Here is a 139400-nt window from a genome sequence, read left to right as displayed (position 1 = left end):
AAGGTTAACAGTGTTTTTCTTTTAATGCTTTAAAGATGTTGTTGCAGGGGCATCCAGGTGGCTCAGTTGGTTAAGCGTCCAACTCTTGCTTTCAGCTCAGATCATGATTTCACGGTTCATGAGTTTGAGCCCCATGTTGGGCTCTACACTGACAATGCAGACCCTGCTTGTGATTCTCTTGCTCTCGCTCACTCTTTCCTCCTCCTCCTCCTCCTCCCACGCCATCTCTCTCCCGAAACAAATAAATAAACTTAAAAAAAAAAGATGTTCGACCATCTTCTGGTTTGCATTGTTTTTGATGACAAACCAGTGATTAGTCTCATCTTTAAGATTTTGTCTTTATCACTGGTTTTCAGAAATTTGATTCTGCAGTGGCTTGGTACGCTTTGTGTTTATGCTGCTTGGGGTTCACTGGATTCTTGGATATGTTGAAGAGAATTTTCAATGAATTTGGACTAATCTGAAAGTTGAACAAGAGAATTATAGACCTGTACGTTGTGTTTCATTGCTACCTGTTGCTGAAGGTAAAGGAAGAGGACTTAACCACTATTCACAGCTCTTTTACAGCTTTTTCTTCTTAACCATGGTTTCAGCGACTAGGCACCAAAAAGAAAGTTTGGGAAACTGTTCTGTCTGCCATCTTGCCCAGATTCTAAGCACCATAGCTGCATAACTTCCCTCTATCTGGCATAAGTGTAAAATACCTGTAAAAAGAAGAAGGGAAAAAACTTATGTGAATGAATATGCTTTGTATAATGGTCTTTTCAACATTTTCTCCTATTTTCACTAAGCTGCTTCTTTTTTAAAAAATCTCCAGGTGTGGTTTATAGTTAAATATTAATCAGTCATGGATGAGGTCCACTTCTAAAGCGAGACAGACTTGTAAATAATTTATCTTAGGCGATGTGTTCTTAGACCTTGTCTACATGATGTCTGGCCAGGTAGATAAAACACTCCGGGCAGAGTATGATAGGGATGACAATACTGATTGCCCAGCCTCTGTGATGCCTCCCAAGTCTACAAGCACTGGGCAGGCCTCACTGGTTGGCAAATGTTAACTGAATCACTGCACATTGATTATTCATGAGGAAGGTCAAAGCTTCAGGACAAAGATCAATGAATAAGAGAATGATCCTGTGTAAGGGTGGGATAAAAATAGACTTAGAGATAAATCCTTCCCTCTCCTTATTGGACCATTCACAATTATTCTTCCTAATCCAAAAATTGTTATACTCCTTTTATCACCAGCCAGACAGAAAGGAAGAAGCATTTAGTGGGTGCCTACTATATCCTAAGCACTCTCTAAAGGGTTTTACAACAGCATTTAATACTTACAATCCTAGGAGGACAAAACGATCTAACCCCATTTTACAGATAAGCACACTGAGATTCAAAAATCTTGTCCAAAATCACACAGCTGGTAACTGGCAGCACTAGGATTCGCACCTAGGTCTGCCTGGCCTCAAAACTTCCTGCTTTTGCTGCCACACAATACATTCAGCCCCATCTCCCAAAAAGTACTTACTGAGCCAAGTGCCCTTCAGCTGTATGTCAACAGGTTGGCATTCTCTATGTCACCTGCTGGGATAGGAAAACCCACTCCTCCTGGCAGACGAGGAGTGTGTGCTCGTCTGTAAGGGAGTAACAGGAATGCAGAGCTACGGACCATTCTCAAAGCACTGGGGCGGCGCCTGGGTGGCTCAGTCGGTTAAGCATCCAACTTCGGCTCAGGTCACGATCTCACGGTTTGTGAGTTTGAGCCCTGCGTGGCGCTCTGTACCGACAGCTCAGAGCCTGGAGCCTGCTTCGGATTCTGTGTCTCCCTCTCTCTCTGCCCCTCCCCTGCTCATGCTCTGTCTCTCTCTATATCAAAAATAAATTTTAAAAATATATACTGGGATACGCCGATCTCGGAAAGCACGGTGATATCACGATGCCCCAGATTCACTGACAAGATGTTCAGAGGGGAATCCTCCATGAACGTGAAGTCCTGTGGCCTCTGGAATTCTCCCGAGAAGTCTGGATAGGGGCAGATACTTGCAGCCTCTTCGGGTGGCAGGCATCTCCTAGCAAGTGGGTTGTGTACTTGTCTCAGGTTGTAGGTGTTTCTGATCCATATTGCAGAGTCCTACTTATCAGTCCTTGGGAGGGGCTGGTGGGGGTGGGGGGCACAAGGCAGAGACCAGAGACAGGAGGCTTAGGAAGAGGAAGAAACTGAGGAGACTTGAACTGTCAAGACCAAGCATTCTTTGCTGTAATTAAGATAAGCCTTGCGGTAGTGAAACTTAATTTGTGAGAAGTGGACCAAATGTGTGGAATGTTTACAGTTTTCTACCTGAGCTCTAGCCTTAGCACAGTATTTAATACACTATCTGTTTTTAAGTTTTCCATTTTCGCTGGAAAACCTATGAGGTATAGTAAAAGATCTCTTGACTTAGAATCAGGAGACCTCAGTTTTATTTCTGACTTTGCCACCTTCTAGCTGTGTGACCTTGGACAAGTACTTCACCCTCTCTGGTCTTCAGTTTTCTTAGCATTGAGACAAGAAATTTGTACTAGTGAATCACTACCATTCTATATTTCTATTATGGCAGAAATCTCAACAATAGAGGTTGAGGGTCTTTGGAGAAAAAAAAAAAACCTTAACTTTTACTTTTTTTTTTTTTTTTTTTTTAAAGACTTTTGGACACCCGGGTAGCTCTGTAGGTTGAGCGTCCGACTTTGGCTCAGGTCATGATCTCACAGTTTGTGGGTTCAAGCCCTTCATCGGGCTCTGTGCCGACAGCTCAGAGCCTGGAACCTGCTTTGGATTGTGGGTCTCCCTTTCTCTCTGCCTCTCCCTTGCTTGTGCTCTGTCTCTCTCTCTTTCTCTTTCTCTCTCTCTCTCTCAAAATAAATAAGCATTAAACAAAATTTTTTAATTTAAAAAAAAGGGACTAAATGAAACCAGTGATACCTGAGTGGCTCAGTTGGTTCAACATCCAATTACTGATTTCGGCTCAGGTCATGATCTCACTGTTTATGAGTTCAAGACCCACGTAGGGCTCTGCACTGTCAGTGCAGAGCCTGCATGGGATTCTCTCCCTGTCTCTCTGCTCCTTCCCTGCTCATGCTCTCTCTCTCAAAATAAATAAACATTACAAAAAAACACAGACTAAATGAAATCACATCTGTAAAATGCCAAGCCACTCATAAGAGGCACTAAGAAATGCTAGTTGTAGATCTCGTTCCTCCTTCTCGTGTAGCTCCCTTCTATAATTAATCTTTTAAAGGAGACCTTAAAATGTATTACAGTTCTCTCAGTCCTGTGGTCCTGGGTCCCCTTTGATCTTCTTGCACCCCTTCTCCTACCTCCATCATCTCTTCAAAAGGAATGACTCACTCCCTTCTCTTCCACCTTCGGAGTAAGTCCTAAGGTAATAACCTTTGCTGTCCCCAGCAGAATATGCCCAACATCCACTCAGATCAGGGCCAGAACGTGGGTCTGCTCCTTGCTCCTCAGGTCACACAGAGGCTGCTTGGGTGGAGTTCATTCCCTTGCTTTTCCTTCTTTGAAGTAGCCTCTATTTTCTGGATTCACAGTTAACATTTAATTGCCAGTTTATGAACGGTACAAAGATTGGTAAGCTGGATGTTGAACTTTAAAATCTATTACATGTACCCAGGGGCCATAGGGAAAAGAGGGGGTGTCTTAAGCTTTGTGCACTAACAGGCAATTATTTCCTATGATCTTCTTATTGAGTAATCTCCATACCTAGATTCAAAGAGCTGGTACTTGGGGAGGCCTAAGGATGGCTGATGGCACTTCGCAGGTTTCCTCAGTATGTATGAGGGGTTAGAGCCTTGACCCCTGAGCTGAGTGGTGGGCAGCCTTCTTCCCTTTGGACAGGACTCCAGAAGGGGAGAGAGGGAGCGCTGCCTAGAGGAGACAGGTGACAATGGATGGACGACAGACCGTATCACTGCCCCCTCAGTTCTGATTGTTCCTGTCCCTTTTCTCTAGGAGGCTGGATCCCTTCCACCCATAACTAGAACCTGTAATGTTTAACTGTAAGTCCGTGGACAGCAGGGGCTATGCCACATTTCTTTCATAATCCCCAGACACAATGCTTGGCAGGAAACAGACATTAAGAAATGTTTGTTAAATGTTAAAGAAAAAGTAGGCTTTTACTGACCTTTGCACGCAGACAGACCTTAAGGCGGCCTCCATGATCCCGCCTCCTGGTGTTTATGCCTTCTTGTGATCGTCTCCACTTGGGTATGGCTAGGACCTGTGGCTTGCTTTTAATAAACAGAATCTGGTTAGGGCGATAAGATGTCACTCCCGTGATTATGTTACATTACATAAAACCTTCTCTTGCCTGGCAACAAAAGGAAAAATAGACAAATGGGACTGCAGCAATCTTAAAAATATCTGTACATCAAAGGAAACAGTCAACAGAGTGAAAAGGCAACCTAAGGAATGGGAGAAAATGTCTGCAAATCATATATTTGATAAAACGTTAATATCCAGAATACAGAAAGAACTCCTACAGCTCAACAATTAAAAACAAATAACCTGGGGCACCTGGGTGGCTCAGTCAGTTAACCATGTGACTCTCGGTTTCTGCCGGGGGCATCATCTCACGGTTCGTGAGATCGAGCCCTGTGCTGTCAGTGCAGGGCCCGCCTGGGATTCTCTCATGCTCTCTCTCTCTCCCTCTCAAAACAAACAAAATAAACATTCTTTGAAAATTTAAACATTAAAAAAATAACAACCTGGTTTTAAAATGGCCAAAGAACTTAAATGGACATTCCTCCAATGAAGATATACAAATGGCCCACAAGCATATAAAAAGATGCTCAACATCACTAATCATCAGAGAACTGCAAATCAAAACCACAGGGAGCTATCACCTCACACCTGTCAGGATGACCACTATCCAAAACAAATAATCAAACACAAAGCCTGGAAGAGAACAGCGCAGGCGCAGATGTGGAGAAAAGAGAACGTTGTGCACTGTTGGTGGGAATGTAAAATGGTATAGCCTCTATGGAAAATGTGTACAGGTTCCTCAAATGCTAAAAATAGAAATACCATGTAATCTAGCAATCCCACTTCTGGGTATAGATCCTAAAGAACTGAAGACAGGGTCTTGAAAAGATATTTGCACACATATGCTCAGTGTACCATTATTCAGAAGAACCAAAAAGTGGAAGCAACCTAAGTGTCAAGAAATGTGGTATATAATACGATTTCACTCATATGTGGACTTTAAGAAACAGAAGAAACGAGCAAAGGGGAAAAAGAGAGACAGAGGCAAACCAAGAAACAGACTCTAACAGACTAAAGAGGGCACTTGTTTTTTACATACTTTATTAACTTTATTAATAATATCGAAATAAATAAAAAAAATTTAAATAATATCGAATATAATCAAAAATAGCAAGCATCCCTATTTTCATATTTTAAATAGAATGCTTCCAATATTTTTTCCATTAATTATAACTTATTTCATAAATGTTCAGTAGTTAGCCTTCAACTGGCTTAATAATCTTCAGTATGTTGAAGGTGTTTCTTTTGCTTTTATTTTTTTATTTTTTTAAATAGTTTATTGTCAAGTTGGTTTCCATATAACACCCAGTGCTCATCCCCACAAATGCCCTTCTCCATGCCCATCACCTCCCTTCCCTGTACCCCTGAAACTAACAGAACACTGTATGTTAACTGGAATTTAAATAAAAACCTAAAAAAATAAAATTTGTGAAATTTTGCATACAAAAAAAGAAATGTGGCATACACATTCAATGGAATATTATTCAACTTTTAAAAAATTTTTTTAACATTATTCATTTTTGAGAGACAGAGCGTGAGTGGGGGAGGGGCAGAGAGAGAGGGAGACACAGAATCCAAAGCAGGCTTCAGGCTCTGAGCTGTCAGCACAGAGTCCAACGCGGGACTCGAACCCACAAACCGCGAGACCATGCCCCAAGCTGAAGTCCGATGCTTTACCGACTGAGCCACCCAGGCGCCCCTCAACTTTTTAAAAGAAGAAAGTTTTATCATTGGCTACAACATGGATAAACCTTGAGGACATTATGCTAAGTGAAATAAGCCAGTCGCAAAAAGACAGTGTATGATTCACTTACATGAGGTATCTAAAGTAGTTAAACTCAGAGAGTCAGAAAGCAGAATGGTGGTTACCAAGCGCTAGGAAGAGGGGAAGATGAGGAGGTGTTCAACTGGTGTAGAGTTTCAGTTTTGCAAGAGGAAGAATTTCTAGAGATTTGTCACACAACAATATGCACATAGTTAACACTACTGTACTGTACAAATGGTTAAAAATGGTTATGATGGTAAAATTTACGTTATGTGGGGTTTTTTTCACAATTAAAAAAAAAGACTACCTTGCTAGCAGACTATTCTATAGACTGTCTTTGCTGGCATGGTGAAGTAAACAGCCATAGTGGATAAGCCCACGTGATAAGGAACTGCAGGCAGCTTCTAGAAACCACAGGGGGCCTCAACTGACAGCCAGGAAGAAGTCAAAGTCCCGAGTTAAGGAAATGAATTCTACCGGTGCCTACAACCTGAGCTCACAAGTGGATTCTTCTTTGGCCATACTCCCCCAGGAGAATGCAGCCTGGCTGATGCCTTAATCAGAAGAAACAGCCAAGCCACGCCGGGACTCCCAACATACAGAAACTGCAGTAATAAGGGGCACCTGGGTGGCTCAGTCAGTTAAGCATCTGACCAGCTCAGGTCATGATCTCGCGGTTCATGGGTATGAGCCCCGCGTCAGGCTCTGTGCTGACAGCTAGCTCAAAGCCTGGAGCCTGTTTCAGATTCTTTATCTCCCTCTCTCTCTGACCCTCCCCTGCTCATGCTGTCTGTCTCTGAAATAAATAAAACATTAAAAAATTTTTTAAAAAAAAAAGAAGAAACTGCAGTAATAAATGTATATAACATAAGCCAGTATGTCTGTGGCCATTCGTTACGGCAGTAGATAACAAATACAAAAGGGATGGTATAGAACAGCTGGCTTCCAAATATCTGTCTTGCTATTGTGGAACCTTGAAATATAAAGTGTTCATGGTGGACAGCAATGGCTCTTGGGCCAAAAAAAAACCAGTCTTAGGTCATAAACATTCAGAGACTTGGAATGTGTCCATGTCTTTGCCTAAAGGTTACTCAGCCTCTACATCTGGTTTCCAGGAGGCAATTTCTGCAGGTTTCACATAATTGCCAGTGTGCTGGCCTCCTCACAAAGACCACCAGACAAAAACAGAAACAAACACAAAGACGACCAGACAGGGAAAAAAAAAAAAAAAAAAGGAAAGAAAAGGAGTCATATCACATCTTAAAGTTCAACCCCAGGGATTTCAAGTATGATCATCCCTATCTCTGCATGTTACCAAACAGTATCTACCTCTCCCAATCGCCTTGGCCAAGCAAGGAGCTTCTTACCCCCACTTCTTTCTGAAGTGAAGTGAATGGAAACTTTCTGACCATTTGACCCCTTTTTCCTTACAAGCGTGCAAAGTAGTAGTACCTGGGGTGGGGTGCCTGTGTGAGGTGGTCAAAAGTAGGCAACACAGGTGATTGGGAGCCTACAGGCCATCCCATCTGTGGCTATGCAAAGCCAGAAATTCAAATGTGGTCAGTCTTCCCAGGCAGGTCAAAGTCATTGCCGCACCCCTCCACATTTCCTCAGATGTGCCCACAGAAAGGGGAGGACTTTCTTGGCACCACTGAGAAAAGACACTGATTGGCATGGCTTGGATCACAATACTGACAAAGCAGGCGGCATGCTGTGACTGGAAACCTCCTCCCCTCACCAAGAAGAACCACCTATTTGGGTTTAGGGGGTAAATAATTATTCAAAAGCAGACAATGATTTTCTGGGAAACAAATAGCTGTCCATTACAAGCCCTGATCTTTCCTCTTTTTCAGTATATTTCAGACTATACCACAAAGGCCTAGTTCCTGTCAGCCCTGTGCTCCTTACTAATTACTGACCAGCCTCTTAACTGCAGCTGAAAGTAACAGAAAACTTCACGTTTTCAAAGAGAAGTCTTACACTTTTGATGGTCCACCCCTAAAGATGAAACAGCTTTTCATGCCCTAATGTATAATTTCACAAAATTAAAAGAAAATGTTGGACCAAAACAAAACAAGGTGTTTTCCTGGGGCTAGTTGTTTTTATTAATCACTCCCATAGAGTTTCACCCACATGTAGCAAGAAAGCCCCTCTGGAGAAGACCCAAACTCTAGTCTAGCCCAAGTGTTATAACCTGTGGAATAAAGATGTAAGGTGTCATCAAAAGTTAGATGATTTGAGCTAGAGCAAGCACATCCGAAGAGTCATCTCAAGTTAGACTTTCATGTGATGAGGACCTGAATTTGGAGTGTTTGTTTGGCTTCAGATCAGCAAAACAACATCTCTGCCTAGCTGGTAATTTCACTTCTAGCAATCTTCCTAAGGAAACAGTCAGAAACCTGGGCCGAACTTGGATGGAAAGATGTTGGAAAGATGTTCATCAATGCATTATTTATGAGTGAAAAAAATCTAACTCTTCAACAAGACAAATGGTAAAATAAATTGCACAGAAGAGAATTCTAAAAAGTCATTATATTTTAAAAAATTAAATATACTTAATGATATGGAAAAATATACTACAAATGTTAACAGTAATAAAGCTAAGAGGTCAGGTGCTATGCTGAGCACTTTTTATGTATTACCTCATTTAGTCCTTACAAAACTACCCATAATAAGGCTATTCTTATTATTTACTCATTACAGACCAAAAAAAATGGTGAGTAAATCAGGTTAAGTAAATGACACAACCACACAGATGGGGAATCTAATTCCAGAGCTGTAGTAGTTAAGAAGACACTATACTAGGGGTGCCTGGGTGGCTTAGTCGGTTTAAGCGTCCGACTTTCGCTTAGGTCATGATCTCGCGGTTCGTGGGTTCGAGCCCCGCGTCAGGCTCTGTGCTGACTGCCAGCTCGGAGCCTGGAGCCTGTTTCAGTCTGTGACTCCCTCTCTCTCTGACCCTCCCCTGCTCACGCTGTCTCTCTCTCTCTCCTAGAAATAAATAAAATATTAAAAAAAAAAGACACTATACTACTCTGAAGGATAGGAATTATAGATATATAGGATACCAATCTGTTATTATTACACACACACACAAACACAGAGGTAATTTTTAAAATATTATTGAATTTTTAACATTTTTTTGAATTTTTAAAATTTTTTGAAATTATTAAAAAAATTTTTTTTTGCTAAAAAGCACAGACCAGTCAGAACAGACACTACAACCAATCAGAACGGAAGCCAGATGTAAAGAATCAAAGGGACCATCTAGTTTCAGTTAGCCTTTGCTGTGTAACAAAGCACCTCAAGATTTAGTGGCTTAAAACAACCATCTTATTGGCTCATGATTCTGCGGGTTGATAATGTGGCCTGGGATCAGCTAAGCTCTTCTTCTGTTAGTCTCGCCTAGGGTCATTGGTATGACCACAATCACCTGACAGCTCAAGTGGGACTGAATGACCCAAGATGGCCTCACTTATGTATCTTGCAGTTGGTGCTGGCTACCAGCTGGACCCTTGTCTGCATGAGGTCTTTCCTCCTCAAGGAGCCTAGCTAGCTCAAGCTTCCTCATAGGGCAGAAGCAGTGTCCCAAGAAGGCCTGAGCAGAAATTTTAGGACCTTTTGAGGTCTTGCTTAGAAGTTGTATATCACTACTTCTACTGCATTCTATTGGTTAAGGCAAGTCACAAAGCCAATCTAGATTCAAGGAGTGGGGAAACAAACTCTATCTCTTGATTGGAGGCGCTGAAATGAATTTGTGGCCATTTTAAATCTACTAACTGTATATACCAACTAAGTATCAGTCCTGCATGTATATGTACGCAGAAAAAAAGACTGTAAGGAAATCAACCTACAAGCAGGATTTTTATCAACTTTTTGTAATTCTGCCATTCTCCAATTTTCTTAATCAGTATGTATTACTTCTATAAACAGAAAAAGAAAACCATGACACCTTCCATAATAGTTTTTAACAGGGAAAGTTGGACAGCTTCACTTTGGCATGGAAATCAAGAGAAGTCCTTCATTCCTAGCTCTATCACTTCCTAATTGTGGCATTTGCGTAACCCTTCTGAGCCTCCAATTTTCTCAGTTGTAAAGATGCAGCTAACATTACCTATTTCACAAGACACTATAAAGATCAAATGAGACAATGAATGTAAAACACCCACAATGAGCCTTGGTGGTTTCCCTTCCTCCTACTCTACCCATACTAAGACCTCCTTAGTTTTATAGGAATTCTCTTTCTCACAAAGCTTAAATTCTGCTGTAGTAAACTACACACATACAACTCTAAAAGTAAACTGTATGCCCTGAGGGCTGGTTTCAAAACTGAATCCTCCTTTATAACTCCCAAGTACCTAGCACAAGACTCAGTAGGTCTTGTTGATTTGTTGAGTCATTAACCAAATCAAAATTCTCCAGGTAATCCCTTTTTATGCAGTTTTAAATACAAATTCCAGGGGTGCCTGGATGGCTCAGTTGGTTAGGTGGCCGACTTCAGCTCAGGTTATGACCCCACGGTTCGTGGGTTCAAGCCCCTCATAAAGATAAATAAACATTGATGGGCATGGGGGAGGGCAGTTGTTGGGATGAGCACTGGGTGTTATATGTAAACCAACTTGACAATAAACTATTTTTTAAAAAAAGATAAATTAACATTGAAAATAAATAAAAAACTAAATAAATATAAATTCCAGTATTAGGAGTAACGTTGGCCATCCATTGTATCTATTCCTGACAATGAAAAAGCCTAACTTGGTTCACCGTCAAGAGAAAATTGAAATTTCTTAGGGTTCTAAGCTTCTACATTTGCACAAACACAATCACAATGAGGATAGAGAGAAAGAGAGAGATCACCATCTGCTTTTCAGAATAGGCTCTTCTTGGCGGCGCCTGGCTCACTCAGTTGGTAGAGATGGCAACTCTTGATCTCGGGGTTGTAAGGTCAAGCCCCATGTTGGGTGGAGAGACTACTTAAAAAAATAAAATCTTAAAAAAAAAAAAAAAAAAAAAGAACCGGCTCTTCTTGCCATAATGGCAAAGTGAAGCATAAAAGCATGAAATTTCAACTGGAAAAATAGAATACATAGAAAATGAAACCAATGTTAATGAAATAATCATTATTCTGATAAACTAAGCAACCCAAACTGAAAATAGCCTTACTATTTGCTTCAACAGGACAGCTATCATTAGTGCTTAGTCATGGAGGTCTAAGTTTCCGTTATCAGTAAACACACGCCTACGCAATTGGCTCTCCTAGCTCCTCCCACAAGTTAGACCGGGAGTCGGGAAGGGCCTCTGAATGATCATGCATGTGTCACGGTGTCAGGAAAGACATTACCTTAAGTAGCTTAGGCGGATGAGAATCAAGGCTATTTTTAAAGATCTTTGAGAAAGACATTTCATAAACTCCCAGGTGACTCGCTATGCATCAGATTCCCAGAGGGTGGGAAGGGTAACAAAGAACCTACTTTTGCTTTCTTTTTTACATACAGGATATTGCTAGCAAAGGCAGAGAATCACCTGTTGAATGTTTGAGGGGTCATTTGGTGACAGTCCAACCTCTCATTCTACCGACGGAGAACACTGTGGGACCCTTTTATGCTTTCTCTTTGATTCATCCTGGAACCCAAGTAGGGCGGCCAAAGCAAGCCCTCAGAGGCTCCGTCTAGGAAGGTGGGTTGTCAAAGAAAAACTATCTGCAGGAGGCTGAATATTTGTTCCTGTGGGTGCGGTCAACAACACCTATACTCTCATTCAACCATTCTCAAACATTTTGCTCTCAGGACATTTAAAAATTACTGAAGAATTCAAAAAGTTTACCTTTGAAAATTCTACTAAACATAAGAACACACAAACACACATTCCTTTAGGCACAAGAGCACTGTCATCACACATTCTGTACATTTGTAATTATTTCAGGGCGCCTGGGTGGCTCAGTTGGTTGAGCGACCAACTTCGGCTCAGGTCATGATCTCCCAGTTCGCGGGTTCAAGCCCCACATCAGGTTTTGTGCTGACAGCTCAGAGCCTGGAGCCTGCTTCAGATTCTGTGCCTCCCTCTCTCTCTCTCTCTGCCCCTCCCCTGCACATGCTCTCTGTCTCTCAGAAATAAACATTAAACATTTTTTTTAAAAAATAAATTCGTAAATTATTTCAAAATAAAAAGTTAAAGAAAAGGGGAGAAAAGCACAGAGGATGGAGCAAGTAAGGATTACAACAACATTCAACAGCAATGGAAGCCAGAAGATAGTCTGATATCATCACCATGCTGAGAGAAAATAACTTCCAACCTCGAGTTCTATAAGCAGTGAAATAAACCCTTCAAGAATTTTAAGATGAATTAAAGACATGTAGAAAGCACAACAGAAAATTTTTCACAAGCAGATCTTTACTAAAGGAAATTGTGATGAGCGTACCTCACGCAGATGAACTGTGTGTCCACAAGGAAGGTCAGAGATTTAAGAAAGAATAGGGGCGCCTGGGTGGCTCAGTCGGTTAAGCATCCGACTTCCGCTCAGGTCATGATCTCACAGTTCATGGGTTCGAGCCCCGTGTTGGGCTCTGTGCTGACAGCTAGCTCAGAGCCTGGAGCCTGTTTTGGATTCTGTGTCTCCCTTTCTCTGACCCTCCCCTGCTCACGCTGTCTCTCTCTCTCTCTCTCTCAGAAATAAATAAAACATTTAAATTTAAAAAAAAGAAAGAATAAGAAAAGAAAGAAAACTGTTAATTCTAAAAATTACAAATATAAACGGAAAAATTATTGAGGGATCCAAATAGTTTACCTTGGGAAATTATAGGAAACATAAGAATATACAAGCATGTGGGGGCCTAGGTGGCTCAGTCTGACTCTTGATTTCAGCTCAGGTCAAGATCTCCTGGTTTCACGAGTTCGAGCCCCGCATGGGGCTCTGCACTGACAGCGCTGAACCTGCTTGGTATTTTCAGCCTCCCTCTCTCTCTGCCCCTCCCCTACTTGTGTTCTCCCTCTCTCTCTCTCTCAAAAAATAAGCAAATAAACATTTTAAAAAAGAATATACAAGCACACATTCCATTAGTCATCAGAGCAGTGACTTCATCACACACACATCACGTCGCCTCTGGAAATTTTCAACAATAATGAAAAAGACCAATGACGTCTTACTATTATTGTGAAACTAATTTTGACACATTCTCTGACGGGAACCTGGAACCCGCCGGGTCCCCAGGACCACACTTTGAGAACTGCTGTTCTAATCCTCAAGTTGCCCAAGGCTGGGTCTCCTGAGTTTCCTTTCCTTACTGGGGAAGGAAGAAAGGGGAAAGTCACTAGCCAGGCGCCACAAAAGGATCTCCTTTTTACCTTTTGCGAAGGTGCCAGGGGGACGCGCAAGTTCCCGGCTCGCGTTTCCGGGAAGGTTTCGAGAGACGTCGGTAGAGGGCGCCCCTAGAGAACTCCGCGGGTCGCCTAGCCCCGCCCGCGCCCGCGCACGCGAGGTTCACACGGACGCCCGGAAGAGAGGGCGGGGTCCGGAAGGGCCGGCGGGGTCCGGAAGAGGGGGGCGGTCGCGGCCTCATTGGGCAAGAGGTCTCCGCCTCACGGCCGGAGGCGGGGCTTCTTCGTGCTAAAAAGCGGGGCCCGGCGGCCACTCGGGCGAGTTGCGCTAGTCGCAGTCTGCTGAAGCTTTTCCGTCACTTGCAGAGGTTCGCCGGGTCATGGTGCCAGCCTGACTGAGAAAAGGACGCTCCCGGGAGACGAATGAGGAACCACCTCCTCCTGCTGTTCAAGTACAGGGGCCTGGTCCGCAAAGGGAAGAAAAGCAAAAGACGAAAATGGCTAAATTCGTGATCCGCCCGGCCACCGCCGCCGACTGCAGTGACATCTTGCGGCTGATCAAGGTAGCGGGAGGCCTGGGCTCTTCCTGGGGCGAGGGGTGGGAGGTGGGGAGCGGCTACCGGCAGGTTTCCCCTTTCTCCGCCCCCCATCTTCAGCCTTGGCCCGGCCGCTCGGGGCAGGGTTCTGGGAATGAATCGCCACCCCGGCCCGCCCACCCTGCTCCCTCTGAGCTGGTTAGGCCGGGGGCCTCACTTAAGTTTTCTTCTTCTCTTGTCTCCTTTTCCCATGTGCATCGCCCCAGGAACTGGCCAAATACGAATATATGGAAGAGCAAGTAATATTAACTGAAAAAGGTAACACAACTGTGGCAGGGCGGGGGGAGGGCGTCCGGTGCTTGTCATCTTCACCGAGGCCATCACTGTCTGTCCCTGCTGCTCCTTCTTGCAGATCTACTAGAGGATGGTTTCGGAGAGCACCCTTTCTACCACTGCCTGGTTGCAGAAGTGCCCAAGGAGCACCGGTCTCCGGAAGGTATCCACCCTCCCCTTCCAGAAGCCAAACACCGAGTGTTGTATAAAGGCATACTGTCTGTTGTGTAGAACCACTGACAACACAGGCCAATGATACTTACCGAGAAATTGGCCAGAAATAATAGCGAGTGTTCAAACTACTGAGGAAAAAAAATAGATGTGCTGCACATAATAGGGCAGGTTGAAAGAGCTGTTTAAGTAAGTATCAGAGTGCTGTGGAGACCCGGAAGAGTTAGGTATAATGTCATTTGTTGTAATTCAGTTTCATAAATGGTTCTTGTTTGACCCTAACGTAACCTTTTTTGTAATTGTGTTAAATCACATTTTTTTCTTTAATTTGTCCCAATCTTCAGGTTACAGTCTCTAGCTTCGCCATGTACATGGCCCTTCCGTGTACATGGATGGGCGGGGAGGTAACTAAAAGATCCTTTACACAATAAAGTAGATGATCATGATAAATGAGGTAAGGTCCTATTATCACACACTTAAAACACGGTAGATCAGAAACTCCAGTGTACTCGCTTCCTGTGTTTCCAAAGGACGATAAAATGGCTAGAAAGTTTAATTTGAAACCTTTGCCTCCATTTGAAATTACAGACACCCTATACGAGGGAGTCAGATTGTTATTTTTTGCTGGTCCCTGGTGACTGGTCAGAAGACAGCTAAAAAGGGAAGTTGTTTGGGTGGGTGCTTCGTTTTTTTCTGAAGTCTCTTCCCCAAGCTAGAAGAAACGAATGGAAAACATGGGATTAGGTACTTTTCAGAGGTATGTGGATGTTACATAATACCTGTTTCTGGGTACCTCTGCTGCTTCTGGCTTAAAACTGGGGAGAGCAAACTGAAAATGTGTGAATTGGAAGGCAAGTTCTGAAATTAAACGTTGCCCTTTTGGCCTGATGTCCTGACCTTAAGGAAGCAGAGTTTCTAAACCACGAATATTTATTATTCTGAACTGCCGTGTAAACCTGACTTATTCCCAAGTCAACATACCAATATATCAGTAGGATGTGAATAATGTGTGTGTTTAGTTTAAGACTATAGCAGTGCTGTGCTGGCAAGTAATGAAAGCGTTCTCACTTCCTGAGTGTGAGATCCAGCCGGTTGCAGAGTGGCCAGTCCACAATTTTAGCCTCGCTTCAGCTAGCTCTAATGTGTGCTTTTTGCAAATACATGTTCTGAGAACAGCGAGATCATCCAACCATGGCCTGGACTGCACTAGCATAAAAATCGGGAAACAGTCCAGTGGCTACTTATTTCTATGATACATGCATGTATATTTTTTTAAAACCTATGATAGGCTTCTGATTTTGCAGCTACAGCTTTTATGGGTTGCTTTTGGTCCACATCTCAGGTGATACTCTTATTACAGGACACAGCGTTGTTGGTTTCGCTATGTACTACTTTACCTATGACCCATGGATTGGCAAACTGTTGTATCTTGAGGACTTCTTCGTAATGAGTGACTATAGAGGTATGGCTGAGTTTAGGAGGTGGGGCGCTCTAATGAGAAATCAGGGCTTCAAGTCCTAAAGATGATTTTGTTAAACGGTACTTCTCTTTCTTTCAGGCTTTGGCATAGGATCAGAAATTCTGAAGAACCTAAGCCAGGTATGTCTTGGTTTTGGTTTCTGAATCCCTAAGGGTTAACTGAACTCTTTGAACGACTGAATCCGATTTGTGTCTGGGCAAGCAGGTGAAATGTCACCGACTTTGTTTGGCCGTCTCTTACAACAGGTTGCCATGAAATGCCGCTGCAGCAGCATGCACTTCTTGGTAGCCGAATGGAACGAACCATCGATCAACTTCTACAAAAGAAGAGGTGCTTCTGATCTGTCCAGCGAAGAGGGATGGAGACTCTTCAAGATCGACAAGGAGTATTTGCTAAAGATGGCAGCAGAGGAGTGAGGAGTGCTGGTGCAGAAAATTGACAGCTTCCGTTCTATTTTAGATAAAATTCTCGACTGATCTTGCTTTCTATCCTGTTTGTAGTCAAATAATAGAATGAACACCCATTCCAAAGCTTTATTACCAGTGGCGTTGTTGCATGTTTGAAATGCGGTCTGTTTAAGATGGCAGTCTTGTATGCAGTTCGGAGTCAGATTTCTCCTTGAACATCTTTTGATAAACAGCAAGGTGGTATGATCTTAATGTATATGAAAAAAAACTTCATTCTTGTGAGTCATTTAAATGTGTACAATGTACACACTGGTACTTAGAGTTTCTGTTTTGATTCTTTTATAATAAACTACCCTTTGATTTAATCAGTATAAGCATTTTTACTGATCTTTGTCTCTCCGACCGACGTTTTTCTTGCTGTTGAATGCAAAATAAAAATGGCCAAGAAACCTAACTTGATAACTTTACAGTTGTGTAAAAACCGTTTTTACCCCAATTGAAAATGGTCGCAAGCTGTTCTCAAAGTCTGGAAGGGAGCCAGTTGAATCCCATGGTTTTACAGGCAGCGGGGCATGTAAAATGACTTTACACTGGTGACACTACACTTCATCTGACAGATTTTTTCACGAGCTGAGAAACCAGGTTAGGAAGTGAGCCCACAACAAACAAGCCCACTTGTTACCCACGTAAAAGGTGGAGACGGGACCTCCCAAACACTGGGAATGTAGGGGGGCTCACATCTTGCCCACAACAACCTCCTCCCACACAAAATGCTATTCAGAGGGGAAAATGGACCACTTTGGTAATCAGGCAGGGGATGGAAACCAACAATTTCACAGGAAATGTGCAAACAACAAGGCTGGAGATCGATGCGGGTACCAATCAGGGAAATTCGTTTATCTGGAGGGCCAGTCTTAGGGTACTGTGGGATCAATGGGCTTCTTTGTGGACAGATTATTTGCTTAAAAACAGGTGGGGGGTGGTGGTAAACAAAAGCTTTCTCCAGGAATGAAAATGAAACTACCAAGAGAGGCATGTGGGAAAAACAAATACTACCTCCTTTTATCACTCATTACATTTGAGCTAAATTCCTAAACCCAGCAATTCCCATAATAATGGAGATGGTAGTTGATAAGAACCACCGTGCTGATTTCCAAGATGAATGTTTTCCAAGTCCTCAGATAACCTGAAAAACAATACTCCATATCTTTTTGTGCTCCAGGAAGGAAACAGTCCTCCTCAGTCAAAGGGGGGTTTTGCCCTGCACCCCCTGTTTCAAGTCTTCTGACTTCTAAATTAGAAGGCAATGGGATCCTGCACTATACCGAATCCAGGAGAGCTCTGCGATTTATTGGTGGCTCAGAGAGCCTGCTATGAGAACAGGTTTACAGGGTCCGCTATTAGCCAGGGTCCTGCTAGGGTGCTAAGTAAGCAAGAGAGAGAAGCTCACAAACATAAAAAGGGCTAACTAAACACAAAAAGCCTTGTGGGGAAAGAAGACATTTTGAAAACTGTTTTGGAAACTGGGCCTCTGAGGAAAACAACTACATGCTGACTGTGGTTAAATATGTGAATAAATTAGATTAACCAAGCAAGTTACAATGTAACTCTTTGTTTTCTCATTCTTCTTAGAGTTGAGCCCTAAAAATACAGTGTTGTCACACGAAAGCTTTTATGAAGGCTGTGTCCCCTGAAGAAGTCCCTTAAGCTTAGAGTTTAGAAGCAGAGGGGTGCCTGCGTGGGTCAGTTGGCTGAACGTCTTACTCTTGATTCCGGCTCAGGTCATGGCATCATGGTTCCTGGGCTCGAGCCCCGTGCCGGGCTCTGCATGGACAGCACGAAGCTTGCTCGGGATTCTCCCTCTCTTTGTCTCCCTCTACCCCTCTGCCCCGCTCCCGCTCTCTCTCTAAAATAAAATTTAAAAAAAAAAATTAAAGTTGGAACACCAAAGCATCAGCCCACTGAATGTTTAACTCAATTACAAAGGCACCTCTTCAAAAACTAAACTTTAGGGGCGCCTAGGTGGCTCAGTCGGTTAAGCGTCTGACCGGCTCAGGTCAGGTCATGATCTCACGTTGTGGGTTCGAGCGCCCCCCCACCCCCCCGCCCCCGGCGTTGGGCTCTGTGCGACAGTCAGCTCAGAGCCTGGAACCTGCTTCGGATTCTGTGTCTCCCTCTCTCTCTGACCCTCCCCTGCTCATACTGTCTCTCTCTCTCTCCCTCAGAAGTAAATAAAACATTAAAAAAAATTAAAAACTAAACTTTCAAGCAAACAAATTGTTAAAATCTGAAATCACCAGGCAAGTAAGAAAACATGTTCTGGGAAATTTCATAAAAGGAAATAAAAAACAATGAAAAACCTGGAAAATGGGGAGAAAGATAGCTTTCTGTAAAGATAACTTTAAAGTTGTTATTTTACTAAAATATTCTGCCTGACATAACCCCTTGAAAAGAATAGTATTTCAGACTAAGGACTTGCCAATTATTATATTACATAGGACATTTCAAGGTTTTTCTGTGTGGCAGAGGTTGGTTTTTTTTTGTTGTTTTTTTGGGTTTTTTTGGTAAACAACTGCTATGTGCTAAGTGTATTACACTCCTTAAAAACGTGTAAAATCAAATTTTGTGATACGATTAAAAGCGGAAGTAGCTGGGTTTGTCCGTGTATAGACTTACGACATCCTCCTACTGACCTAACTATAGTAGAGCCATGGTCTGTCACCGTCCAAACCAGAGCCCAGATCATCAGCAGCCGAGCTTCCAGGCGCTACCCTTCCTAGGGAAAGGAAGTAGTCCTTTCCCCCCAAAAGGCAGAAGCAACACTTCAGAAGAGGCCGAATGACTTATTGATGCCTTATACCCACTCTACCCCGTCCTGTGAGTCTCCCTTCCACTGGGTGTCCAGCAAGGCCTAGAATGGATGACGTCACTGTTCTCCAAGGCAAGCGGCTGCTCAGCAACAGCTGATGGGGCTGGCCCCGCTCTGACAAAGCGGCCACCATCTCCCGGACTGGGGCAGGCTTGGCCTCCCATTCAGAGTCTGCAGGTGGCCGTGTCGGCTCCTGGAGGGTTGTGTTTGCTCGACTGGCTACATCTTTGTTTTCTTGTTTTATCATCTCTTCCTGTGGACTGTCACCTCTGGGTGACCCTGTGCGTTATTCTCATTCCTTTTCTTTGTGATGCCTGTCTCGGCTTCAAGCCAGTCAGCTGTTACCCACAGCTCGCACTGACAGTCCCACACCCTTACTGAACTTCGCCTCTGTCCTCACTGTGTTTGTTGCCCCACCTAAGGCCACCAAATGCCCTTCCTCATAATGTTGGTCCAGCATCCCATTCTTCCATCACCTCTTTCTTGTGGCTCGCATCTGCCCAAGAAATGTTTTAGTAGTTTCCGGAGGGTTATCAGCATCACAGTTCATGAAGAGGTTTTTAGTGTGGTCGTGGAGTTCGTTGGTTCGGGAGCCAACGGCCAAGAAAGAATTATTGAAGACGTCTTTGGTGCAAAAAGGTGATTTTATTAAAGCACAGGGACAGGCCCTGTGGGCAGCAAAAGCCACTGGTTATATGCGATGGAGTTGGGGGAGGTAAAGTCCAGGGGAAGTTTCCACTGAGATTTTCATATGCTAAAGACTCACGTGATATTGGAGGCCTAGCTATTGTCAAGCGAAGGTTGTTTTTCTCTCCAGCAAAGCGTCAGCATTAAGACCGTAGGGGTTCCTGGAGAAAGGTTTTCCTCTGCCTGCCTCAAGTATTTGTCAGTGGGCCACAGGTTATAAGGAAATTCAGTTCTATCTGCCATTTCCTTCTGCCTTTGTTCCGCACATCACAGTGGAGGGCGATGGAGACCCAGGCCTGCAGGACCGTCATCTCCAGCTGGTAACCACTTGTTTTTTCCCTTTCCTTTGTTCTTAGGAGGCCAGCAGTGGCCAAGGACTATCTCACACGTCCCACCTGGGGGTAGGGGGTGGGGTGGGGTTGCGGCCAGTCAGCTTGCCTTCTGCTCCCCCCTCCCCCCGTCAGTTAATAATAAGAGCTAACCTTCAGTAAGTACTCACCGGGAACCAGGCATTACATGCAGCACTCTGTGTGCGTTTTTAGCTAATCCTCACACACTACAGAGGGAAGTACTACTATGTTTCTTCTTCTAATGAGAAGCTTAACCTCGGAGAGGCTAAGTTGCCTAAAGCCACATAATGAGGCCTGGGAATCAAACTCCAAAACCAAATTTCTCAAGCCCCTGGGGGTTCACCACCATACTTTCAAAGCACCTCATATTCTCTCTAAGAATGATTGAATTTGGTGTTTCTTTTGGATTGTAAAGATTAATCAGTATAAGCATTTTCTAGAGCATCAAAATCAGTCGTTCTCAGTATTGGCTGTGCGTTAGAATTGCCTAGAAAGCTTTTAAGAAATACTAATGCCCCACCCTGAAAAACTCCTAATTCAGTGGTACTTGCATGTGCATTTCAAAGGGAAGCCGGGGCTGAGAGCCACTGACTAGATAATCAATCACCTTGTAACTGAATCCTATTGTGGTGTGAGAGGTTTGTGTTTATGCTGCTCACTGTCACGCCATGTCGTTAGCAAAGACCAAGTCTCAGCACACAGGCATAAAGGAAAGCCTTCTAGAGAGTTTATAGAGAGAAATCACCACAAAATTGTGTCACCCAAGTGCTGAAACCGAAAGCATCCGCCCCAGCCATCAGTACCGTGTTCCTTTGCAAGCAACAACTCAATTTGAGCAAAATATCTTCCCTCATATTAACAGTGTCATTCATTTGAATTTTGTTTGGTCATTTTGTTTAGATTTGTAAACGTATATTGGTTTTACTTTGTATACTGTTGTATATTGATGAAATATTCACATCTAGTTACACGTCTATAGTAAGTAATACAAGAAAAGTAATTTCAGTCACCACTGGGGGTGAGAATTCTTTCCCTTAAAAGGGGTCTGTATGAAGTTTGAGAGACACTGACATAACCTTAATGCAAAACTGCTTGCTTCTGTGCAGCTGAAAAAAAGAGAGCCAAAGGTGTCAGAAGTAAAACTTTACCAATTGGGCCCCAACTTGAGTAGATTCGGGTTTGAGTTTTTGTCAAGAAAATTTCAGGGATGATTTTTTTCCCCCATCAAGACACAAAGAATGTCTAGCCGTTGCTTTCTGTCATGCCTGCTGCCATTAATATCAACACTTGCTAGGCCCATTGATTCGTTAGGAGTTGCAAAATGGTGATATTCTATTTCTTCAATTATTAGCTAAAACATTTCCTTAAAAAGGACGCTCTCCCATCTTGTAGTTCATTACCATGGAATACAGTTCGCCCAACAGAGGCAGGATAAATATTTGATTCTTCCCTTTTATTTGCTAGTTCTCAAAAGAATGAACTGGCTTCCCCAGCCACTTCCACTTAGGCCCTCCTCCACCCTGGCCAAGTATCATTATTTTTTTTAAATATTTTATTTATTTCTGAGAGAGAGCGAGCAAGCGTGAGCGTGGGAGGATCAGAGAGAGAAGGAGACACAGAATCTGAAACAGGCTCCAGGCTCTGAGCTATCAGCACAGAGCCCGATGTGGGGCTCGAACCCACGAACCGTGAGATCATGACCTGAGCCGAAGTCGGACGCTCAACCGACTGAGCCACCCAGGTGCCCCTGGCCAAGTATCATTATTAACTCGTGGGCTTTAAACCTTTCCTGTATTTTAAGTCATTGTTCTTATTTTTCATATGGAAGCTCACATTGCCCTGATTGTCCAGTGAGAGCTTCTTCAAATGGGCTTCGTGGTCCTTTGGACATAACCTCAGGTTTTGTTAGTGTCCCCATTTTTGAGATCTCCCAGGTGCGTCTTGTACATTTTCCATCCCACACGTGACACATCGATGGCTAGGTAGTTTTGAGCTTCAGGGGTTCCCAGAGAAGCAACATTTATTGGGAGCAAGTGTGTTCTCTGCTGTGTTGGTAGTGACAGGGGCACAGCAGGGAAAGCCTTTTAAAGGGGGGCCGAGGATGGTGGCATTCACTTCTGCCTTAGCGCAGAGAGACTTTGGCCAGCTGCGGACAGGCCTGTCTTCTTCCACCTCGTTGCTTACACGGCTTTCTTTCACACAGTCAGTCCGTAACAACAACAAAGGTGGTGACTTCAGAGGCAGTTTGGGTCTGGTGGAAAGAACACTCCTTTGGAAACTGAATTAGAGCCTGGCTCTTCTTTGCGACGATTGCTATTCATAAAAGAGATTATGAATATGGACTGCAGGATGTGTATTATTAATATGTCCTATGTGATCGACTTATCGTAACCTAAGTGGAGCATTAACTAGGGGCCAGATGCTGTGATTCTGTTGCTTCATTAATCTTCATGACAACAGTGCAGCATATTTGAAGGGTGGCAGGATACGCCACCCCAAAATATGCCGCTTTGGCATAAGGATTATTTTGAGCCAAAGGCACTTGAAAAACAGCAGATGCAAGAAATGCGTTCTTATCTCCCCTTTTCTTTCTGAAAACAGAAGATAAAACTCCCATGCGCAAAGATGCCCACCCTGGACCAGGAGAAAAGAAACACGCTTCCTCAAGGAGTCAAAGCCAGAATTCTGTACCAACAGAGTTTGTTAAAACAATCCTTCTCTCCCTTTAGCCTCCCCGGATATTTTAGTTTCTTTTCCACAATCGGAACTCTCTTTGTTCAACCTACCGTTTCTTTGGATCTTCATTTCCTAACGAGGGCTCCCCTGTCACATAAAATTTATATTAAATATATGGATATGCTTTTCTCTTGATAATCTCTTTTACGGTAATGAAATTCTCAAACCCAGCCAAAGACCCTGAGAGGATAAATAAACTTTTGCCTCCCGCACATATTCAGAGGTGAGCTAGTCACCCAGCTGGAGGTGGGGGTGGGGGCCCCTATATGTCGAAGTTGCCGATTAGCTTGGTGTAAACAGTCCCGCCGAGGTTGATTTGAAGCTACCGATGGTTTTAACAACTGGCTTGCAAAATTCCTGAATCTTTAACAAGACGCTCTCCCAAGCCAGTAGGAGCCTGCTTCAGCACACACTGGACCGGGCCACTTTAAAGATGAGGAAACAGAGGCTGAGGGAGGTTGAGCAACTTGGATTCACTCTGGGCCTGCAGGTCGGGGCTGTCCACCAGGTTTGTGCCTCCACACTCCGCACGCACGTGTTTTCTCTACCACACGCTTGCCCCTTCTCTGAGCAGTGGATCCACACTCTTTGGCCTCTCAGATTTACTTATTTATTCATGCTTTTGATCTAACAGTGTGAACAAAAACGTTTACCTCCTTGCCTGGGAGCAGAGACCATATCCCATAATCTTTATATCCTCGGGGCCTCATTCCGTGCATGGCACACAGTAGGCACTTAACAAAAGAATTTATTTCATTAAATAAGTGAAATAAAACAGCCCCGGTCTTTTTTTTTTTTTTTTAATTTTTTAAGTTATTTTTGAGAAGGAAAGAGCCTGCACAAGCGGGGAGGGCCAGAGAGAGAGAGAATCCTGAGCAGGCTCCACAGTGTCCGTGCAGAGCCCACTTTGGGGCTCAATCTCAGAGATGAGGAGATAATGACCTGAGCCAAAATCAAGAGACGCGTTAATGGACTGAGCCACCCAGGAGCCCCCAGCTCCAGTTTTAGAAGGAAAGGGAGAGAGAATCAATCCTAATGTATTCTTGTAACAGGCACCCATTCTGAAAGTCACAATTTAATTGGGGAAAAAAAAAAGAAAGCTCATAATTATAGAGCACTTTTAATCCTTAAAACAAAGCCATCCTTTTGTGCATGAAGAAGGCAGGGTGTAGGGGCGAAGCAATTTATTCAGTTATACAACCAAAGGGCAGTGGGGTTGAGATCTGAACCGGGTAGCCAGGCTCCAGCACATCTCACAAACCACACCTCACTGCCTAGCGTAACCATACACGGTGGCCTTTGGTCATCATCACTGCTGGTGCTTTGGGGCTAAGACTGTTTCTTTGCCACCTGGAAAGTGTCTGGCCTGTGGCCAGATTCGGTGTGGAGGGACGGGATTGGGGGGGGGGGGGGCTTCCTATCAATAGCTCCCTGCCTCCACACTTCTCAGACGGCCCTGCAAGAAAATTCAGCTTTTCCACAGAAGGCCAGCTCTAAGACAAGGCAAGTGGTTCAGGAACCATTCTATTTCACTTGTTATTCCTCAAATTATATGTGAGTTCTGTTACTAGAAACAAAAATGTGTTCTCCTAAATTTTCCACACAGGCCTCCAAGGAGTTGAAAAACAAAAATCATTTTCCAGTTTCTCTGGCTTCAAGCCTGATTCCAGGACGTGATCCAACACTAATCACCATCCAAATGCCTGTCAGCAAGACAGTCGCTATGTACTCTGGCATATAGTACTGAGGCAGTCTTGTGCAATGTTGTTAAAGCATTATGTTATAATTATACCCCGGCCTTGTTTCCTGCACATCTCGCAGATGCTTATCCACCAACGGGGTGTTAGCTGACAACCACTCTAAACAAGCCTGGACAAAAGAAATAATAGCGGTAACCCTGAGGAACTTCTGAAAGAATATGTAAGTAATGTTCCAGAATGTTCGGTCAGTTCAATATTCTCTTGCAGGCAAGTCAAATGTCAGACAGCATTTCCACCTTCTCCTAGTCTGCCCTTGACTTCTCTGTGCCCTCTCTCGTCTTGACCAGAACAATGTCACTTAACTACTCTGCATCTTAAAACATGTCAACTTAAAACAGGAAACACTAGGGGACATTCTTAACAACCCCTCAGCCTCCGAACCCAACACGACTTGGCCTCCCAGAGAAGCTAAAATGCTAGAAGGAGTGGCATACGTATGCTGTTTGTTAGAACTGCTAAAGGGGGGGGTTACCTACCTGCTGTCTGGCTGCTCCTCCCCTGGGCTGGCAGGCAAAGGGCTATGCCAGCGCCATAACACCCATGGTCGCCAACACTATGGTGTTGGTCCAGACCCGATGGAACTCTGGGGAAATGTGCCCACTGATATCCAGGGAAGTGGTGAAGAGAAAGATCCTGAGGGAAGAATCTAGGTGGTGGTGGTGGTGGTGTGTGGCTTGCATTCCTGTCCATGTTTTAAGAGGTTTCCAAGCAGGTTTTAATTAACCTTCAGCTGAAACTCGCTAAACAGGTTTTGCAGTCCAGGTTATTGTGTTGAGTATTTTTCCGGGTGTATTGTCAGAGGTTTGAATTTTGTGAAGTTTATTATTCTAGCTACAACTGAATGGGAAAAAGCACAGGGTACATTTCAAAACCTAGGTATTTCCTGGTAATGACTTGTAGGAAAGGATATCTTCATGGGATTTGGACCCAAAAAGGAAGTGAAAATTTTAAAGTTGACATTTACAAGTGATAAGAAAAACCCAAAAGTGTTTAAGAATATGCCTTTCTTCAAATGGAATATATACAATCTTTTGGTTCAAATCATAATTATTTGAGATTTAGCTTTTAAAACAAACCCTTGGCAGCCTCCCATCCCTCCTGCCTCATTTTGGGGCAACAAGTTGACCAAAGTAGGGCCGTTTTGGTTTTAGGCTGATGCTTAACCTAAAAGTCAGCAGGTCGTGAAAAGACTCACAAGATCCAACTCATGGAAGACCACAAGACCCCACTCCCTGTGGCAGTAAAAGCCACATAGGCTGGACATTCTTTTTTTTTTTTTTTTTTAAGCCCAACATGGCGCTTGAATTCACACCCTGAATCAAGAGTCACATGCTCTACAGACTGAGCCAGCCAGGTGCCGTAGGCTGGACATTCTTAAAATTGCTCCCTATAGTAATTCCACAACCCGAAGACAATGGAAGAACTAAACACCCAGTTGTAAGTGATAAACCCAAAGTGAACAGTAAACCCCTCTCTCTGCGGTTAGCTAACTTAAAAAAAAAAAAAAACTTAAAACCCCTTGGTAGAGGCAAAGGAGAGTCCTTTTCCCATCTGGGAGGAGAGACTGCTACTTGGTCTGTGAGGCAACTCCTTACTTCTATAGTTGATAATTTGTCCCTTTCTCTAAATGGCTCCCTCTTGAATTCTTTCTCGGGCAAAGCCAAGAACCCTCTTGGCGAAGGGCCTGAAGTCTTCGGCATCACAACCCCTAAGAGACAAATTCAGAATAGTTTCTGTTTCTTTCTGTTCTGCATTTCAGAGACTAAAGTACCACGTGATCTTTCTGCAACAATAACCACTGAATAATAATCACTCTGTCCTCAAAGAGCCACTGAGAAGAGTGGGCTTTGAGGAAACTTAGAAATCTTCAAAAGATGTAGGATGCTGCCCCAAGGGCCTCCTTCCCACAGCCCTTAGACTAATCTCTTGACATGATCTCTGATAAGTCACTCCCTATAGTCGTTTATATAAGCCTCTGCCTTAAGCACGGAGGAGTCATCTAGCTCAGGGCCTTCAAATTGAGAAACATTTGCTCCTTGAGGTGAGGTTTATGAGAATTTTTCAGGGGACTGAGTTTTAGGAACGTGGCTTCCAAACCTCAAATTCCATATACTCTTTCTGGAAATAATCTTCCTGACGATGCCCCCGAGTCTAGGTTCCCCTTGCCCATCTCCAGTTTCATAATTGCCCTCCGAGCATTTGACCCAAGAAAAAGGTGTATCCCTCATCCACCCTGTATCCTAGCACAGTGCGCTGCCTTAAAGGATAAAAACCTCTGGGCACCAAACCAGAGACTAAATCAGCAATCTGCAGCTGCAAAGGGAAGAGTTCCTTAAGAGGAAAGCCAGTGTGGAGGGGAAAAATAATTTTCACTCGATCCTTCCAGGTTCTTGGCTGAGACTCCCTGGAACAAAAGATTGACAGGAGAAAAACAAACACGTTTAATAACACGTATACCTCCTGTGTACATGGGAGAGCCCACGATAACTGACTATCTCCGCCCCCCCCCCCCCAATGACCCAAACCTCCACCTTAAATACCATCTCCCGCTAAAGACAAAAGAAGCAGCTGGGAGAGGGCAGTTGTGGAAGGCTAGAGGCCAAGCTGGGAAACAAAGGCATAGTTGTTATGCAGGTTTGTCCTTGCCTTTCCCACTGATTAGAATTTCTAGAGATTTCTAGTCATCTTTCTCTTCGGGGGGGGGGGGAGGGGGGGGGGGGGGGGAGTTGAGGAGAGGGAGAGAAAGAAAGAGATGCTCTTACAGATAGAGATTTTCCTTATATATATAAATGTCTCCTACAAAAGGTTAATTTCTAGTCGGTTTTCAGAGCTTCCCCTGTGTCTGCTGTTTCTTAAAAAATAACCAGCTCGAGATAATCTTTATGCCAAAGAGACATATTTTGGAGTGACATATTCTGCTCCCCTTCACCAGATTCTCAGATTGCACAGGGGCACAAAACAAGTTTCATTTCAAATTCCACAAAGAAAGAGGCCCCTAAGAAGCCAATTCGAAGATTCTCTCTCGGTAGAGATGTCACTAGTACAGTACAGAAACTACTGGTTAAAGAGCATCAGCAGCCTCTCAGCTGGTGGGTAACCATACATCCCATGAAGAGATTGCTCAAGGATTATATCAGGATTGTTAATTACCTCCCAGAAGAGGCTGCAGATTACATCAGACATAAGAGTTCTATCCCAGACTAGACTGAGGACAATTTTCTCTCTCAAGACCCCCCAAAACGTGATAGGAATTGCAACTTATTTTATCGAGGTGACATGATGCTACACGATGCTTTATTTAAGCATTAGAAGTGAGGTAATATTTCATGTTTATTTCAAGTGAAAAAAATGAAGTGAGATTTTCTTTGAAGATTTCCATTCCCCTTCACCTAATTAACTCCTATTCCTCCTCAGCTCTCAGCTTAAAATGTCACTGCCTCAGGGAAGCCCTCCCAGACCACACACCCACCTCTTATTACACATTCCTCTAACAACTCCTTACTCGCACTCTTCCCAGGTGTGCTTTGCTGTCTGTGCAATCCTTTAAGATCTGTCTCCTCCTACTGGAGCACAAGCTGCACAAAGGCAAGAATCGTGTCAGTTACAGGGCCACCGTTGTTTGGTGAGCAGGGAGAGGGCTAACATTCTGCACAATTCCTTAAAAGTTAGTTTGCCTAACTGGTTTGACAGTGAGGAATGGCTTTGCCATTCGGTTAACAGAGCAGTCACTTTCCATCAACTGAATGAGCTAAATAAACTGTGCCAAGATTTTGAAACAACAAAAATAGATTTAAAGTACGTGCGTGATGTATACTATATCAGAAATCATATTCTTTGCAATTATTTATGCGCTTACAAACCTAAGATGTCACTTTGAAATCTGCAAGGGGAAATTAAAAATTAGATGTTTAAAAGACCAAATATGCGAGGGGGTACATAGTTGTTCAAAAACTATTTAGGCCACGCGTGGGCAGAAATGCTTGAACACTGAAATCGTACAGTGACCACATTAATGCAGGACTACCATTTCTACCGTTCCTGGGTGGGTATCAGTCAGCATCTGCTTGAATGCATTTGGTAGTAGGGAAATGAGCTGCATGGTAGCTCAAAGGGTTGCTGGAACGCTCCATTTGTGAAAGACTTCAGCTAGTCTGGGGTCGAAAGCTGTCTCTTTGTTACCTTAATCCTACCCGCTGGAGCCCGACTAGCACTTCACCCACCGAGCAGGCTTTTGATGATTCCAAGACAGATGCATCAGATATCCAGGCCTTCAATCATTCTTTATTAAACATAATTTCTAGGCAGGTCACCATGTGTCTTTGAAGATCTCGGTTTCCCTTTGCCTAATGAACCCTTCCTCTTCCTCGGCAGTCAGCTCAGACATCACTTCCAGCCCCTCCAAGCAATGCGTCCACTTTCTACATAGGGAAAGGGAGAAGCCAGAGGGTAAAATACCCATCCTGTCCCCCTATATCTTGGCCTTCTTTTTTGTTTGTTTGTTTAATGCTGAGAAAACCATCTCCAACACTTCCAGCTACACTTCATTTGCCAGGATATGTCACATGGTGCAGTTCAACCGCCAGGGAGGCTAGAAATTCTAGTATTTTCCTCTCCAGTTACTCTGATAGAGAAAGTTGTAAGATGAGAAAGGTGATAAGGCATATATTGCAAGAATTGTACGCTATCATTTTTAAAGTAGTTTGGAAGACTGTAAGGTAAACTAAAAAAAATCAGCTAATAAAATAGTTATTTAAATGAAGCAAAACAAACCTTTCTCACTGGGTAAAGCTGTGCAACTTTCTTTTTATTTTTTGAAAGTTCATTCATTTTGAGAGAGAGAGAGAGAGAACAAGTGGGTTAGGGGCAGAGAGAGAAAGGGAGAGACCAAGAATCCCAAGCAGACTCCTCACTGTCGACGCAGAGCCAGACGTGGGACTCGGACTCGTGAACCATGAGATCACGCCCTGCGTGAGCCAGAATCAAATTAGAGGGTTAACGGACTGAGCCACCAGGTGCCCCTGAGCAACTTCCTAACTGGGTTAAAGCAAAAATATAAACAGGTCACCAAAAAACCCAAGTTCTCAAAAATCAAAAGCAGTATGTATGGCCTGATCCTGCTCTGTTCTTACACTTTTCCAATGGCTTCTCTTTCCACTTCCAACACCATTCACCTTATCCCCAAATGTTAAATGGTTGCCACTCTTGTGTTTTCTAATCAGCATGTAAGTCAGAAGTTCTTCAAATACAATTTAAGCTGTGGATGATACTAATACGTGACTTTGTTTATAAAGCAATGTGATTTTTTTAAAAAGGCAACTTAATTTTAGAAACACACACAAATGTTCAGTTGATTATGCTTAAGACTATTTTCTTCTGGTGCGTCAGCATGGTTTCTCCATCAAATTAGGTACTTTGTCTGCTTTGTAAAACACTGGCAGTTTCATTTCCTGTTAAGGAAACAGTATCTTCAGAACTCAGATAAATCTTGGACTTTACAACTTGAGTACTGAAAATAAACAAAGAAAAATATAAAACACATTTATGTACATTTGGGGATGATAGTATATAGCAAGAATGTTCTCAGATTTATTTAAAGGCTTAGAAGGGGATTATTGTGATTTTTTTAAAATATTTTTATTTATTTCTAGGAGAGAGAGAGACAGCGTGAGCAAGGGAGGGTCAGAGAGAGAGGGAGATACAGACTCTGAAACAGGCTCCAGGCTCTGAGCTGGCAGTCAGCACAGAGCCCGACGCGGGGCTCGAACCCGCGAACCGCGAGATATGACCTAAGCGGAAGTCAGACGCTTAACCAACTAAGCCACCCAGGCGCCCCGGGATTATTGTGATTTTTAAAAATTACCTTTCATTATGAGTATTTATAATATGAAAAATCTATTTTTGAAGCTATTCTGGCTGATGCTGTTGGGTTTGTGCCTAACTTCTTTCTTTTTGTAGAAAATTCAGAATCACATCATCATCATAATCTATACTCCCACCTGGACTCTACGAGCGAAGTCTGGGGTGGCTCTGGGGCCGGTTTATGTTGCATACAACATCCTAAAAGCTTTTAAGATGGGGCACCTGGGGTTAAGCGTCCGACTTCGGCTCAGGTCATGATCTCGCGGTTCGTGGGTTCGAGCCCCGCGTCGGGCTCTGTGCTGACTGCCAGCTCAGAGCCTGGAGCCTGTTTCAGTCTGTGACTCCCTCTCTCGCTGACCCTCCCCTGCTCATGCTGTCTCTCTCTCTCTCTCTCTCTCAGAAATAAATAAAACATTAAAAAAAAATTTTTAATCTTTTTAAAAAATAAAAATAAAAATAAAAACTTTTAAGAAAGGTTTTCATGATTAGTGTTTTGTTTTAGAAAGAGACCAGAAGAGGACATGGTGAAAATCGACAGGATAAAACAATGAGGAAGAGAAAACATTTCAAAATAGCATCACATGGGGCGCCTGGGTGGCTCAGTTGGTTAAGTGTCAGACTCTTGATTTCGTCTCAGGACATGATCTCACGGCTTGTGAGTTTGAGCCGTGTCTGCTTTGCGCTGACAGCTGGAGCCTGCTTGGGCTTCTATCTCTCTGCCCTTCCCCTGCTCTATCTCCCTCTCAAAAGAAATAAATTAACATTTTATTTTTAAAAAGCATCGCATGGGTTTGCAAGCTGGGAAAGAGCAAGAAAAAAGGGACTTGCAAGAAACTGTAGAGAAAATGTGCAGAGTGCCAGGAAGGAGAGGCGAGTAATATGGCAACCATTTCCTCAGATGTCTGTATAGAGCTCAGTATGGCAATGACCTTAATGTAGCACCTTGTAGACAATGGAGGGGGACTACCTACAGAGTTGTTTGGTTTCTGGTGTTTTTATGGAACAGTTCCGATTTTTGGTTTTCTGTCTAGAAGGCAAAATATCAGAATTCCAGATATCATGGCCTGTGATGGCTTCAGTCTTCACCCAGCGCACTCTCCATTTCCCTTTCTGGTTCCTTTGCAGAACTCCCCATGCCATCTTCTTGGCCCTGGTGTTCCAGTAAGGTTTTCGGTCATGGTACCCAGGCCCCTCCGGAACCTCCTGCCAGGAACTGGCTCAGGGGTTGGTATACTCAGGCTTCAAAGCTCCCACTCTTTCCAAGTAGTTCCCAAGTGGGAGGCTGGAGCCTAGGGCTGTTAGATGCCATCTTCCTTGCCTTGAGGGAGCCCCCGCTGCAAATGCAGCCAAGGCCCGTGGGAATCAGAGCCAACTGCGGAGCTAATAGCTGTTTGAGCTGTCCCTCCTTCCTGGAATTCCTCCTCAGTCTCTGTCCTTGAACTCCCAGCTCAAGCTCCACCTCAGCCCAGGGGAATGAACCACAGCTGGTGCTTACAGACTGCCTCATATTATTTTTTTTAAGTTTATTTATTTATTTTGAGAGAGAGAAAGCATGAGCAGGAGAGGGGCAGAGCAAAGGACAGAGAGAGAGAATCGCAAGCAGGCTCCATGCTGTCAGCCCAGAGCCCGAAGCAGGGCTCGATCTCATGAACTGTGAGATCATGACTTGAGTGACAATCAAGAGTTCGACGCTCAACCGACTGAGTCACCAGGCACTCCTGCCTCATATTATAGAATATATCATACGGGGGTGGCTCTTCTCACCACCTAGGTAGGTCCCCAAAGGCTCCGTGGGCATCACGTTATTGTTTTCTTCTGCCTCCTGTGTGCAGTCGCATGAGCCTGGCATGTAGCAGAGGGCTGGTAATACTCAAATTCAATTCTTTTCTCGTGACAGAAAATATACTAAAAGCAGAATGGTTTTCTAATAAGTGATCACCTTAAGTGGCTGCGTAAGAAACATTTACTATGCATAACTAATATAATTTAATCTGCACAAGCAACTTTTGGGTAGATGTTTGAGTTTATGGCCTTGGAATTTTGAAGGTCTGAGTTATAAACTTCAATGAACACAAGTACCTCAGAGTCCAAATTCTAAGAAAACATATGGCCTTTGGGGCGCCTAGGTGGCTCAGTCAGTTAAGTGTCCGACTCTTGATCGCAGCTCAGGCCTTGATCTGAGGGTCATGAGTTCAAGCCCCACATTGGGCTCCATGCTGGGTGTGGAGCCTACTTTAAAAAAAAAGAAAGAAAGAAAATGTACTGCCCATAATGCCTCCTCTTCACCCCCTCCCACCAACCAAGAGGCAAACTTACACCACATTATTAATCTCAGCATCTCCGGGGTAAAGGACGTTCAAGGACAAGGCCTTACAAGCTGAATAAACTGGGCAAACCATCCATTTTGAGTTTTGTCAGATACATTTCCCAAGCAACAAAAACTAACCATTCACTCAGATAACACATTTTTTCAGAGAGCCTTTGGCCAACGTTAATAAGTCTGGCCCCGCAGGAGAGGCCTCCATTTGGGGAACGGAGGGAGGGAGGACCAGCTAGTTGTTGGCCCGGAACCTTCGAGAACCACAGCTGTGACCCTTAATAAGACAGTTGACCTGGGCCTTTCATTTGCTTTGATTTCATTTGTGTGTTTAATTCCAAAGTTGCAAATAACAGGAAACGAACCACAGTTTAGTCAGTTAACATCAAAGGTAGGAGACCAGGAGGCCCACTGTGAAAAAGAATTAAGAGGGTAAAAAAATCCAGTGAGTCACACCCATTCAATACTCACTAGAATCACAAGCAGCACAATGTGTGGGACCCTCCAAGTGGACCCCCCAAATACAACAGAGCCGGAGCTCCTTGAAAAGTGCAAAGTTGCCCACAAATGGGAGAAATAACACATAAGCCACAGTTCGGGCAAATACTCACAAGATGGAAAAATGGTTTTTTAATGGAAATTAATTTGGGGACGAACTGATTGGGGGTGTATACATTTCATCCGTTTGTTCTTTCTTGCAGAGAGGACACTCCTTGAGGGACCTTGCTCTTATATTTCAGACGACAAATGTCTCAGATTATGTGGCACTTCAACTTTGAAATGAGCTTGTGTGCTGTCCTTTAACAAAAATGGCAAATTTACAAACCATGCTGCTGGAGAGAAAGCAGTAGCAATCTGTTCTTTCTTTGGCACGACGGTTCTCAGCCTTGGGGAGCTTTCAAAACATACTGTCGCTTGAGTCCCACCCACCCCCACCAGCACAGATTCTAAAGTCACTGGTTTGAATAGCCAAAATTTTAAATCCCCCCAGGTGATTCAAATGTGTGGTTAAGGGCAGGAAGAATCTCCGTCCTCAGGAATTCTTAGGAAGCAAGACAGGTGCCCAGAGAAGGAAGAGCATTTCTGGAGGTAGGCAGAAACCACAGTCTTGATTCCATACCCTTTAGCTTAACACCCTCCACTTCAGGAAGTGTCCTCAGAGTGTTTCTACTACAAGAAATCTGGGCTTCAAACGGCACCTCTTAACCTTCCTATTATTTCAGATGTTTGGGGGGGAAAAACAGTATAAAGGAAAACTTGGATGCTTGCCAGCCGTAAGGCTGGGTCTGCTCGACCCCACCACTTCGGCTGAGTTTGGACCAACAGAAATGTCCAAACTGAGACTTTTTGGTATGATCTGAGACCCTCTTCGAGTGTGTTTTAGTTGCAGGAGAGTGTACATACAGTATTCTATTAGTTGCAGGTGTACAACATAGTGATTCCACGGTCCTGTACGTTATGAAATGTGCACAAGTGTAATTGCCATCCGTCACTAAAGGTAATACAATATTATTGACTATCTTCCTTGCTGTACTTTTCACCCTCATGAGTTTTTTGTAACTAGTTCATCCTCTTAATCCCCTTCACCTGTGTGTATGTCCGTGTTTTAACAATACTCAGAGTAAATTGGTGTCAGTGTAGCATAGCAGTGCTTGACATCAAATTTATGGCTAGCACGTCTGGCCAAAAGTGCACATGACCTCAGCCATAAAAATATTTATGTAACGGTGCACATGAAAGGGCTTTGCTTTCTGTCCAAGTTTATTTTACCTAACAGTTCAAGAGAACTAGGAGAGAAAAAAGTGATCGCTAACTCTGCTGAGAATTCATCGAAGTAATGGAGAATAAGGTTTAATGAGAAAAGGCCAAAAAGAGTATAAAGAAGCGAAAATCGGCTTGAAAATGAAGACACATTTTCCAGAGTCCGATTTCAAAATGAGATCGAGCATCATTCACAGCAACCAACACAGGGAAGCAACCCATGTCCAGGGATGGATGAATGCCCAAGGAAATGTAGGAGATACATAACAATGGAATATTATTCAGCCTTAAAAAGAAGGGCATCCCGGGGCACCTGGATGTCTCAGTTGGTAGAGCATGTGACTCTCAATCTCAGGGCTGTGAGTTCAAGCCCCACGTAGGGGGTGGAGCCTACTTTAAAAAAAAAAAGGACATTCTGTCATATACCAAAACATTCATAAACCCCATTATGCTAAGTGAAATAAGTCAGTTGTAAAAGACAAATACTGTATCATTTCATTTATGTGATGTATCTAAAATAGATCCATAGAAACAAAGGAGAAGGGTGGTTAGCAGGGGCTGGGGAGAGGAGGGAATAGGGAGTTGTCATTTACTGGGTTTCAGTTTCTGTTTTACAAGATGAAAAAGTTCTGGAGATCTTTTTCACAACGTGAATATATTTAGTCCTACTGAAATGTACACTTAAAAATGGTTATGATGGTGAATTTATGTTATGTAGGGTTTTTTTTTAACCACACATTTAAAAAAAATCTTGGTTCCAAGTATCAAAAATAGAATCTGCGCAACTTAAAGGAAGAACATTTTGGAAGACTGATCGTTCGTGGAACCTCTGGGAAGCCCGAGGATCCACAGTTAGCCTGTAAGAACGGGAGGCTGGGAAACCAGAAATTCAGTGTTCCCTTTAAGTTGGAGACTTTTCCGTGCTCCCCTGACCGGGAAGCATCCTATAATAAATCTCAGGTTTGTAAATATCATGAAAAAACATAAAAACAAAGAACTACAAGAGGAAGGCTGAGCTAAAGGAAGTCCAGGGTTGTGGCGGCAGGTGCACTCCGTTCTAAATTAGGACAGGAACACTCATTCAGCTGTAGACTCTGAAACAATGAGAGAGGACTCGGTGGTACTGCTAAAAGACATTCCATTGTGATGTAAGTATTTTGATCTGAGTCTATTCTCTCTGTATTTAAAAAAAAAAAAAGTCTCTCCCTGTATTAAAAAAAAAAGTCTCTCTTTGGTGGGAACTAACAACACAATCTGATTCATATTGAAGTTTTTCCCAAAAGTCACACAAAGGGAAGTAACAGCGTGGACTGTGAGAACTGAGGTGGAAATCAGATCTCAGCCTGACCAGAACGACCAATGGAGACAATAGACAATAACTGTGACTCTAATGAAATTCATTTCTCAGCTGAAGGCACTGGGCCCGTGTTTCTCTTGGTCTATTCTTAGTACTAAATCTAACGGTTTCCCTTCAGTTCTCTTCAGTTTGAAACAATAGATATTCACACCGCATTCCATATTTTCTGGGATCTCAGTGTTGCCTAAAATGTCATGACCAGCTCGCGTCCCCCACGAGGTATGACCAAGACCTCCCCATGTGCAGGGAGTCATGGCTGTTTTCATAACACGGGTGCACAGAGCCAGGCCAAATAGCCCAAATCTACACAGCCGGAGCAGCAGTGACAAAGGCAAGGAGGGCTCAAGAGCTGTGTCTTACTCATCTTTGCATCTCTGGGGCTATGGTTGCCGTTTACTGGCATTCAGTAAATGTTGCTGAATGAATAGGGCACCTCTAGTATCTTTATACACAACACATCAAAAGGAGGTTAAAGTTTTAAGGTTAAAGTAGTTCTTGCATTACAACCCTTTAACAAAAGCTTAAGGAACGTGTGGCTCAATGAACTGGATTTCCTGATGACCATGATAGGCCTAACTGCCTGCCAAATTATCTATTCCCCAATCCTCTCTCAAATTAAAAGAATCGCAGTTTCTCAGCTGGCATATTGTTTCCCAGCTAAGAAACTACATTTGTCAGGCTCCACTGTAGCAAGGTTAAGTAGCAGTCAACAAGTGGGCTGAAGTAATGGGTGGAAGTTCTGGGAAGTGTTGAAAGGGCTGTGGCATGTGCGCTTTCTTCTTTTCTTCCGTTCTGCAACTTGGGAGTATGATGTGATGGCTGGAGTTCCAGCAGCCATCTTAGACTATGAGGATGATGACCATATCCTAGGGATAGCCAAGTGCAGAGCGTGGAGGGACCCTGGGTCCCTTACGACCATGGAGCTCTCAAACCAGCCCTGGACTGTAACCTTCTAAACTTCTTTTATTTGAGAAATAAACTTTTGTCTTTTTAGCCCTTAGTTTTAAGGTCTCTATTACTCACAGCTGGACCCAGTCCTAATTGACATAGCTGTCAGAAAATACGGTATTAGGGGAAAGGTCTCAGAAATATACATCCCCTCTGCCCTTCCTCTCCTCAAGACATCACACTCGGTCTAGGGAGGGTACCAGTCCTCTACCTCATAAAGGCATCCCAGCTTAGGTTGTTTTTATGATACATCCCTATAAAACTGAAAAGGTGGTTTAACTTGCCTGGCAATCTCCCGGCTCCTGACTTCCCTCCCCTGGCCCTGGAAGCCGGTACACTGCAGTGGCACTCACCGAAGACTCCCCTTGGCCCGTCTGCCTCCCTCACTCCTGACCCTTTCTAAGCCTGCCTTCTTCACACAGCAAAATTATCCAGTGCCCCTTCATAATCTGATTAACCTGACTGACAATAAGAGAGTGACTGACTAAGAGTCTTAATCTGAGAAGAAGAGTAGGCGGGCACACATTCTTTAAGGGCGTAATTCAGAGTGTCCTTGTGACAGGTGGGGGCAGCGAGCGTGGAATGGGGCTGTAAACCAACTTGTCCAGGCCGCACAGGCAGTGAAGCACAGACCTGGGACATGAATCCAGGCTTTCTAGCTTCCGGCTCAAAGTTCTTTCCCTCAAGCCAAGGGGCCATACACCTTGGGGGCTCTACTTGAGAACTGGTGTTGCCAAGTCCAGGATCACCGTAAGGAACGTGCGGCCGAGATGGGCGCCTTATGTGCTCTGCCGAGTTGGGAGTCTGTTGACAGAGCCGAAGCCGCAGGACTGGGAAGCACGTGGGGAGGATCACGGGCTGAACTTTCAACCCAAAGGCTCTCGGTGGCACATGAGAGGAAAGGGAAGTGGCTCACAATGTGTGCACTTGACTTCTTCTCCTGTGTAGCTCTTGCACAGGAGTTTTCTGAGGAAGAGCTGAAACTGTCTAGAAAGCATCTCTATCGCTTCTCCCAGGGCTGAGTTTGTGTAACGGGTCCCCTATCTTCGTGGTGATCTTCAAAAATAACAGGCTATACAGATATCTTTTTTTCCCAATGTGGTAACGTTTACAGAACATAAAATTTACCACTGTAACCATTTTTAAGCATACAGTTCATGGTCATTAAATACATTCACACTGTTGTGTAACCATCACCACCAAACTATCCACAGCTCTTCTCATCTCCCCAAACCGCAACTCAACCGGCATTAAACACTAACCCCCCACTCCCCTCACTGCCGACCCTGGCAACCACCTCCCTACTTTCCGCCTCTATGAATTTGACTATGTTACTACTCTAGATGCTTCATATAAGTGGACTCATATAGTATGTGTCATTTTGGGTCTGCCTTATTTTTCATACGGCATAATTGTATCGCTATATATAAGAATTGGGTTTTTAAAAAAATATTTATATATTTCGAGAAAGAACAGGCAGGGCAGGGGCAGAGAAAGGGAGACAGAGAATCCCAAGCAGGCTCCACACTGTTGGTGCAGAGTCTGACACAGGGCTCGAACTCATGAACCCTGAGATCATGACCTGAGCCGAAATCAAGAGTCGGACAGTCAACAGACCGAACCACCCAAGCGCCTCTAAAAATTGTTTTTTAAACACACACACACACACACACACACACACACACACAAACACCGCTACCAAATATATCTGACACTGTACAAGGGGTCTGGATGTTGAGGCTCGGATTCATGCGGTGAGTACCTAAGCAACTGTTAGCCTTGTCACATATCAGGCGCCAGTGAAGGCAGAGGACACGTGGGCCTGTTTTCCAACACAGCTCAGAGCTGAAAACAAGTAGCTTTCACATGATATGTGGAATGTTCTGTCCAAATAAGTGATACAGATGAATACTCCCTAGGAGGTGTCAGAATGACACAAAGGTTGACCATTTTTTAAAGATGATTATTCATTTTTGAGAGACAGAGAGAGAGTGTGCACCAGCAGGGCGGGGCAGAGAACGAGGGGGACAGAAGATCTGAAGCAGGCTCCACACTGACAGCAGCCAAGCCCGGTGCGGGTCTGGAACCCACAAACCGCAAGATCATGACCCCAGCCGAAGCCAGACGCTCAACCGACTGAGCCACCAGGGGCCCCCACAAAGGTTGAGCTTTGACAAAGCCTTTACAAGCAGTGAGGACACGGGTATCTGGGCCAGTGACCTCAATGGCAGGGCTAAAATCCTCACAGGTGTGGGTATTCCAGTTGTGATGGCTCCACAACAAATGACCCCACAAGTTGGTGGCATAAAAAAAAGCATTTACTACACTCATGGACTCAGTGAGTCGTCACTTCCGGCATGGCGCAGCAGGGACAGGCTGCCGGACCTGAGGGCCGGCTCAGTCACGGCTGACAGTTGATGCTGGCCGCTTGCCCAGGCTGCAGCTGGAACTGTCAGAGGACACCTACATGTGGCCTGTCTGGACGACGTGGGCTTCCTCACAGCAGGGTGACTGGGTCCCTAGGGCGAGAGCGAAGCGGGGCAACCAGGTGGAAGGAAGCCACGTCACCTTTTATGACCTAACCGCACAAGTCAAGCAGCCTCGCTTCTACTGCATCCACTTTGACAGGAAGTCACTAAGGGCAGCCCATATTCAAAGGGAGGAGAATTGGACCCCACCTTTTGGCAGGAGGGATGGAGGTTCTACAAGAACATGTGGGACCAGAAATATTGCCGAGGCCCTGCTTGATCATAGCAGGTTTGGCGGTACGTGCCTGAGGCTAGAAGCGCCTTGGCGCGTGGGGACTCCCTCTGGGAGATGGCTGGGTCCGGGAGTACAAAATGCTAGTGCTTGAGGAGTGTGAAGCAGGGTAGCCTCCGTAACCACTCCAGCCCTTGCGATGACCAATTTCTGTAGTGACCAGGTGATAAGAACCACATAGCTATCTTTCACTTAGAACCGATTAATTCAGACCTACTAAAGCCCTGGGGTTCAAACACTTGAGGTTCTTGAAAACGATTTGGTGAGGAGGGAGGGTGGGAGGTGGGGAGAGGAGCACACAGTCCCGGACTGCCTGCTAATTTGCATATGTAAGTGTTTGAGCAATTAACTCGATTACAGGGAAGTGACAAAGAGGCCACACCCACTACAACTTTCGTGTGCTAATTTGCGGGCCTGTCTGCCCCTCCACCAGATTGGAAGCCCTGTGGAGGACAGGACTCTTCGTATCTGGTGGCACGGAAAGACCCAACAACAAGCTTGGCCTTCGGAATCACACCTTTGATTTAAATCTCAGCTCTGCCACTTCCTAGTTGTGTGGCCTTAAATGTTATTTGACTGTGCGGGACTTGAGAGTCCTCATCTCAGAAATTGAAAGGATTAAATAAGATTACTGTGCCCTGCCCTACAAGGCACTCAGTTTTTCTCACTAGAAATGGTGAATGGCCAGGTACACTCGGACCCTCCCCACCCCCGACCGTCCTTCCCCATTCGGCTTTTTCAGTTTCCAGAAGTCCTTCCTCTCTACCCACTCCTCCAATGGCAAAGTTTCCAGGGCCTTTATTCTGCTTTTCTCAGGGGTCACCCCAGGAGTTTCACTCCTTCCCTGTTCCCACAATAGTAGGCAGAGGAGGTGGGGAGGCAGGAAGGGGTCAGAGGCTTTAGGACAAAGACAGAAAGAGGAGTTGGCATGCCCTGGGGGGCAGGGAGGAGGCCGAGTCACTAGAGCAAATTAAATCCTTTTCATTCTTTGATGAAACAAATACTGGCTGCATCTCACTAGGGCCCCAAAATTACGTGAGATGCTGGATGTAGAGCAGTGAGGAGGAAGGAGGTCTCTAATCTTTGCAGACTTCTGGAATTTATATTAGCCATTAGTGTATTGCACCTGGGAGGGGTGGGAGGGGAAGATGGTGCAGACAGAAGACAAACAAAACATAACACAGTGAGAGTGTAACGAACAAAAGAAAACTCATGAACAAAAGAAAACTCAAGCTGGCTGATCAGAACTCAGCCGAGCAAAGACGGATTTCTGTCAAGACCTGGGTGACAAGGCCCCGGGGCAGGGGTGCTTGCCTCCCGCACTACTGGGTCATCCGATGTTGGGGGGCTGTTCTGTGCTTTGGAGGAAGTTGAGCGGCATTCCTGGCCTCTCCCCTGAAGATGCCTGCAGCACTCACCCTCCCAAGTCTTGAGACAACCAAAATGTCCCCAGGCAACACGTAGTGGCAGAACCGCCTGATGTGAGAACCTGGGCGCTAGGGCATGCTAGGGCCTGGGCTTCCCGGCAGGCAGAAGGAACAAGGCCCTGGGCTGTCCGCCTGGCCAGTTCCAGCTGCCCCTCCGCCTGGGAGAATCTGTCCGTGGCTTTCTGGTTTAGCACTTGGGGGCCGTTGGCTCTCTGCTTCTCCACTCCCAGCCTGAACAGGCCAGACAGTCCCAGAACTCACTTGGGTGGGCACTGCTCCACATCACTTCCCTGAAGACCACCCTGCTGTGCACCAAACTCAGAGAAGGGCTAGGCAGCCCATTCCTATCATTCCTATCATTCAAGACCAGATTTTTAGTTGCTTTTATTTTTAATTTTTTAAATGTTTTTTATTTATGTGCTCGCTCCGGCAGCACATATACTAAATGTTTTTTATTTATTTCTGAGAGAGAGAGAGAGAGAGCAAGACACAATCTCAAACAGGCTCCAGGCTCTGAGCTGGCTGTCAGCACAGAGCCCGACGTGGGGCTCGAACCCATGAACCGTGAGATCATGACCTGAGCCAGAGTCGGACACTTAACCCACTGAGCCACCCAGGCGCCCCTTAATTGCTTTTAGATGTTGCAGTTAATGAGAAAAAATACATGTCAACAGCTCTACCTCAAATTTTTATCCTGTAAACTCACCATCTCTAAATATCATCAGCTTCCTAGAATTAGGTTAATGAGATTAAAATTAGCCATAAATAGGAGCATCTGGGTGGCTGGGTCGGTTGAACGTCTGACTCTTCACTTTGGCTCAGGTGAGGATCTCACCGTTCATGGGTTCGAGCCCCATGTCGGGCTACTCCATGACAGTGTGGGGCCTGGTTGGCATTCTCTCTTTGCCCTCCTCTCTCTCTCAAAATAAATAAATAAACTTAAAAAAAAATAAGCCACAAAGAGAAACAACTCTGCCAATACCACATGAACTTCCTCGGTATATTTTGATGGCATTTTGAGAAATGCCCTCATCTTCTTTGCAGAGACCATACACAGCCCTGTGTGGGACAGAACAGGCCGTCGTGGCAGACAAAGTCCAGGTAATGGGTGCTGCTCAGCAACGCAGGACACAAAGTCATGTTTTTCTCCAATTTTTAAATTATGACAACATGTAAAATTTACCCTCTTAACCATTTCCAACTGCACGGCTCAGTAGTGCTAAATATATTTGCATTGCTATGCAAGAGATATCCCAAACTTTTTCATTTTGCAAATCTGAAACTATACCCATGAAACAAGAACTCCCCTCCCTCCAGCTCCCGCCAACCACCATGCTTTCTATTTCTATGAATCTGACTGCTTTAGATAACCTGGCATCCGTGGGCGCACACAGCACTTGTCGTTTGTGACTGGTTTATTTCCCTGAGTATAATGTTGTCAAGGTTCATCCGCGTTGCATTGCGGGGGGGTGACGGATTTCCTAACTTTCTTTTTAAAAAAAGCTTGTTTGTTTTGGGTTTCCTTCCTTTCTAAAGTCGAGTAATATTCCACTGAATGGAGATCTCCCATTCTGTTTACCCTTTCAGCTGTCAATGGGCGTCGGGGTTGCTTTTACCTCCTGGCTACTGTGAGTAGTGCTGCTCAGCTAACACAGGTGTCCAGGACACATACGGTATTTATACCTTATTAGTTACACTAATATCCTCACTGACATATAATTCACACCATACAATTCACCCATTTAAAGCATGTCATTCCATTGTTTTTCCTACATTCGCAGAGCTGTGCGACCATCACCACAAGTTCAGAACATTTTCATCAGCCCAATGAGAAACCCATTAGCAGTCACACCCCCTCCAGGCTTGGCCCCACGATGGTCAGTTTTATGTATCAACTTGGTACTGCTGAAAGATATTTTGTAGATGTGACTCAAGTCCATAATCAGCTGAGTTTAATCTAAGTGGGCCTAATCCAATCAGTTGCAAGGGGTAAGAGCAGAACGGAGTCTTCCCCTAAGAAACTCCACACATGGACTGTGGCTCTAGCCCTTCCTGATGACTCACCCTATGGATTTTGAAATTGCCTAGCTAATTCCGACAATCACCTAAGCCAGTTCCTTGCAATAAATGTCTCAGTATCTATCTCCTACATGTTCCGTTTCCCTAGTTGAACACTGACTGATAAGCTCCGCTCCACTCCCACCCTCCAGAATGCTCAGCAACCGCTAGGCAGCTACATTCTCTCTCTATGGATTTACCTATTCTGGATATTTCAAATGTACAGAATCATACAATTTATGGTCTTACCATACAGTCTGTGACTGGTTTCTTCCACTTTGCATAATGATTTCAAATGTAGCATACACCAGCACTTCACACCTTTTTATGGTTAATATTCCACTGTATGAAAATACATTTTGTTTATCCATTCATCTGTTGATAAGACATTGAGTTGTTTAAGGGCGCCTGGGTGGCCCAGTCGGTTAAGCGTCCGACTTCGGCTCAGGTCATGATCTCACGGTTTGTGGGTTCGAGCCCTGTGTCAGGCTCTGTGCTGACAGCCAGCTCAGAGCCTGGAGCCTGTTTCAGATTCTGTATCTCCCTCTCTCTCTGATCCTCCCCTGCTCACTCTCTCTCTCTCTCTCTCTCAGAAAAAAAAAAAAAGACATTGAGTTGTTTCTCCTGTTTGGCTGATATAAATAATGATGCTATGAACATTTGTGTACAAGTTTTTATGTGGACCGTGTTTTCATTTCTCTTGGGTATATACTTCTGAGTCATAGGAGAACTCTATGCTTAACATGGTGAAGAATTGTGGGACCATTTCCTCCATATCCTCATCAACACTGGTCTTTCTTTCTTACTATGGCCGTCCTGGTAGATGTGAAGTGGCTATCTCATCATGGTTTTCATCTGGACTGCTGTAATGCTAATGATGTTGCAAATCTCTTTATGTGTTATTGGCCACTTACATATCTCTTCTGGGAAATGTCTGTTCAAATCCTTTGCCCAGTTTTAACTGGGATGTCTTTTTATTGTTGAGGTGTAAAAGTTCTTTACATATATGTCTGGATAGAGTTTCTTATCAGATATATGACTTGCAATTATTTCCTGCACTCAATGGATTATCTCTTAATTTTCTTGATACTACTGTTTACATATAGCACAAAAGTTTTTCAACTTTGAGGTAGTCTAAGTTATCGCTCTGCCCCTTTGTGCTTTTGGTGTCGTAACTCAGAAACCACTGCCAAACCCAAGGTCACAATTTACTCTGTTACCAAGATTTACTCCTCTGTCATCTGAGAGTTCCAGTTTTAGCTCTTACATTTAGGTCCACGATCCCACACAGTTTCCTAAAAGTCTTACCTATTTGGTAGTGCTTTCCCAAGAAAATATTTATGGCACCATCAAAAGACAATTACACTGTTGTGTTTAAAACCAAATGTGCAATGTGTACTCCTCAGCATTCTAATCTAGGCTGAGAACAATATTTGAGATGAGCCAGTACTCTCTCTGTAGGACAAAGAAATGCTTTCATAAGTATGTCACTTTTGAATGGAGTGCAGTTTATGACCTATTTACTTATGAACCAGCCCAAACAGCTTGCTTCCATAGCGTGAGGGAACGAAGAAAGACTCTATTGTAAATCAGAAAAAAACCCAATCATTTGGTCTAAACAAGGGGGCTTAGAGCTTTCTGTGGCTTTCAAAAACTACTTTTTCTTTGCTTGAAAAAGATTAATAAAAACTGTTTTTTAATGTCTTGTGACCTGGAAATATTTAATGTAAATATAATAGTCCTTTTATTTATATTTTTCCTCTAAAGCTGAAGGGAAGGCAGCATAACAGAGATGAAACAAATACCATCTCAACAGGCTGTTTCAGGGGGTACCCAAGATTACCTACGCATTTGGAGGTTCACCAGCAGACTCACAGGCCACAGCATACAGTCATACTTGCGCTCAGGTTTATTATAGCAAAGGGTACACAAGACCAGCAAGGAAAAAAGACAGAGGCAGAGGTAGAGGATAACCAAGCACAGGCTTCATGGGCTCTCTCCTTCCCTGCCTGGGAGGGGAGACATCGAACATGTCCCTTTCCCCAGCAGAAAAAAATGCAGCTACACTGGTGTAAGTAATGCTTCTACCAGGGGAAGCCCATTAGAGACTCAGCACCCTAACTTTTTATTGGGAGCTGGTCATAGAGACAGCCCTGGCCCAGCAACTACCAGAAATCCCGATTCCTAGAAGGACATCAGGTGTTTGTCAAAAATCACATCATTTGCACAAGCAATATTCGTGTAAGGTCTGGTGCCCCAGGTGTTTATCAGCTTTGGGAACTTAGGAGAAAATGAGTTTCCTCCAGGCCAAACGTGTAGGCAGGCCTTTCCAAAGATGGCAGTCATGCACCTGCTATGTTAACTGTCTCCTGCACAGAGGCCGGGGCACTCATTCAAGCTCTAATTTAAAGTTTACATAAGGAAACATTCAAATTTGGTACCTAGTAATATTCTGAACTTATTATCATTTCAGTGAGGTGAAGTTTATCCTATCCATGAATTTTTAAAAAGTAAGTATATTACTAAAGACTGTACAGTGGCATGTTTAAACTACTAACAGACTTTTAAAGGTCAGCAGCATACCTTATTATGCAGATGGGTATTAATTTGAAATAAAATGTATCTATTCATTAAAGCAGGACCCGCAGGGTCTCATCTGGTACTACTCTAAGGCAGATGTTGAAATTCCTATTTGTACTTGAAAGTAATAAGATATTAATTAAATCTTGCAATCTGCAGTAACATTAAGAATGAGCTGGGGGGGCTGGGGTGCCTGGGTGGCTCAGTCGGTTAAGCATCAGGCTCTTGATTTCAGCTCAGGCCATGATCTCACGGTTCACACACTTCTGCACAGAGCCTGCTTGGGATTCGCTCTCTCTCTCTCTGTCCCTCCCTGCCTCTCACTCAAAATAAATAAATAAACTTCAAAAAAAAAAAGATATACATTAAACAAAAATAAAAGTAAAACCGTCCATCCAAAACCAATGCCCCGTTTCAAGAGGCTTGTTTCCTCTGATTACTCTTCTTCCTTCTCTAAAAATGTCAGCGTACACAAAAAATGTAAAACCACTGCGTTCACATCGTAGACAAATATGCTTGGGTGCTTTTTCGCATAAGATCAATACACAGAATTACCATCAGATAGTTAATCTGTACTTTAAAATGAGGCTGCCCTGTAATCATTCTGATCATTTTGTGTGCCTGCTTTGTCTTCGTAAACTGTTTTTCTCCTCCCTGCACACTTAACGCAATACCTACACCATGCACTCAATGGCTGCTTGATTCATCTGAAGGGGAAGAGCCACAGAGACTGAAGCCGAGCTCAACCTCCTGTTTTTAGACCTGGAAGTCAGAAACAGACGGACGCACACTGTCGGACAAATCCAATGCTTATGCGTTCCTTCAAAGGCTCGAATAAAACCAAATCGTAACGCAATTTTGAACTTTCAAGAATACACTCGGCACACATTTTGCCATTTAAGTCAGCACATTAGGTCAGCTCTGTGGGGACACGCACAAGAAAGATACTTGCCTCGGTGTGAACTAACAAGGGCACGACATGCATGAGGGCATATGAAATCTAGAAGGTAATCTGAGAGTTCAGAGGGACAAGGTTTTCGGGTCTGGAAATTCAGTTCTTTAGAAATGTAAGAGTGATGGTGAATTCAACAGGAGTAGAAACAATTTGAAAAGGTTCTGTCAATTTCAGAGCCTGCCTAGAAAGGAAACAGAAGGTATCCCGAAGGAAAAATAGCAACCACACAAAGCAATCATTAGTAGTAAGTTAAGCATCTTTAGGTCAGCAGGGCCCACAAAGAGCCAGGAACGCAAAGTGAGGAGCAGAAAGCAAGGTCGCGTTTGCCTGATAAGATAGAAAGGAGATGCAGAAAGGAGGACATATCCGTCACCACCCTCAGCAACAGGAGGCCAGGGGGGTCTGCAAAACAGGGGAGGTCCTGCGGGCACCGTGACCACCTCTGGCTCTAAAGAGCAGCGGTAAGCCTCACAGTACACTAAGCAGCCTGCTTTTCCTCATGGAAACAACGTGACTTTCAGTCCCGGGGAACATGCCCCAAACATTCTTGAGTAGTGTTGTAATGGAGGGTTGCATTCCTCAAGAAGGATTCAGAAAATAAATCCAAGAGATGGGACCCAGAAAATGCCACAGATCAAAGTCACACCATGACCTCCTAAAAATTTTTAAAATGGACAGAAGTGTATCATACTGCGTTCATTATAGGAAGGCCCCCACTGAACGCGTGGAACCAAAGTTTACAAAGTAAACAGGAGGCCTCTAATGTTAACTTCCTTGCCTTTCTTGGAATTCTTTTAAAAATATTTTTGTTACTTCTGTTTGGGTCAACATTATACGAGTACAGGGTTTCAGGAGTCGCACAGTTCCACCAAGCGGGTTGCAAAAACCAGGAGTCGCACTGTCTCTCGCCATCCTTGCCCTGTGTGCTCATGCCAACTTAAAAACCCCTCTCTTCCAGCAAATAAAAAATAAAATCAAATCCCTCTCTTGCTGTCTCCCTGAGGTCTCAGGAGAAAGTCACATGTGTATTCAGACACTCATTAACTGAGGGCCACTTGCTCCTAATTTAGAAGAGATGTGGAAGATAAACCAGACAGCTGATAATGGAAAAGCTGGTATTTTCCCTGTAGTGAACAGAGCGTTTAAAATCCGCATGTGGAGAGCCATCTCTGAATCCTATCTTTTTCTCCATCTTTGCCTTTACTCTGTTGTCCACCTGTCCTCTATGCTCCCAAGACAGGCCAGCGCTGTAGGGAGAGAGTTCCAACGTGTACCGAGAAGAGAAGAGTTCACAGACCGACTCCGCAGATGCTGAGACTTTCACAGGTTGGGGACGGGCAGGGAGAGAAGTCACTTCCTTTGCTATTTTGCTTTCCAGAGTCACAGCTAAAGTGCAACAACAGAGCTCTACAATTGATTAACAAGACAAGGTCCTTAAACGTGAACTACAGGTCACTCATTCGGCAGTGCCAAGAGAACAAAATGTAAACCAGTGAAACGCTTGCTTATGCACACAAACTTCTGCTCGACCCAGAAATTTCTTTGGCTATCATTTGCTCAACACAAATAAGCCTGAACTTTGGTCATGTCTAGAGTCTGACCTAACTGTACCTTTAGAACTATGTGCTTAGCCAAATGTGGACCTGAAACTTGAACCTATCAAAACGGAAACAAAACATCAGACAGGAGGCGTCCAAAGTGAAAACCAAAACCACAAGCAAGTTTGCCTCAGCTGGTGGTGAACGAAACCATTATTTCTCTTTTTAAAAATCATTTTATTTTTTTCCGTCACGATAGGTGTACTCTTTAATCTCCATCTTCTATCTCACCCATCCCCCCGTACGTCCCTGCCCTCTGGTAACCATCAGTTTCTTCTCTAGAGTTAAGAGTCTGTTTCTTGGTTTGTCTCTTTTCTCTGGCTTATTTTGTTTCTTAAATTCCCCATGTGAGTGAAATCATATGATATTTGTCTTTCTCTGACTTGTTTTGCTTACCATATACTCTCTAGCTCGATCCAGGTCATTGCAAATGGCAAGATTTCATTCTTTTTTATGGCTGAATAATATTACCACATACTCTTTGTTTATCTACTGACGGACACTTGGGCTGCTTCCATACTTTGGCTATTGTAAATAATGTGCTATAAACACAGGGGTGCATGTGTCCCTCGGAATTAGTGCTGTTGTATTTTTGGCATATACCCAGCAGCGTGCTTACTGGATTGTAGGGTAATCCTATTTTTATTTTTTTGAGGACACTCCATACTGTTTTCTATGGTGCCTTGCACCAGTTTGCATTCCCACCAACAGTGCATGAGGGTTCCTCTTTTTCAACACCCTTACCAAGACCTGTTGTTTCTTGTGTTGTTGTTGATTTTACTATCCTGACAGGTGTGACGTGATAGCTCACTGTGGTTTTGATTTGTATTCCCGTGATGATGATGATGAACATCTTTTCATGCATCTGTTGGCCATCTCTATGTCTTTGGAGAAATGTCTGTTCATTTCTTCTGCCCATTTTTAAATGGGATTATTTGTTTTCTGGGTGTTGACTTGTATCTGTCCTTTATACATTTTGGGTACTGACCCTTTATAGGGTATGTCATTTGCAAATATCTTCTCCCATTCTGTATGGTGACCTTTAGTTTTGTTGATTGCTTCCTTTGCTGTGCAGAAGATTTGTACTCCTAAAAAATTTTTTTGAATCTTTATTTATTTGAGAAAAAGAGAGAGTGAGGAGGGGAGAACAGAGAGAGGGACATAGAATCTGAAAAAGGCTCCAGGCTCTGAGCTCTCAGCACAGAGCTGGATGCAGGGCTCGAACTTGGGAACAGCAAGATCATGACTGAGGCTGAAGACAGCTGCTTAACCAACTGAGCCACCCAGGCACCCCTTGTTTTTCTTTTTTAAGACTGCTTTGGCCATTCCGGGTCTTTTGTGGCTCCATACAAATTTTAAGATTGTTCTAACTCTATGTAAAATGCTATTAGTATTTTGATAGAGAATGCATTAAATGTATAGATTGCTTTGGGTAGTATAGACATTTTAACAATGTTTGTTCTTCGAACCCATGAGCATGGAATGTGTTTCCATTTCTTTGTGTCATCCTGAATTTCTTTCATCAGTGTTCTACAGTTTTCAGAGTATAGGTTTATTCCTAGATATTTTGTTGATTTTGGTGTACATGTTTTCTTAATTTCAGTTTCTGTTGCTTCATTATTAGTGTACAGGAATGCATGACATTTCTGTACATTGATTTTGTATCCTGCGACTCTAGTGAATTTGTTTATCAGTTCTAGTAGTTTTTTGATGGAGTCTTAAAGGTTTTCTATATATAGTATCATGTCTTCTGCAAAGAGTGAGAGTTTTACTTCTTCCTTACCAGTTTAGAGTCCTCTTATTTCAAATATTTACCTTTAATTAAAATTAAGCTTTGGATAAGAATTTAGTCCCACACATATATTGCTGGTCCTCTCACGGAGGCTTTTGCATTAGACTGGGTGGGTGCATTAAATTAAAAAGTGAAAACTCTTACACTCACGGTAATCATTCAGCTTATGTAATCAGCATGAATACTGTCGGTCATAAGGAAAAGCCTTTCTCTACACATCAAACCTTTCCCAGAAAATGAGTGCAAAGTGCGTTAATATAGGACACTGAGGAAAACATAATCTCTGTCTCTTTTTGGCTTAATTTAAGGATTCCGAACTTGATCTTTAAACAAATAAAAATCAGTAATACTCACTACACGGCCTAATTTTAACTGTCGTTGGTTATTTAGCCACAAGCAAGTCACGCTTTTCCATTTGTATATGTGAATGCAAGCATTTTACCTATGGTATGAATTTCCTTTAGGCCATTTGAATATAATGTCATTGTTCCATTAGGGAAGTACTTTGCATTACACGGGACACCTCTGTGCTGGGATCAGGCAGTGCACCACAATGAAAGCTGCTAGCCCGGCGGCCTGGCACCTGCTATTGCGCTGCCATGGAGGCTGGTCCCCCAGCTGGCCTTCATTCTTCCATCTACTACGGTTTCTTTTTTTTTTTTTGAACATTTTATTTATTTCTGAGAGAGAGAGAGACAGTGTGAGCAGGGGAGGGTCAGAGAGAAAGGAAGACACAGAATCTGAAACAGGCTCCAGGCTCTGAGCTGGCTGTCAGCACAGAGCCCGACGCGGGGCTCGAACTCACAAACCATGAGATCATGACCTGAGCCGAAGTCAGCCGCCCAACCGACTAAGCCACCCAGGCGCCCCATCTACTACTGTTTCGACTTTGTCCCAAGGGGAAACACAGGCAAGAAGACTGATGAAGGCATTCTTTAGCACCTCTGGTCCATTTCCCTCCACTGAAACAACTGTTTTACAGTCCTGATTGATGACAAAGCAGTCTTTGTTAGGACTCCAACTAGCACATCATCACAGAACAGACCACCCACATGTGTCTCTTCAGGGGAACTGAAATCACTCTGTATTGGACACAACACTCCCTCCAAAGTCTCTAAACCTATTCAAATAGACTTGTACTGACTAGATTATAGCTAAACTCGATTCAGATTCATAGCTTTTTTTTAAGTTTGTTTATTTATTTTGAGAGAGAGAGAGAGAGAGAGCGAGCGAGCATGACTGGGTGAGGGGCAGAGAGGGAGGGAGACAGAGAATCCCAAGCAAGCTCCACACTGTCAGCACAGAGCCCAACGTGGGGCTCGAACTCACAAAACTGTGACACCATGACCCAAGCTGAGACAACACCCAGGGACCCCTTGACATTCATAATTTTATCATAAGGGAACCAGTCATACGAAACAGAATAAAAACTGTAAACATAAGTAGAAAGCATTACCTCAGGACAGAGAAAAACAGTACAAATGTACTGAGATCAGGAATAAGCCAAGACACAATCAAAAAGTGAAAAGTATAAAGAGCTAGAGAAATGCAAGATCTTACAATATGCGAATTTTTTCGTCCCTACAGTTGAGGGTTCATGGAAGGCATGCAAAGAGTTAAATAGAAAAGGCAGACAGCACTGGATACAAATCACTCAGGAAGGAGAAGATCATAGGATAAAGGGCAGCTGAGTTAGCCAGCTTGGAAAGTTATGAGCTCGTGGTCATAAATGCAGGCTACACACTACTCAGAGCCGGCGCCGTGACCCCCACCTCCCCCTCCCCTCCTACAAGGGTTAAGAGATTTCGAAGCAATGTTTCGATATCCACTAAAGGGTTAAAAATGGGAAGTAATACCTTACAGTTAGGAAGCTCTCAAATACCTTTTGATTAATGACCTCTAGAGCGTGCTGTGGTGTGAGCCATTTCTTCATCTTCTCTAGATCAAGCAATCTCAAGAACGAGGAAACGTGTGGAGTCTGTACTTTCTGGGGGTGATATTAAGAAGCCAATGGGAAAAGCCTGAAATAATAATGGAATATTTATGAGGTATTAAATTTAGGCACAGCTTTAATATATTTGGATGACTGGCACAGTAACACAAAAGTATTTTGGCAAAAAAGGAAATAAAGATTTCTGGGTCACTACAGGGATTACTCTGGGGACAAATTTGCTTCAGCTCACTCATCCGGTAACAATGCTGGCAACGGTGCTGCCATTTTGGCTCCCTCAAGTGTATTTAACATTAACATGAGCACGTTCCGTTTGGGTATTGCTATCTTACCAAATGCTGTCAAATCTGGAAGGTCACCAATTAGGAATTAAATTGACACTACAAGAATACAACGACAACTTTTAATTTCCAATCTGACTGCTATTTGGAAATTGTCCATTCTCTTTCACATGCTGTTCCCGGGGCGTCCTCCCTGGCTGGCTGACAGGTCGGCAGGGGCTCCTGTTCTTCCCATCAGCCCTGAAAACACAGAGCGCAGGGAGCTGTGCACTCAAGGGCTACAAGAGGGGAGGCAAGGCTTACACACACCAAACCAACACATGCGACCACATACCGTTCCTCTGCCGGCAGAGAACAGAGACCGCTTCGTTATGCGCCTTGCATGGACATTCAGGCCGTGGAAGATCTGGAAAAGCTGGGAGGCAATGGAACACAATGGTCACGGCTACTGTTTCTTTTGTATGTCTGCTAATTTGTGCCAGGCCAACTAGTGCTTACAGGTCGTCATGTTCTCCTACTGGCCATCGAAGCATCGTCTCTCAGCTCTTGAGCCAAGCCGCTCGACACTTGTGGTGCTTGGACTGTGCAGATAGCCAGCTGCTACTGCCCTGAGAGGAGTTAATGCTTTTTCTTTTTTTTCAATTAAAAAAATTTTTTAATGTTTATTTATTTCATGAGAGAAAGACAGAGAGAGAGAGAGAGGGGAAAAAAAAAAAACCAGAATGTGAGTGGGAGAGAGGCAGAGAGAGGGAGACACAGAATCGGAAGTAGGCTCCAGGCTCTGAGCTGTCAGCACAGAGCCCGATGCGGGGCTCGAACTCGAGAACAGCAAGATCATGACCTGAGCCAGAGTTGGACGCTTAACTGACTGAGCCACCCAGGTGCCTAAGTTAATGGTTTTCTTAAACACATACACATACACACACCACGTACACACACATATACACTCAGAGAGACACACCATACATACCACACACATGGGCACCAGATGTGCTTGCAATGTCACTCAATAACATAAAAAAAAAAAAAAGAACTATTTTTTTAACTTGGAATTTTAATTATGTACATAAATAGCAACATGAGAATGAGGAGCTCTAAGGCTGGACATTATCTCCAGGTGAAAAGATTTCCAATTCGTCCACTTGGAGTGTGGTATCACCCAAGATCACAAAGAAGCCTAGTATAGTTTTTCCAGAAGAAGAAAGCCAATTCACTACATTCAGTACTGACTTCTCCGCCATTTTTTCTGTAGAAATACTGATTTACTGCATGGAGTTTCCAATGTTTACCTATAACTAAAAGAAAAAGAAAACGGTAAGTAAACTGTCAAAAATAAAAAGAGAACTCTAAAACTCTGCTTTTTGAAAATTCATTAGGTTTAAAGTGAGAAGCCATATCAAATATTTATATTACTCATTACTATTAATTGACCATGAGGATCATAATGAGGTGGAGGAAACTGTAATTATTTCCATTTTACAGATGCATAAAGTACAAATCAGGAAGGTTTTGTGTTTCTTCCAAACTACATTCAGATTCACTGGCTGTGTATCTGAGCTCAATGACACAGATGGATAAATAAAGAATAAATGCCTAAATGGCACACCACACACATATCTCCCCTTCTGAAAAACCAAACGATTACATTTCTGTCCACGTGATGAAGGAGCATGATTCTACCGCTGTGGGTCTGACGTATACCTTTCCTCTCATCAGCCCATCGTTCTCTTCTAGAATGGAAGACACAGCCTCCAAAGACACGCCAAGGACCAAACCAACTCTTCTCCCGATTGCTTTTTTTTTTTTTTTTAATTTATTTTTGAGAGAGAGATAGAGACAGCGTGAGCAGGGGAGGGTCAGAGAAAGAAGGAGTCACAGAATCCGAAGACAGCCTCCAGGCTCTGAGCTAGCTGTCAGCACAGAGCCCGACGTGGGGCTCGAACCCACGAACCATGAGATCATGACCTGAGCCGAAGTCGGACGCTTAACCGACTGAGCCACCCAGGCGCCCCTCCCGATTGGTTTTTTCCTAACATGCAATGAATCTACTTAGCAATGATGGGTTTATAAATATTTTAGAGACATAAATAGATGTTTTATCTCTAGGAACTCAATACATTTACTGCACTGTCAGAACTACAAACTGGGGCGCCCGGGGGGCTCAGTCAGTAAAGCGTCTGACTTTGGCTCAGGTCATTATCTCTCGGTTTGTGAGTTCGAGCCCCATGTTGGGCTCTGTGCTGACAGCCCGGAGCCTGGAGCCTGCCTCAGATTCTGTGCCTCCCTCTCTCTCAGCTCCTCCCCTGCTTGCACTCTGTCTCTTTCTCTCAAAATTAAATAAACATTTTAAAAAATTAAAAAAACAAATATAAACTGGAAACAGCCTGTAGTGATAAGGATTCAATAAGGCATGGTACTCCATATTAGGAAATTAGTAAGCAGCTAAGAGGAGGAATGAGAAAGAAAGATCTCTAAGTACTAAGAGAAAAAGATGTACATAATACATTAAGCAAAACAAGGCAAGTTATTTCATGTGTTCAACACAGCTGAACACAGCACTATGAAGTATTCTTACCAAAATTGAACGTAAATCTAATTATCGTTTTATGGGAAATGCAGAGAAAAGCAGATAAACAGATAAACAGAATGACACTAAATGGATGCACTGAGCCACAGCCAGGATGCGGGATCTGGGATAAATAGGCCTGTTTTTCAAAAAATGAAAGGCAAGGGGAAAATGAAGGAGAAGGAACTACTACCGTTTATTTTATTTTTAATTTTTTTAATCTTTATTTTTGAGAGATACAGAGTGTGAGCAGAGGAGGGGCAGAGACAGAGGGACACACAGATTCTGAAGCAGACTCCAGGCTCTGAGCTGCCAGCACAGAGCCTGACGCGGGGCTCGAACCCACGAACTGTGAGGTTATGACCTGAGCCAAAGTCAGAGGCTTAACTGACTAAACCACCCCGGGCGCCCTTGAACTACTACAGTTTAAAGGGGACTTCAGGGACCTATCAGTCAAATGTAATGGAGAGATCTCATTTGGATCCTGATTCAAACAAAACAAATGCAAAAAGACAATCAGAGAGATCTACATGCTACCTGAATATGAGATGATATTAAAACCTAAGTGTTAATTCTTTAGATGTGATGATAAAACATCGATGTGTTCCCTCATGGAGCTTTCAGTATACATGCAAGATAATACAGGGATATGAGTGCATTCTGTCAAAAAACCCAAAGAGGGTATGGATGTGCACACATGTACACACAGAGAAAATAGTCTGGAACGGTATGCCAAACTGTTAACAGAAATCAACTCTGGGAAAGGAACAGAGGACAAGACAGAGTTTAAAAATATTTATCTAAAAAAAAATTCTTTACAACAAATATGCACCACTTTTATAATTGAAAACGCCATCTCCAATAGAGATGTAAAAAAAATAAAGAGTGAGATCAAAGTATGGACAGTAGGCTGAACTATGGCCCAGAATATTTGGGAAAGATGAAATAGGTGTTTATGCAGTTTCCCTGTATTCCAAGTCTCATTGTCCCTGCAGAGAAACACACATATTCAACGTAAGGTCTCTGGAGGGCATGTGTGGCTTCCCGGCCACTCCCACTCCAGTCTCTCTTCCAGCAGCAGGTCCATCCAATGCCCCCGTGGTCCTGCTCTCCAGAGAGGCTGATTCTAGGGTGGGGCGGGGCGTAGGCCTCTGCCTTTTAACAATCTCCTGCAGTAATTTGTTTGTATAACAAAATTTGAGAAGTACGACTTGGGGTTACTATATGAAGGGCTGAGATGTGAAAGAGGATCTGGGTTTGTTCTTTGTGACCCCGAAGGCAGAATCGGGACCATTGCATAAGAGTTACAAAAAGACATAATTTTCCTTAGTATAAGAAACAGCTTCCTAAAAAAAAAAAAAAAAAAAAAAAAAAAAGAAACAGCTTCCTAAAAATGAGAACTGTCCGAAGATGGCTGCCCTGTGGGATGAGCTGCCTATCAGTGGAGATGAAAAGTGAGCACACGCAGGGCTACAGGGTATTTATGCTGGAGGCTGGCTGGGGGCCAGATGACCTCTCTCAAATTCTAAGATCATATGACTCTCTGCGTCTCCAAAAATATGGAGATAGCCTGAGAAAGAAAAACCTCACACTGGGGGCTTTTGTGGATTGTAAATAGCAGCCATGATTTATAATAAATCTAGCAATTCTTTTTTAAAAAGACTATTAAAAAATCATATTCACTGCAGCAAGTTTTAAAATATAGAAAGTTAGGGGCTCTTGGGTGGTTCAGTCGGTTAAGTGCCGACCTCAGCTCAGGTCATGATCTCATGGTTTGTGGGTTCTAGCCTGGTGCTGGGCTCTGTGCTGACAGATCAGAGCCTAGAGCCTGCTTCAGATTCTGTGTCTCCCTCTCTTTCAGTTCCTCCCCTGCTTGTGCTCTGTCTCTCCCTCTCAAAATTAAATAAAAACATTAAAAAATTTTAAATATAAACAATTATATAGAAGAAAAACTACAGAGACACTTGGGAGGCTCAGGTGGTTGAGCATCCAACTCTTGATATCGGCTCAGGTTGTGATCACTGATCTCAGAGTTGTGAGTTCAAGCCCCACCTTGGGCACCTCACTGAGCATGGTGCCTGCATGGGATTCTCTCTCTTCCCCTCTCTCTGCCCCTTTCCTGTTCACGCTCACTCTCTCATAATAAATAAACTTTTTTTTTTATAAATAAACTTTTAACACAAAGAAAAGCTATAAAGAACATCCATAATTCTACGATCCCAAGACATACACTTAAATTTTTTGTTGTATTTCCTGGTCTTTATCCTCTCTAACAATGTATCATGCTATTTTTTCCCCACTTAACAAGTTTCCATGCAATTAAATATTAGTGAAACATAGTAATGTTCCTCTTTATAGATATACCATAATTGAGCCACTTTTTATAGCTGAATATTTAGACTATCTGCAAACTCAATATAATCTTATCAGGAAATCACAAGGGCTATCATATAATTTTTAATATATACAAAAACTAATATTAATACAACTACTTTTTTGTATTTAGCTGGTACTCATGAGTAAATACTAAACAAATGGATGACAATAAACAGCGAATAGAGTATAAGACCAGAAGGAATCACACTGATTTTTCTGGCTTCATCTGGCATCCTAAATTTCTCTAGCCTCCAGGTTACTCAATTTTTAAAGAAAGAATAATTACACATATGAATTCCTAATGGCACTTAAAATATCTTTATATAATCTTGAGTTTCTCTACAACCGTCATGCATTCAACAAATGTTTCTTTTTTTTTTAATGTTTACTTTTTTTTGAGACAGAGAGAGACAGAGTGCTAGCGGGGGAGGGGGAGGGAGAGAGGGATACACAGAACCTGAAGCAGGCTCTAGGCTCTGAAAAGTCAGCACAGAACCAGATGCAGGGCTCAAACCCACAAACCGTGAGATCACGACCTGAGCTGAAGTTGGACACTTAACTGATTGAGCTACCCAGGCACCCCCAACAAATGTTTCTTTAATGACTGTTTTTTAAAATATTTTTTTATTTATTTCTAGGAGAGAGAGAGAGAGAGAGAGAGAGACAGCGTGAGCAGGGGAGGGTCAGAGAGAGAGGGAGATACAGACTCTGAAATAGGCTCCAGGCTCTGAGCTGGCAGTCAGCGCAGAGCCCGACGCGGGGCTCGAACCCATGAACCGCGAGATCATGACCTAAGCGAAAGTTGGACGCTTAACCGACTAAGCCACCCAGGCGCCCCTCTTTAATGACTATTAAATGAATACAAGGATGCCTACTATACTAAAGTGTTATTTGAAAAAACATAAAACTAAGAAATAATGGTGCTTTTCAATTGTTTGAAATAGTTTCGTAGTTTTGTAGCCAAATTCCAACTGTCAAGTTCTGGCTTGTCTGAAAACCCAGGTACTTCTCAGGAATGAACACATAAGTGAAGACACTTAAGCCCACAATTAAAGATGGAAAGAAACATCATCCTGACCCTTATATATCCACATGAAGCTGAAGCCGCTGTAATTCATTATATTAAATTAAGGACAAGTCATTTCAGCTGGTGCTAACAATGCTAAAAAGAACTACAGAGTTCTCTTGCTCTTTACCTGATTAAAATGGGCAGAGCATGGAGTAGTCTACTTATTCCCAGATGAATTCTTCACATTTCCTGGCTTATAAAACAAAAAATAAAGAATATTAATACAGTTTAAAAAGAAACAGTGCAACTTTTAAAACAAGTGGAATGTCTAGCATCCCATCATCAGTATTTGGCTGAATACAATATTAAATATTATTATAATGCAACATGGCCCATTTCTGAGTTAACTGAAGGGATTCCTAGGGCTCCCTCCAGGCTCTGCTGTAGACATTGACTTAGGCACAGAGGAGAGCAGGAAATAAAGCTTTATTAATCCTCACCACAGAGATTCGGCCAAACAGCTAATTCTATAAAATATCAAATCGAGAGTGAGAAGAGGTCTTTACTACTTCATGCTGCCATCATTGTCAAAGAATAAAATAAAAAAGAATAAAGCTATTCTTCTCTGTGTATCATCCACAATAGGGGCCAAATCACACAACATGTTTACTGAGAAAGAGGTTATAATTGGACTACACCCATTCTGCCTGGCTGCCATCTGGGGACGTATAATTAGGTCATGTCAACCACTAGAAGTGATGCAGCAAGGTTTCCAATAGGAAATGTTCAAGTGCTAAATGTTTAAGGCTTTACTTTCTTTCCTATACATATTAGTTTAGTCTGAAAACATGTTAATAAGAGCTGATGTCCATCAAGGCTGCAGGTGAGGAAGCGATGGCGCTGGGGTTCTGTTGTCTAGACTTGGCACAGGTTCTCCTGGTGGCCTTCTTGCAGAGCTGGCCAGGAGAAAGCAGGAACACAGAACCAGCCCTGTCATTTCAGAGCATGGCTTCTAGGCAACTCCAGGCTTCCTGAAGTGGGTGAAAACTGGTCTCTAAGCACGGTGATCATACAGCCTGCCTAACACAAGTCATCCTAGTTTATACCCACTGGCCCAGCACAATGAACAGCACCCATTTTCACTCTCAAGTGTATTATCCTGACCTGGATGATAAATTATCCGGTTACGCTATCTACAGACCACCTCCACTTGACGATGGAGTTCTGGGAAACAAGGCCCTATGTATTGCTTGGTGGATCATCATACAACACCCACGTCTACTTGTTGCTCCAAAAAGAGCTCTACAGGACTCCGTACTGTGTACCACACACACACACACACACACACACACACACCCAGAGGCCTTCTTGCTGTTGCTCTTCCAACCTGCCAAGCTCTTTCCCAGGATGAGAACTTTGCAAAATGTATCCCTTGACCTAGACCAGTCAATCCCAATTTCTACCTGGCTAAATGCTATTCATCCTGTATTTTAAAAAAAATTTTAAATGTCTTTATTTTATTTTGAGAGAGACAGAGAGTGAGCGGGGGAGGAGGAGAGAGAGAGGGACACACAGAATCTGAAGCAGGCTCCAGGCTCTGAGCTGTCAGTACAGAACCAGATGTGGGGCTCAAACCCACCAACTATGAGATCATGACCTGAGCTGAAGTTGGACGCTTAACCGACTGAGCCACCCAGGTGCCCCACTATTCATCCTTTAGATCAAGGCTTTCCCCTGTCACCTGCCCTTTGATTTAGATGAGAACCTTGTATTCACATTCATAGCAACCATGTGCTTCCTGATTTGTAGAATCCTTTCATTCACGTTTGAATCATTCACTAAGCTTCATGAGGGCACAAGAACCCTAGGACCTCCTAGAACACAGGATTCAAACATGTGTTGAATAAACAAATGAAATGCAGTAGAACCTAGAGATCTGACGGGAGTTAAAAAAAAGTTTGGGTGTGTAATTAATGAAGAACAAAAGGAGATTTAAAAAAGAGGCTTATGAAGCTAAGTGCAATACCCATGTTCAGCAACTGGGTCTGTCATAAAAACCAAACAGTTCTCTACCTAGTTAAATATATTTTAGGTCTGAGTTACCGTAACCTAATACTCGCCAAATACTCTTTGTGATATTCTTATACATTCTACTGTCTATACTCACCAGCATCTCAATCTCAAAAATATAAGATGCTAAATACATAAGCTTTTTCATCTTATGGACATTAAGAAAACGAGCAAATAAAATATTCTTCTGGTTGAGGAAAACAACTCTGTTGCTAGGAAATTTTTCTTGTTTGGTTATGTATCACTTACAGTATAACAAAACATGACAGTCAAATATCTCACTAAAGAACTATTGAGTCCTTCCACTCTATTACAGATCTCTCTGGGCAGCAACTGCCATGAGCTCAGAGAAAAACAACATTCTGACTTCAAAAGACAGATTGTGATTTAGCCTGAGCCAGAAATTAATTGTTTTTGCATTTTCAGACAGCTGAATTTGAAATATTTTATAACTCATTCTCCTTATAACTAAATTTTAACACCTATCATGTTTCATTGTTTTTTTAAAGTAATTAATACATTTTATTTAACCCAACATATGTAAAATACTACCATTTCAACAGATAATCAACCCAAAATGAGATAGTATATGTTCTTTTTATGTGTACCATGTCTTCTAAATCTGCTGTGAATTCTATTTACAGCACACGCCTCAATTCAGACTAGCTATATTTCAAGTACTCGATAGCCAGTGGCTGCCATACTGGACGATACAGGGCTCGAGGAATAAACTAAATAACACCGTGATGGTTAGTTTTTTGTGTCAACTTGCTTAGTCTACAGAAGAAAATTTATTTTCTTACCACATCCATGAGCATGAATGATAATTTCTATTAGCAAAATGGAAACATTTGTTTTAATTAAAACATGTATTGCTAATTAGTATGCACTGCCACGTGAAGAGAGATTTCCAGATAAACCTCTGGGATACAGCAGCTCACTGAAATGTCTGAGCCCCCATCAGTTGATTATTTTGATCAATTACTTAATTTCCCCAAATGCAGTTTCCTCATTTGTAAAATGGGGATAATTAATAGAACCTGCCTCACAGACTCTTGGCAAACACAAAGAGTTTAGTGCCCAGGGTCAAGCTCACAGCAAGGGCTCAATAATCATTACCTATTCTATGTAAAAGGTCACTTAGAGGAAATAAAAGGTAAGGATGAATGACCTGTTAAAGACCCCAGTGAAATTCCAGTTCACTGGATATGGTACAGGCAGAATCATGCCTCCCCCAAACATGTCTGCATCCTAATCCTGGAAACTGTGCTACTTTCAATAGCAAAGGAGAATCAACATGGCATCGGGATTCAGACTGCTAATCAATCAGCTGACCTTCCAATGGGGAAATTATTTTGGATTTATCCCATGGGTTCCTACAGTCAAAGAAGGAGGCAGGAGACAGGGTCAGAGAAATGGGACGTGAAAAGGACTCACATGAAGTTGGCTGGCTTTGAAACTGGACGAAGAGGGCTGTGAGCCACTGAAAGCTGCAGCCTCTAGACACTAAGAACCGCCCTCAGCTGGCAGCCAGCAAAACAGAGCTTGATCCTACAACCCCAAGGAACTGACATGAATTCTGTCAACAACCTGAATGAAGGAGGAAATGGATTGTCCCCTGGAGCCGCCAGACTTCTGACTTATGGAGTCTAAGATAATATAAATTTGTATCACTTAGCCAGTCAATTTGCGGTCACTTGTTGTGGCAGGAATAGGAAACCAAAATACTGGTGGGGGAACTCTTGACTAATGCATATAAGCCCTAGGGTTCCATTTTCCATCAGGAGATATTATCTTCTCAAGCAGAAGCAAAAACGTGCAGGGTCACATGACCTCTATCATGGCTAGCATGTACTAGAGTCATTTTATGAGTTTCTCACATGGATAATGAGTCCCCATGAGATACTACTCCCATTTCCCAGAGGGCCAGAGCTATTTCCTAAGGTTTCAAGGGAACCCTGTAAGAGGCGGGGCAGGGCAGGGTGGAGCAGGGTGGGGTGGAACCTGGATCACCTACTCCAGAGTCCACTCTCTTGCCCATTAGGCTATGCTGCATTCTGCCTGGTCCACTTTTCTGATACCAAAGCTTTATGCCTTTCAATATAAAAGGAGATACTCCCCACCACCCAGTATTTCCAACTTTTTATTTTGCTAAGTAATAAAGTTTAAAAAAAAGAAAGAAAGAAAAGAAAAGTCATTGCCTGGTACTTTTCTTAGAATATTTAACAGTAAAAACTAGAAAAGGCACAAATTCAGAACAAATTTACCTTTATGGAAAACCCACCATATTGCCCTTATTTTTATTTTACTGTGTTGAGGACACTTAACAGGAGATTTACACTCCTAACAAATTTGTAAGTGTCCGATACTGTACCACTGACTCTAAGCACCATGTTGTAGAGCAGATCTCTAGAATATATTCATCTGTGCAACTGAGACATTATAGCTGTTGAAGAGTAACCCCCCATTTCCCTCCTCTCCCCACCCCCGCCAGTCCCTAGCAACCACCATTCTGCTCTCCGCTCCTACGAGTCTATTTTAGATACTTCATATAAGGTGAATCATGCAGTATTTCTCCATGTGTGATAGAAATATCAAAGAGGATCATTTTGAAACCACGTAACTTACTCAGAGCTAAACTTGAGTGTGCTTAGCAAGCGGAGCGATTTGGCATGGAGGAAGAGAAAGCAGGGCATATTGACTAAGGCTGGTGACTGCTGCTTCCCCTTCACCTTCCTGCTGAGCCAGCAGGGGACTGAACACAACTATTAAAAGCCCAGCTTCAGAAGTTCTGTTCAGTTTTCACATTAGTAACAGGTTGATACTTATTCACGTATTTTCCTGCCCTTTAAAGAATTATTAGGATTTTACTTTTTAGTTATCGTTAGCTTTTAATAGTCATTCTATAACTCTTTCATAGTAACTTGCTACATTTTTTAAAAAACCTAGTGACAACTAAACATGCCATTTACTGAGACACACTGCTGTGTTTGGCCAATTACAGGAGACTCCAAAAGGGCCGTCTGTGAGCCTGGGGCCTCACATCCACAACTGGCTTCCATCTTAGATACTCAGATGTCGGGCTGATACTATTGGGAAAGGGTTTCATATTAGCAATGGACAATCAGTAATAGTTGCAGGCTTTTATTAGGCTCCTAGATTCAAAGACTGAAAACCCTAATGGAAAAAAAAGTCAATAAAAACAACTACATTAAGAACTTCTGATGCTCAAAAGACACCCGAACTGAAAAGACAAGCCAGCATGCGACCAAAAACATGAGCATCTAGGAAAAAAAAAAAACAAAGAACCCTTATAAATCATTAAGAGGGGCGCCTGGGTGGCTTAGTCGGTTAAGCGTCCGACTTTCACTTAGGTCATGATCTCGCGGTTCCTGGGTTCGAGCCCCACGTCGGGCTCTGTGCTGACTGCCAGCTCAGAGCCTGAAGTCTGTTTCAGTCTGTGACTCCCTCTCTCTCTGACCCTCCCCTGCTCACGCTGTCTCTCTCTCTCTCTCTCCTAGAAATAAATAAAATATTTAAAAAAAAATAAATAAATCATTAAGAAAGGAACAAATTACTCATACAAAAAATGGCCAAAAGACATGATTAGGTGTTTCAAGAAGAAACCAATAAACATATGAAAAGATGCTCAACTTCATCAGTGATCAAGGAAATGTACATTAAAACTACAATCAGAAATTCTGAGGAGCAACTAGGTGGCTCAGTTAGTTAAGCGTCCAACTCCTGACTTTAGGTCAGGTCATGGTCTCACGGTTCGGTTCATGAGTTCCAGCCTTGCATCAGGCTTTGTGCTGACAGTGCAGCCTGCTTGGGATTCTCGGTCTCACTCTCTCTCTGCCCCTCCTCCACTCACTCTCTCAAAAATAAACAAACAATGGGCTAGAGGGGTGATGGGCATTAAGAAGGGCGCTTGTTAGGATGGGCACTGGGTGTTATATGTACATGCCCATATATCCCTGAAATCATTATTACGCTATAGGTTAACGAACTTGGATTTAAATTTTAAAAAATGAAATAAATAAAATAAACATTTAAAAAAAATTCTAAGGTGATTTTGACATGCCAGACAGTGAGGAAACTATCACAGACTACTTGGCTCATGTCAAAAGCACTCAAAGCCAACTTGTACTAGCCAAAGAGGATCGATTTGGCTGGGTTTTTTGTTTGTTTTGTTTTTGTTTTTTACAAATAGTTTATTGTCAAGTTGGTTTCCATATAACACCCAGTGCTCATCCCCACAAGTGCCCTCCTCCATGCCCATCTCCCCCCGCCACACACCCATGAGTCCTCAGTTTGTTCTCAGCATTCAAGAGTCTCTCATGGTTTGCCTCTCTCCCTTTCCCCCACCATTTCCCCCCTTCTTCTCCCCCATGGTCCTCCGTTAAGTTCCTCCTAATCCTCCTATACGTGCAAACATATGATATTTGTCCTTTTCTGCCTGACTTATTTCGCTCAGCATAACACCCTCAAGGTCCATCCATGTTGCTACACGTGGCCAGATTTCATTGTTTCTCATTGCCATGTAGTATTCCATGGTATAGATAAACCACATCTTCTTGATCCATCCGTCCGTTGATAGACACTTAGGCTCCTTCCATGTTTTAGCTATTGTTGAGAGTGCTGCTATGAACATGGGCTCTTATGCATCAGCATTTCTGTATCCCTTGGGTAAATTCCTAGCACTGCTATGGCTGGGTCATAGGGAAGTTCTATTGTTCATTTCCTGAGGAACCTCCTCACTGTTTTCCAGAGGGGCTGCACCAGTTTACATTCTCACCAACAGTGTAGGAGGGTGCCCATTTCTCCACATCCTCGCCAGCATCTAGAGTTCCAAAGAGGAACGATTTGAATTTTAATAAGAAATAAGAATTACAAAACATTCAAATCAAATATTTATAAAGCTATAAATTCATGACAATATTTAAAAAACTAACTGGTCACTGTATGTTAGCCAACTGGACAGTAAATAATATTAAAAGAAAAAACAACTAACTGGTGACCTTCCGAGGATGAGTGGGAGCCAATTCGTTATTTTGAAAGCTGGAAACATAAAAGAAAAAAATGAACCATTTATCCTGTCTTTCCTATAACTGGGTAACTAAACGGTAGATGAGGAGAAGTGGTTCCTTATTTAAGTATTCCAGCTAATATGTGAAAAAATGACATGGCAGAGGTAGAATATAGCCATTTTCTAGCCCCTAGTGAATCAAAGGGTCTCGGCATTGGGCATCACTACCTGCTAACATCAAAACAGCAAAGCAAAACTAGACTTATGTGCCTACAAAGACCTAAAGCCTTGTCAACAGGATCAAACACAAACCTCATCAAGCAATCATCCGGATCTGGTTGCCAATCCGCAGGAAATGCAGAGAAGAGAGAAACATGGTCAACTGCACCTTATGTGTGACATCAGCAAAGCTCAAACCAATGGAAATTCTCTAGGTCCAATAAGCCAGGTTCTTTTAAGTTTATTTATTTTAGGGAGAGAGAGAAAATGTAAATGGGGGAGGGACACAGAGAGAGAAGGAGAGAGAATCCCAAACAGGCTCTCAACTGTTAACGCAGAGTCTGATGTGGGGCTCAAAACACATGAACCCTGAGATCATGACCTGAGCCAAAGTCAGATGCTTAACCAACTGAGCCACACAGATGCCCCTGCCAGGTTCCTTTAACAGATACGTTGTAAGGAAAATAAAAAGATGGAAGGGAAACCTGTAAATGTAAAGTGATTTAAAAAGAGGGGGGAGAAAAAGAATTCAAAGCATTTGTATAAAGTCAGAAACACTAATAGGCAAAACTAAAGTGCCAAGATGATAAAACCATAAAGGAAGATAAGGAAGTTATCACTTTAATTTTGGATGGAGGGAGAGGACTGTAACTGGAGTGGGCTACATAAAGGGGGTTCTGGGATGGTTGGTAAAGTTGTCCTTAGACGATGGTCCCAAGGGCATTTGCCTTCTACTAACTCACTAAGCTATAAGAAATGAACTAAGCACCTTGAGTCTGGTGCCTTAGACCACTCAGCCATCCTGACACCCTATAAGAAATGAATCAAAAAGTTGTTGCAGGAACGCACATTATTGGGGCAAGCAGGGAAACGTGAATATGGACTGCACAGTCAGGGAATATTTATGTACATATTTATGTACCTCTCCTCAGTGTGATAATGATACTACAATTATATTAGTGAATGCTCATGTTCTTTGGAAATACATGCTGAATCAGGTATGAGTGGCAAGTGCAATGATACCGACAACTAACTCTCAAATAGTTCAGAAAAAGAAAACACAGGCATGTGTGAGTGCCTATACACGTGCAAGGTAAAAGGCAAAGCAAATGTAGCAAAATGCTAATTGCTGAATCTAAGTGAAGGGTAGAGTCACTGTATACTATTTCTGCAAGTGTTTTGAAATTTTTTAACTAAAAATTGGAGAATAAAGCAAAACACACACACACACACACACACACACACACACAACAGAGTGAAGAACTATTTTAAAGCTACCACAATGCAACCACTTTGTCAGACTACTTAGTATCAAACTGATGTGCAGACCCTATGAACCAAGAAAACTCTTAATAAACCATGACACATGTATAAAAATGCTCACAGCTGTTTGTGCACTGAAAGCCACCAAACCAGTCATCAACATGGGTATTTTCCCCCAAAGGAATATTCTACAGCAGTGAAAATGAATAAACTATAGCTTTATACAGCTCATATTAAGGGGACAAAACAAGTTACAAAAGAGTACATATAGTTAAGACTCCATCTAGATAAACTATTTATACTTATTTGTATATGTATTTGATATCTTTATTTATGTTTTAAAGGTAAAAAACAGACAAGCTCAATTACAACATTATATGAAAAACAGGGAAAGAAAAACAAAATTCTAGAGAGTAGTTCCCTCCGGGGAGACAGGGCAGGACAGGGAGGGCATGGGGAACTCGGAAGACATGGGCAACTTCCTATCTTTTAAAAGGTGGATGGATAGGGGCGCGTGGGTGGCTCAGTCGGTTAAGCGTCCGACTTCGGCTCAGGTCATGATCACATGGCTCGTGGGTTCGAGAGTCGCGTCGGGCTCTGTGCTGACAGCTAGCTCAGAGCCTGGAGCCTGCTTCAGATTCTGTATCTCCCTCTCTCTGACCCTCCCGTTCATGCTGTTTCTCTCTCTCTCTCTCTCTCAGAAATAAGTAAAAAATATTTTTTTTAAAAAAGGTGGATGGATAGTTGGTATATATGTAGTCATTATACGGTTGGATTTTAAACTCTGTGCACGTGTCTGTCAACAGTTTATTTATTTTTCCAAACATTTTTTAAGGTAATCTCTATACCCAATATGGGGCTCAAACTCACCACCCCAAGATCAAGAGTTGCATGCTTAAATGAGCCAGCCAGGTGCCCCTATAAACAGAGTTTAAAGTCCAACAGATATTTTCTATCTCAAAACAAAACAAAACAAACCACCCTAGACCACACTAGGATGACCCATCGTTTCTGCACATTCTGACAGAGTTTATTTTAGCTGAAGCAGATAAATTTCTCTTAACTGACCAAAGACCATGACAAAACTGAACGACCATTTCATCTAATCTTTACTGGTCAAAGACTCAGAGCAAACATTTAGTATTAATTCCTAAAAGGCAAAAGGGATGTACAGAGCAGAAAAATACCACAGACTTATTTAGGGCCTTTGAGAGTACCACAGCTCCACAGCAAATAACATAATGGGGAAGTGAGCCATCATTCACACCACTAAAGATTGCAGGGCCCTGTTTTAAACACCATGTCCACAAATTCCCTTGACGATTAAGAATCACAAACATGTACATTTGTGAGATCACTACGGTGCTAACTATGAACAGCCACGCGCAAGACTGCATCTAACCGAGACTGCTAATTTCAAGCCTGACTTGAAAACCAATTTCCAAATGAGCTGAGGAATAAACAAACAAAAAACTTGATTGTGAAGTGTCCCCCAAGTCCCTTCAAAGAGACAGGGCCTGAGCCCCATAGGATTCCTCTTCCAGGGTAGCTTACATCTTTGCTCTCAGTAATAAAACAAAAACGACTGAAAGCCACGAAATCCAAGAAGAAGGGGGAAGAGCAATCAATAAAAAAACAATGGCATTTCACTATCAAATAGTTCCTGAAATCTAAGTGTATCAAATTTTGATTAGAGCCTTCTGCTGTTCTTCATTTAACACTTGTGCTAAATGTTTAAGTACTCAACATTAATTTTATTACCTTCTACTGAGACCAGACAACCATCAGGAAAATTATGCTTTCAGAGTAAACAATTGCAAGAACATTACATTCTCAAGGACTCTGAAGAAGGTAAGGGCACAGAAGACCAGAGGAAAACACGCAGACCAACCATGAGCTAATGAGACATCTTTACTGTCTCACTCCCCACAGACTCGCATATAAATGTGAGTAGTTTTAACATCTAACGTTTTCAAACTACCATAAAATGCTGGCCTTGTGTAACTTGCATTCCAGCCACAGTCCCGTTGTTTCTGTCCTGGGCTGAAATCTCAGAGCAGAAAAAAGCTCTTTCTAAGCCAGAGGCTCTGTGGGGATCCCCTCCTTGGCTTTCGTGTGCAGTGGGTCTGGGCTGCCGACGGACACCGCAGTGAGCATTCAGAGGTGCCCAGGAGACACCTCCCCAACTGGCTTCGGTGCATGTGTATCTGTGCTAACACCGAAGTGACCACTTGCAACTGAGGATGAGTTTCATTTTCCGCGTTTCTTTCTAGGGTCGTGTATAGCTTACTTGACATTCGATTTCCTTTCCCATATAAAACTCAGTATGGACTTAAGGAATTCTTTAAACAGGAAAGCAAGCTTCCAAAAAAAATGTCAGAGGAATGAAAGCAAAGCTAAGAGTGTTTATTCTTTAAAGGGAGTTGCCAAAGGGCACTTGATATTCATACAGAACTTCCTAGCCAAAGGTAGCTTAAACAGGCTTCACAGAGACTAATTCCTTTATTTTATTTTTTTTTAAACATTTTATTTATTTCTGAGAGAGAGAGACCACGTGAGAAGGGGAAGGTCAGAGAGAGAGCAAGACACAGAATCTGAAACAGGCTCCAGGCTCTGAGCTAGGTGTCAGCACAGAGCCTGACACAGGGCTCGAACCCACGAACTGTGAGATCATGACCTGAGCCGAAGTCGGCCGCCCAACCGACTGAGCCACCCAGGCGCCCCTAGAGACTAATTCCTTTAGATACCACCAATAAAAAAAATGAGTCTTAACATTTCATTGGAGGATGATTTATGTAAACAACGACAAGGGCTTATAATTTATTCTATAATGTTATATCCAAGTTCCAGTTCAAAATTCTGGATTTCAATTTTGAGATGGTTCTTCATATTTTCAGAGTATTTTTTTGATTTGAGATGAGAGAAATCAAAAAGAACATTCTTCAATCTATAATGTAGAAGTTATGTTAATGTAAGAACCCGAATTCTTCCTTATTGTGCAATGTGCAATGCCTCCTTGGAGGAAACATGATGCCTTGTTCTATGCCCGTTCTTTATTATCAGAGGGAAGAATGTTACAGCAAACATGGGCAACATTCAGGAAGAGATGAAAGATGACACCTTCTTACAATAACACAACCTCCTTCCTCTTCCGCTTATCCACCCACGAGTCAGCACAGAGAATACGGTCTGTAGCTGGAGGCTGATCCCCACCACACCGCAGCTCAGGCCTTTAACTGGGCCAACAGGGCGAGGGGCAGAAGGGATACAGTCCTGCTCAAGGAAGGGAGGGAGCCTCTAACAAGTGAACCAGCCAGAGGAGGAGCCTTGCTTGCTTGGTTGTTTTTTGCCTAGGAGCACAGCATGTTCCCTCTGAATCCAGTTTTGATAAAACTTTCAGATAATACACTATACTTTGAGCACATTATAAATATGATAGAGTGGAAATTATGATCTAAGACGGCAGTGGAATGCATTTTATGGTCCCCCTTATTCAGCCCTGCTGATGATAACCGAATGCACAGAGGTTCTATTGCTTCTCCAGCAAAGGCCACCAAAAGAGAATCTGAGCTAGAAGCGAAATGAAAACAAACAGAAAAAGCAAGATCAGGCAACATGGTTATCAAGAATTTTACAAAGCCCTAGAGAAAACATATATTACACCCAAAGAAAGATAATGAAAAAGGTCTTTCTCACCTTTTGAAAGTTCTCCTTCCACAAATCTTCTACGACTATGTATCCTCGTAAACCCCAGTCATATAATTTCTCCCCACTGACCTTGAAACAAAACATAAAAGATCCATTGCTATTCCATACATGACTGGTAAGAATGAGAATATTCCATTTAACTTTTTCCTGTTTCCCAAAGAACTATATTTAAGCATATGATGACCCCAGAAATCTTTGGACATACATATTAAAACCGTGCAACAGAAGCAAATAAAACGAGTAAGAATCCTAGCATAAGAAGAAAACAGAGTTTGGTTGTGCACTTATTGTTTCAAATAATTTACATACAGTACAGGTGTATAAGGACAAAAATGTAGGAGGTCAGCTGCCGGTATGTGAAATTCCTCAAAGTGAGGCACAGAGAGAAGGCTTCTGCCCATCACACCCAGCACATCATGGACAACTAAGTCTTCAAGTTTCTGCAAGGATTTTTGCCTCCTGATCCAAGATCCTTTCTACAACATCCTAAGAGGTAGGCCCCAGGGTCAGAGAATACTTTGGGGCCATGGAGCTCACTACTTAATATGATATCGTAATAGCATTGCATGGTGACAGATGGTAGCTACACTTGTGGTGAGCACTTCATCATGTATAAACTTGTAGAATCACTATGGTGTACATCTGCAACTAATGTAACATTGGGTGGCAACTATACTCAAATAAAAAAAATTTTAATGAAAAAATGCACTGGTCCACCTTTCACTAGCTGAAATCTAAGGATATCAACTGGATATGGTTTTTTTAGTATTGAGTTGTCCTTTTTTAAAAGTTTTTAAATATTTCTTTTCAGAGCGAGCAAGAGCAAGCGTGAGTGAGCAGGGGAGGTGCAGAGAGATGGAGAGAGAGAGAGAGAGAATCTCAAGCAGGCATGTACTGTCAGCGTGGAATTCAATGTGGGGCTCAAGCTCACAAACCGTGAGATCATGACCTGAGCCGAAATCAAGAGTTGGACACTCAAATGACAGAGCCACTCAGGTGCCCCTAGTACTGAGTTTTCTTTTTTTTTTTTTAATGTTCTTATTTATTTTTCAGAGACAGAGACAGAGCGTGAGCAGGGGAGGGGCAGAGAGAAAGGGGGAGACACAGAACCTGGAGCAGGCTCCAGTCTCTGAGCTCTGAGCACAGAGCCCAACATGGGGATCAAGCCCATGAACTGTGAGATCATGACCTGAGCCAAAGTCAGCTGCTTAACTGACTAAGCTATCCAGGCACCCTTAGTATTGAGTTTTCTTTAAAAAATGCTTCTAGTGGGGCACCTGGCTGGCTCAGTCAGTAGACGGTATGACTCTTGATCTCAGGGTTGTGATTTTGAGCCCTATGTTGGGTGTGGAGCCTAATTTAAAAATACGCTTCTAGGAATTTGCATTCATTGGTCCTATACATGACACACGAGGTTGATTACTATTACACATGAAATTTCCACTTCAAATTCCTGAAAACAGTTATTATTCTCTTTCTGTTATAATAATTGATCTATGTATAGCATTTTAGTTTATAAAGTACTTTCACATGAATTATCTCTATTCTAAACAATAACCCTGCAGTAAACAGGCAAAGATTATAAGGAAATATTCAGAGACCAAGTGACTGGTCTAACTAAGGTCACAGTGCTAGTAAATCCAGTGGTTTTACTAGCTAGCTTCCTACAAGTTACAGTCTTCCAGTTCTTCTAACTGTTCTTAAATTATATGATACTCAGACCCATCGAGCATTTACCATGTAAATGGCACTATTTTGGGGGTTTTAAATTTCTGAGAGGAAAACAAGATTTGCCACTTAAAAAGGTTTCTTATAGTAATTGTACCCAAACTCTACTGAACAAAAAAACAATGTGAGCAATTAAGTGGCTGGTCCAAGGTCAGGGTATTCGTACAAAAAATGAAACCGAAAGCAGAATTAAATGACACTAAAACAGTAACAGAATATCTCTTTCAATCATCGGTGTCTCTCTTGTTTTACCGTAGCCAGATATACGTACAATTTACCATTTTAACTGTTAAAAACCATCGTTATCCATTTCCAGAACTTTCTCATCACCTCAAACGGATCACTAATGTTTTATATCTAGTGAAAACAAAGTTAATAGTTTTGTTCTGGCTTACTCTAAGTACAAAAGAAAAGACAAAACTCCTTCCCACTGACTTTAAAAATAAATTAGAATACAACTCATATTTTCATTCCACGATCTTGGTTGTGAATACAAAAGATCTTTTGCAACATATGCTGTGGCACCTAAGATTTTTATCATAAGACCTCTAGTCAGGGGGAAGCCACATAAGCTTCTCAACCAGCAGCCAGGCCCACTCTCCAGACCCTATCCATTTACTGTCAAAACCACAACACAGTGGATGATGTATGCTTATTTTTATGACCCAGGGCAGGCAGACATGATTCACTATTCCTGAGCTGAAGCTGAAGCAGGCAGAGGGACATTAACTGTCTGCCTCCAGGACTGCTATAAACAATGTCAAGTCCATGCTATAAAGATCTTACTGGGGGCGCCTGGGTGGCTCGGTCGGTTGAGCGTCCAACTTTGGCTGAGGTCATGACCTCGCAGTTCATGAGTTCAAGCCCCACACTGGGCTCGCTGCTATCAGCACAGAGCATGCTTTGGATCCTCTGTTCCCCTCTCTCAGTCCCTCCCCCACTTGCAGTCTCTCAAAAATAAATAAAACATTAAAAAAAAAGATCTTACTGGCAACTGCTACCAAAGCCACCAATTTCTCATAGCCAGAGGCACTGGCCTCTCACCTACAACTGTAACACAATCCAGAAAGCCAGACTCAGTCCCGTCATGAGGACTCTGGGAGCTCAATGTCAGATCAGTCTGGCTCAGAGACCCAAGAACCCAACTGTGATGACAGTACTGCTTCTCCTCCTGGGACCAAGTCTCCACATGACAGCAATTGGGTCCCCATCTCCATATACTGTCCGGGACTTGAAAACCTACAGCCAGCCTTGTTCTTTCTAGTTTTCCAAGGGACTCTATGTCTAGACTTCCACTAGGCCCAGACACCACCACCCTGAGGAAGTCCAGTCTACATCAGTGGTTCTCAAACATCCCGGACATTCAAATACCCTGGAGGACTTGCGAAAACACAGGTTGCTGGCCCTAACCCTCAGAGTGTCTGAGACAGTCTGTCAGGGTTGGGGTCGCAGAATGTGTGTTTCTTTTTTTTTTTTTAAGTTTATTTTTGAGAGAGAGAGAGAGAAAGAGAGAACAAGTGGTGAAGGTGCAGCGAGAGGAGACTGAGGATCTGAAGCAGGTACCACACTGATAGCAGAGAGCCCAATGCGGAGCTTGAACTCACAAACCACGAGATCATGACCTGAGCCAAAGCTGGAAGCTTAACTGACTAAGCCACCCAGGCGCCCCGGGAATGGGTGTTTCTAACAAGACAGGTGATCCTGATGCTGCTGGTCTAGGAATCATAGTGAACGACTAGCTGTTATAGACTGAGCTGTGTCCCTAAAAATTCACGCTGAAGTCCTAACCCACAGTGTGACTCTATCTGGAGACAGGGCCTGTAATTAAGGTTAAATGAGGTAGTAAGAGTAGGGCTCTAATGCAATATGAACGGTGTCATTATAAGACAGGGACGAGACACCAGGGATGTCCATGCACAGCGAACTGGTGGCCATCTGCAAGCCAAGGAGAGAGGATCTAGGAGAAACCAATCCTACCAACACCTTGATCTTGGATGTGCAGCCTCCAGAACAGTGAGAAAATAAATTTCTGTTGTTTAAGCCCCCCAGTCTCTGGCATTTTGTTACGGAACCTTGAGGAGACTAAAACATAGCTTTACCCATCTTGCCTCCCACTCTGTTCTTCTACTTGACAAGATGCCACCAAGCTGAGGCCTGAAGGGAAAGAAAGAAGCAGCCAACTGAGAGCCCCGGGAAGGACATTCCCAGCAGAGGGGACTGCACTGCTTGAAGCCCCCAGCAAGGCAAGGGAGGCAGCACCAGGACCAGGGCCAGTGTGCAGGGGGCCAGGGCACAGGCCTATGCCTGCAACTCCAAGGAGGAAAGGCTGTGACCAGACACATCCGAATGGAGAATGACCCATAACTATCAGCTTTGGAGTCGGAGTCTTTAGACTTCCGTTAAGTATGAGAAGAAAAGTCATCCTAATTTTCTTTGACTCATATTCAAATGAGTGTTTATTCTCTGAACACTGACATGAGTGGAAAGAGGGCCAGAACTGAGGCACATAGCGGAGAAAAACATTTAAATTGGTGGTACCTCCTCTATGTGCGCAAACAAATTTTAGGCTGGTGCTATAAAAGCTGCAAAATAAGAAAATTAAGCAGTAAAGCCAAACATACTTAAGCAAGAATAAGGGACACCCCAGCTTACTGGGTCTAACTTACCTGGACAAATACGATGGCTTGTTGTGGATAATAAAGAGAGGCAGCTAATCCGATGAACCCGGGTGGATACACCAGCTTCTTTATTTTTGAACCTATTAAACAAAAAGTTGTAGATACCACTGGATGATTCATTATCCTTACCATCACAATTTGCCCTGGACACCTAACACTGAATATGACTTCTTTTCTTTGGTCCTACACGAACAGAGAAAAGTGCTCCAAAATGTCATACATACCAGAAAGAACCACCACATTTTCACAGCTCTATTGAGACATAATTCACACAGCTCACCCATTTAAACTGTATATTCAGTGCCTTCTGATATATTCACAGAGGTGTGCAGCCGATCAGTACAATCAATTCTAGAATATTTTCATCACCCCAAAAAGAAACCCGATATCAATTAACAGTCACCCTCCGTATTCCCCCATTACCCCCACCCCTAGAGAACTACTAATGTACTTTCTGTCTCTAGATGTTTGCCTACTCTGGACATTTCACATAAATGCAGTTATAATATGTGGTCCTCTGTGACTGGCTTCTTTCATCTGTACAATGTTTTCAAGAGAACCACCACTTCCAAGAGAGCAGAAACAAAGACTGATCTGAAAAGCAGCACAGAGCACTTTGGTTTCTAAGGTTTATGTTCTTTCATAGTAAACTGGCTTCCTATTAAGTACCGAATACAAGCACTGCCCTCCTCTTCTTTCTGATGCTCCGTGAAAATAACAGTAAAAGAATAAAATACAGATAATAAACCCACAATGAAGAGGGAATGTGTGGAGACGCCACTGGGGGATAAGACATGTCATCTAATTTTCTGGAAATGGTGAGCGGAAGAGGACACACAGCTGTGAAGTCCTGAGGAGGGGCTGCAGTGAAGGGAGCACAGTGTCCCTGGCAGCCCAGAGACAGCAGGTCCTGTGAAGGATGGAGAAGTCAGCCAAGGATCAAGATGGGGGGTGGGGGCGGCGAGACGGGAGGATTTCAGACCAACACAAGTCCAAGTCTCGTGCACAGCCAAGGTACCTCTCTCCTTCCTCCATGCCATCTTAGTGCAAAACTGCCCGTGGCCAGTATAGCCAGGCAAAATTTCACAAAGATGGAAAAGTCTAAAGGAACGCCATGAGTTTTCTGCCGAGAACCAAGATGGCTGGTGTGTGTGCACGTGAATGTTTGAGCCCAAGAGGAGAGCCCTCTTCGCGTGGGCCCTGGGTGTAGGCACCCTCCACAGAGAGGCAGTTCCGTTTCGGCTCACCCTGAGGTGGAACTTGCTGGCCAGCAAGCCTCATCTATGCACAAAATGTTCTTAGTAACATTTCAGTCACCTTGCTCTTAAACATGACTGTACAACCAAGGATTACTAGTCATTTGAGGAAAGCCTGAAACATAAAAGAGGAGATCAAGACAAGCAAGAAGGGGCAAAAAATGACCTGGTAGGAAACAAAAGAACTTAAAAACAAAAACAAAGCCTGTTATTAAGTATCACTGAATGAATTTAATAAATTCAAGAAGCTACTCCATTAAAAGAAAAGAGTTCTATGAAAAAGGAACATTCAGAGAACAAGAAAGAGCTACTTGGAAATGATGAAAGTAAAAAAATCAAAAGGAATAAAATAAAATAATAAGATAATAAAAGAGATATTTAGGGACGTTTAAACAGCTCCACTGCTAATTAATACGAGTTCAGGAAGGAAAAAGAATAAGAATGAAGAGAAAGTAATTTTCAGACTTGCAAGGATTTGGAAAGTTTCCCTCCAATAAGGGCTTTTTTTTAAAGCGACTTGACCATGTAGTTCAACAACATGGCAAAGAAAACCAAAGAGAAGATGACATGGAACCCAAAAAAAGGGGGGTCGAACCCAAGAAAGCATGGAGCCATGTCCCGACCAGAGCCGTGTTGAGCCTCAGTCCAGACTGCGAGAGAATGTATGAGAGAGGACGCCAACTACCTCCACTTTGACCTCAGTATGCACCCTTTTTTTTTTTTTTTTTTTTTTAAGATTCTGTTTTTAAGTAATGTCTACACCCACCTTGGGGCCTGAACTACGATCCTCAAACTAAGAGTCACATGCTCCACCATCTGAGCCAGCCAGGTGCCCCTCGGTCTGCACTTTCTAATTGATTAAATTCCTCTTTCCTGCTTATCTTTTAATTCAGGCAAAAGACCCTGTGAGCAAAGCATCCCCTGATGGGAACAGAAACTACCCCCTCAAGCAATATGGGTCACTCTGAGCCAGCAAGACCTCACGTGACTGACCCCAAGACACTGACTTGACCCTCACTGACTACCTGCACTCATCCACTGACCCTTGCCCCACATTTCCCTTACATAAACCCAGAAGCATTTTCAGCACTTTGGAGATGGTCTCTGAGACACTGGTCTGCTACCTTCCCGGTGTCGGCATCATGTAAATAAATTCCTTTGTTTCACCACCGCTCATGTCTCTGCGTTTGGATTTTGTCAGTGGCGAGTGACTGAGTGTGGTGTGTTTAGGACCCCCGAAGACAGGGGTATGCGGAGAGCCCTGGGAAAAGGGGAAGGGGCAGAATAGAGAGCAGCATGCAGAACCGGGAGAAGCCTGAGAATGAGGTTAAGAAAACTGGAGAGTGGAGAGTGAAACCGGAGAATCCTCTAGAAGTGAACTTGGACCTAGGAAGCCTCTGCTGACAGGCACAGGGTTTTTGACATGGGACACGGCTAGATGCTAGCACATTGTACGTTACTGACACTTATACAGTAAGAACAATAAGTGGTGTTTATTGGTTTGAAACTTTAAACAGACATGTCTCCATAGATGGAACTAGGGTCATAGGAGTCAAAACAAATGTTATCTAGACTCAACGTTTCTCTCCCTGTCCCTACTGCTTGGATTGAAAGGCTATAATTACTCTAGAAGAAAAAAGGCTGTTATATCCCTGGGGTCCTGCCTGTATGCTCGAAGCTTTAAGTGCTCGAGCAGCTCACACAAATGAGGACCAGGAAGCAAATCCGACACCAGCCATTTTTCAGCCATCTAGGGAAAACTGGCACGCAGCGGTTCTGGAACCTCCAGCTCCTAATGGTTCGTACAATGAACTGGGGCCCCAGAAACGCAGGAAGGCAGCAGGATCCCCAGCCTCTGCCCTCGTCTCCGTGCCCCCAGCTCCCAAGAATCCAGTGGTGTGGGCTGTAACTACCAGCACTGCCGGGGAAAAGCACTGGCTGCCAAGGCTGAGGGTGCGAGGAGGGACCATCAGAAGGCAACGACAATGGGCAACGACCACCTGCCACCCGTTGAGTGACCAGGCTGAGTCCACTTCCTCTGAATGATCAACCACTCACCTCTCTTCCCAGAGAGGTGCCTCTTGTCGCCACCAGTCACGGTCATCCTCATCAACTGAGGAGGACTACCTTAGCAGTTACACTCAAGAAACACTATCATATGATCGAGCAATCCCTCTTCTGGGTATACACCTAAAGGAAATGAAATCAGGAGCTCAAAGAGATATCCGTGCCCCCTTGTTCACTGCAGCATTAGTCACAACAGCCAAGATGTGGAAACAACCTATGTGTCAATGGATGAGTAGGCAAAGAAATTGTGGAATCCACATGAACGAAATATTATTCAGCTTTAAAAAAAGAGGCCCTATCATTTGTAACAACATGGATGAACCTGGACAACATTATACTATATGAAATAAGCCAAAAAGAGAAAGAACAAAAACTGCATAATTTCACTGATACATGGAATCTTAAAAAGCCAAATGCAGGCACACCTGGGTGGCTCAGTTGGTTGAGCATCCGACATCAGCTCAGATCATGATCTCACAGTTTGTGAGCCTGACCCCACATGAGGCTTGCCACTGTCAGCAAAGAGCCTGCTTCAGATCTTCTGTTCCCCCCTCTCTCTCTCTGTCCTTCTCCAGCTCACAGTCTCACTCTCAAAAATAAAAAACATTGGGGCGCCTGGGCGGCTCGGTCAATTAAGCCTCCAACTTCAGCCCAGGTCATGATGTCACAGTTCGTGGGTTCGAGCCCCTTGTCGGGCTCTGTGCTGATAGCTAGCTCAGAGCCTGGAGCCTGTTTTGGATTCTATCTCTCCCTCTCTCTCTGACCCTTTGCTGCTCACCCTGTCTCTCTCTCTCTCAGAAATAAATAAAACATTAAAAATTTTTTAAAATAAAAAACATTAAAAAAAATTTTAAGTCAAATATATCAAAGCAGACAGAAGGGCGGTTACCAGGAACAGAAAGGTGGAGGAAATGGGGAGATGTTGGTTGCAGGGTACAAAGTTGCAGTCACGTAGAATGAATAAGTCTAAAGAGTAATTAATGTGCGGCATAATGACTATAGTTAATAATATTGAACCTTGGAAATTTACTAAGAGAGATTACAGGTGCTTTTATCTCTAGAAAAGGTAAGTAGCCTGACTGGAGTAATCATTTTGCTATGTATTTGTCTATCAAAACATCACGTTGTACACCTTGAACATTTGAACACTGAATTTTTATTAAAAAATTAAAAAATTTCAAAGTTAGACCAAAAAAGAAAAGAAAAGGAAAGAAAAGAAACCCCAACCAGGAGAAATCTTCTGAGCCCCCTCTTCTGCTGCCAGTACAGGGGACCACCTACCTGAGGGGCCTCCTAACTACCAGCCACCCAGTAACCATACCTACCAGCCCACTCATATTACTGAGTGACCACCTGATGTTCACGTCAGGCCCTTCTACCCCAGCACCATTGCTGAGTATGTGTGTGGGAATGTATACGGGCACGTGTACTTTTTTGAGAAAGAATTAGGGTGTTACATTATTTTAAACCTACTGAGCCCTCCCAGGAGAAGGAAAAGGAGAGAAGAACAAGTGAAGCAGCAAGCGAAAACAAAGGCATATAACCCGCAGCAGTGGGTGTCCTAATGCTGCTGTTGTGTCCAGGAGAGCACGATCTCCAGGTCTCCCTGGATGGTCACCCCCGTGGGTATGTGGCGGGGGGGGTATACACCAGGGAGCACAGCAACACGTCCAGTGGAGGAGGCTTTCTATAGGGCCATGCTCTAACCATGGGGGGTGGGGGGGTGAGGAGGGCTAATATCACTTGATTCCACATTCCTGAATCTCTAACAGTAGCCAAGATTCCAGCACCCTGGCCTTGGGATCTTCATAAATTCCAAACACTGTCTAAATAAGACAGGAATGCTTGTTTGGACAGCTTTACAGAAAGGAGGGGAAAGAAGTTTGGGGACGAAATGTTGGTTCAACTCTTTCTCAAGTCGATTAGTAAAAATGAACTCTAACTTTGGGAGGAAGGCACGGAAACTGCAAGAGGAGCTCATTCCACAGGCTGAGGGAGTGGTACCAGTGCCGCCTGACTCCAGATTCTAACATAACAGCCAAGGCATGTACAGAAAAGCTTTTTAAATGGCTCTTTTTGTTTTTTTAAGTGAGCTTCACACCCAGTGCAGAGCCCAATGTGGGGAGTGAACTCAGGACCCTGAGATTAAGACCTGAGCTGAGATCAAGAGTTGGACACTTAACCAACCGAGCCATGGAGGTGTCTCCAGAAAAGCTTTTTAAAATAGGAGGAATGGGTACCAAAGCAGTCACTGTAGTCAGTCTTTTATGAGGGTCTGATCACAGGGTTCATAAACTCTCTATTTTAGGAAATTCTGTAAAGTCTGAAATTTATAGTCAGTGAAACTTCAATAGTTTATAACACATTCATCTCATTACAGTGAAGTACTTTATCATCCTTTATTTCTTATAAATATTTTGAAACCCAGCAGTATGATGTAGTGATATATTTCAGTTGACATTTGTTAGCTTTTAAGTGTTTTAAAAGCTTTAATATCATCACTGATGACTGAAGCTATGATACATCAAGAAATTAACAAAGTCACTGTTCTATTTATACCATGATTAATACCCTCATCCAATAGTGAAACAAACAGAAACAGTTTCTCAGGTGTGACAGACTTTGTTTAACAAAAATTCACTCTTTGTGTAGCAAAGAGAAACAGTAATTTGATCAAGAAAACGTGCCTATGAAGGATAACTATATTCCTTTTTTAACTAAGAGTATATAATTTCTTCCATTCCATATTCTTATAATTTCCATATATGCTTAAAATCAAATATACTGGAGAAAAGAATCCTATCAATTATATATATATACATATATATATATTTTTTTAAGAAGGCCATATTTCAGGAACCAACTCATTCTGACAAGTGGCACATAAAAAGAAAGAACGAAATACCTCTTATCTCTCCCTTATCCCTTATGAGCTGTTTAAAAAAAACCCCATAAAATTGCACATACCTCTAGCCAAAAGAAGTCCAAGAATGCCAGCAAAACCAATAACACCAAGTCTTGGAAAAAATCCAGGAGGTGCATTTTGGAGATATTCATAGCCGTCTACAATAGAATCAGACCAGAAAACAGTTCCATAAATTGCCCATTAAAAAACAAAACACAAAAATCTTACATATAACTAGTATATATAGTATCTCAAAATCATGTGTTCTTTGCTTTATGCTAATATGCTTTTTTCCAACACAATTCTTTTTATGTGATATATAAACGTGATTTGCTATTCACATGGCAAGTACTCAATTTGGATACACTTCTGGTCTGATGACCTATTGACAATAAAGCAATGTTAGATGACCTTCATATCCCAGATGCAACAGATTTGAATCAACTATTCACAAGGGGAGAAATACCAATACAGAGGTTCCATGCTGTCCAAACACAGAAACAGAATAGATCTGGACGCATCGGTCGCTCTTGAAGCTGTGCTTCAAGTTCTCTGAAAGTCAGGGATGGCTCAGGAACTAATGGGTCCTTTGTCATGTGAATTCATTATCTGAACTCAAATACAGAACATATTTGGACAATGCAGGAAACTTGTAGTGCAAGAATATGTGGGAAATAATCAATGGTGAGAGATGAAATGAACACAAATAAATGCAACATGTGAGCCTATCTGTCATGCCTCAACATGCCTTATGGCTTCATTTTAATGATGCTTCCTCTCCTGTCCACTGAGCTGGTCCCACCAAATAAGAGCCATCTGCATTCCTAACCTCCTAAGAAAAGCCCTTCCTGTTAGACTCATCAGCCCACGCCTCTCTCTCCCCTCTGGTGTCCCAGATGGCTGTACCATCATCACTTGGTTCATAATCCGACAGCACCTTGTGTTTAATTATTCAGGGGTGTGTTTTATGTCTCCTCAAGGAGAACATATGCCCTTGAATGATGGATCGCTTAGACTTCTATGTTATTTTCCTTCAGTGCTAATAGTGGATGTTCATCCAACAGATGTTTCCTAAAAGCACTGCTAGGTGTTGTTGGATACTGATTCAATTAACAAATGGGTTTCAGAGAAGTTGTAACTTAAAAAGGCTTCACATCTCCTTCTCAACCCCATCTATAGCATTCCCTATCTGCTTCCAGTTTCTGGCACATGAAACACTGAGTCACTCATCCAAGCCTTGATTACGCTGTGCCCTCTGTGCAGAATGCTACCCAAGTTCCACCCGAACATCATGGTGTGGCTGATTCTATTCTGAGATTCATCTCACAAGTCCTTCCCTAGTCTCTTTCCCCTGCCCCTTCAACAGTACTCTGTGACTGTGTCTGTATTTGTGCTAGTGTTGAACGATTTATAATATGCATCTCAGTGGTGGTGACCACTGTTTTAATTGGCTGTGATCTTCAATGCCTGCTGTGATGGTGACTTAACAAATGTACAGGGAACTGAACTAACCAGAACACTCAGTAATTTTCTCCCCCGGAAAAGAGCAGATACATGCCAGTTTTCCATTTCCTAGGCTGTTTGGGAAATGCAGTGACCATTTTAAATACTACTCTACAGCTTGTGCTGTTTGCATGGATTCCTGTCTGGCCTTTTACTTATTTTGCCTTTAATCTAGTTTTCACTTTCCATCTTTTTGTCTGAGTCATCTGAAGCAATGTTCTACTTCCTTTTTTTTTTTTTTTTGGCCTACCAGCACAGTGTTTTCAATTTGAGATGTACACACAGAGCGGTTGATAAGAGGGCACCCAGAAGGCCGTGGTGAGATGAGCTGCAGTGAGTAAATCACAAAGAAATGGGAGAGGAGATAAGCTAAGAGACTGTAAAGAAGCCACAGCCCAGCTTCTGGTAACACGTCTTGGCTGTGACTCCCAGGAAATGGACAGATCACCTTGGCAGACGACAACACAACTCATAATGGGATGTTTCTTCTGAAGGGTTTTCGCAGTAACCGGTCCAAGAGAAGGAATATGAGACTTATACTGCCAATGACACCTACTGCTAGGAGTCACTGGGAAGTGACAGCTAACAATGGAAAGACCTCCTGAGTCACACATATACTGATAAGAGAGCAGGAGTTCTTTAGTTTATTCAGATTAAAAATGAAGATAAGAAAAGTACCCAACTGTCAGGGTTATGGGGATTATACATCAATTAATATTTTGAAGCACTTAGACTAGTTCCTGGCATATAATAAAAACTAGGTGTTTATAAAATTAATAAAATTAAGATGTCACTCAGACATGATATTACTCATGGTTGTCAGCAATCACGTAGCAGCCCATCAACACCCTCTGATGATCTTCACAAGGAAATAAACCGTATTCATGTTTGTTTTATTCAGTCATGGAAACAAACACTTATAAAAACATAAGTTTTTCTTTGCTGAGATGCCCAGGAAGGGGAATGAAATAGAATCAATGTCTATTAATTTACCGGTTTCTGATGGACACGAGTCAGAATATAGACTGTGAAGCGAGTTTATGAGTGTATAGCATAAGCAAATGTGAAAAACAATCAAGGACAATAAAAACTCAAGGAAAAATATAAAAACAGTACTCATGCAATAAGGCCTTCCCCAGCCACACCAGTTCGGTTCCTTCTTGCCTCTAAACTTCTGGAACATGTACTAACAGCCATACACATGAGCTATCCTGATTCTGAAAACCTACTGATGAGTCAGAGTGGGTTAGTGTGAGTTAGGGACTGTGCACTAGGAAACAGATGTAAAGAGAAAATAAAATCCAGTGTATCTGAACTTGGTAGCCCAAAAATCCTTGAAGAGATCTTGAAGAGACTTTCCAAATGTTTAGGGAAACTTGTTCTCCGAAATCTGATGAAAACAATAGATCTTCTTTCTAGAAAAATCTACATAGCTCTAATATTCTGCATACAACATTAAGGAATTCCCAGATCTCTTGGAGCCAATCCACGGAATCCCAGTTAAAAAGTCCAATGCTAATGAAGAAAATGATTATGCCTAATTAAATATCAACTTACCTAACCCCCATTGAACCAAGCTCTGCATCTTGGGTTTAGATTGTGAGTACATTTCCTAAAGAGGTGAAAAGAAAATGTATGAGAAGGATATACTGATTAAAAAGTAACAACAAATATAATCATCTTTACTGAATAAATTCTCATGTTAATAACACCTTTTTTTACAAGAAACCCTTTCTTTTTTTAAAAAAAAAAAAGTTTATTTATTTTGAGAGAGAAAGAGAGAGTGAGCACAAGTAGGGGAGGAACAGAGAGAGAGGGTGAGAGAGAGAATCCCAAGCATACTCTGCACTGTCAGCACAGAGCCTGATGTGGGGCTTGAACCTGCAAACTGCAAGATCGTGATCTGGGCTGAAATCAAGAGTCAGTCTTATCTGACTGAGCCACCCTGGCGCTTCAGTAACACTTTTTGAACATAGGGAAATAGTGTCTGTCTGGGTATTTTTCTGTTCTTTTTTTCTTGTGTAATTTCCCCTTCACCACAAATTACTCAGGAGAAAATGTGTTATTGCCACAGGAAGGAGATTTCCTGTAGAGTGATTTAAACAAACCCAGCCTTTTTATTCTTCTATTACACTCAGAGAGAATGGGCAAAAATCAACCCTCTTGGTAATTAAAGCAGCAATTTTTCCCTGTGGGATTAAAGTTGTCCTTCATATTTCCTGATAAGCCATGATTTTAGAGTCTGTATCTGAAAACTGACCATCAGAAGCAGGAATGCCCATTTTGAATGGGACAAAGGAGTCTATATCCAAGTTTTGAGAGACACTTACCCCAATCCTGAAGCAAATGAAGTATTAACATTTTCTTAACAACAACAACAACAACAACAAAATGGCTTTGTACGTGAACATCATATATCCTAAAGAAAACAAGGACTTAGCTAGAAGATACCTCACCTTCAAGAAGTCTACAATAAAGATAGGAAAAGAGACACAGGGGTAGCAGAAGGTATCAGAACCAGCTGTCACCTGGAAAAGGTTGTGTTTTATTTACTTTGGCCCAAGTCAGAACAAGGTAGCCTAACACTATGAATGTCCTTAAAGAGTAAGTGATGCACCGCTGAATTCTACTCCTGAAACCAATATTGCACTGCATGTTCACTAACTGGAATTTAAATAAAAATCTGAAGAAAAATAAATAAAATATACTTACAGATTATTAGGAAATAACAAAAAACAATAAATACTGAATTTAGAGGAGGATATAAAGAACATTAAATAATCAATACTGCTTCATTAAAATCCATTATTGGTATTTTATGCCCATAAGAGAAAAGAAAAGCTACAGATAAATATCCAGAGGGATGACCTATTTCTTTTGCTCGAATAATCTTGTCACCATAAAGGAAAATTAAATTAGCTCTTAAATAAAGGGGCTAGAAATTGTTGGCCTGAAAAAGGAGTCAGGAATTAGAAATATTTCTATTGAAAAAGGTTTCATTCTGTAGGAAAATAAAGCCACTGTAATCACAAAACAGCCTTTTTATTTAGAAGTCATACAAACATGTTGATGACTATTCTATCATTCAGAGAGGTATTTTGCTGCACTGAGCATCATGCACACATGAAAAAGTAAAAAACAAAAAGCAATCTTGGGTTGAAAGGTTAAGAGACAAAGTACTTTTATACCCCCCCCCCAAAAAAAACATGAAGAGTAGTCATGCCTACACGATACAAAAATATTTGCACAAATTTGCGGACCTTATCTTAACCAGCAGATGGCTTAAAAATCTTCTAGAACAAGAGAATAAAGTCTAAGCTCTTTATAACACGTTATGTAAAAGTCTTTAGATATTCATAACTCAATAATACGGTTATGATACTTAAGTATACTGGCTTAATTTATATTGGTGATACAGGCTATGCTTACTATTTTCTTCTAAATTGGTGAAAAGAAGTTCAGCACTAGCACAGAGTGGAATTAAAAATTTTTAAACAAGTTCTGGATGAAATCCAGTTTGTAAATCTCAAACAAAGTAAACCTAGACCATGTCACATACATCTACAGACTTTTTACTAATCTGTTATCAATTTTTGAAATCCAGATCCCATATGACAAATACTTTATGTGTGAAAGCCCACACAAGCGTTCTGTAGATTGTAAACTTCCGTTTCAGATGTTAAAAACTGCGAAAGTGCCTCCGTGAACATAGTAACAAGGGCCTGATCTAAAACCTGAGCAGTTACGGAAGCCAATCTATATATGTAGCTCTTTGGTGGCTGGGGCAAACAGTTCAGTACTCAAATATGTAACCCCACACATTTTTGGTTATCCATACTCCGATTATAGTATTCAAAATGTTCTGTAGCCATTCCTGTTAAAATGGTACTGATTTGTAGAATCTCTGGGGGGAGAAAAACTTTCCAATTCGGATATAAATGTTGACACTATATCCTTTTCCTTCTACTAGGGTTCTGGCTCCAAATCCCCCTGAGAGATGGCACTGGTGAATGCTGTAAGTCAGGCATCCTAAGTGAGAGTCCTCCATCGCGCCTTTTTCTTAAAACACACAGACAATATAGACTTTTCACTACTGACTCTAAACAGAAATATGTCACTCCACTTTCAGAACAGCTGTACCTGACACCAACTTGTGTATGGCTCGCAGTAATGTCGGATATGTGAGATGCTTTCTTCAAGTTGGGTCCTTGGCTCCTCCACGTATTTAGATGGACTCTCGGGAACAGAGTAGAGTGAAAGCTGCACATATTAAAAAACAAACCAAGTAGAAACAAAAAGGTATAGACAGCCATGAGATAAGGTAAGCAATCAGCAAATTGGTAAGCATTATATTCCTTTTTTTTTTTTAATTTTCTTAAGTTTTTTTTTTTTTTTTTTTTTGAGAAAGAAAGAGAAAAAGAATGAGCACAAGCACAGTAGAGACAGAGAGGGAGGAAGAGAGAATCTCATGCAGGCTCTTCACTGTCAGCACAGAGCCCAGTGTGGGGCTTGAACCCACAAACTATGAGATCATGACCTGAGCTGAAATCAGGAGTCAGACACTTAACCAACTGAGCCACCCAGGCGCCCTGGTAAGCATGATATTTCTAATAATTCACAGACCGCAGTGACTCTAAGGGTTACGTGCACCCTGAACCTTACTTCAGGGGGTCTTTGCACTTATGAGTAAGGACAAGGCCAAGAAGACAGGACTATGAGGTATCCCTACCCTCCTCCCATTCTAGCGGTTAGCAGACAAAGCAACCCCCTTCATCCATTTCATGTACCAGAATTTGGGATTTCACCTTTTAGTTGGAAAAATGATTCTATTACTCTAACATGGGGGGGGGCTTAAAACTTGAGTTCAGGGCCACCTGGGTGGCTTAGTCGGTTAAGCGTCCGACTTTCGCTTAGGTCATGATCTCGCGGTTCGTGGGTTCGAGCCCCGCGTCGGGCTCTGTGCTGACTGCCAGCTCAGAGCCTGGAGCCTATTTTGGAGTCTGTGTCTCCCTTTCTCTCTGACCCTCCCCTGCTCAAGCTGTCTCTCTCTCTCTCTCTTTTAGAAATAAAAAAAAATAAAAAATAAAAAATAAAAAAATAAATAAAACTTGAGTTCAAAGGATCAGTCTGGTGCTAATCCAAGCAGGACAGTAAGTTTCTTCTCCACCCAGAAAAGAAACTGCACAGTCACTAATGGCTGCCTTCTTCACCCTCAAACAATGCCAATGTCGCCCATGTCCCAAGGTCTGAGAAGAGTGTAAAGGGCAAAAGATAAACTAATTAGCTTTAGGTAAAAACCATTCAAGTAATGTGGCACGTGACTAGAGGTACACCTTATGTACCTCTACACTAAGTCAGCAGAAACCAAATACCCAAAATAATCAGCAGGAAATAAAGACAGAAAAGAATGTAAAAAAACGGAGAGATTTCTTGTTTTGTTTATTTCATATTTATTAAGCACTTACTTATGAGCCTCCAATCTCACCAAGAAGAAGAATGAACCCAGGTCTTTAGTTTCTTAGAAAGGGAGCAATGCAAACGTTCCCTTGGCTTGCAAAGCAGTCTAGGATGAGGCAGATCACTGAGAGCTGAGCCATGCTTACCATCTACTGGGACATACCAGACTCCCCACAAAAACATTTAGGAAATATTCTTTACTTTTGCCCTTAGCTAAGTATCATTAATTAAAGTTTGTTTTTTGAAAAAGCCATACTTTAGTAGCTTCCCATGAAAAAAAGCTATAAGGAAATATATTTCCTCCTTTTAAGTGTCCTCTGAACTGTCATATCTCCTGACAGACCATTTGTCTACTTTTGTATACTTCCATAGTAACTAAAGCAGATGCTCAAAATCTATCACGGCATCCATGGCGTGTTACCTCATTAACCTTCATGGAAGTTTTGTGAGGTGTATCCTTTTTAGGTGATGCATAGACTTTGAAGGTGAGCAGACTCAGGCTGGCCGGCCCCACGGACCTCTGAATCACCTGAAACACAGAAGCAGTCTTAAGCCTTCTATCAATGCAACAAACTGAACATGCAAAACATGAGCATTCTTGTAACCTCAGCGATGTCTTCTTTTTTTTTTTCTGGAACCTCAGCAACTTCTGTCCCTGGAAGGCTTATTGCGCTTTAGGAGAAATAGACGTATTCCTAAAGGTTTATGGAAGTCAGAAACTAAAAATGTATACTCACAGACTTCAAATTTCAGGTGACCTTACTTTAAGTTCCAAGACAATAGTTCCTAAGTTTTTCTACTTAGCCTGTCGGGTAAAATAAAAGATACACAGCCTGTCGAGTAAGATACACACACACACACACACACACACACACACACACACACACACATGCACTTATAAAAATAACAGAGAAATGCTATGGAATGAATTTAAAATTATAAAATAGTCTCTCTCTATTTCTCTGACACACACATGTCCCCCACCAACAACAATGGAAGAGGTTTCTAGATTTTTTTTATTTTAGAGAGGGAGAGAGAGCTCAAGCTGGGGGAGAGGGGCAGAGGGAGAAGGAGACAGAATTCCAAGCAGGTTCCACATTCTGCACAGAGCCGGACATGCGGCTCGATCCCATGACCCTGGGGTCACGACCTGAACCAAAATGAAGAGCAGGAGCTCAACTGACTGAGCTACCCAGGCATCCCAACAATGGAAGAGGTTTCTAAGGATCTTACCTAGCGATTCACTGAACACAGCAAAGATTATTTCTGGAATTCTAATAATTAAATGTTCACAAGCGTTCCCTTTCCATTCCCATTAGATTCTCCCCTGATCTCAGTACCCTAATGCAGTATCTTTTTGTGCCTTGCTCTCCCTCACTGGGCCGCTCATACCCAGGGCTTCAATACGAAGCCAGGGACTCCTAGATCTGCAGCCCCAGCCCGGAGCTCCCTCCCGAGCTCCCAACTCACTTATCTGATTACTCTTAGACATTTCTACTTCTTCACAAGCAGGTCCAAAGTGGACACATCAAGATCTTGTCTGTACCTCCAACTCCACACTTGGCCTGACAGGTGGGTAGGTGCTGTGGAATCAAGTCAGAAGGCTTTTCCCCCTCAATAATAACCCCGTACATTTACACAGCACTTGACTATCTAGCATCTGTACCCCAGACTTGCCCCCATCTTCTTCTACCTCCTCTCAGGCATGGTGTCACCATCTAACCAGACAACCCTATTGGAAACTGTGAGGTCATCTTCACCACCACCAGCCCATCCTATTGGTCATTAAGTCCTGTTAATTCTGACTATGAAATGATCTCAATTCACTCTCCACTTTATCCCCTCCGCTACAATCTTCCCTTGGGCTCTCATTTTTTTCTTGGATGGTGTTAGCTGCATTGTAACTGCTCACCTGGCTCTCCGATGACTCAAACCACCACAATGCAAAAGAATGATCTTTCTAAACTACAAACTGATTATCTTCTACTCTTATTTGAGATCCTTTGTTATTTATTATCTAGGACTCTGATGGGGCCAAACCAGGCCCATTATGATCAGACTCAAACGACCTTCTCTGACCCCATCTCTCTGCACTCTGCCTTCCCCCTCAGCATACGAACTCCGCAGCATACGAAGCCGTTGCCCAGCTCCCTGGGTTTAAACGAGCTGGTTGCTCTGCTTGGAACGTCTCATATTTGCTTTGTTTTTCTGTGCAACTGCCTAATAGCAGGGAGATACACTGCTTTTTTCTTTTCTTTCCTTATGTACCCATTTATTTATGTCTATCAAGTTCTCCCTACTAGACTGGAAACCCTTTCAATGCGGTGCCATGTCTTGCTGTCTCCCTACTGCCCATGACTGTGCCTAGGACAGAAGAAATGCTCAGTAACTGGCTACTGCCTCTATGAATAGATGGAAGAGAGGTGGGAAAATGAGTAGTTGACTTATTCTAACTACACAGGCATGATTCAGCCACACAGAAATCCTAATGCTGAGATTTGCAGCACCTGCAATGTGAAAGACTAGGCTATTCCATAATATTCACAAAACACATAACGCTAAATAAAACATAACAAAAATGTCTATTGAAATGTATGCCTGGAGTTATACACAAAAAGGGAAAGTCTCACTTTTCAGAAGCAAATAAAGAGCTAGACACTATTTAAAAGAGCAATTATGGGGTGACTGAGCAGCTCAATTAGCTAAGCACCCTACTCTTGATTTCAGCTCAGGTAGTGATCCCAGAGTGGTGGGATCGAGCCCTGCGTCAGGCTTCACGCTTAGCGTGAAGCCTGCTTAAGATTCGTTCTCTTTCCCTCTGCCCCCTCCCCTGCTCGCACTCTCTAAAATGAAATTTAAAAATTTTTTTAAAAAGAATGGTTATGACTTTAACTGTTTTAAAAAATAGTTAATATACCCTGAGGTAGTTAAGTTTTCACCTTGAAAGGACTTAATTTCAAGGCAATACTGCCACACATTTCTTTTGCTTCCAGGGGAAAAGTCAGTGTGGTTGCTCCCGGCACCCTTGGAGAAGGCCTGTGAGGCTGCTGGTATCGGGAGGTGCCAACTCAGTGCTCTCTGCCCCCTGGGTCTGTCCAGGACCTACTGACAACACTGCTCTGAACTGGGGACTTTCCACTGAGCCAGCGAGCCCCACCCTGGACTTTGATTCCCTTCCTTATCGGCAAGAGCTGGTGCCTCGCCCTTTCCCCCTGCCCATCCGGCACTGGGGCCTCCAAGCCCAGTATGGGGCTTCATACTGTCCTCTACCTTCATCCTTGTTCGATATAATTCCTCATGTGGACCTTTTTAATTCTAAATTCTGCCTTTTAGTCCTTAATCCTACCTACTTCTCACATATTTCACTTTTCACCTCATGGCCTTCTGTTGTTTTAATTCAGGTCTCCACCTTTAAGTTCTTAGTGATTATGATCACTCCCTTTCACCTTTTCAATCTCTGCGCGTTTACTTTTTAAATTTAACATTTGATTAGACTCTCGCTTACTCTGACTTTCTTTCTTTTTCCCTCTCATCTGCTTTTCCACTTTTTAATGTTAAGCAAAGACTGGCCCTTTATTGCTCAAGTTGTTTTCTTCCTCTTCTCCCATCAGTCTTCCGCCCCCTCCAAAGCCATCCTCATCCCCATCCCACGGCAAGAACTGAGGACACAAGGGCAGAGCACCCAAGAAAGGCCTCTCCAGCAGCTGCTCTTTCAGCTTCCCGAAGGCTCTCAACAAATAAAACAAAGAAAAAAAAAACTCACCCCAGGAAACTTGGGAGAGCTACAGATTAACACTCCCTAGGGCCACAATTCTCTTAGCAGAGAGCACATGATTTACTTTAGGGTTTCTCAATCTCAGCATTATTAACACTGGGGGCTGGATCATTCTTTGATGTGAGAACTGTCCTGGGCACTAGAGGCTTCTCAACATCCCTGGCCTCTACCTACTGGATACCAATAGCACCCCTCCCAGTTGTGACTCAAAAATGTCACCAGACACTGCCAAGGCTCCTGGGGGGAATCCCACCTAACCCCCGGCCACCTGCCACACTGAGAAGCACTGATTTGCCGGAAATAAATATTATTTTCTGACATCTCTCACCATCCAGACTTCAAAAAAATACGTGGGTTTTATTTTTTTAACACTTATTTATTTTTGAGAGACAGAGAGAGAGCTAGAGCATGAGTGAGGGAGGAGCAGAGGGAGAGGGAAACAGAGAGTCTGAAGCAGGCTCCAGGCTCTGAGCTGTCAGCACAGAACCCTATGCGGGGCTCGAACCTACAAACCGTGAGATCATGACCTGAGCTGAAGTTAGATGCTTAACAGACTGGGACATCTAGGTACCCCAAATACATGTGTTTTAAAAATCCAAGGCCTCAGGGGCATGTGCGTGGCTCAGTCAGGTAAGCACCCGACTTCGGCTCAGATTGTGATCTCAAGGTTCGTGATTTGAGCCCCCATCAGGCAGTGTGCTGTCAGCTCAGAGTCTGGAGCCTGCTTGGGATTCGGTGTCTCCCACTCTGTCTGCCCTCCTCTGCTCATGCTCTCTCAAAAATAAATAAACATTAAAAAAAATTTAAGCCAGGGACTCAGATTTAACATACAGTGATAGAAATCAGAATAGTCTTGCCTGGGAGGTGAAGCATGGGGAGGGGATGGACTTACTGAGAAGAGGTACAAGGGAATGTTCTGGGATACGAGATCTGATCCATACCTTGACCGGGGTATGGGTCGCAGAAGGTATATATACATTTGTTAAAACTCAAATTATTATAAGACCTATACAACTTAATATCTGTGCATCTCACTATACACAAACTATATCTCAAAATATCCATGAGCACCTAAACCACACCACGTTTGTGCCAAAATACGAGTGGGAACTTCAGGCCCGGGGTGATCCCTCAGGAATCTGACTACGGTTAAGGAACCAGGTGCTAGTAACCTTTGTGACGGGAACCCAGAGAAGGGGCCTCGATAATAGGTCCACAGGCGGACGAGACTGATGCTCCTCTTAGTGAGAGACGACCCCGTCCTGCCTCAGCCAGACCTGATATCACCACAAAGGAGGGTCCTGGAGGCAGGGCCCTGCCCGGTGGCGATCGTAACTTGGTAGAGCTCACCTTGAGTATTCTGGCCAAACCACTTGATATCAGAATTTAAGAAGGGAAAGGCTGTTTAAACGGGCAGAGACCACTCCAGGAAAATATAAGAGCAAAAGAGGAGTCAAAGAAGAACCTTCTTCAATCTTGAGTCTCCTCCTCAAGAGAAAAAAGAACACCAATCTGGAAGTTAGGTGTCTTTTGGAAAAAGGTTTAATCAACTTCCAGGGTCTGGGTCATCATCACTAAAGCTCTGGCTTTATCACCTTTTCTCCCACAGACACTACTGCTGGGTTGCCTTGTGTGAGACTGCAACACAAAGGCATTCTCTCTCCATGAGGGGTCTGGACCCATTATGGTACAGCCAGCCTGAAAATACCTCCTGGGAAGTGAGATTTCCCATGTATCTTTTTTGATAGAAGCTGGAACCTCTAAGCTGTGCCTGTACCTGGCCTAAGCAGCCCTGTCTCAAGTGACAGTCCTTAAGAATCTTGCTTGCAAGGTTCACTCTCTACCCAGGGCAGATAACCTGGCTCAGAAAATGGGTACATATGCACCTTCCAAGAGACCAGACATGCTCTAATTCAGATTAGATGAGTTGGGCTTGATAGACCAAAGTCAAGCCCACTCTGTTAAGAGCTGCTTCTTCAATGAGTACTAAGCTACAGCTACAGACTAACCAGATGGAACAGCTTTGTTGCTGTAGATCCAGCCTAGCCTGTTAGATGGGGGTCTTACAGTAAGAATCGCAATGTGTTGGCTTGTCTGAGGTTCTGAATACAGCTATAAGAGACCCTCGGTCATAGAGGAAACTAAAATTTGACTCAAACAAAGGTGAGCTAGTGACCCCTAGCTTTGCAAACCTCCGTGGAATGTTATTGACTTCCCTGGCTCGTGTGGCTACACCTTCTTTCTTTCTGATTCTATTCCCCAGCAAGATACCTTTTCTAATTTAATTTCTTTTATTTTTAAAGTTTATTTATTTATTTTGAGAGAGAGAGCAAGCAGGGTAGGAGAAGAGAGAGGGGGGAGAGAGAGAATCCCGAGCAGGCTCTGCACTGTCAGCACAGAACCCGATGGAGGACTCGAACCCACAAACTGGGAGATCATGGCGTGAGCCAAAGTCAAGAGTCAGACACTTAACCAAGTGAGCAGCCCAGACGCCCCTCCCCAGCAAGAGATCTTAAACTCACCCTCATTAAGGTATATTCTCCAACTCAGACATGTGGGTTACCTATCTTTCAACATTTGGTTTTACATAGCCCACAGAGAGTTAGTTAATCAACATATAAAGTGACCACTAGGACTGGCAGTTGGTTGGATGGGGCCCTAACAAGAAGTGCTGTAAATGGGGTAGGCCACCCGTCTTACAGGCTTTCGGCTTCTTACACTCTCCACTGAAGGTCATCAAGAACAGAGGAGAGCAAAACAAATCTGGCTGCGGAAGCAGGGTTACACATGATCCAACGATTAGGGCAACTACGATTTCATTTCAAAAACAAATATTTATTGTGTACCTACTCCACGTCAGGCACAGTGCTAAATATGCCACAACACTTAAGCAGTCATGGTCCTTGCCCTTACAGAGTTTCCAGGAAGCTAATGAGTTTACTCAAAAAGACTAGGGTCACAATTTAAAAAATAAACTACAAAAACAAAAAACAAAAAAACCTCAGGCCTAAGATTGAGTTTATCCTTCAGCTCCAGCAGCAAAGGAGATTCTTGGACACAGTTAACCAAAACATGAATCTGGTGAGGTCATAAACACTCAGCTCATAATGGGTAAAAGTTACACTGTCCTTATTTTGCAAACAAAAGTGCACTGCCCTGGACTGTGTAGCTCCAGGACCACTTTCTGATTGTGTCTCAGTAAAACAGCTTTTAATTCTTTTTTAACATTGTTTATTTATTATTTATCTCTCTCTGTTTCTCAAAAAACAGAGAGAGACAGAGTGCAAGTGGGGGAGGGCAGAGAGGGAGGGAGACACAGAATGTGAAGCAGGCTCCAGGCTCTGAGCTGTCAGCACAGAGCCTGGCGTGGGGCTCGAACCCACAAACCATGGTGAGATCATGACTTGAGCCAAAGTCAGATGCTTAACCAACTGAGCCACCCAGGTGGCCCTAAAACTGCTTTAAAGACAAATAAAAACCTCAAGCTAAAAAAGCCACTTTGAGAATTACTCAAGGGTGCTCATGAATGGTGGGGCTCACACCCTGAACTTGCTTTCTTTTTAAACTTTATGGAGAATCCGGTATATAGTCTCTCCCATTTTTAAGAAGGGTGATCCTTTATTCTCCCCAAATTACAGATCTATTATTTTATTAGGCCTTTCATTTAAAATATATACTGGTTGGTTTCCTTTTTTGAAAAAATGGAAGCCTCACTTTGCGGGCCTGCATACACAAGAGGCTTCAGAATCACTCGGGGAGTCTTGTTTTTAGGAGCATTCCCTCCCCGCCCCCCCTTGTCTGATTCAGTAAACCTCTGGGGGCCAAAGAATCTATTCCCACAATCAGCCAAGTTTAGAAAATCAGTATTTCACAAGCAGATGCTCGGAGACCAGTTATTAAACTTAAGTTTGTATAAACATTCAAACGTACTTACCTTTAAAAACACTTAAAAGAATTAAATGAAAATTGTCCTAAACATAAAAAGACACAGTGACTGGCCACCTACTAGAGAAGTTATAGGATTTATTTACATTCAAGAAAACGTTCCCCATCTTAAACACAACACAACCAACCAACTTCCCCCCATAATTCTCATTCTACCACCCATCCTTCTATCTCTCTTCACTGACACGTTTACTTTAGAAACAGACTGGTTAGGAGGCAAAACAGTGGATACCACGGGGGTGCCTGGCTGGCTCAATCAGAAGGGCGTGCAACTTGATCTGAGGGCCATGAATTCGAGCCCCATGATGGATATAGAGATTACTTAAAAAAACATTTTTTAAAAAAGAATAGTGGATACCCATAGCAAGCTGGCGAGTGACCAGAAGGGCCATGAGAGCTTCTAGGGTACTAGGCACACTAGTGTGGTTAGTTTATAGAAATTCACTTGCGATCTGTGCACTTTTCTTTATATGAGATTTCAATACAAAGTTAGAAAAACAGACTCTTGCTTTCTCTTTATTCCCACCTCCCTTTACTACCCAAGGTACCTGAAATTGTCCTTCCCAAGGCCACCAATGGCCTCCCAGTTACTAGGCTCCAGTGGACATCTGGCGTCCTGGCTGCACCCTGAAACTGGTGACCCATCCATCATCTTCATACTCTCTGTTCCTTCATTCAGCTGCCAGGATTCTACCGTGGCTCCGTGGTACATGATTTGTAGGGCACTCCTTCCCCCTCCTTCTGGACCTTCTCTTCCTCTGCCCATTTTAATGCCCATTGGTCATTCCGAGTAATCCTTAACCCTCTCTCTTTGCTCTAGAGCAATTTCATTTAAATCTAAGTCTTTAACTTCCACCCTACAGCTACTGATGTCCAAATCTGTATTCCCAACCCCAACCCATCCCTAATCCTCAGGCTTGTGTGGAACTCCCCAAGGACATCTTCAGTGTTTCATCGCTACCTCATAATGAACTTCCTTTCTCCAAAACCCTGTTTTTCTCTGAGTTTCCCCACCTCATTTAATGGTCCTACAAGCCACACAAAGGACAACATCAAAGCAACTCTTTAATGAAACAATGAAAACAGACTTCAAAGACAGTAAGATGTGGTTGCTGCCTCCACAATCTAAAAAAGTGGACAAATAATTATACCACTTGTGATGAGTGCACTAGCCGACAGAGGACAGGAGGAACACAGAGAAAAGAATAATGTACCACAACTGGAAATTCTGGAAAACCGCTGCAGAGAAGGCAGCCTCAACAATCAGAAAGTTTACACACATCTTTCTTTCAGCAGTCACCCAACAGACTGATGTTAAGATTTAGCGTGATTAGGACCAGCCTCCGTAAAAAGTAGAAACAAAGGAAACCAAAGGTTTGGAACCTGAGGAGGATTTCTGACACGCCACAATCTTTCCAGCTATACCCATGAGTAGATACGATCTCTATACGCAGGAAATATAGAACTATAAACCATGGCTGCTGCTTTAATAATATCAAAAACGATCTATATCAAGAAGTTCCCAGGGCGCCTGGGTGGCTCAGTCGGTTAAGCGTCCAACTTCGGCTCAGGTCATGATCTCGCAGTTCATGGGTTTGAGCCCCGCATCGGGCTCCAGTGCGGGCAGCTAGCTCAGAGCCTGGAGCCTGTTTCAGATTCTGTGACTCCCTCTTTCTCTCTGACCCTCTCCTGCTCACGCTTGCTCGCTGGCTCTCTGGCTCGCTCGCGCGCTCTCTCTCTCTCTCAGAAATAAATAAAACACTAAAAAAATTTAAAAAAAAAGAAGTTCCCTTTTAATATCAAGGTCAGAGGTGGTTTTTATAACATACTCAAAATAATTTGGGATCAAAAACCTGCATAAATAGGAGCGCCTGAGTGGCTTAGTCAGTTAAGCATCTGACTCTTGATTTCGGCTCCGGTCATGATCTCACGGTTTGTGAGTTTGAGCCCTGTGTCAGGCTCTGCCCTGGTGGCACAGACTCTGCTTGAGATTCACTCTCCCTCCCCCTCTGTCCCTCCCCTGCATATGCTTGCTCTCAGAAATAAACTTTTAAAAACTGTATAAATAAACCTAATGCCTTAATTATTACATTTTAACTACTATAAATTAGTGGTCATATAACCTGTACACTAAAATGTGCAGCTGCTTCCAAAGTTATTACACAGGACCATTTTTATACCTGTCACTGTGGAAAATAAGTGCATGTGGGGGCAGTTTTACAGTAAATGTCATTTAAAATTAGATATTCTCCTACTTATAGGAAATGAGGCATAATTATGTATTTTTCCTCCAAATGTTACACTTGCTCTTTGATCTTCCATCAACCTTTTCTGCAACAATTTCCATCTGAAAGCATTTTTCATTAAAAATAAAATGCTTTTAATCTGATTCTCTTCAGTTGTGTACGAGATAAAAATCTGAAATGGGTTTTTTAAAAAAGGTCTATGAAAAACTAACAATACTTTTGAGGAAATTATTGTTTCAAAAAAAAAAGAACATGAAATGAAAAATAAACAATGTGAAAAAATTTAGGATAAAACAAAATGATGAAAACAATCAACAATTTTGCCCAAATCAGGCCACGTTGCTCCCCCTAGTAATGTGTTGTAAACTGAATTACAACTAAAGAGAAACTAAATGAGTCCAAATTCGTGAAATAAAAAAAAAAAAAACTATGCCTTCCTGTCGTAATGAGCATCATACAGTACTGCATTTTACATAGCAATCCTTTCTCATCTGGAGGGCCACAAACCCAACGGACAACAGAGGCTTTCTTTCTCTGAGAAGGGATTAGAGGAATACAGACAATGGGATTCTGAAATTAATCTTTACTGTTTTGACTTTAAAATGGACAGTTGGGGTGCCTGGGTGGCTCAGTCCGGTTGAGGGTCCAACTCTCGATTTCAGCCGAGGTCATGATCTCACGGGTTTGTGGGATCGAGCCCTGTGTTGGGCTCTGCACGGACAGCACGGGGCCTGCTTGGGATTCTCACTCTTCCTCTCTTTCTGCCCCTCCTCTGCTCATGCTCTCGCTCTCAAAAATAAATAAATATACTTTAAAAAAACTGCATAAATAATCCTAATGCTTTCATTGTTACATTTTTTAGCTATTATAAATTAGCGGTCATATAACCTGTACACTAAAATTGTGCAGCTGCTTCCAAAGTTATTACACAGGACCATTTTATACCTGTCACTATGGAAAATAAGTGCATGTGGGGACATTTCCCGCACGCCCTCTCTCTCTCAAAATAAATAAATATTTTATTTAAAAAAATTTTTTAAGTTTATTTTGAGAAAGAGAGCATGAGCACACAGGCTAGGCGGGGGTGGCTTCTGATCAGGCTCCTCGCTGACACAGTGCAGAACCCAATGTGGGGCTCGAACTCACAAACAGTGAGATCATGACCTGAGCCAAAATCAAGCATCAGATGCTTTATCAACTGAACCACCCCTAAATAAACATTTAAAAAAATAAATAAAAGGAACAGTTATTCAGTATTACTTATACACTACTTTTAAAAAATAGGTATTTTTTTCCCTCCTACTCCTTAGGATGGCCACTATCAAAAAACCAGAAAATAGCAAATATTGGCGAGGATATAGACAGTGGATCCCTTGTGCACTCTGGGCATGACTATAAAATGGTACAACCACTCAGGAAAACAGTGTGGAAGCTCCTCAAAAAAATTAAAAACAGAATTACCGTGATCCAGCAATTCCAGGTCCGGGTATTTAACCCAAAAAAGTAAAAGCAGGGTCTTGAGGGTATACTTGCACACTCGAGTTCACAGCAGCTTTACTCACAACAGCCAAAAGGTAGAAGCAACCCAACTGTCAAGGACATTATGCTAGACAAAATAAACCCGTCACAAAGACAAATATTGTATGATTTGATTTATATGAGGCATCTCAAGTAGTCAAAGTCACAGAAACAAAACAGAAAATGGTGCTTACCAGGGGCTCCAGGAAGAGGAAATGGGGGTAATGGTTTTGTGGCTTTAATGGGTAGAGACTCTCAGTGTCCCAAGATAAAAAAGTGCCAGAGATTGTTATGTATCCATTGGAATATATTTAGCGCTGCTGAAGTATACAGTTAAAAATGGTTATGGTGGTAATTTTTTTGTTACGTGTGGGGTGTTCTATCACAATACCAAAAATTAAAATTAAAAAATTGGTTAAGAAGGTAAAAAAAAAAAAATCAATGCGACCAGAAGGAAAAATAAACAGTATGACTCCTCAAAATTAAGTTTTTTCTCTTCAAAGTAGTAACCTTGGTAGATCAAATAGTGAGTCCGAATTTATTGCAACTATTTATATAACAAATTAATTAATAAAGGGAATTTACTTTTGTCAAATGATCATGAGGCTTATGCTTCTAAATGCTTTCAGATCAAATTTTGAGCCTGAAGGACAAGCAGCCTCCATACACTTGAAATAAAAGTGAAAGAAGGAGATTAGAAAATGGCAATGGTTAAAGGGTAAGGGGGACTTGTCCATTTTTTGAAAATGTGAAACCAAAGGAATGCATAAGCATGCCCAGAAACAGGTCTGAAAAGATGTGAACAGTGGTTACCTATACAAGTGGTGGAATTAAGGTGACTCTTTAGTACTGTCTGTATTTTTGTTATTTCCTATCATTTTCACAACATACATTGATTTATTTTGTATTATACAAAGAACAAAAGTGGATGGCTCCTCAGTATATTCTAAAGAATTTGCCACAAATAATGAAGATAACTCCAAACGAAGAGAGACAAAAGTATTTTGATCCAGGGCGCCTGGGTGGCTCAGTCGGTTAAGCGTTCGACTTTGGCTCGGGTCATGATCTCACAGTTCATGGGTTCGAGCCCCGCGTCGGGCTCTGTGCTGACAGCCAGCTCAGAGCCTGGGGACTATTTCAGATTCTGTGTCTCCCTCTCTCTTTGACCGTCCCCTGCTCACACTGTCTCTCTCTGTCTCTCTCAGAAATAAATAAAACATTAAAAAAAATTTTTTTAAGTATTTTGATCCATAAAGACATTTTTTTGAATAAATCTACTGATCAGTGACCCCATGTTTTGGAAGAAATATATTGACAGGATAATTGAATCTGTCCCCTCAAAACGGCTGTGTGGATGGCCATTCATTTGCATGTATAAATTTGGGAGCGCTTACACTTTCCCAACAGCAGAAGCCACAATCGTTTCAGTCTGTTTCATAGTAAACAGACTATGAAGCCAGTATTTTAAGACTTCAGACTTGAACCTACAAAGAGAAAAACGGTCTTCTAAATATGACAAACAGAACTATTTTATGTGAAACTCAATTCTATAATTCTGTAGTGGAGTAACTGGTGTCTCCCAGGTCTTCCTCGTCCACTAGAAGCAAACTGTGATCTAAGGAGATAAGGCTGTCTTCAAGATTAACATTATCTTTGGCTTAAATAGAACCAACTTCTATTTTATCTTTGCAGGGCAGAATTCACCACAAAATTAGGTCAGCAAAGCAACTACGTTTCATTTGCAACTGTTTCATATTCTACTGTTTAAAAAGAGTTAACAGTTTTTGTTGAATTCATACAAAAAATAATAAACTTGTCTGATAAACAGGAAGGAAACCTCAAGGCCAATGAGTGAGACCACTGTTCCTGTGGGCAGGTTTTGAGTCCTCTGGCTGGGCTGTACTGGTTTCACAGACTCAGAACACACATGACATACAATCTACCACGTCTCAAATTTATCTTGCACTTCCTCATTGAGATAGAAATTTACCACTGCTTACCCAAACCCCTATATCCACTCTCTATCTCTCTCTCTCTCTCGGAATGGCACCCCAAGATCTAGTCAATCTTTTCTGAGTTAAGGGAATACAGGTAGGAAAAAATCAGAGCAAACAATTTACTTCAGGAAATGTCTTTCAAACACTTCCATGTTTTCAAGTAACTAAAAAAAAGCTATACTTTCTAAGAGGAAGAGCTACTCTGTCAAAGCAAAGTCCATCTAAACCCAGGTTTCATTTCCTAATAAACCACTGTGCACACAGACACTGGAACTCACTGATGACAACTGCCTTCAACCTCATCTCATTTATTGACGGCACGTTCAACCTTCAGCGAAAAAAACCTACAAAACTGTTTTAAGAAAAGAAAAGTTGCTGTGTGAGGCTCTATTCAGATGATGATAATCTGGATTCATAATGAAAATCTCTGCAAAAATACGGAACAAAAACAAGAAAAGTTAATATTTGGACTACACACAGCAACTTCTAACAGCACTCCCAAACGACGTGACTCCACAAACAGGCTCAGGGTCAATATTTGCCAAGTGAGGTAAGCTACCAACAGAGGATTGAGGAAGCTTGTTGGAGTCCTCGTATCGCGTGGTGCTTACTTACTTACTTGCTAGTTTTTAACCCATGTCATAATACGACACATGAATCAGCACCTCTAAGGGGAGAGGAGATTCATTTCAGCAAGCACAAAGAAAACCATTCTGTTATTTCACAAGGACTGACGTCTGTGGGATGCGGAGAAAAGAAAAAGAAACCTTTACTATTTTCATTTATTCTATTTAAAAAGACTGCTAAATGAATGAACAGACTATCTGAAAAAAGAAACCACTGGATGTCCCTCGCAACCAGAGCTATTAATACACACTTGTGAATCTATCTCTGGCTCTTCGTTGTCACCCAACCAAAGGCATTCTTAAGCTGGAGCCAGTGTGAGCTTTGAATAAAACACACTGAGTTGCTTCAAAGAGTCAGAAAGTGCCTTTAAAACAATATTCAAGGGGCCCCCGGGGGGCTCAGTCGGTTAAGCGTCCAACTTCAGCTCAGGTCATGATCTCACTGTTTGTGGGTTCGAGCCCCACATCGGGCTCTGTGCTGACAGCCAGCTCGGAGCCTGGAGCCTGTTTCCGATTCTGTGTCTCCCTCTCTCCCTCTCTCTCTGACCCTCCCCTGCTCACACTGTCTCTCTTTCTCTCTCAGAAATAAATGAAACATTAAAAAAAATAAAAACATAAAAACAATATTCAAAATACGACTGTAATATAATGCTATTATCATAAAAATTCAGCTTAATATTCAAAGTTATAGTCTCTTAGCATATTGAAAACTCTCCAATCCTTGATCTAAATTCTTGCATCTATAACTATGTTAGTATACAATGAACACACGTTTTAAAACCCACTACATTAAGAAGTTGGCACTGTTCACGTTTTCTAATAGAAATGGCATGAAGCCAGACACAAATTAGGAAAAACTCAAAGTAGAAAAACAAGTAACTCCCAAATTCTAAGACTTATCTTTAGACTGAGATTTCTTTCTCCTGAAAATATCGACATAAACCTTCATGTGGTATGCACAAACCATAAATTCCACTTAAGCATTATTGGGGAAAATCAACTCTTTTAATTCTTTCCTTTCAAAACTCTTTTGGCACTTTCCTGTCATATTATAAATAAGTCAAGTGCCAAGTTTTGGAAATAGATACATATCTTTGCTATAGAGACGTCTTATGCATCTAATTACTTGCAGTAATTTTAAATGTACCATATAAACAAATATCAAAGTTCACTTCTTAGCCTCTAAAAAGTTCCAGTCTAGCCTAGAAAATGCACAGTTCTTGAGCAGGTATACAGAGAGATCCTCTAATCATAAGAGCCTACAAATATGCATAGGCCTCACAGGGTAATAAATTCATTTATCATAAATGTCTACTCCATCATCTACTGTTCTCTGTTTATCTCTGTTCCCCATTCCTTTAAGGTACAATTCATCTACTTCTTCCTTCTCCTCCTCCGGTGTTAGCTGCACACAGGGGGCTGCAGGCATTTTAGCTGGGAGAGAATTATAGTGTCCTGAGCAGAATTCAGATCTAAACGAGAAGCGAATGTATCCAACTTTCATCTACTTTTGACAGTCCTATGTTCAGGCTGCTAACCTGAAACTCTAGATCCCTTCAGTAGCCAGATGTGATGCAGGAAGGACTGAAAATAGCTTACATTCATACAGCGCTTCTATTACCCTTCTTTTACCATCACTTACCGTCACATGTGATCCTATCTGAACCCCCCAACAATCATGTGAAAAATAGAGGGGCATATTACTGGCCCCACAGTACCAGGATAAGGGGATTCAGAAATTAAAAACCTCATTAAAGTTGCTCAGCCAGAAACCAGAAACAACTATAAACCTAGAACCTGAGCCCGTGCTTTCTGACTGCATCGAGTCCTGGGTGGGTTCTCCATGATCTACCACACAACAACTTTGACAGGTAAGAAAGGGAAAAGATCCGGGGCGCCTGGGTGGCTCAATCGGTTAAGCGTCCAACTTCGACTCAGGTCATGATCTCGCGGTCTGTGGGTTTGAGCCCCGCATCAGGCTCTGTGCTGACAGCTCAGAGCCTGGAGGCTATTTCAGATTCTGTGTCTCCCTCTCTCTCTGCCCCTCCGCAACTTGTGCTCTGTCTCTCTTTGTCTCAAAAATAAATAAACGTTAAAAAATTAAAAGAAAAAGAAAGGGAAAGGATCCAATTAATCTTGCACATAAGTATGTATTTACGTGAGTAAATATGTATGCATTATACACAGACATAATAAACATATGTACACAGTAAATATACAGTGTGTACGTATAAATATATGAATTCACTATAATTTCTCAAGAAGTCCTTTGAAGATGCTTAAATTGTAAGGAGGAATCTTTACTATCTTTCAAAATATGTGCCATTTAAAATAATATCCAAGTAAAGTTGTAGCATTTCTTTTACAATTTCCAGATGATTTTCTCTTTCCATTTAGCAATGTTATTCTCCCCTCATTTTGTTTTTACATTTATTTATTTTTGAGAGAGAGGGGAGAGGGGCAGAAAGAGAGGTAGGCAAAGAATCCCAAGCAGGCTCCATGCTGTGAGCGCAAAGCCCATGGTGAGGGGTGGGGCGCTCGGGGCTCCATCTCACAAACCATGGGATCCTGAAATGAGTGGAAATCAAGAGTCAGACGCTTAACCAACGAAGCCACCCAGGTGCCCATTCCCATTAGTTTGTACTATTGATATACTATTCAAGATAAGAAAACTAATTTCAGAAAGTAAGATAGGCAATAATGGCATTACATCAAGATCAAACAGCCACAGAGAGTATGTGAGGTAATAATGCCCTCTAGCCAAGAACACAGTCACCTCAGGCTCTTCTAAGCAGGGAGCTCTGAGGGCAGGGCACATCTTTGCCCTTCAGGAAGAAACTGCCAGTTTTCAGGGAGCCAACTTCTCTCCCTCAAGGCATCTGATGATTCCATCTCCAACGCACATGCCCATACCCTTGGGCTCCATGTCAACTGATCACTACATGATAATGTCCATAGATATGTCAATGAGTCCAGTCTCTTCAAAATCAAATGATCACCTCCTTCCCCCAAATGCACCTCAGCCTTCTTCTACGTTCCCATCTCACTGAATCGTTCTAACAGCCACTCTATTTCCCAAGCTAAAAGCCTGGGCAGCACCCTTAAATTCTCCTTTTCCCTCCTCTGCCACATCTACTCAACAACCAAATTTTGAAATTAAGAAATACTTCAGAGAGCCCTGAGACTGCACGCCACCATAACACTACTGCAGCAGCCCCCTACAAGAAGCCAACCAAAAGTGGGGCACCTGGGTGGCTCAGTCGGTTAAGCATGCGACTTCGGCTCAGGTCATGATTTCACGGTTCGTGGGTTTGAGCCCCGCATAGGGAGCTGTGCTTGACAGCTAGCTCAGAGCCTGGAGCCTGTTTCAGATTCTGTATCTCCCTCTCTCTGACCCTCCCCTGCTCACACTGTCTGTCTGTCTGTCTCTCTCTCTCTCTCTCTCAGAAATGAATAAAACATTAAAAAATTAAAAAAAAAAGCCAACCAAAAGTAGCAGCTCACATTTATCAAGTCCTTACTTTATATCAAGCACTGGGCTAAGCTTTGGGTCTGAGTTATTTTAATCCACACAAAGATGTGAGGCTGAGGCTCTTCTCAGCCTTGTTTTTACAGATGAGGAGACAGCTACAGAAAACTTTAGTATCTTCCCCATAGTTAACACGGTGAAGCCTAAGGTCTTAACAAACTCTTACTTCTGTGTCCTTGCATCATTTTCCTGCTCTCTTCTGGGAAGGCCCTTCCAGTTCGGTCTGCCTAGCTCCAGAGGTCAGAGCAAGCACGTACTCCTCGACAAAGTCTCCTGATGCCCCCTGCTGGCGCTCGTTCACCTAGGTCAGTAGCTGTTAAGGTTGGCTCTCACCCTACAAACTAGTTGCCTACATCCCAATCCTAGAGATCGCGATGGCATTGCTCAGGCTGCAGCCTGGGCAGCAGGACTTGCTCTCCAGGTGATTCTAATGTGTAGCCAAAGTTGTGATCGACTGCTCTATATAACCCCCGAACCTTTTACATCAGAGCACTTACCACATGACGTCGGAATGGGCATTCTCTGAGCCACTAACCTTAAGTTTCACTCACCTGGTGGGGTTGGGGATGGCGGGTGGGGTGGTGGTGGTAGAACTTTTTCAACCAGAGGTTTCAAGACCTCACTTAAAAAGTAAATCAGACCCTTGGTGCACCTGGGTGGCTTAGTCGGTTAAGCATCCAACTTTCGCTCAGGTCATGGTATCCCAGTTCTTGGATTCAAGCCCTGCGTCATGGTCTGTGCTGACAGCTCAGAGCCTGGAGCCTGCTTCAGATTCTGTGTCTCACCTTCTCTCTGCCCTGCTCCCACTTGCACCCTCTCTCAAAAATAAACATTTAAAAACATTTTTTAAAAAAAGCAAATCAGACCCGTGGGCGCAGGGCCCTGGAAAATGTCTCTCAAATAATTCTTTTTTTTTAAATTTTTTAATGTTTATTTATTTTTTGAGAAAAAGAGAGAGACAGAGCACAAGTGGGAGAGAAGCAGAGAGAAGGAGAGACACAGAATCCCAAGCAGACTCCAGGCTCTGAGCAGTCAGCAGAGAGCCTGATGTGGGGCTCAAACCCATGAACCATGAGATCATGACCTGAGCTGAAGTCAGACACTCAACCAACTGAGCCACCCAGGCGCCCCTCAAATAATTCTTGTGTGCAGCCAAATCTACAAATTGTCTCCTAGATAAGAATTGGGACTTTTCATTTGTCCCCACCAGGGTGTGGCACGGTGCTCAGCCATAGCTGGTCTATGATAAATATCTGTATAATGAATGAAATCTAGTAAAACAAATCTGGGGACTGGGTGTATATATTCAATTCCAGCAGCAGCACCCAGAAAAACTGCTTCCTGGAATAGAATGCAAATATGCACTGGGCAGCTTTTCAAGTATGTTTTTTAATCCACCAGTGCCCCCTACTGACCTGAAGATGGATAACTAAATCAAAACAATAGTTGCAGTTTAAATATTTTAATTGCACATGCACATAACTAGTCACACACACACACACACACACACACAGAGTACTTTTTCCACCAGCACCTATACTATCAATCCCTTTCCCCTCCAGTCCTGGCTGCCCCAAGCTGATAACTCTCAAACCCAGGTCAATCCTACCACTTCCAGGCGGCAGTCATGATAGAGCTCGCGAAGCCGGCGCTCAGCAGAAGCATCAAGGCCTCTTCCTGATCTCTTTTGTTCCTTGGTCCCTGTCTCTTCCAAATCCCACCACATTCATAAAACCACTCACCTCTGGAAAACACAAGAAACCATTCATCTACCAATCTGCGACACTTCATGCTATTCAAAGTATGATGGGGGACCAGCAGCATCTATACCATCCAGAAGCGTGTTAAAAAAAAAGGGAGACTCTGAGGTCCCCACCTTGGATCTACCAAATGAGAGCTGCACGTACATTAAATTTTGAGAGGCACTGGTTCTCACCTTCCTCAACTCCTAAACCTAACATCGCCATTTTACGACAACTATTTTTCTAAGTGACTGTTTTGCTATCTTGAAACAAAATTCATCACCCATTACACGCATAAATCCCAAAAAAGAGATGCCAGTATCCTGATTTGATGGTAACATGATAGGGAACAAAAGGAGAAGATTTATAATAAGAATTATATTTCAGGATATAAATATTCAACACAACTAAATTAAAGACGTGCAGAACAATCCAAGTTCCCAAAATGTATCCCAAACGTGTGGTACTGTCCAGCCGCGAACCACTGGCTTACCATCACTCCCACCCTCTTCCTTCCACCTCACAGGAGGAAGATGACATCTTTCCTCTTTTTTGAAGCCGAGGGATTCTCTATCTTAGAAAAGCCTGGGTGGCTCAGTCGGTTAAGGATCCGACTTCGGCTCAGGTCATGATCTTGCAGTTTGTGAATTTGAGCCCCGTGTCAAGCTGTATTGACAACGCAGAGCCTGGAGCCTGCTTCACATTCTGTGTCTCCCTCTCTCTCTGCCCCTCTCCCGCTCATGCTCGCGCTCTCTCTCAAAAATAAACATTAAAATTTTTTAAATGTATATATTAAAAAAGCCTCCTCCCTACATTCCTCTAAGGCCACTGTCAAATCATAAATACGGGAACAACCACAAAAACAACTCTATAATCTTGACCCAACAGGCCTCTCTAGTTACCTACCATATTCCTCTCTCTTTCCCTTGAAGGAGAAAATCAAATCTATCAATCCCACCACCAAGGTGTCCGTTTATTCATGTCTCAGTCCCCAGCCCACATTAATATAGCTTTCACTTCCATCAGGAAACCCACATGTAGAAAGGTCATGGAAGCTCCCCAAATTGCCCAAATTAACACTCCGCCGCATTCATCTAGCTTCTCTCTCTGTAATGGATTATTGTTGGTTGCACATGCAAACTCCATTCCCCGCTGTGTTCATAAATTCATTTTTCTCCCAGGTGGTTAAGATACATGGACCCCATTCTTGGTTGATTCTGCTAGTCCCAGACCATCGGAGCATGGCATTGCCCTGGTTCTGGCTATCAGGTGAGGGGCAGACATGTGACTGAAGTTGGTCCAATCAGACTGAAGGAAGAGCGTAATCCCAGCGTGGGAGCTGTGCCCTCTCCCTTGCTCTAGTGAACGAGAAAACATGTGCTACCACTGCCAGTTATGCTGCAACCATAAGGGAAACCAGTCTGACGATGGAAAGCCAAGAAAAGGACCAGGTCCTTGATGACACCGGTGACCCACTGGAGTCCACCCATCCTCCAGACTTTGTGAGAGAATTCTCCTTACTATTGAAGCAACCGGGTTTTCCCCAGCTGAAAGCGTCCTAACAGTCTGTCCATGAAACTTTTTGTCCCTTGATTTTCTAAACCCTTTTGTACACCTACTTATCAGAAGCTGCTTCTCGAACATTTCTAGCCTCCCCTCTTCCTCTGCCTATTCATAAGGAATAGATGTCTGCCGAGGTATGTTGTGATCTTTTCTATTCAAACTACATGTTTGAACAATTGAAGCTGAGCTACACCAGCACTTCCCGAAGCAGTACCCCTGCCGATGGTCCCCAGATCATTCACCTGAGGAACTCCTACTTGGCTTTCAAAACTAAACATAAAAGTCTCCTCTGTGAAGCATGTCATCAAGTCCCCAGTGGTTCTTTGCCCTTTTTGTGCCACAGATCTCTCTGGCAGTCTGGTGAGCCCTATAGACTCCTTCTCTTTTTTTTTTTTTTTTTTTTTAAATTTTTTAATGTTTTATTTATGTCTAGGAGAGAGAGAGAGAGACAGCGTGAGCAGGGGAGGGTCAGAGAGAGAGGGAGTCACAGACTGAAACAGGCTCCAGGCTCTGAGCTGGCAGTCAGCACTGAGCCCGACGCGGGGCTCGAACCCACGAACCGCGAGATCATGACCTGAGCGAAAGTCGGACGCTTAACCGACTAAGCCACCCAGGCGCCCCTATATAGACTCCTTCTCAAAATAAAGCTTCTAACGGCGTAAAATGCCAACTATACTTCAACAGTTGTAAAACCAGTTCTAAAACCCCAAATCGGATATAGTAATATACGCTTATTAGCTCATTCAACAAAAAGACTTAACAGTGAGTCTTATAACTACTGTTAATTTTGAAGTTGTGACAATCATAAATGATACCTTGAGATCTGCAATAACTGTGCTCTGAGAATGTCTATGATATATATTGGTCCTGTGACTCCTATTGATGCTAGGTATTGCTAATACTAGTGTGCTTTACTGCTGTACTAGCTTATTAATCACTCCCAATGAACCACACCTCCTCATAGCCAGACTCTTGTATAGTGTCCCTATAGTGACTCTGGGCTTGGTCATGTGACTTGTTTGGACATCAGCATATGTGATGCAAGCAGGTAAGCATTTGCACAATCAGACTTGCCCTCTTGGAATCCAGTAACCATGTGAGGAAGTCCAAGGTAGGCACAACGGCAATAAGGGCCACCTTACAGTCTGGCCCCCAGCTGAATTCAGCCAATGGGGGATGCCAGCAGAACTGCCCCGGCAAACCCACTGACGGTGACATATAACAAATCATTATAGTTTTAAGGCACTGGTTTGCAATGGCTTGTTACCTAAGCAATAGCAAACTGATAGTTACCTACACTGTAACTGAAGGAAATGCTACATTTCAGTTGGCAACTGGTGAAAATAAAGTTTTTTCACATCAGGGTTTAGGGACTTATTCTCTCTACAGACCCTCGGAGGGGCTGAAGACCACAGGTTAAGAACCCTTGGTGCAGAGGGGAACCCCTGACACACAGGAGATCCTGCTCTCCTTTCTACTACCACAGTACATTGTTGATACCCATATAAACCGATCACAGCACATCCTGTGTTGTTGCAACCCTAAAATTAAGCTGAACTCCTTGCACGTAATAGGTGTTCAACAGAAATTTATCAAATGAATGTAAATTGCTTATGGGATCTGTCACAGTAACTAAACTGTGAGCTGCCTGAAAACAAACTAAAAGCCAATACTTAGATGGCACTTCTATATGCGGAAGACTCATCCGAGTGCTTTAAACATACTTACTTATTCCTTATAACAAGCCTGTGAAGTATACGCTATTCCCCCAATTTTACAGAGGAAAACAGGCACAGAAAGGTTAAGAAATGTGCCCAAGGTCACCCAGCTGAAGGCTGAATCCATGTTCTGATTTTATAGCCTGTCCTAATGCGCCCAAAGCCCACTGAAGAAGCACAATAAAACTTGTAAATAAATTTAAATAAAACTTTAAATGAGTAGTACAATTATGAGATTTCATTAGCACTATTTTACAGGTCCTGTGCTTCTTGAGGACTCAATTTTGTAGACTAATTTCTGGTAGCTTATGATTTGTTTCTCACGATAAAAAACATCATTTACTTTTTTAAAAATAGAATAATGGCTTCAAGTTAAAATGCAGATTTTTGAAACAAAGCCTTCACTGTGAAAGGCGATCTCTTTCAAAGGACATGAGCTTGTAAAATGGAAAAATGGGGGGCAACTTGTCTGTACCACATACTGTTCACTTGGGAGGGGAACAAAGTCGCAGCTTCCCCCCCTTCCAACCATTCCTACATTCCCATACCATCTTGCCCAAATCCAGCAGCAGCTTTTCCGAAGGTGACCCTCCCCCATTCACACATCAGGTTCTGAAACCTGATCCTGCCAGGCAACCAAAGCCGAACCCCGCAGAGCCCTGAGCTGGCCTCTCCTTCACCACGAACCCGAGGGCACCGTCGAGGGTGTGTGTGTGAATACTTTGGGGTGGGGGCACTTTAACTTTTCAAAGTGTTTTATTCACCAGAGCAAGACCTACAGGGCCACCCGCCCACCCCGGGATCTCACGCCTCCGCCCAGGAACCTCTCGCTCCTAGCTGAGCGGTGAAAGAACCATTGGGTCGGGACGCAGCTGGCCCAGAGGCGGGAAAAGCCTCCGGGCTAGCCGGCCCTGGCCCCCGGAGAGGCCCACGAGAGCGCGGACAGGGCTCCACGAGGCCGGGAGAGGGCGGTGACAGCTGTGACCCGGCTCCACACTCTCACCTTGAACATGTTGCTGGCAGAGGTGGCTCCCGCGGGGTCACCCCGGGCTCGGCCCCGCCCACTACAGAGAGGTGGCTACGGCGGCCGGGTGGGGCCCTGATTCCTCTGACCTCAAGCGGGCCGCGGTGCGGGTGACTGCCGTACAGCCAATTCGATCGCGCGAAAGCTTAGTTCGGAAGCCTGGTCTGGGAGCCGCGTCGCCGAGGTGCAGCGTGTCGTTCCTCAGACAGCCTGGGAACGCAAGCCCCGCCTCCCGGAGGCTCCGCCCCTGCGCCGACCGTTGCTAGGCGGCAGGAAAGCGCCCGCTCAGTGTGGGCGGTGTGCGGGGGCGCGAGGAGGGAGGTGCCCGGCGCCGCGCCGCTCTGGGAATCGGCCTTCGCGTCAGCGATTGGACGCCCAGCGACTTGGGCTGGGAATCCTGTGCTCCGAGGACGCCTGGCGGGGGCGCTCGTCCGGTATCGGGAGGCTTCGAAAGTCTCACTGCCGGAAGCAGCCGACCTCTGGGGCCTGGATTTATCTCACAAAAGGTTTTCAGATTTTTTTTTTTTTTTTACCGTGGGATGGAAGTTCCTAAGGTTTTAAATTTAATCTAATTTGCCATGTCCTTTACTCTCGAAAGGCCCTGGCTTTTTTTCCCTTTAAATTACTTAACATATGCCTGTCACTGGGAATCAAATGTCCCTTAGTACTACTAGAAATAGAATAATTATTTTATTAACAAGAATAGCAAATCCTAATGTAGTGTTTACTATGTGCTCAGCTCTGATCTAAGCTCCTTACACCTATTCATGTAATATTTCCAACAATCCAGGTAGGTGAGCATTATTATTCCCAGTTTTGTAGATGAGGAAACGGAGGCCACAGAGAAGTAATTTGTACAAGGCCACACAGAAAAAGTGGGAACCCAGCATCCAAACCTAGGTAGTTTTTCAGTGCCTTTAAAGCCTGTGATCTCACCTAAATCATTGTTATAGCGTCTCATAATTGGGGTTTCATATTTCAATCTGTATGATGCTTCCTCACCCCGTACAAAGTGTAAATTCATCCAGGCGGCATCTGGCAGATTTTTGTGGTTTGTGTGGTTGGCATGTCACTGCCTTCCAGCCCAAGACCAAAGACAAGTGTTCAGCCACTTGTAATTGAACAAGTTGAGTATACGTCTCATTGCTGTGAGGAAAACTCGCATCATCTTGGCACAATGGAGCTTCTCAGTAAGGGAGTGCTAGAAAGACATATAGTAAGATTTGGGGTTTAGTTGGGTGATATGGGAGCAAATTCAAGTAAGCCTGGCTTTGCTCTGGGTTGGGTGGTGTCAGGAAGCCAGGGTAACACCAAAGCCCAGCTGTGAGTGCCAGTCTAACTCTCAGATGTTATGGGCTGATTTTCTCTTGGTCAGGAGAATTGTATACTCAAAGCCATCCCCATCCGTATCCCTAAAGACAAATATTGAGAAGACTCTGAAGGCTCTGCATCGGTGATGGAATGTCGCATGCATATAAAAGTGTGAAGTATAGTGATAAATCAGGGCAGGAGTTCTCAATTCAGGGGATGTATGAACTTAGATGGGAAAGAAATTACAACTTTATTTTCACTCATCTGTAACAGAACTGTAGCGTTTCTTTCAATTATAGTGTAGGCAATAAAGCACAATCGTATCAGCGGTACCTGCGACTTTGTCACCAGTAGAAAGCACAGATGTTTTCATATAATGTTACAGTCATGGTGGACATCTTGACATACCATTTCTGCTCCTCACCACTTTACAAGTACAGTAGTTTTTAGAACTCTCATTGTATTTAATGCATAAAGAGAACAAATTCTTATAATTTTGATTTTGAAAATATTTTGACGGTGATTTCAATATAATTGAGTCCTTTGTGATCCTATGTATTTTATGTTATGCATTTATAAAACATAATTCGTCAGGGTGCCTGGGAGGCTCAGTCAGTTAAGCATCTGACTCTGGATTTCGGCTCAGGTGATGATTTCACGGTTCGTGCGTTCGAGCCCCGTGCACAAAGACTGCTTGGGATTCTCTCTCTCTCTCCCTCTCTTTCTGCTCCTCCCCAACATGTGCACACACACTCTCTCTCTATAAATAAACTTCAAAAAATAAATAACATAATTCTTAGAAGGAGTCTGTCCAGGGGTGCCTGGGTTGCACAGTCAGTTAAGTATCTGACTCTTGATTTTGACTTAGGTCATGATCTCAGAGTTGTGGGATGAAGCCTGCTTGAAATTCTCTCTGTCTCCCTCTGCCCCTCTCCCCAATTCATGTTCTCTCTCTCTCTTAAAAAAAAAAAAAAAAAGAGTCTGTCCACATGGGTCCATGGCACCAAAAGAAAAGATAAAGAGGCCCTGCTTTAGTAGAAGAGACTAAGCAGTGACTTAGAATTTGGGAACTGCATCCAAACTGGAGTAATGTGTCAAAGGTGGAAAACCAAAGGTGGAATCAGTTCATTTAGTACACAGCCTCTCACTTTACCATGGAGGGAGCTGAGCTACAGAGAGGTTAAGGAACTTGCCCAAAGTCTCACAGCTATTCCATGATAAAATCAGGACGGAAAGTTCTTAGACATGCGTGTAAAAACCTTCCACTCTCACTAGGCATGGGAGACTCCGTAGTTAGCAAGATGCCTCCGACCCTCAACGAGCTTATTGGGGTGACAGCCAAGAAAACAAATTATGATGCAATATGAGAAGTACCGTAAAAGAAAAACACGCACGGTATTGTGGGACGTTGGAGACAGGGTGAGCAGTTGTATGAAAAAGAGCACTTCAGAGAAGAGGCATCAATTAGCTGGGGTCTTGAAGCCTGAGTTGATGTTTGCTGGTGGTAGAGAAATCACTCCAGGGAGAGGAAATGGCATGATCACTGGTACAGGTGTGTAAAACATTGACTGATTTTGGCAACAAGTTCTTGCTCTCACAGTCTGGAGAGGAATGCTGATGAAAGTTGGTATTTTGATATTTGAGAGAGTAGACAGTACACTGAGAAAAGCCTGGAACACTATTCTAAAGAGTCTGGACTTCAGTGTGGAGGAAATGAAGTGTCCCTGAAAGATTCTAAGTTAGGGAGTGAGAAGGCTAGTTTACTGTAAGGTCTACAGAATTAACTCAGCTGCAATGTGGAGAGGGACTAGCTGGACGCACAGACTGGAGACTGAGAGTCTAGTTAGAAGGCTATGGATAGATCTGCTTGTCTTTTCCATGTACCTCAGAATATTTTTAGTGCATAAAGCATGTAAACTGTGAGCAACATTAAGAGATCCATGTTGCCTTTCTTTTTGTAAAGGGCTCTGGAATTAGCCCAGCAATCATATGGCCGTTGAGTTTTGTCCAAACAGTGCAATAATATAGATTATGACCTCAAATGCTGAATCTGTGTACTTTCAGAGTACTTCTTCATAGGAAAATGAAGCGCTTGAAGCACTTCTCAAAGGCATCAGTGACTGATGTTCCGAAACCAGATAAGCCAGGCTCAGGAAAAGACCACAAAGTGCATTTGCCAAATACTGTAAAGGGAAAGGAACTACAACAGTAAGTAGCCATCTTTCGCCCTTTGTCATTTTCCACAACGGGTCAGTTTCCATACGGTATTTACGGTATTTACCCAGCTAACATCAAACACTTCTTGTTTTGTAAATTAGAGGGTTTTTTGTCTGTTTTAAAATTACTTTTGAATTGAATAGTAATTATTATAATTATAGTATTTCATAATTTGCAAAGCATGTTAACACACATTTCTTTGATCCTGACAACTCTGTGAAGCAGTCTTATTATTACATTTTATAAGTGAGGAAGCAGCCACTGGGAGAAGGTAAGTGATTTGCATAAGGTTAAACAGCTAATGAATGGCATCAGCAAGGATTTAAAGCTTTGTTTCCATACTCCAGGCCTTCTCTACTCTGTCTTATAGTCTGCATTTGCCAGCTACTGGTGACATTATATAAGAGTACCTATCTCTCTTTGCATGCAGCCTTATGAGGGGTAATGACGGAATTGGGGGGGGGGGTTGGAAAGGGTGATCCCTACAATTCACTAGTGCTGATGCATGATCAAAAGTAAAATAATTCTGTGACCTGACTGGGATGAGCCTGGTTCAAGCGAAGATCAGAGAAGGGAGTTTCTTTTTTTAGGGCATAGTTGTCTGTTCCCAGAAGAAAATTAGACCTACTATAACTTTGAGTATTCTACATGCTCTTTTCATAGCACTTGGACTAGTCAGACAGTGTTTTAAAGAACTAACTGTTATTAAACAGTTAATGGAATCATTTTAGGTTATGGATGTTTCTAGAAAGCAGGTTTGTCCCTTCACACGTTTTTATTTATAATATATATGCCTTTTGCTGATAAAGCTTTAGCTGGGGCTTTTTTTTATATCTCAAGGGAGATATTCTCAAATATTTTATATCCTCATTCTGACTAGATCTGCAAATGACCACATCCAAATGTTCCTCATTAGGTCAGTGGGGGATGGGAGAGTGCAGGGGGAAAAAGCATAAATTCAGAGTTCCCCAAGATTTTAGGAAAATGAAAACTACTTCACTCACCTTAACTTCTTTTTGTCCCTCTCAGAACTAAAAAGGATATTTCAGCCCAAAGGATACAGAGAGCCTGGTTATCTTATATGGACAAAACAATATTTCACCTCCTAAAGCACACAATTCGTGCAGCAGTATGTATTTTGCTTTTTGTTTTCTCTGGCAGATTTAATTACTTATAAGCCTAAAGGTCTGTTAAGTAAAGATAGAACATGGAACCTTTTTTTAAATCTCTTCTTTTTGAATCTAATAATAATGCATGCGGTTCTAGGATTGTCCCAAACGAACATTTCTGGATTTATTTGTAAATGACGTGGGTGCCTATCATTTCTTTTTCTGAAACCAAAATAAGATCATTAAAAACTTTCAATTTCTTACATGAAGATGCAGGCTGGTGATCATCAACAAGAAAAATCGCTCAATTAAAAGTGCCCTTACCAGGGCTCCTGGATGGCTCAGTTGGTTAAGCGTCTGACTTTGGCTCAGGTCATGATCTCACGGTTTGTGGGTTCGAGCCCCGAGTCGGGCTCTGTGCTGAAAGCTAGCTAAGAGCCTGGAGCCTGCTTCAGATTCTGTGTCTCCCTCTCTCTCTGACCCTCCTCTGCTCATGCTCTCTTTCTCTCTCAGAAATAAATGAAACATTAAAATTTTTTTAAATAAATAAATAAAATAAAAGTGCCCTTGGGGCGCCTGGGTGGCTTAGTCGGTTTAGCTTCTGACTTTCGCTTGGTTCATGATCTCACGGTTTGTGGGTTCGAGCCCTGCGTCGGGCTCTGTGCTGACTGCCAGTTCAGAGCCTGGAGCCTGTTTCAGTCTGTGACTCCCTCTCTCTCTCTGACCCTCCCCTGCTCACGCTGTCTCTCTCTCTCTCTCTCCTAAAAATAAAAATTAAAAAAAAAAAAGTGCCCTTACCTTCCACCCAGCAATTTCACTTCTAGGAATCCATTCTACAACATATGTTCCATTTCATCGCAGTATTGTTTGTAACAGCAAAGAAAGTAAACCAAATAATGTCCACCTATGGGATGCTGGTTAAATAAGCAGTGGTGCTTTCACAGTGTTAAACGTAGCAGCCTTGCATGTGATTCTGTGATATAAACAAAGGTAGCCAGGATGGCTTATGTGAGAAAAGGCAAGTGCAGGACAGTATGAGTAATATGGTCCTATTTAAGAAAAAAGCAAAAGCAAAAACAAAAACACCCCAAAAGTGGATACCCCCGCCCCCACTCTCCCAAAGAACAACTCTGGCAATGCCAGCAGAGTATTAAGCTCTCCTTCATACAGTACCAAGTATTCTAAGCATCTCACCCCTGATTACAATAGTCTATAATTAGTAATAGTCACATTAAGGGAATTTTAGCAGCTCTGAGCAGTTTGTACACTTCTTCACCATCTGACCCACAGACCCATTTCTGATGCCAGTAAAAGCAGAATCCCTCAGAGAAAACCCACTCAAGTAAACGGGTACCATTTCAGGTCCATTACCCATTCATTGTCTTCACATACGGAACTTGCATTTAACTATCATAATACTGGTTTTGGTATCACTTTAGACTCTTAGAGTGACAGAAAGAAGGAAATTAATTCTTTTTTTAAAAGTCTGTTATCCTGACATTTCAAGTTCCTACCTTGCATTAATAATGCTTTGTCATTCTAAAAGGCCTTTGGTGTACATTTTTATGTGATTGTCATAGGCATAAATGTTGGCAGGGTTATATGGGGGCAGGGAGTGGGGGCTTTAGAGTCAAGAAGATCTATGTTTGCATCCTGGCTTGCCCATTTATTACCTGTGTGCCTTTGAATAAGTTACAGACGTTCCCAGAGTTTCAGCCTGCTCACTGGAAAGATAGGAATGATAATATTGAATAATATTGCTGAGGTGTAAAGATGAAATGAGGTTATGTATAGAACACATTGACAGAGTATGTGGTATATAAAAGGTGCTTAAAAGCTAGTGACATTACTGTTATTTTCCTCATTTTAAGTGATTCGTTCAATATCAAATATTTGTTAAGCACCTGCTGTATTCCAAGGACTGCATTAGATCCTAGGAATACATGGTAAATTGAAAGACACTATCCCATACCTTCACACATATTACAGTCTAGTAGAAGACACAGATTAGTTTATAGTTAATTACAGTACATTGTGAAAAGTGTTGTCAGAGGGAAGAAACAATGCCTGGGATCTCAACGAGAAACACCTACTCAAACTTGGAGGCTAAAAGGATGAAGTAACTGACTCAAGGCTACACAGGTAATAAATGAAGGAGCCAAGACTAGAACCCAGGTCTTTGGAACACCAAGTCTGGTGTACTGTTCACTTTACCATGCCACCTCTGTTATTTTCAGTAAATTACGTCTGGGCAGGGTACCATTTTCCATTTAATAGCATCATCATCCATTTCAGGAGCTTCATCTGACACATGAAATACTGAAGGAAGTGAGCCCCTTAGAGGCTAAGCTTGTGAAAGATCCTAGCCTGAAGTGTAAAGTCAGATTCAGGTAATATTTCTATACTGATTTATTGCAAGAAGCACTTCGTTAAAATGAAGAAACCTTAGAAATTTATATTCTTAAGTCCTCATAAGTTCTCAGGGTATAATTACAGAGTAAGTGTGTTGTTCTTATTTACATTTATTATGCGGAGAAACAGAGGCTTGACTCTTGGCCAGAAGTTGCCTTGAGAGCGGCCCAGCTTCCATGATGTGTCCAGTGTGACACACGAATGAGAATAGTTGTGGGCGCACACACCGAAGTGTGGCTTTTTCATCTTGGTAATCCATTCCGTTACCTGTTCTTTCTGTGCTCTGGTGTAGCCTTTACCCCGCATGCAGGAAACTATGGGAGCTATATCTTAGGTACACGGAGGAGAAGTAACTAAGCCCCCAGCCTGATGCCAGATGACTAATTTTTGGTCTTTATTTCAGATTTAGTGGTGAAACATTTCCACCTGTCATCGTATTTAAAATTTTTCTCCATACCGAAGGCCATGGTTACAAGTATTTCAGTGGAAAAAAGTTCTTAAAGCCATCAAGTGAGGTGATGTTTCATGATGTACATTTTATGTTACTTTAGCTTCTTAACATCTGTGTAGCATCTGAATTGCACTTGAAATGTACAGACTAAGTTATTTCACTATTAAACAGCCCAGCAGGCGGGTAGTATTTTTTTAAGCATCATGTTTCAGAGTGTCTCTGTTTATTATCTAAAAAATATTTGGAATGAATTATTTATATATGGCTCTAAAAATACTCATCACTTTTCTTTGTATTAAAATTTTGGGGGTGCCTAGGTGGCTCAGTTAAGCGTCCGAGTTCAGCTCAGGTCATGATCTCAGGGTTCGTGGGTTTAAGCCCTGCAACACCCCAAGTTCTCGGTATATATACTGGTACATATACTGTAATTCTATCTACAGCATAGGAATCATCTGAGAATCTTGTTAAAATGTAGTTTCTGAGGTGCCTGAATGACTCCATCGGTTAAGTGTCCAACTTCGGCTCAGGTCATGATCTCATGGTTTGTAAGTTTGAGCCCTGCATTGGGCTTTCTGCTGTCAGCACAGAACCTGCTTTGAGTCCCCTGTCCCCCTCTCTCTCTGCCCCTCCCACACTTGTTCTCTCTCTCAAAATAAATACACTTAAAATATGTAGTTCTTGATTCATTAGATCTGTGACGGGACCTGTGATTCTGCATTTCTCACTGGTACCTAAGTGCGGCCACTGCGGCTGGCCCATGGACCCCACTTTTAATAACAAGGATCTGTAGTGTAGGTTTTGCTCCTTTGGCCCTTATACATGACATTAATTAAGGAACACATGTGCATTCTCATACTTAGCCTTTTATAAACTGTACATCAAAGGCTATTTTCCTGTAGGGTTCTGGAAATATTTTACATGAAAAGTATGGTCCATCTGAAATCATCAGTAATGGAATGTGTTCAGGATAGAAGACCATACAGCCTGGGAGTTTCTTTTCTTTAAATATATTTATGCATTTATTTTAAGGAAGGGGGGAGGGGCAGAGAGCGAGGGAGAGAGAGAATCCCAAGCAGGCTCCACACCATCAGCACAGAGCCCGATGCTGGACTCAAACCCACAGACTGTGAGATCACGACCTGAGCCAAAATCAAGAGGCAGACGCTTAACCAACTGAGCCGCCCAGGCGCCCCTGGGAGTTTCTGACCAGATCCGGGATGTACAGCATTTATTCTCTGAAGAATATTAGAAAGAAAAAGAGACTGCTTTTCTTTGTGTTCTCAGGCAATATCAGGGAAAATCAAATTCAGTTTCAGAATGTATCAAATGGACTATGTGGTTTCATATGGAATATTGTGTTCCAGAAACAATATTTGTTCACGTACATAGAATAACTTCAAATGCAAAAGTTGATATTTATCCTACATTCAAGGAATAAATCCATGCCACATTTATGTACAGAATAAGCGTATCGTTGTTCTTATAAAATGTCATCAGTTCTTGGTTTTCTGAGGTTACCTAATGAGACTTTTCCAGGAACTGAAAGCCTCCTGAATCTGCCCCTGGTGGCCCCTACTGTCCACAGGCTGGAGCAAATGAGAAACTTAGAGGTCGTGACTGGAAAGCACTGTGTGTATATTTAAAACTCATTAAAATGCTGTATAATAACTTCAATTTTTATTTAAATTACAAAGTAACTGTTTGAAAAAAAGGAAATAGCACAGAGATTTTTTTAAAACGAAAACTGTCTCGTGCCTTTCCTCTCTGTGCTGTGACTTTCACTTTCCTGGGGTGATCACTGTTAATAGTGTACTGTGTATCCTTTTTTTTTTTCCAAAAAAATACTTACACAAATATATTTTTAAAAATTTTTGTTCTTATTATAAAAATGTGATAGTACTATTTAGTTTGAGTTTTTCACTAAATATTCTAAGGAGATTTAAATGATCAGAACATGAGAGAACAGTTTAGAGTTCCTTTTTTCCTTTAGTTCAGCTTCATAACAAACTCTGGTAACACTTGGATACATGGTTGATAGAAAAGCTGTAGAAGTAGAATTTTTCTCCCTGTAAGTTTACTCAGGTCCTTTGAATGTAGAAATTGTGTGTTTAGCAAACTGATCCAACTTTTCTAAGTTCACTTCTTTCTCTTTTTTTAAAGATTTTATTTTATTATTTTTTAAATATTTATTTACTATTGAGAGAGAGAGAGAGCAGGAGAGCAAGCATAGGGGAGGGGCAGAGAGAGAGAAGGGAGACACAATCCAAAGCAGGCTCCAGGCTCTGAGCTGTCAGCACAGAGCCTAATGCAGGGCCCGAACTCATTGACCGTGGGATCATGACCTGAGCCAAGGTCAGACACTCAACCAATTGAGCCACCCAGGCACCTCTTAAGATTTTATTTTTAAGTAATCTCTACACCTAACATGGGGCTTGAACCCACAACCCCAAGATCAAGAGTCACATGCTCTATGAACTCAGCCAGCCAGGTGCCCCCACTTACTTCTTAATATGAAATAAATAAGTCAGTTTTAGTTCAGACATGTAATCTAAGTTCCCTTATGAAGAAGGGGAGTGTCACAGAGTTTTGCTATTGTTCTCTCTTTCCCCTAGTTGTTGTTTCCATTTCTAGTTTCATTTCCTTACCATTTCCCAATGGTATGTCTCACGTTCTCTCTCTCTCTCTCTCTCTCTCTCTCTCTCTCTCACACACACACACGCGCGCGCGCGCGCGCGTTAAAACAAGTGAAAGGATTTAGAATAGCCTAAACCACTTTAGAGAAGGACAAAGATTTACATTAGCTGATTTCAAGACTTAAAAAGCTGAAATGATCCTGACAGTGTCGTGAGGGCATAAAGAGACATGTAGATCAGTGAGATAGGGTAGAGAATTCAGAAATACACCCACCCATACATGACCAACTGATTTTCATCAGAGGTGCCGAGTCAGTTCAAATAGTGCTAGAACAATCAGATAGCCACATGGACAAAAAAGAGATCTCGCTTCAGTTACCTACTTCGATGATCTATTTTCAGGCCAATGCTTATTTTCAGAGGGTTGTCACTATAGTTCATCCTCCCAGTATATTTAGAATATTCTAAAGCCTTGCAACTCAGAGTGTGATCTACAGACCCGCAGCACTGGCATCCCTTGGAACTTATTAGAAATGTGGACTGTCAGGCCCCACCCCAGACCCACTGAATCAGCACCTGCATTTTAACAAGACCCCCCAGATGACCAGAGGCACAATGGAGTTTGACAAGCACTAAAGGTGCCCGCCGCACACACCATGGCCTGGAATGCCTCTGACTGCCTGCCAGTTCTTAAACATTAACATCCAGCAACCATTAGTTTAAACTGAAGATCCCTGTTCTTTTTGAGCATTGGGCATGTATGTAAAAAGGAAAAACATTATTATTAATATTAGGTGCCCTTATTGAGTGCTATCAAATACTATGTTAAACGTTTTGTGTGCATTATCATTTCATTGTCATAAACTCTAGAATGTACAGCCTGTTGTTATCCTCAGTTTTAAAGGACTAAGTAACTTAAAAACATCCCACATCTAGAAAGTGAAGGAACCAATATCCCAGTAATCCCGAGTCCAGAGCCTGCGCTCTTAACCACTCTTGAGTCAGGAGGCCCGCTAAGTGTGTTATCTCACACGGCCCCCTGATGACTCCGGTGAGGTGTGCCCATTCCGTCCGCGAGGAAGCTGGAACTTGCAGGGGCTTGTCAGAAGCCCAACCGAGATTCGAATACCTCTCAGTCTGTCCGCTGCCCCGTGCACACTTGGACACTGAAACAACACCAGCGGTTGTGGTGGTTTTATTAGTTCTGAGCCTTTACGTCATTGAACTGCTCCAAACCCAGACAGGCGGCTCCCGTGCAGACACCAGCTAGTGCTAGCTTCTGGAGAGAGAATTCCCAGGTGGCCGGGGAAGTGACTTGAGATAGTAGGGTAAGTTGACAAGCACAGGTGTTGATCTGGGCCAGCATGGAGCTGTAGGGCAGTGGGGGCTTCTGGGCCACAGTGATGCCAGGTATCAGAGGAGGTGTCAAATTTAGAGATGCCCCCTTTGACCTTTTGACTCACCCACTAAGAATGGAACCTGCCTCTTGAATTCTAGTCTGATTGGCTGCTGTCCTGGGCTTCTTGCTGAGTTTCCTCCCTTCCCCTTCACCTGGCGCTGGGCTCTTCTCTCCCATCCTCCCTTCCTACCCAGAAGTACTTTCCCGAATCTGGCCATAGACGGCAGATGCTTGAGAAAGAACATCCTGGCCGTTGGAGGGCAAACTTTTTTCAAACCCCTGTCGCAAGTGGGCAGTGAGCCTGCCCTGCGCTGCCAGGCATAGGGTTTTCTTGGCTGGATACTGGGCTGGGCCCGACACAGCAGAGCCACACAGCTGAGGTGCTGTGCAAATAAGGAAACTGGGGCTTGGAGGGATTGTGGGTGGTGGCTGAGTGGAGTAGAGTGGGGAGGAACTGACAAGAAGTACTCTTACTAAGTAACTCGAGCTAAAGTAAAATACGGTTATATCTAAAGAAATCCTCAAAGCAGAAATTATATGGCTTTCAGACTTGTTCACTATACATTTTATTTGCCTTTACCTCTAGTATCACTGTGAAGATGGTTAATGAGAACCCACAGGAAATTAATTGCAAGAAAGCGTAATGGAGATCTGTGCCAATACTGCCTTTTCTTTAGATGCGTAGTGTATAAAGAAACTAATGAAACAGAAAACAAAGATGATCTGCCTAAAGGAAGGTTCCATCACATAAGCTGTTTCTGTCCCTTCCGGATGGCACATTAGGACTAAAACTACAACCATTTGAATATTCTTTCCTTTCCCATACATGTCTGTGTGCTAAGCTTTGGAATTAGAAAAATAAATTAAAAAGAAATATCCTCAATAACAAAAGTGAAAATTGAAATGGGAAATACATTCGGACTCGTTGTTACATTGTGTGTTAAGTAAAGAAGAACAGAGGTTCCAAATTTCTATCCTGTCTCAGCCGGCCTCATATCTACATTATGACACAGAGTTCCCATACTTTCACAAATACACATTCTGAGATACAAAGGAAAAGAGAGACTAATCTGGAATCCAAAGATATTTGGATTTTCATCTAGGCCAGTCTCCCTTCTCATAAACATATGCTTTGTGGCAAGAAGCACAGATATGTAATATAAATATGTGTTAGAGGAGTCAGCACATACTTATGGGGGGTGGGAACAAGGATTGGGGAGTACTTGTCTCTACTCCCAGTCTATGTATAGCTCTCAGCAAAGGATGGGTGGATGTGGAAGGGTACGGTGCAAATAGGGCCGGGTGAGATTGGGACCTCCGTATTTTCCATCATTCCTCTCCCTCTGCCCTCCCAGGTGCTTTCCTTGAGTACAAAATGCTGACATTTCAGACAGAAAAAAAAAAAAAAAAAACGCTTTGCTCCTCTCTGGCCACTGAAAATGCAGTCTGAAAGAGAGGGAAGTCTAAGCAATCTGAAACGTCCCTGTTTCCATCTGGGGGTGAGGGATTAACTAACACATGAAAGAGAGGCGGCCCCAGTGACTCCTTTCAGTGCAGTTCCTAGGGCGACCTATGTAATAACCAAGGACGTTTTCTCTGCCTTGACAGCACGAAGGACGTTAGAGATTTGTTTTGTTTTTTTAAGGGAAAAGAATGTTTTTTTTTTTAAGGGGGAAGAACAGATTTTTAAAAAATGTGGTTCTCTGAGGACTGTAGACTCAGTACTGCTCCAGCTACATTTTAAAACTATGTGGACATGGTTATGGAAACAAATTTTAAGTGGTTTAAAAATTTCTATACAGTATTTTCTTTGTAAATACAGTCTTTTTATTGACCAGCAAGCTGCCAGAAGGAAAGAACAAGATTTCATGTGTTTATCAGAAGCAAGATGGGAAGTGTGCCCTGATAATTACTGCTGTTATACTACTGTTTTAAAAGTCTCTTTTCTGTTTTCTTTGTAGGCAGTGGCTGATGCTTGCAAAATGATGGGGAAAAAGAAATTTTGTCATCAAGTTATGGAAGATGAACGTTTTTTCCAGAAGTTCAAAATAACCGATGAAATTGATATTGTCACCCTGAAAGATTACATGCAAGTAAGGAATTAAGATTTAGATATTAGAAACAACAATTTTAAAAAAGCCTTCTGGCCTTGTACTCCAAGAAGAAAGGATCATACCTGTTTTTTCACTGTGGCAAGAGACACACAATATAAAATTTACCATTTTATTATCTTATCTTATTAATGTTGAGTTATTTTGAGGGAGTGCACATGAGCGAGAAAGGCGGGGAGGGGTAAAGAGAGAGGGAGAGAGAGAATCCCAAGCAGGCTCCATGCTGTCAGCACAGAGCCTGACATGGGGCTTAAACTCACAAACTATGAGATCATGACCTGAGCCAAAACCAAGAATCAGATGCCTAACTGACTGAGCCACCCAGGTGCCCCGAAGATTTACCATTTTAAATGGTACAAGTCACTGGCATTAAATACATTCATGATCTTGTGCAAACACCACCCCCCTCTAGTTCCAGAACCTTTTTGTCACCCCAAAAGGAAACTTCATAGCTACTAAGCTGTCACTCCTCACTCTTCCATCCTTCTAGCCCCTATCAACCACTGAGCTGCTTTCTGTCTCCCTGAATTTACCTATTCTGGGTAGTTTGTATTAATGGAGTCATATAATATTTGGCTTTTTATTATATGTCATATAATATTTGACATGTAATATGACATATAAATTGACATATATGACATATAACATTTGGGGAGTGATAGCTCCTGAATGTGGCCTTTCTTTTGGGGGTGACGGAAATGTTTTGTAGTTAGATGGTAGTGATACAGTGTTTATTTACTAAAAGCACTGAATTGTATACTTTAAAGTGGTTAAAATGGTGAATTTTATATTATGTGACTTTTATCTCAGCAAAAAAAGTCAAAAAGTCAAACACATGGTGCTAAAATAGTGCAAGATGAAGATGTGACCTAGTAATGAAGGGTTCTGTTATTGTTTGGATGCCGCGTGCTACAGGTAAGAGGATATTCCCAGCCACAAGAGGCTTAAACAACAAAAGACATTTATTGTCTCCTGTCAGGAGTGCGCAGATAGGTGGGTCCTGGGCCGGCTAATGCAGCAGCTCGAGGACGTCAGGGTTCTGGGTCAGCCGCCCTCCAGTGCTCTCAGTCTTCCTTCACATGGTAACAAGATGACTATCACATTCTCAACGTCCTCCAAAGGCAGGAACAAGGGGACTCCTAAGCCTCATTTTCCTTTTTATCTCAAGGAGAGAAGTCTTTGCCAGAAGCCCCCAGCAGACTTCCGCTCAGGTTCCTTTGGTCAGAACTGGATCCCCTGCTCCCCCTAAACTAATCACTGATAAAGGGACCCGGGAGCCTCTTCCATGACTGACTTCAAACAGTCACGGTTCATATGCTGGGGCCCTCCTTCCTGGAACATATTACTGCCCCATACTTGAAAAACAACACAGGGCTCTGGAGGCAAGGGAGAAGTGGGAAATGGTGGACGGGCAGGCAGTCAACAATGTGTCACGGCCTCAGTCTGGGGCCGAGCAGGTGTTGCGCCCCAGGCAGAGCCTCTGTAGCCGGAAGAACCACAGGGCCTGAGAGCAGGTCTGTCGGGCTGGAGAAGAGAGAGCAGAGACTTTGGCGTGTCGGCGGCCTGGAGGGCTGGTAAGAGAGCTTCAGGAGGCCCTTTGGACCAGAGTGAGGTGTCTTTCTTTTTCTTGATCCTGTGTGCAACCAGAAGCTGGTGCAGTGTGTTAAGAAACAAGGTGATCTAATCTGGTAAGGGAAGAGATCCGTGTGGCTGCAGCACAGAGGATGGATTCGAGGACAGCAAGAGCTTCCTCCAAGTTTGGATGCTCCTGCTGTATTTCAGGGGAGATGGTGGTATCTTGGTGGAGGGCGGTGAGGCTAGAGCCACAAGAGATAATTAGAGAAGAAAATGAGTGGGGCCTTGGTGACAGGAAGGCGAGCTAAGGGAGGGTGTCCAGCATGGCTCCTCGGTTTCTGGTTTGCATAACAGGTTGGACAGCATTGCTAAATCAGGGAACTTAAATGAGATACCTAAATAATAATAATAATAATAATAATAATAATAATAATAATAATAGCAAATGCTAATGCAATACCAACTCCTTTTGTTCTCATAACAATCCTAAGAGGTAGGTACTATTATTACCGCCACTTTTTACAAGTCCTAAAGAAACAAGGGATCCCAAAATTCTAGCTCATAATAACTATTCACTCAGTTGCATCAGTATCACACATGAAATTACTGCAGTGCCTTAAAGACTCCCAGTCATGTTTTCTTTCCTTCAGAGCCTTAACCTGGAAAATGAGAGAATTGAACCAGGAAATAAGTAGCGCTTGGGGATGCCAACTGTCTTTGCTAAGGACATGGGTCACATACTTGCAGACTGTGGCTATGCCAAGGATTGGTGTCATAGAAAGAAGTCCCCAGATAGACATATTGGGAGAGAGAGAAGTGATGATTACTGACATTTATTGAGCTCTTTATGGACACAGCCCTGTTTTTAGCTCTTTATTTGCATATTATCTCCTTCAATCTTCAATTCTGTAAATTATGTGACCCTTTAACAGATGAGAAAAATGGAGTTTAATAAGATTTTTAAAAACTTGCCCAAGGTCACATAGCTAAGTTCAGAGTAGGTCATTGACGGTTCTGAGATGTTTACCCATTTTACTACTACACTGTCAGCAAGGAAAGCATACAGACAGTGCTCCCTTCTCACGGTAGTGCAGGGCCCTAAAAACGACCATGCATGGGTGCCTGGCTGGCTCAGTCAGTGGAGTGTGCAGGTCTTGATCTCAGGGTTGTATGTTCAATCCCCATATTGGGTATAGAAATTGCTTAAAAATAAAATCTTTAAAAAAAAAAAAAAAGACCGTGCAAGCTGAAACCGTGCAAAGCAAATTTAATAATCAATGGTAAAAAAAATCATGATTGTTTCATGCCTTTAAAAAAAATCTTGTCAAAACATTAAAAACTCTCTTGCTATTTGTTATATAGGAAAATGGGGAGAAAAGCAAAACATTTACCACACTATAATTTAAAACATTAGGAACACTGAGGATCAAAAGTGTTTTATATGTTTGTGAAAAACATATCAACTGTAAATATACTAAAAACCATTGAGTTGTACACTTTACATGGGTGCATTATGTGGGATGTGAATGCCAATAAAGCTTTAAAAAACAGTTTATCGGGAGTAGTTTCAACAGTGTTTGCCTTCTTGTTCTTCTCATGTAACTTACGATATGTAGTGAGCGTTTCTTCTATGCCTCAGTGAATCATCCTGCTCCTTTTCTTTTTTTGATAGAATTTATTGTCAAATTTATTGGGAGGAACACCCAGTACTCATCCCAACAAGTGCCCTCCTCCATGCCCATCACCCACTTTCCCATCTCCCCACCCCCATCAATCCTAAATTTAGATTACCTACCAACATTATATCCTTTGCACTTTATTTAAAAAATTTTTATGTTTATGGCAATGAGAAAGAATGAAATCTGGCCATGTGTAGCAACGTGGATGGAACTTGAGGGTGTTATGCTGAGCGAAATAAGTCAGGCAGAGAAGGACAGATACCATATGTTTGCACATATAGGAGGATTAGGAGGAACTTAACAGAGGACTGTGGGGAGAAGAAGGGGAAAAATACTGGGGTAGAGGGAGGGAAGCAAACCATGAGAGACTCTTGAATGCCAAGAACAAACTGAGGGCTGATGGGGAGGGGAGGGGAAGGGAGGGTGATGGGCACGAAGGAGGGCATTTGTGGGGATGAGCACTGAGTGTTATATGGAAACCAACTTGACAATAAACTATTTAAAAATTTTTTATGTTTATTTCTTTATTTTGAGAAAGAGAGAGCGAGTGAGGTAGGAGCAGAGAGAGAGGGAGAGAGAGAGAATCCCAAGTGGGCTCCACACTGTCAGTGCTCAGCCTGACTCAGGGCTTGATTATGATCTGAGCTGGAATCAAGAGGTGGATGCTCGAGGTGCCTGAGTGGCTCAGTCAGTTAAGCGTTGCACTTCGGCTCAGGTCATGATCTCATGGTTCGTGGGTTCAAGCCTCGCATTGGTCTCTGTGCTGACGGCTAGCTCAGAGCCTGGAGCCTGTTTCAGATTCTGTATCTCCCTCTCTCTCATACCCTCCCCTGCTCACGCTGTCTCTCCCTCCCAATCGCTCTCTCTCTCTCAGAAATAAGTAAAACATTAAAAAAAAGTTTTTAAAAAGAGTTGGATGATCAACCGACTGAGCCCCCCAGGTGCCCCTATCCTTTGCACTTCAAATGTTGTGAAATCTCTCAAAGTTCCTGTACTGTGAAGTATCTTTTTTGTCAGCGTCACTTCCTCTGAGACAGCTTCATCCTTGTTGTCACAACCACTTTCCTCATTTATGCTGGTAAGTTCACCTTCACCGAGTTCCTCTATCTGCCCATCAACAAGCTCTTGAATGACGGCAGTGTCACTATCCCCTTGGTCACCTATTTCTTCTAGAACTTCATTCACATTTCCAACATTATCGCTTTTTGTTTCTCTGCTGGCTTGTTCTTTTGATTATCCTTTTTGTTTGTTTGCTTTTTGTTTTTTGGTAAATGTCACGTGCGCTTATCACTGGGAGACAAAGAGGTGATGCAACTACATACTTTGCTGTGTGTGTGTGAAGTGAATAAAGCAGATCCAGATAAACCAATCACTGACACACTTTGGAAGAAGGGACCTGACTTGTCACTAATCACCATGCACCTCTATTATTCATGTAGTCGTCTATGGACTGAAGAGCTCTCAGCAAAGTTTGCATTTTATACTATTACTAAGTTATACTGTGGAAACTGAAATGGAAAACTGTTGTTGGAGGATTGGGCTTATTCAATCGAATAGTAGTGATGAAAATTTGTACCTGCCTAAATAATCAAAAGAAAAACTGCTTGTGTGTGTGTGCATGTGTGTGTGTGTGTGTTTGTGTGTGTGTGTGTGTGTGATATCCCCTAAATGCCTACCTGATATTCTCTTTCCCAGAATTGTAGACCCTCTGACCCTATTCCTTTTATTTATTTATTTCAAGTTGTTTTTAAGTTTTAAATTTATTTTTGAGAAAGAGTGTGAGTGCACAAGTCAGGAAGGGGCAGGAGGTGTGGACAGAAGATCTGAAGTAGGCTAGCTACACTGACAGCAGAGGGCCAGATGCGGAGCTCAAACCCACGAACCACAAGATCATGACCTGAGCCGAAGTCAGACAATTAACCAAATGAGCCACCCAGGTGCCCCTGGCCCTATTTTTATTTTTTTTAAATGTTTATTTATTTTGAGAGACAGAAACAGACAGAGTGCCAGCAGGGAAGGGGCAGAGAGAGAGGGAGACACAGAATGTGAAGCAGGCTCTAGGCTCTGAGCTGTCAGCACAGAGCCCAACGCGGGGCTCGAACCCACGAGCAGTGAGATCATGACCTGAGCTGAAGTCCAACGCTCAACCGACTGAGCCACCCAATCTCCCCTCTATTTTTATTTCTTAAATGAACATTTTATAAGGTTGAATTGATTATATGTATTTGCATTTTAACTTGTAATATAAATTCAGAAAATAAATAAAAGTGGGTTATCTATGAATACTACAAATGAAAATAGTGAAATTTACCACTTAGTACCAGAGATGAACTCATTATTTCTAAGAAGGCTTATGCCAGTGTCCTCTCAACCAAGCATGCTAGGAACAAGTACCACGAGGTATGCAGATCATACATTTGCCATTAAAATATAACTCAGCCGGTTAGGCGTCCGTCTTCGGCTCAGGTCATGATCTCACGATCTATGAGTTGGAGCCCCGCTTTGTGCTCTGTGCTGAAAGCTCAGAGCCTGGAGCCTGCTTCACATTCTGTGCCTCCCTCTCTCTCTCTTTGCCCCTCCCCTGCTCTCTCTCTCTGTCTCTCAAATATAAAAAAAACAAAAAAAATTTTAATGTTTATTCATTAGATAAAGATTTCATGAGTGTGGTACTGTGTACGTGATACTGTGTGACAAAGACCCTGCCTTCTGGGGAGGCGGGGCTGGGGGGGCAAGTGCCCAGATAGCTAAAACATAAAGTAGTCAGTAGGAAGCCATAGAAGAAAGTTGCCGATAACGTTCAGGGTTGGGATCAAGGAATGCTTTTTGAATGAAGTCACATTGGACATTTGAATCTTTAGAAATGTGTCTAAAAACATTCTAGAGTCCCCGTAACCAATGATTCTTCCCTATTTTTTCCATATAGTACTCCAGTCTTCTGGACGAGACCCCTGCATTTTATGGTGGCAGAAATAACTGCTGGCGAAAATTAAACCTCAAAAACATCCCCAGGACAATGATAATATATGACATAGTTCATTATGCAGAGTCTGGAATAATCTCAAACCGTCTACAAAAAGAAATGAAGTATCTATTACAGAAGCCACAGACAGAAGAGATGCATGAGCACCAGCTACAAATTGTTTCTGAAGTTAGGTAAAAGTGGGGCGCCTGGGTGGCTTAGTCGGTTAAGCGTCCGACTTTCGCTTAGGTCATGATCTCGCGGTTCATGGGTTCGAGCCCCGCGTCGGGCTCTATGCTGACTGCCAGCTCAGAGCCTGGAGCCTGTTTCAGTCCGTGACTCCCTCTCTCTCTGACCCTCCCCTCCTCACGCTGTGTCTCTCTCTCTCTCTAGAAATAAAAAAAAAAAAAATGAAGTTAGGTAAAAGTGACATTTTACCGGGTTGCAACACTAGGAGCATTTCTGAAAATGTTCACGTTCTGCCAAATAGCTCATGAAAGATAATAATAGAGCATATGGGAGAAACAGGGTTGGGCCAGATTGCTCAAAACTTATGCATCTTTGTAAACAGAACACTAACAAAAAGGACAATTGGAACCTGGGGAGATAACTTGTACCACCAGACAGGCAGTTCAGGATGGCTGGAGGCCATCACGGAAAACATGAAACATGTACAACAATCGAGTGGAAATGCTGGCGTCTCTTTAATTAGAGCAGATAGTGGGCGCGGAGCTAATGCAGATGGAAGTGCGGCCCTGGGCTAGTGCAGGTTGCCTTGTAAGGGGACTCGAGAGTCTGAGAGTCCGTGCAACCTGCCAATAACCAACCTCCCCTCCCCCAAGGCGGGAAGTATGGTGGCGGGGCCCTAAGGCTGAGGAGTGCCTCTGTGGGGAGGGAGTCTTAGAGGCAGGTGCTAATTCTCGTTTTCCTAAATATGTTGCCTGTGCCTCACAGAGCTGGGGACCTTCTTTCCTTTTCTGCCGAAGGTTATAATTCTACTCTTGCTATCCTGGCTCTCCTTTTTGAAGACAAATTGCATGTAAATTACAGTGACATTATTCCCTTCTTTAGCAATAGCATGTGAGCCAATTCACATCATAGAAACTCATGTTGTAGCAGAATAGACTGTATTATGATCTGAAACAGTATGCACAGAATATGACTGTTCTCATTATATTCCTTTTTTCTTTCTGTTACAAGTCTCACCTAGCCCATCTTATTTACAAATGAAGCTTGCTTTCTTAAGAAAAAGAAAAAGATAATCAGATTGAAGAGGATATATTGGTAGTCGATTTCCACAGAGTCACTTGAAATGAAAAACTACTCTGTTAGTACACGAAGAAGACACTGGTGACCCAGGATCAGGCAAACACTCTGCTTTTTTTCAGGGCTAGAGATGAGTGGTGCTGACCCAATAATATAATTTAGCTCATGTATTTTATGATCAAAGCTATACATTTGCCAGACAGATGGCCTGGTGTAGGGTGCAGTCTGTCATCATGAAATAGATTTTCTCTAACTCATCCATAAACGCACTGAATATAGAACTTAACCCTATTACCACCAAGGTCAAATAAATGATGTAATTTTCTCTGCCACAATGTATAACCCTAAGCTCCTTGCTATTTGAACTCTTGCTACTGATCTTCTAAGAATGAATCACTGGAAGAGCCAAATTAAGTAGCCAAATTCTAAATCAATTAAAGAGGGAAAAGTACTTTCTTACAGGTTTCTATGAATGCATTATTAAATTGGGATCTCCTGGGAGATCACATATTTGAGTATGAGTAGTTTATTTGGGAGGTGATCCTCAGAACCATCAAGGAAAGGGACACAGGGAGGGGTAGGCTGCCTAAACAGTGTGTGTTAGCAAGCGAGTTATCTCTGCGGGTAAGTCGAGTTTCATCCCTCCTGGGACTGTCCAAGCCATTGTAGAACACGATACTCAACTTATCCTGCGGGGGCAAGGGAGTTGGGATATTTATACACCAATGCCCAGCAGTCATTGGCTAAACACTGCTTAGGAGAAGAGCTATTAATTCTTGTGCACTTTCTCCACACATGGGCTCTTGTTTTCACAAGCAAGCTCCCAGGCTGAGTGAGGTCGATGCTGTCAGTTGGGCATTGGGCCTGTGTGCTTTCCAGTGGTAAGGCCGAGGCCAGGGCACCACCTGTATCTGATCCCAACACTCATAAAAACAGCTTGTTTTTTCAGCCATTATGAAATGTACTCGTTTTTTGTATTAGTATATGCTATATTAAAAAATTATTCAAGTGGCTACTACACAGTGTTTTCCAGGAAAACTGATTTTAAATTGATACCATGTTTTATAATTTTCATCATCATTGTGGTCTGCATCCTCATTTATACAACCTTCATAGGTGGCAGATAAAGAACTATGCTCTGAAATTTAAGCAGAAATGATAACTTTGGCCTAAAAAGTTACATGCAATACTGCTCCAAAAACTGAAGTCTATGATAAATTTGCTAGAAGATGCTTTGATAAAATAGGGAACTTGCTTTACATTTAAATGTTCTTTTGTGCATTTTTTTCTGTCTATAATACAAATCTTTTCTAGATGCCCTACATCCTTTCCAACTATCCAACCTTTGTATCGGCCCTACCGACAACAGAGTCAAATTAAGCATCTGGGTCGTCGATCCAAGCAAGCTCAAATGAAAGTTGAAAAAATGAAAAAAGCATATAAGATGGCTAAAGAAAAAAATGCTTCTGTGGGGACTGTAAGTTAAACTTGTACTGAATTCATTGTTCAAACTGTAAGTAATTCTACTTCTATAAGTAGAATTTTCCTAACCTCCAAGTTCAAGGTTGAAAGACCCTTGGTATCTTACTTAGATAGTCTAAAGCTATGTTCCTCTTGGTGCCACATGTTTTAAAAATTCTTAAACAATAGAGCTAACCTGACAAATACCAGCTGTTTGGGCTCCGCATCAGTATGAGGTGCCAAACGACAACAACAGCAACGAAAAATTGTCGTCTCTGTACATTGACACTGTCAATTCAGCACGACACTGTTCAAAACAAAAGCCATTACTATCTAAACTTATAAAAGCTATATGTGTAAAGTCACCCTCAGTACATTCCCTTGACAACTAACATGTGTTGATGTATTACTTTGTAATTTTTAAAGAATCTACTCTAAGTTTTTTACGATGAGGCTAAGTATAAAGAGTCACTATGAAAACAAAGTAGTAAAAACCAAAATTTTTTTTCACTTTTATTTATAATTCTGCCTAGGACCCACAGACAGATACACCACGTACAAAGCAAAAACAGTCAGTCATCTCCTCCCCATCTTTTGACGTCGTGAAAGCTGAACCCATGTCAGATGAGGAATTGAAAAAGGAAGAAAAGGAATTATTTGCCTGGTGTCAAGAGTTGTGTATTAATAGTTCTCCATCATATTAATGCACAGCTAAATGATAGAAACCCAAATTATTTAACAGTGTGCTTGTCCTGCTAATATGAGTATTAAAAGGACATTGAAATCTCAACAAGCTCTTGGGATGCTCTCTTAACCAACTGTGTGACTGATTTTTAAGCTCTTTTTGTATTAGCATAAGTATAAATATTTTTTTACTGACAAAATTTTAATCTGAAAAAATTAGTTCTTTTTAAGTATGATTTATTGTCAGATTGGCTTACATACAACACCCAGTGCTCATCCCAACAAGTGCCCTCCTCCATGCCCATCACCCATTTCCCCCTCCCCCCCCTTGTCCACCCTCAGTTTGCTCTCTGTATTTTAGAGTCTTGTTGTGGTTTGCCTTCCTCCCTCTCTGTTTGTAACTATTTTTTTTCACTTCCCTTCCCCCGTGGTCTTCTGTTAAGTTTCTCAGGATCCACATATGACTGAAAACATGATATCTGTCCTTCTCTGACTGACTTATTTCACTCAGCATAATACCTTCCACTTCCATCCTCGTTGCTGCAAATGGCATCATTTCATTCTTTCTCATTGCCAAGTAGAATTCCGTTGTATATATGAACCACATCTTCATTATCCACTCATCAGTTGGTGGATATTTAGGTCTTTCCATAGTTTGGCTATTGTTGAAAACGCTATGAACATTGGGGTAAATGTGGCCCCTATGATCAGCACTCCTGGATCCCTTGGGTAAATTCCTAGTAATGCTATTGCTGGGTCACAGAGGAGTTCTATTTTTATTTTTTTTTATTTTTTTTTTCTTTATAGCTATCCACTTTATTTTATTTTTTTTCTTTATAGCTATCCACTTTATTTATTTTTTTTTTACAAATAGTTTATTGTCAAATTAGTTTCCACATAACACCCAGTGCTCATCCCCACAAGTGCCCTCCTCCATGCCCATCCCCCCCTCCCCCCCACATCCATCAGTCCTCAGTTTTTGTCAGCATTCAAGAGTCTCTCATGGTTTGCCTCTCTCCCTTTCCCCCACCATTTCCGCCCTTCTTCTCCCCCTTGTTCCTCCGTCAAGTTCCTCCTAATCCTCCTATACGTGCAAACATATGATATTTGTCCTTCTCTGCCTGACTTATTTCGCTCAGCATAACACCCTCAAGGTCCATCCATGTTGCTACACATGGCCAGATTTCATTGTTTCTCATTGCCATGTAGTATTCCATGGTATAGATAAACCACATCTTCTTGATCCATTCATCTGTTGATGGACACTTAGGCTCTTTCCATGTTTTAGCTATTGTGGAGAGTGCTGCTATGAACATTGGGGTACATGTGCTCCTATGCGGAGTTCTATTTTTAATTTTTTGAGGAACCTCCACACTGTTTTCCAGAGGGGCTGCACCAGTTTGCATTCCCACCAGCAGTGCAGGAGGGTGCCCGTTTCTCCACATCCTCACCAGCATCTATAGTCTCATGATTTGTTCATTGTAGTCACTCTAAATGGCATGAGGTGATATCTTAGTGTGGTTTTGATTTGTATTTCCCTGATGATGAGTGACGCTGAGCATCGTTTCATGTGTCTACTGGCCATCTGGTTGTCTTCTTTGGAAAAGTGTCTATTCACGTCTTCTGTCCATTTCTTCACTGGATATTTTGTTTTTCAGGTGTTGAGTTTGGTAACTTCTTTATAGATTTTGAATACTAACCCTTTATCTGATTTGTCATTTGCAAGTATCTTCTCCCATTCTGTCAGCTGCCTTTTAGTTTTGCTCATTGTTTCCTTTTCAGTGCAGAAACTTAATCTTGATGAGGCCCCAATAGTTCGTTTTTGCTTTTAGTTCCCTTACCTTTGTAGATGTGTCAAGCAAGAAATTGCTGCGGCTGAGGTCAGAGGTTGTTGCCTGATTTCTCCTCTAGGGTTTTGAGGGTTCCCTGTCTCACATTCAGGTTCTTTATCCATTTTGAGTTTATTTTTGTATATGGTATAAGAAAGTGGACTGCAGGGCTGGTTCAATATTTGCAAATCAATCAATGTGATACATCACATTAATAAAAGAAAGGACAAGAACCACATGATCCTATCAATAGATGCAGAAAAAGTATTTGACAAAATACAGTATCCTTTCTTAATAAAAACCCTTGAGAAAGTTGGGATACAAGGAACATACTTAAACATCATAAAAGCCATATATGAAAAACCCACAGCTAATATCCTCAATGGGGAAAAGCAGAGATTTCCCCCTGAGATCAGGAACACGACAGGGATGTTCATGCCCACCACTCTTGTATAACATAGTGCTGGAAGTCCTAGCCTCAGCAATCAGACAACAAAATGAAATAAAAGGCATCCAAATTGGCAAAGAAGAAGTCAAACTTTCACTTTTTTCAGACAACATGATACTCTACATGGAAAACCTGAAAGACTCCCCACCAAAAGATTGCTAGAACAGATACATGAATTCAGCAAAGTCGTAGGTACGAAATCAATGTACAGAAATCAGTTGCATTGTTATACACCAATAATGAAACAACAGACAGAGAATTAAAGAAACTGATCCCACTTACAACTGCACCAAGAACCATAAAATACCTAGGAATAAATCTAACCAAAGGTGTAAAAGACCTGTATGCTAAAAATTATAGAAAGCTTCTGAAGGAAATTGAAAAAGACACAAAGAAATAGAAAAACATTCCATGCTCATGGATCAGAAGAATAAATATTGTTAAAATATCTATACTACCCAAAGCAATCTACACATTCAATGCAATCCCAATCAAAATTGCACCGCCATTCTTCTCAAAGCTAGAACAAACAATCCTAAAATTTGTATGGAACCACAAAAGACCCTGAATACCCAAAGTAATATTGAAGAAGAAAACCACAATGGGAGGCATCACCATCCGAGACTTTAGCCTCTACTACAAAGCTGTCATCATGAAGACAGTATGGTATTGGCACAAAAACAGACACACAGACCAGCGAAATAGAATAGAGAACCCAGAACTGGACCCACAAATGTATGGCCAACTATCTTTGACAAAGCAGGAAAGAGTATCCAATGGAAAAAAGACGGTCTCTTTAACAAATGGTGCTGGAAGAACTGGACAGCAACATGCAGAAGAATGAATAAATTATTTCTAGTAGGTGCCCTCAAACTAGCTGTATACAGTTTGAGTCAAGAAATGGTGTGCAAATTAGTCCCTGGAACTTTTATTCAATTTTGATTTTCCTTCATTTTTGAAAAACATCTGAACAGGCCATGCTTAGCATAAATATCAGAATTCACAGAATACAATGCTACTCTTGAGTCAGTTTCCAGTTCCTTTTTTTATAAAACTGGCATGTCGTTTTCACAGAGCACCTGGTGAATGACCTATTCTAAATTATAATAAAAATAATAATGAATTTGTTGCTACAGTAGGCATGACATAGCATACCTCATCATTATCCAGGATTGTGAGGACCCGGGCAGAATGTTGTGTCTGCTTTAATGTTGTATTTCAATATTTTTCAAATATAAAAATTGTTTTAGGGAATATTCATCAATTTCCTTTTGAATTGATAATCTTGTTCTTGAGAGAGTATAAATTATTGATACTTTTTGTGATCTAGGCTATTGGATTATATCAAACCTTACCAGCAGCTATGATAATTAAACAAAGTGCAATCTTTATTGAATTTTAAAAACACAATTTTTTATTTTGTTTAAAATTTAAAATGTGGAGGTCAACTGCTGATTTAACTCAGGCAAAACAGCCCATAAATGGATCTCATTTGCTTTTAAAACATTCTCTCTCTTAAAAAAATTTTTTTAATGTTTATTTATTTTTGAGAGAGAGAGGCAAAGAGCAAGCAGGCGAGGGGCAGAGAGAGAGAGAGGGAGACACAGAATCCGAAGCAGTCTGACACAGAGCCCAAATCCATGAACCGTGAAATCATGACCTGAGCCAAAATTGGATGCTTAATGGATGAGCCACCCAGGGGCCCCATAAGCATTTCCTCTTTTTTTTATGTTTATTTATTTATTTTGAGAGAGAGACAGAGCACAAGATGGAACTGGCAGAGAGAGAGTGTGTGAGAGAGAGTCCCAAGCAGGCTCCATGCTGTCAGTGCAGAGCCTGATGTGGGGCTCGAACTCAAAAACCGTGGTATCATGACTTGAACCAAAATCAAGAGTCAGAGGCTTAATTGACTGAGCCAACCAGGCGCCCCTGTGAAAGATTCTCTTAAATGAGGCGCCTGGGTGGCTTAGTC

General features: G+C 42.5%; 3 protein-coding genes across 3 annotated transcripts; 2 read left to right on the top strand and 1 right to left on the bottom strand.

Annotated features, from left to right (window-relative positions):
* The first annotated feature begins 13719 nt into the window (after positions 1–13719).
* SAT1 (spermidine/spermine N1-acetyltransferase 1) lies at positions 13720–16692 on the top strand. The gene is made up of 6 exons (XM_039222663.1): positions 13720–13957; positions 14197–14248; positions 14343–14426; positions 15795–15896; positions 15993–16033; positions 16160–16692. The coding sequence occupies exons 1-6, from the start codon at positions 13892–13894 to the stop codon at positions 16328–16330; spliced, it is 516 nt and encodes a 171-aa protein (XP_039078594.1). The 5' UTR covers positions 13720–13891; the 3' UTR covers positions 16331–16692.
* Positions 16693–53614: 36922 nt separating this feature from the next.
* APOO (apolipoprotein O) lies at positions 53615–112102 on the bottom strand. Its single transcript, XM_039222650.1, has 9 exons — positions 111864–112102; positions 88623–88730; positions 86885–87004; positions 84302–84356; positions 81304–81399; positions 75002–75093; positions 70596–70676; positions 58506–58571; positions 53615–53662 (listed from the first exon to the last, which is right to left on the bottom strand). Exons 1-8 carry the CDS (start codon positions 111870–111872, stop codon positions 58536–58538), a joined length of 597 nt encoding a protein of 198 aa, XP_039078581.1. The 5' UTR covers positions 111873–112102; the 3' UTR covers positions 53615–53662; positions 58506–58535.
* A 65-nt stretch (positions 112103–112167) lies between these two features.
* Positions 112168–134492, top strand: CUNHXorf58 (chromosome unknown CXorf58 homolog). The gene is made up of 8 exons (XM_039222649.1): positions 112168–112390; positions 115260–115403; positions 116442–116541; positions 118817–118911; positions 119337–119448; positions 125378–125509; positions 131705–131934; positions 134321–134492. Exons 2-8 carry the CDS (start codon positions 115279–115281, stop codon positions 134490–134492), a joined length of 966 nt encoding a protein of 321 aa, XP_039078580.1. The 5' UTR covers positions 112168–112390; positions 115260–115278.
* Positions 134493–139400: the final 4908 nt, after the last annotated feature.

Source organism: Hyaena hyaena, unplaced genomic scaffold (genome assembly GCF_003009895.1).
Source record: "Hyaena hyaena isolate Hyena2069 unplaced genomic scaffold, ASM300989v1 scaffold_1171, whole genome shotgun sequence".
Lineage (NCBI taxonomy): Eukaryota > Metazoa > Chordata > Mammalia > Carnivora > Hyaenidae > Hyaena > Hyaena hyaena.
The sequence above is the reverse complement of the archived record's forward strand: the minus strand, read 5'-3'. Positions and strand labels throughout refer to the sequence as shown.

Bases quoted from the DNA above. Each gene is read 5' to 3' on its own strand.
- SAT1 (XM_039222663.1), top strand. From the start codon at position 13,892: ATGGCTAAATTCGTGATCCGCCCGGCCACCGCCGCCGACTGCAGTGAC. The intron at 13,958-14,196 runs GTAGCGGGAGGC...GCATCGCCCCAG, and splicing joins ACATCTTGCGGCTGATCAAG to GAACTGGCCAAATACGAATA. The intron at 16,034-16,159 runs GTATGTCTTGGT...CTCTTACAACAG, and splicing joins TTCTGAAGAACCTAAGCCAG to GTTGCCATGAAATGCCGCTG.
- APOO (XM_039222650.1), bottom strand. The intron at 87,005-88,622 runs GTAACACGCCAT...TAATATGTGCAG, and splicing joins CTTCCATGAAGGTTAATGAG to CTTTCACTCTACTCTGTTCC. The intron at 70,677-75,001 runs GTAAGTTAGACC...TTTTGTTTCAAG, and splicing joins AAGCCATCGTATTTGTCCAG to GTCAGTGGGGAGAAATTATA.
- CUNHXorf58 (XM_039222649.1), top strand. From the start codon at position 115,279: ATGAAGCGCTTGAAGCACTTCTCAAAGGCATCAGTGACTGATGTTCCG. The intron at 118,912-119,336 runs GTAATATTTCTA...TCTTTATTTCAG, and splicing joins AAGTGTAAAGTCAGATTCAG to ATTTAGTGGTGAAACATTTC. The intron at 131,935-134,320 runs GTAAAAGTGGGG...AATCTTTTCTAG, and splicing joins CAAATTGTTTCTGAAGTTAG to ATGCCCTACATCCTTTCCAA.